The 143614-nt window shown below is 42.6% G+C and overlaps 3 protein-coding genes across 4 annotated transcripts; all 3 read left to right on the top strand.

The window, feature by feature from the left end:
* The first annotated feature begins 29515 nt into the window (after window positions 1-29515).
* Window positions 29516-113044, top strand: SMG1 (SMG1 nonsense mediated mRNA decay associated PI3K related kinase). Of its 2 annotated transcripts, XM_063143314.1 has the most exons (62): window positions 29516-29674; window positions 39121-39284; window positions 40851-41006; window positions 41434-41570; window positions 43725-43783; window positions 45272-45485; window positions 47526-47651; window positions 47740-47812; window positions 49368-49465; window positions 51426-51599; window positions 52702-52926; window positions 53520-53621; window positions 54391-54660; window positions 56111-56241; window positions 57166-57327; window positions 58480-58598; window positions 59502-59589; window positions 59675-59776; window positions 61336-61476; window positions 62533-62732; window positions 63603-63799; window positions 66015-66179; window positions 66939-67093; window positions 67730-67875; window positions 69205-69406; window positions 70765-70874; window positions 71045-71192; window positions 71783-71942; window positions 74386-74506; window positions 74952-75200; window positions 75735-76019; window positions 76936-77080; window positions 79743-79878; window positions 81453-81683; window positions 81802-81979; window positions 84037-84198; window positions 85047-85264; window positions 85647-85801; window positions 86340-86562; window positions 87583-87829; window positions 89471-89700; window positions 90194-90442; window positions 91021-91269; window positions 91416-91634; window positions 93025-93215; window positions 93573-93745; window positions 94308-94587; window positions 94726-94998; window positions 95552-95786; window positions 97161-97384; window positions 98382-98532; window positions 98616-98805; window positions 99897-100366; window positions 101862-101996; window positions 102409-102561; window positions 103746-103925; window positions 105365-105592; window positions 107790-108001; window positions 108450-108556; window positions 109192-109371; window positions 109496-109602; window positions 110580-113044. In XM_063143314.1, the coding sequence occupies exons 1-62, from the start codon at window positions 29577-29579 to the stop codon at window positions 110655-110657; spliced, it is 10986 nt and encodes a 3661-aa protein (XP_062999384.1). In that variant the 5' UTR covers window positions 29516-29576; the 3' UTR covers window positions 110658-113044. The 2 variants fall into 2 exon arrangements, with proteins under 2 accessions (XP_062999384.1, XP_062999385.1); XM_063143315.1 differs by lacking the exons at window positions 29516-29674; window positions 39121-39284; window positions 40851-41006; ... (6 more) ...; window positions 51426-51599; window positions 52702-52926 and having other exon boundaries at window positions 53581-53621; window positions 54461-54660.
* A 2573-nt stretch (window positions 113045-115617) lies between these two features.
* Window positions 115618-123179, top strand: ARL6IP1 (ADP ribosylation factor like GTPase 6 interacting protein 1). Its single transcript, XM_063143119.1, has 6 exons — window positions 115618-115762; window positions 118079-118212; window positions 120379-120498; window positions 121332-121449; window positions 121948-122032; window positions 122192-123179. Exons 1-6 carry the CDS (start codon window positions 115727-115729, stop codon window positions 122308-122310), a joined length of 612 nt encoding a protein of 203 aa, XP_062999189.1. The 5' UTR covers window positions 115618-115726; the 3' UTR covers window positions 122311-123179.
* Window positions 123180-127130: 3951 nt separating this feature from the next.
* On the top strand, window positions 127131-137830 carry RPS15A (ribosomal protein S15a). Its single transcript, XM_063143286.1, has 5 exons — window positions 127131-127208; window positions 130277-130414; window positions 132711-132790; window positions 137196-137281; window positions 137692-137830. The coding sequence occupies exons 2-5, from the start codon at window positions 130282-130284 to the stop codon at window positions 137783-137785; spliced, it is 393 nt and encodes a 130-aa protein (XP_062999356.1). The 5' UTR covers window positions 127131-127208; window positions 130277-130281; the 3' UTR covers window positions 137786-137830.
* Window positions 137831-143614: the final 5784 nt, after the last annotated feature.

Raw genomic sequence — 143614 nt, 5'->3', positions numbered from 1 at the left:
TTCACTCAGCTCTTTGGTGAAAGTGCAAGGGGGGGGAAATCAAATCCAACCCCCACTAAACAACTAACTGGGAATCTAGCTGCTTTTATTATTATTTTAAAATCATTTTTACTCCACTATGTACAGGTAGCTCCAGCTGTTAGGTTGGGATGGTGAATCACAAGTATTTTCCAAGAAGGGCATTTGGCTTCTGGTGTAGAATTCTGGATGTTGAGTTCCCCCCCCCCCCCGCGTTTTCTCTCTCCAGCCCCTTCCTTTTCACCCCTTTCTGAGAGCAAGTTTCTTCTAGCCCTGTATGGTTGCAGAGAGAAAAGCGTGGTGAAATTATCCAGGCGAAACCTGCAGAAATGAGCGGGCGACCGAGCAAGAGTCATGAACGAGATTAGTGAGCCTTTCTACGGTTGAGGGGTCCTCTGGGGGCCATATGCTGAAGCCAGTGATGGGTCAGAGACTAATGTGGGCAGGGCCACCCTCACTTCTCTTGCTTGATTTCTGCCACCCCTTTTCTTTCTCTTTCTTTCTGCCACCTCCCTCTCTCTCTGTTTCTGCCACCCCTTTTTCTCTTTCTGCCTCTCTCTCTCTGCCTCTCCTTCTCTCTCTCTGTATGTGTGTGTGCAACCCACACCCCTTTCTATCTGTCCCTTTATGCCACCCCCTTTTCTTTCTCTCATTCTCTTGTCACCCTCCCTCTCTCTGTTTCTGCCACCCTTTTCTCTCTCTCTCTCTTTTTGCCTCTCTCTCTCTCTGTGCCCCAAACCCCTTTTTCTGCCACCCTCTTTCTTTCTTTCTCTTTCTGCCTCCCTCCCTCCCTCCCTCTCTTTCTTCCATCCTCCCTCCCTCTCTCTGTTTCTGCCACCCCTTTTCTTTCTTTCTGCCACCCCTCTCTCTCCCTCCCCATTCACATTCCTCCCTGCCAAGCGGGCTGCCAAATATGGAGCAGAGGTCTGAACTAATCCCTTGCGCGGGAGGGGGGGGCTTTTGAAATTAGTCCGAGGGCCTCCGGTTTGCCCATCCATGGTCAAGAGGATGGTTTTCCATTGCACTGCATTGCTCCTCACAATATGCACATAGCTAGCAGAGCCCCCTCCTGCCAAAGGTAAAGCAAGCAATTATTAGAGCTGCAGTGTTTAGTCAATTAATTGGATAAATAATCGATGAAAAACATTTTTATTGACTCATGATTGATTTTTTAAAAACAACAACAACATAGTTTCAATGCTAGTTTCAATGCCAGTACTTCTCAAACCTGTAGATGACAAGCTACATTTTAACAGAAACATTCTCCCTTCTCTTTGATGGGGCGCAGGGACATCACCCCAAAATGGCAATGGTGGGTGAAAGTTATGCTTAAGCCATCCTTACGGCCCTCCCGGTGTGTCACCTCTTCCAAGCCGGAAGACCTGGGGATGTTGGCAAAGTATGGCAAAATGCAAGTCAAGCCAGCAGAGGGTCAGGACCACGGAGAGCTCCCTTGGAGCAAGGTCCTGGATTAGACTGGGTGAGAGAAGCGGCAGCAAAACATTGCACTGTGGAATGCTCCTGTTCAGGGTTCAAGCCCGCCAGCCACACCCTTGTCAATAATACTCCATTCCAATCTCCTTTCACAACCTGTTTTTCCTTCATTCAACCCCAAAGGTCAGCCAGGATTTCTTCCTGATTGGGCTATTTTTGAGGGGGGGGGGCTTCCTACATTTAGTGGTCATCCCCCTCTAAATATATATTTTGTCCTTTTGCAAAATTTGGTATTCTCTCAAGCCTACTAGTATCTCTTCCTTGTGTGCAGGGGATGCCATTTCAGCTTCAGAAGCATCAGCACTCACAGCCTGAACATTGGAAATAACAGGAATGCTATTAGGCCCAGCAGGGAGCTAGAATTGTTGCTCCAGCACTGGTCTGGAGCAGACTGAAGCTTTATAGAGTCTTGCAGAGAAAGGTATGAGTGAAGCCTCACCTGCTTGGAGGGGCCCTGATTGATAATTAGAGGGGCTATTCTGTTACACTCCAGTAAGGTTAAAATGTCTCCTGCTGCCCCTGGGTATGGCAGGGTGATAGTAGAGGAGCAAGAGAATACTAGAGCATTCAGTTCACAAATACGCTTCTTCAACACATGCATTTAAAAAGAGGTTCCCAGAGCTGTGAACGCTCTTTAAGCTTAATTTTTATACTTCACCTGCATGGACTGTAAGTTATAAACCAAGCAGCAGTCATCATTCATGCTTTTAGAAGGTTGGACTTGACTACTGCAATGCACTCTGCGTGGGGTTGCCCTTGAAGACTGCACACCCCTCTCCTGTGACAGTCACTGGAACCAAATCATCCTGAAGCTGTAGCGTCAACATTTTGCTTTCCATGACCTCTCGGAGATTGGCTGCCACATGAGGAACTCATTGAAATTGAGGTGAGCATGGGCGAGCGAGGAGGTCATTTGTACCCATGGAAACAACGTAGCTTTACAGCCTAATTAGGAAGTGTGATAACGGGCTCCCTTTCTGTACGGCAACATGAGTGACACAGCTTCTTTTAATTTTTATTAGCAGAAAGAAGGTGGCATTTATTCGAAGTAAGTTTCAGGTACTGTTAGACTAATGAGCTTTTCCTGGAAATGCATTCCCGCATTTCGTACTTGTTAATTCATCGTATTTGCTGTGCCGCTCCATTTATTCCCTGAAGGTTTTGGAAATGTCACAGAACTTGTGAACTTTTGTGTTTTGTTTTGTTTTAAAGAAACTCTTCTTTATTAAAAAGCAGCAGCAGATTGTTTTTGTGCCTGGTTTACTTTGTATACATCCTGAAGAAAATCACACTTGAATGTCACCAAATGTGGCCCCATTTTTGTGTGCGTTTCTTAAATCCGATCTAGTTTTCATTCTCAGAGGATACATGAGATCCCCACCCCTGTGCTGGTTACTCCATTCTTAGATATGCATCAGATCAGTAGTAGTGATAACCAGTGGTGTAGAGATAATTTTTTTGAAGTGTAAACGCTCATCATGACAATCTCCATAGCCAAGTCACCAATGAGAGCTCAAAACTGCAGGCAGCGGGGTTGATCCAGCATCCAACAGACTCTGTGCTTTTCCAAACCACTGCTAGGTTTTACTTGTAGAGCTTCCTTAGTCTGTGGCCTCTATCTTCTCATGCCAGCGGAAGTGGGTGTTGCCTATAATTAGGTCCTCCCAGGAAGCACAGCAATATGCAGAGAGTGCCTCTAGTGGTTGTTTTTGTATTATCATCCACTCTGGCTAATGAAAGTTCCACTTTTCCCCAACAGGGTGCCCTCCAAATGGGTTGGAGAATTCCCAGAATCCCCCAGCTGGGGAATTCTGGAAGTTGTAGTCCAACACATCAGGAGTGCAATAGGTTGGGGAAGGCTGGAATATTTCCATCATCAGACACTGTGGGAGAAATATATAAACCAAGAGCCTGAATCTTGAAGGGAGATACACAGGTCTTCTGCTACAGGAGCAAAATTGTGCCTTTGGATGTAACGAAACTGAAAACATAATTCACTGTTTATTATTTTACCTGTAATATGTCAATCAAAAAAACCAATAAATCCCTTTACACATTCTCTCACCATATTTGGATAAAATACCACAAGATTTTGTGATTTAACTTTTAATGGATAAACGGTTTTATATTGCATATGTCATGGTATTGTTTGCCATGCCAGCAAAAACACTCACTCCATTCATATTTTTAAAGACAAATCTTGTTATTGATTGAATGGTATTGATGAGAACGTGCAGCAATTATTGCTGATATTGTGTTTTCTTTAAGGAAATTATGGTATTTAAACCTTGATTTTCAACATGGCCATTTTTTTAGGATATTATTAATGTATATTATAATGCTTGATAGTTTATTTATGGACTCAGAGATTGCAAAGCCCCATAGCTATATGCAAAAAGCCATGTTCCACGTTTTGAAACACTCAGTGTCAAAACAGCCCACTTTAAATTGGAAATAGTGCAGTTTCACATCTGTGTGTATGTCAAGATGGGGAAAGGCGTGGGTGGCAATTTCCACCGGCTTAATCATTCCAAGGTGAATCAGCAGGCCAAGTGGAAAACTGATCAACATCCATATGGTTAAATCAGTCTCCCCCTGGGTAGACGTCCTGTCTCAGTTCATGCCAATTTGACACTGCATTAACAGCCAAGAGGCTTCTGCCATTTTTGACTCTTGCAGCTGACTCATACCCAGGTGCACAGGGCAGTCAAGGACGTGTGTGCTGAAGCCCAATGGTGAGATGATAGCTAGGGAAGCCGGACAGATCCGCAACAAATTGGAATGAGTTTGGATTTCCATGAATCCGACCTGCAGAACTCACAGCGGATGGGCACTGAGTCGTGCAGACTTGCGGATCGTTTTTTTCCACTTCCGGAGAGGGTTTGCGCTACCCATCAAATCATAGAAGAGTAGAGTTGAAAGGAGCCTCTGAGGCCATCAAGTCCAACCCCCTGCTCATTGCAGGAATCCGCCTTAAAGCATCCTTGACAGATGCTTGTCCAGCTGCCTCTTGAAGGCCTCTAGGGTGGAAGAGCCCACCACCTCCCTAGGTAACTGATTCCATTGTCGCACTGCTCTAATGGTCAGGAAGTTTTTCCTGATGTCCAGCTGGAATCTGGCTTCCTGTAACTTGAGCCCGTTATTCCGTGTCCTGCACTCTGGGAGGATCGAGAAGAGATCCTGGCCCTCCTCTGTGTGACAACCTTTCAAGTATTTGAAGAGTGCTATCATGTCTCCCCTCAGTCTTCTCTTCTTAAGGCTAAACATGTCCAGTTCTTTCAGTCTCTCCTCATCGGGCTTTGCTAGTGCTAATGCGTATTTGCGGAACTGTGCAAAGTAATGCAAGTAGAATGGAATTTTAGCACAAAAAATCTGATTCAATGAGCGGACAATGGAACAAAAGACCCCTGACAAACTGTGAAACACAGTCGGGACAGACTTGACAAATTCCATGCAGCCCTGTTGACAACCAATGGTATTTGCCAGTTCCATTTACTGTAACGTACCAGAGGTTGGGAGCAAAGGAAAAATGCAGACTGTTTGGTGTGGTTCTTCCCTGAGTTTGCAAATGTGTATCCATTGCTTGGGGGAAAAAACCACAGCCCAAAAGGTTTCATGTACACACATACACACACAGGTCAATGCGGTGGCCTGCATTTTTGGGAAACACCTTTGCATAGCTATAAGACCATCATGAGGAGCACCTGCACTTCCAAATGGACTGCTACACTAGACCCCAAATCTGATGCCTGAGGAAGGGTGCATAAAATTGTGACTTAACAGTGCAAGCCTGTGCATGTTTAACCCAAAGAATGGCCCACTGACCTGGATGGGACTTACTCCCGGGTAAATGGCAGCCTTTTACTTTCATCCAGGCATTGTACATTTTTGATTGGATTTGATTTTGCTACCTTTTACTGGAAATTGCATTTTAAAGGAATTAAGTTAACAATATGGCACCTGCCTGTATCCAGCATTTACTTTGTCTATCCTGCATTTAACTCAATTCAACTTAGCGAAGCAAAATGCAATTTTCTTCAGTCCCAGCAATGCAATAAAGGCTCGGAAGTTGCCCAAACAGCTGAAATGACCGTTGGTTTCTCAAAGGCCAGCTGAGATTGTGAAATCCTGAAATAGTAACATCAGTGATTAGAAGACAGTTATAGTCGGGAGAGAAATGCCCACTTGGAACTCCGTTTCATACACGGATTTCAGAAGACAGGAAAGGAAAGTTATGACGTCAGGCTAAGATTTCACTACAGACCCATCAACGATTCTTCACGCATCGCTCCCTCTATTTCTGATGTTCAGGCTGTGAGTGCCGATGGTCATGTAGCCAAAACAGCACCACCCATGCACAAGAGGCAAGTATCCGCATGGTCAGAGGAACTACACAGATTGCAGCAGGAGAAAAAAAGTTTAGGGGGAAATAACCGAAAGGGGAGGGAGCCCAATGAGGTCTGAACTTGGGCAGAGGTCATGGGATGCAGACTGACTGTTGGGGGCAGGCATGGAATGGAGTATCACAGAGGAGGGCATAGCTTTCCGGCTAGAACAGTGTACAGGAACATTCCATGCTGCGACATTTTGATGCAGTCTCAGGAGCCACTTCTATGCATAAGAGGCAGTTCTTGAGTTCTGTCTCTGTCACAATTTAGCGTGGTTAAGAAATGAAATCCAGGTTGGGATACACATATGATGAGGTGAGACTGTGCAAATAGGGAGAGGATCCTATTCTGTTATATGGGGCAAAGTAAATTGGGTTGAGCAGAATTTTTAGGTAAACGTTCTGAGTGCAAAAGGAGAGAGAGAGAGTTGAGGGAAGTCTAAATGTTTTCTGAAAGTGCCTGTTCAGTTTCTCTCCTGTTCTTTGGCCTCTCAGCCACCACTGCAGTGACTGATCTCTTTTTTAAAAGGGGGGGGGGTGTCTTCTTGTTGCCAGTGTGACACCATCATAGGGCCAAATAGCCAATTAGTCATGGTGACATCATGAAGCCAACTCAGAGTGAGGCAATGTTTCCTGCCTTCACTCAGAATGGGCTGCAATCTCAAAACAAAACTGAGGGCAAAAGCATTTCCCCTGAAGAAGACACACTTGTTTTGTAGTATATCGTCTTCACAATAATGGGCGATTTCCTCCCAATGCAAATTTTATCTTCAGAGGAGCATTTTTCCTCAAGACTGAAGCAGGGGAATTCTCCCTCCATATCTGCTGTGACACCAGTTGGCCTTGCCCCTAATGAATGACATTTCCATTGGGAAAAAAATAAATGACACATGCCTCTTAAATGCAAAAATGCATTTAATGTCACATCTAGTTTGGTTTGACCTGCTCATTCAACAGATTCATCTTCTGTTTGAGTTGTATTTTGCTAAATCTTACTTGCTCAAAATGGATATCCACACAAAAATCAAAATCCCTACACCTAGAAAAATAGCATCTTAGGGAGAAGACTGGAACCTTTTCCCCTGATGTGCTGGTTTTCTTTGTGAATGGACCCCCCTTCCCCAATGTTAATCTAACTCCAGTCTCATTTGTTTGAATGGATCTACTCTAAGTAGGACTAGCATTGGATACAAGACTCTACCCAATTGCTATCTGAAGTGGTACAGCCCTAACATAGGGTTATGACTTCAGTAAGGGCTGTTGCTTGTGGGAAGTTTCTCTCTCTCTCTTGTTTATTTGGAGGCATCAAGCAGCTGAAAGAAGTCTGGGCCAGTAGCTAGTCTCATCTGTTGAGGTCACTTTGAAAAGAGTACAAGGATGAGGGAATGTGTCCGGTTTAGACACCTGCAGTCTTGTTTTGAAACTAAACAGCTACCCTGGATAGATGTATTACGTACTCTTGGCATTTGACTTGCCAAAACCATCTCCGTGTTGAAGTGTCAGATCAAACCCTGGAGCCAAAATGTGGAGAAAGTAAGCCAGACCCAAGGCTTTTAATTTATTTTCATTTTGCAACTTTGGGAAATGTTTCTTTAGCTTATCCGGGCTGTGTTAATAATGAGATTAGCAGCGGCGCAAATACTTTATTAATGTGAGTTAGAAATGTAAGAAAATAAAGCAATACTGTTCGCAGCCTTGACTATTTTTTAAAGGCCTGTGACGTGGCCTAGCCTTTATTGAGCGGATGTCATTGAGCGGCACGGCTGGTCTCCAGGGGAGTTTTTTCAACAACGTGGAGGTAGAATTGCTATCTTTGGGAGATAGCTAAAAAGTTAAGCAGCTGTGCAACAGGAAAAGAGTCTACAGATGCTGTTTCCCCAGGGCAGAATAAATTTCTGCCTGCCTTTGCAAGCAGTTAGAGGTTTGATAAAAAAGGTAGCAACCAGAGCCAGGTTTGAGGGGGGCTTTGGCTAAATACTCTTGATGGCCCCACTCGTATGTGTGTGTGTCTCTCTTTAAGGTTTGGGGGTTGTTACTTTGCAGCATGGCTGAGTTTGTTGGCTTTCCCGCCTCCATTTTTAACTGTAAGGAAAAACAAAGCTTTCTGATTGGACGTTTCCTGGTGTCTGCCATTTTGTACCCACTCCCCAATGTACCTAGAATGGCCTTTCCCAACCTGGCACCCTCCAGATGTGTTAGACTACAGTTCCCAGCACTCCTGACCATTGGCTGTGCTGGCTGGGGCTGATGGTTGTTGTAGTCCAACACCTCTGTAGGGCAGCAGGTTGGGAAAGGCTGATCTAGGGTATTATGAAGAAAACAAGATGGCGGCCACTAGCCATATGGTAACTGCCAGAGCTCAGTCCCCCTGGGGGAAAGGGGAAAGAGAGGAGGCAAATATCACTATGGTGAGTTCTGCTGGGGCACAAGGACCCTGGCAACTGCCCAAACGTGTCGCATCCTAGCCCTGCTAGTGGTGCTACTTAAAGAGCTACGTCTAATGTACACAGAGGCGAGTCTGTGATTCTAACTAGTACTAGTGTTATGGAACCAGTTTTCTGTCCTGGAAGGGAGAAACTAGTGGGTGAGACAGTAGATGTCTGATAATGAAAACCACAACAGCATTGAATCCACCAGCCCTGTAGTGTAGGGCAGTTGCTCAGGCTGCCGGCTGACCACTTGGGCCCCTGTTTCAGACGAGGCGTGTGAGCAACGCCGCACCAAATTTTTCAAACCGTGCGGGTTATGCTGCAAGCATTCCTCATTGATGTGAACTTGAAGTATGTTGTTTTCTGCACGTCGCTGTTTCAAAACAGGGCCGCCAGGTACTTTACAGATTATGGCTTTGGAGAGCTGGAAGAGAGCAGCAGTCTTCTATTTGAAGTTGTACTCTATTTGATACAGCGCCGGCTCCAGGTTTTGGAGAGGCCTTGGGTAAGACACCCTCAATGTACGCCTTCTCTCGGTGAGTTTACCTGCTCACTACCATTATCACCAGCTGCTATTGCTCCTGGTCCTCATCCTCATCAGTTGCTTGTTTGGCGGGCAGAGACCCAGTGAGAAAGTAAGCTCCTCCTCCTCCTCCTCCTCCTCCGTTATCTGGGCCAGAGCAAGAGACAAGTAAACAAGGCAGGTTGGGATGACAAAGAGGATGAGCAACACCAGAGGGGCTTTTGTCAGTGGGCCCCTGTTATGCTGTGGGCCCTCGGCAGGGGCCCAACTGTGCCTACCCTTGAAAATGCCAATCCTGTGGCATGTAGTGATAGCTCCATCCCCAAGTCACCATTTTGGACCAGCTACATCACCACCACCCCGGCGGCCATTTTGTGACAGGCTCCAGTCGGCGAGCCATGAGGATGCTAGAGGGTGGTGGAGGAAACATGAAGTCCGCCCAAACCCTGCTGTGGGTCGCTGTTCACAGCTGCCTTTTGCCTGGTGTCATTCCCACCAGGAAGCTGTTATTTATCCCTGCCATGGCAACAAATGGCAGCACAGGCCGAAAATGACAGCCCTTGCGTTTCAAGACAACTTGGGGCCATCTTTCTCTGTAATTTCCTCAACAAACCAGGGGCAAACTGTGGCTGTTTCATGTCTCGGGGGGCGGGGGGGGGCGCGCGCGCTTAAAACCGACAACATCCGCCTTCTTTTACTGAGAGTGTAACTTGCCATCTCGACGGCTCAGTGTTCCCACAAACTCTGGTGCTGTTTGAGGAACTTTGGGGTGAATTTCTAAACCAAGCCCTCCAGATCCACTTATTTATTTATTTATTTATTTATTTATTTTTATTTATTTTACAGAGGCTGCATATGATGCATGGAGTAATTACCGGCATTGCAGCCAGTAATTGTGATTGCCTAGTAATGGTTGTAATTGCATGTTGGAACCAATTACCCCACAGAACGTTTTGTGTGAATTATCCAGAGTTCAGGGGATCTGTATGTCTGTTGTGGGGGCAGGTGGGGTGGAAAGAGAAACAGGGATTTTTCTCCAGTGGCTACTGGAACATAAAAGAACCCCTCCCTGGGGGAAACGTTTAGCTGTTTAGCTTACGTCTTGGGATCTTTATTGCACCAAAAGAGATCTAGTTCCCCTCCCAGTATCTCCCAAGGGTTCGAAGCAGGTTATATTATGCCATTATCTCATTTTATCTACAAAACAACCCTGAGAGGTAGGTCAGACAATTGCAGGAGTGGGTTGCAGTGGCTTTTTTTTGGGGGGGGGGGTCCAAATTAGTTCTCGGTGAGCCAGTGTTGGGGGACTTCAGGCCAGCAGTTGGGGAAGCTACCCCATTGTTGGCATATGACCCTGTGCTGGTATTGCCCAGGTTAATTCACACATTCATGCATACACTCATAGGGCCTGTTCAGACAACACACTAAACCATGGTTAGGCCGCTAACCTTTTTGCAGCAAATGGTTAGTGAACAGCTGTACAGAAAAGGGAATTTCAGCAGGTGTCATTTGTAGGCATGCAGCACCTGGTGAAATTCCCTCTTCCTCACAACAGTTAAAGCTGCAGGAGCCCTGCCCTCTTTTGTATCTGGTGCTTTTAGCTTAGCAGACCGAACACGGCGTTTCCCCCTTGACTAGTCCCTGCGGTTCTGCGGTCTGCGGTCTGTTAAAAAACAAACTTTGCGTTGTTAAATGCTGTTAAATGCCTGGGAGAAGAGAAAAGTCTTGACCTGGTGCCTGAAAGATAACAGTGTTGGTGCCAGGTGAGCCTCTTCGCGGAGATTATTCCACAGTTGGGGGGCCACCACCGAAAAGGCCCTGTCCCTTGTTGCCATCCTCTGAGCAGGCTCTCAGAGGAGGACCTTAGATGTTGAGCGCAGTGTACGGGTAGGTTCATGTCCGGAGAGGTGTTCCATCACGTATTGTGGTCCCAAGCCATGTAGGGCTTTATAGATTAAAAACAGCACCTTGAATTGGGCTCACTAAAAGCGATAAGCCATCACAATTTGACATAGTTAGAAAAATAAAACACAAGTAAAAAGATGAGCTAAAGTAAATAGAATAAAAATAGGTAGTTTAAAATAAAATAAAAATACGATGCTTTCAGCACCCGCGTTCAGTATTGGATGGAGTGATATGTGTGGAACCAGTGGACTTTTTTGTATTATGCAGGGTGTGAGAAGAAGAAAAAAATACTGCATATGCACTGGAAGCATAGACAGTAACGTCCACATTGGAGGTCAGGTTAACCTAACCAGATTCATCCTTGACATTTAATAAGGTAATGCAATGAAAAAAGAGCAGTTTACATTAATTTCTGTTCTCCCCAGTACCGCTTGTCGTTCGCACTTATTTTATTTAAAAGGTAATATTTGATTTTATTTAAAAGTCTTAAATGCTGCCTTTTTAGGATTAACACCTCCCCCCCCACCAAGACAGTGCACAAGAAAAATTAAAAGCAGTAAAGCAATAGTGAGAACAATAATAAAATCTTCATTTTGCAGAGAGCACCTCTGGAGGACGGGAACAGCTGATGAAGCAAATCTTTTCCTAGCTTTGAGTTAGGAGTCCTGTGGTCATTAACCACGGTCCTTTCTTAACCCACTGCCTTTCTTCTAAGAATTAAGACGTTAATTGAAACTGAAGGTTTAATGGCTTCCCCGATGCCCTGTCATTGCCACTAACAACACAGTTAATTCCCCATAAGGGTATGATTCTTCCAAGCCTTCAAAACACCCCAAGGGGACTTTTACACTTTAGTTCGCCTTTTGAAACCTCTTGTCCCGCTCCACAGGCAAAAAAGAAGAAGCCATTCTTGACTTGAATCTCTGAAACTGACCAGCCTGGTGCCACTAACGGGCGCATTGGAGCAAATACCACTGTCTTAGCCCCTGGAATTATCGTTGCTGCTGATGTTAGCCCGCCCCTTTTAAATGTTATTTTTCCTTATCTGAAAAACAACAACAATCCCCTTTTAAGGGTATGACATCAGGTTGGCTGCTTCCACATTGCCTAAAAGGAGGAAAGACATCACTCAAAAAGAAGCCAGAACAGGACACAGATGGGCATAACATTTGCATGTGCTACTTTATATGAGTGCACATTTAGAATCCATTGCTCTAATTACAATAGAAATACATAAATCATCTCTCCATAGTGGGTGAGACGATGTCCAGGTGAGCTGTTTACCTGTACAGATGCTAATTGTTGATGAGAAACGTAGGGTGACCATATGAAAAGGAGGACAGGGCTCCTGTATCTTTAACAGTTGTATTGAAAAGGGGATTTCAGCAGGCGTCATTTGTATATATGGAGAACCTGGTGAAATTTCCTCTTCATCACAACAGTTAAAGCTGCAGGAGCTATACTGTGACCAGATTTAAAAGAGGGCAGGGCACCTGCAGCTTAAACTGTTGTGATGAAGAGGGAATTTCACCAGGTTCTCCATATATGCAAATGACGCCTGCTGAAATCCCCTTTTCAATACAACTGCTAAAGATACAGGAGCCCTGTCCTCCTTTTTATATGGTCACCCTAAGAAACGTCAAGGCTCCTCCTACTCATGGCTCTTTATCTTTAAACCAGGCTTGGGCTTGATAACACCTTCAAATCGAGGACACCTTCACAGAGAGCAGTGCAGGCTGGTGGCCCAGATGTCAGTGGGGCAGTGAACCTGGTCCAGGTTTCAGTCAGAACCACTCAAAACTCTTAACGGAGCTATTCAAAGTGCTGGACTCTATCCCTAAAACAGGTTCATCACCTTTAGAGTTCTGGCTGGTTCGGGTGGAAACCCAAAGCGGATTTACCGCCCCACTGACCTCGGAGCCACCAACCTGCACTGACTATCCTTTGTAAAGTTGGACATTTGGCCACCCATCTCAGCAATCTGAAGCCAAGTGTGGGAGAGGTGGCTGCAGCCACTGTTCCTCTTCATGGAGGGGGTTTGCCCAGGGACCCCTCAAACCAGGCATCAGCCTTGGAGACCAAAATATGAAAAATGAAGGCATGCCTTTAAAATAATAAGATGCCAGTGTAACACTTTAACTCCATTCATCCAGAATAGGACAGGCATTACCGTACTCTTCATTTCCATAACCATCAGAATGGAAGTAGTTAAACTCTAATATACCCTGGCTTGTTCCAACATCATTATCCATAGTTTCCCCAGTTTGGATGAAACAGGAAATATAGTTAGTCAAAGGCTTCCTGGTATGAGATCTGGGTTGTGCAAAGGGAGGAGCAGAAGGGCTGGATGAAAGAGGAACAGGCTCACTCATATCTTAATAAACTGAGATATGATCATCCCAAACATGGTCACAGATTGGCAACAGCTCCATGTCTCTTGTAGAGTTCCCTCCGATCAGGGCCGGCCAAAGCTTGTCATAGGCCCAGGCCAGATGGGAAATGTAGACCCCATTTCAAACTGTTCATTAAGTATTTTTTAATCAGTTCTAAATACATATGAACTAGAATGATTTATAAAAAAGGTAACGGCAAGCACTTTTATTCAAGATGGATCTAAGACATCACTTCTGCACATTCAGAAATGCTTTACGTGCTTTTCTTTGGGCAAATTCATCAACAACAAAAAAATCAAGCAACTTTACCCAGGGGGACTCGGAGTAGGCCCCCTCAAAATCATAGGCCCACACCAACTGGCCCCACTGCCCCCCCCCCCCGCCCAGCCCTGCCAACAATGTTTTTCTATATGCAACTAATGGCCTGGTTCAGAAAACACGCTAAACCATGCTGCTTAACCACTTTGTGGTTCAGCAGCATGGTTTAGTGTGTTGTTTGAACCAGGCCATTGTGAAGGAGAATACAATAAAAAGCAGGCTCTATAAAGCTTGAGTAAAGTATACCAGATTGGTGGATTTCCTTACCTCCTAATCATTAGGAGGTTCTTGTTTTAATCAGGCCCTAAGTAGTAGGTTTCCACTTGAGTGGTTTGTCAAGCTAATATTTGCTAATGAGGTAGTGTGCCCATAAGCGTCCCGCAGTGCATAACTAGTAATTAGGTTTTTGTTTGGGTGGGAGTGTGTGGTTTTATCAGCACGACTCCTTTGAAATCAAGTGGTTTGAACTTTAAAAGCGAGTAAGTGAGCACGTCAGGCCTCCTGAAAGAAGAACGGGTAATAGTCATGAAGGGCAGAGCAAAGGAGGAAGACCTACCTTGTTAACATACCACTCAGCAATAACTCAGGGAATGGCGAGCTTTCCTTTCCCACTACTGGTTAAAGTGAGGTGGCCCACAATCCATTTAGTTTTGCATTCAGTTGAAGGTGATATGATACAGGAGATCATAGAATGGTAGAGTTGGAAGAGGGTCTATAAGGCCATCGAGATGTCATCACTTACCAACAATGCCCCTCTGTTGTCTTGGTGCCCTCCAGATATTTTGGACTCCAACTCCCATCAGCCCCAGCCAGCATGGCCACGGGTAAGAAATTAGTCAGAAGTAAGCAGGACAACATTTCTGCGTGTCCACTCAGAAGTAAGCAGGACTGAATCACTCAGCAGCACTTCCAAAGAGCATCCTTGAATATTAGGCTTCTACATGACTGCTCAAAGGAAGGGAATCTCTCGCTTGCAAACTGCACACCTCAGTTCTGTGCAAAAGCTCCTGTGTTTGTAAAAGTTCAAAATCTTTTCAACAGCTCAAAATCTTTGCAACAGCTCCATTCTTTTCAGGGTATTTAAAGGTCCATTGACTTCAAATACCCTGTTATCTCAGTTTGGAGATAATAGCAAAAGGAGCCTGTAGGCCAGATGGAGAGTGCATTCTCTGGAGTTTCCCCCATCACTGCTTTAGAGATTTAGATCTCTTTGCTACAACAAATCTATTCGTTGCCTTTCCTTCAGAGGAGGTTTCTATGAGTATTTTGGAACTGCAATGGAGTTTTAAAATAATTGGCTCAGATACTTCCAAGGGGCTTTTGGTTATCAGTTGCTACTGGAAACGTCCTCCAAAGGAAAAGCAATCAAGGATCTTCTGGCATCCTAAAGACAAACCGATTTATTGCAGCAGAAGCTTCATTGCCCTAGAGATGGATCAGATTGCATCAGAAGAACTGGGCTGCCTCGTCTGAAAAACATAAGCGACAAGAAAACTTTCCGTCTTGAGCCTCTGTGTTGTTTCTGCTAGGGCTGTGCTCCTCCCCAATTCAGATCGTGAATCCAGAGCGGAGCGACCCGATCCGCCAAAGGCGGATCTGAATCAGGTCGGGGGAGCTGTGGATTGAGGTGAAGCGGTTCGCCTCCATCTGGAGCTCCGAATGCAGGTAAGGGGGCAGGGGGGCTTACCTGTGTCTGTCGCGGTCCGTCGCAGGCTTCAGTTGAGGCCTGCGCCGGACCGCGATGGAGGCAGGTAAGTGGGGGGGAGGGGGGCTTACCTGGCTCTGCTGCTGCAGCAGTCCGTGTGGCGACGGCGGTGGAGCCAGGTAAGGGGGCAGGGGGGAGGGGGGCTTATTCGCCCCCATTTTGCCCCCCCTTCCCCACTTACCTGCCTCCGCTGCCCGCCACGGAGGCAAGTAAGTAGGGAAGGGGGGCAAAATCTTGATCCGCCCCTCCAGATATCGCTCCATGGAGTGGGGGGGGGGGGTCGGATCGACCTGAAGCAGATCGGCCCAATCCGAAAGTTCCAGATCGGGCCATCAAGCGGTTTGTCAGGGTCTGTGCACAGCCCTAGTTTCTTCTGCAACAAGCTAGCACAGCTACCCCCTGGAAGTCCCTCCAAAGGATCATAGAATCATAGAATAGTAACTGCACTGGAATGTGCATAAAAGGCAGTCAAATGTGCGCAACTTATGGTCGAATTTGCATGATTCACTCAAATTCGGCCACGATTTGTGCAAGTTTCTCAGACATCTACCGCAATTGCAGAAACTCCCTCCCCTCCCCCAAAATGTACCAAAGGTTCTGGGAGTTCAGGGAACAGCCTGCCTTCAGCTCACAGATGCAAAATGAACTGCAGAACGCTGAGATAAAAAAGAAATGGATTTCCCAGCAACGGACATCTGTAAAATGGACACAGGATATCTAGCATGTAGAGCATGAGTTCTACCACTGAGCTATGGATCTGGGTTGTTGGTGTTGTTTGCAATAGCGGCTTCTAATGGAGAGACGGTGATTGGCCAACATCCTGGAATGGCTAAATGATGACAACATGACCTTGAATGAACTGATGATTTATGAATGACTTCCACCTGGTGCCTGCCACCACGACCACCCCAAGGGACTGTTCATTCACTCTGGAGGATCTTTTTTCGGAGACAAACGTCTACAAAATAAAACAATTGATGTTAAACAAGAGGCTGGGGAGAAACTTCATCATGGAACCACACACTGGCTGGAGATTCCTTATTCCACCTGGAATGGCAACAGCTGTGCTTCACTTGGAGCTAATTCTGATTATACTGAGCTTTAAACTGCTCTCTGTTGGATCCATTCATTCCTCTTTGAAGCCCAGCTTCATGGAATGTCTTCAGTCAAGATGTCATCATTCTAGAAGTCCCATCTGGCAGGAAAAGCCCAAAGGGCCCACCAAAGCAGATTTCTGGAATCCAAATATCCAAGCTGTAACCAACAAACAAAAGCAGAGATGAAAAATATTTTTTAAAACTCATACTTTGTTATCCCTAGGACAACCCTTCTAGCTTCTGCACTGCAACAAATATTGCAGTTCATTTGCTTGCAGAACAGCAATATTGATCAAAGATATGTCAGAAATATACAAATTACATTGTTTCTAGATGTGCCACTCAGTGCCTATCTTAATATTGTTATATGCACAACCTTTCTGGGCCAGGAGCCCATTTGAGAGTGTGTTGTGGGCACTCTCACAAAATGGCTACCATGGGGAAGTGGCCCATTCACAAAATGACTGTCATGGGGGCATGGCTAGGGTGACCATATGAAAAGGAGGACAGGGCTCCTGTGTCTTTAACAGTTGCATAGAAAAGGAAATTTCAGCAGGTATCATTTGTATATATGGGGAACCTGGTGAAATTCCCTCTTCATCACAACAGTTAAAGCTGCAGATGCCTTGCCCTCTTTTAAAATGGTCCCTCTAGTATAGCTCCTGCAGCTTTAACTGTTGTGATGAAGAGGGAATTTCACCAGGTTCTCCATATATACAAATGACACTTGCTGAAATTCCCCTTTCAGTACAACTGTTAAAGATACAGGAGCTCTGTCCTCCTTTTCATATGGTCACCCTAGGCATGGCTAGTCACAAAACATCAATTTCTCAGAAGGCAAACTGGTGAGGCTCCGAGACAAGTAACTTGGTAAGGAAACGGAGTAAAAGGCCGAGGTGGGCATCTGAACCTCAAATGCCAAATCATATATTTGCTCTCACAGCCTACCTCATGGGGTTGTTGTGAGAATAATATGGAGAGGAGGACCATGTAAGCCAGCTTGGATTCCTTGAAAATGGGGAAAAGGCGGGATATAAATGTGCTGATAAGTAATTGTTAAATATACCTATTTCACAGAAAGCAAAGTGAGGATGCCCAGAGAAACACATGTTACACAAAATGTTGAAGGCAAAACGCAGGCAACCAGGCAAAGCACTAAGCAAACGGTGTTTCACAAAGCTAAAGAAACTTTCTGACGGCACAACAAGCTATTTGAAGCTATTTGAATCCATCACTGGATTCCAGCTATTTTTAAGCTTTAACCAACATATCTGGAGATACAAGCATTGATCTTGGGCACTGTGTGTATTTTCGCCCCATCCAAACCCAGCACCCCACCTACAATGGGCCTTCCTTGTCAAACAATTGAAGAATTTGCAATTTCTTCCCCACCACACCCACCCCATTTTTTTATTATTGATTTCACCTCTGTAGGATGTTTGCTTCCAGAGTGGATGATTGATATACAGTATTATGACGCAGCACGTAAGCGGCAACGTGCTGCCACCTCTTGGTGACATTCATGGGGGATGCCAATGCAGTTTTGCAGCTGATCAACACAAGGCAAGCTGAATCATCGGATTTGCAGTGCACCCAACAATGCTTACGTTGTGCAGATGGAAAATGAATTATTTAATTGATGGTCTTCCCCCACTTTTTTTTTATTGAAAGGTGGAACTGTTTAAGATACTCGATAAAACTACAGTTATTGAACCAACCTGCAATGTTGCAAGAAATAAATTTAGTAGGCTTATGCCCTAAGTCTGTTGAGCTCAGTACATTTCAGCTACCATTCTGCGACCAAGGTCCATTTTGAAACTCCTGTTTCCCCACATTCTATCACCTCTCCTGTTCCATGATTGCTTCTGACCCCTAACTTGCCATTGTCGTGGGGGAATAGGAATCGTATTAGGACTTGCAGAAGTATTCCACCATGGACTATTGTTCCTAATTAGATGACAGGTGGTGGATCAGGCCCAGCTGACCACTGAAGAAGATGGCGCTCCAAGGTTTCCATCATCCAGGCCTCCTCGGCATCCTCACTGAACAACCAAGTGCTGAAGGTGTTATTTATTCATTTCATTTACATCCAGCCTTTCCCCCAAGATGGTGTACATGATTCTCCTCTCTATTTTACCTTCACAACAACCTTGCAAGGCGGCTTAGACTGACAGTGAGGGACTGGCCCAAAGTCATCCAGGGAGTTTCTTGGTTGAGTGGTGACTAGAAACTGAATCTCCAGAATACTTGTCCAACAGTCTAGCTGCTACACCACACTTCTATACTCATGTATATTTGTTAGGGTGACCATATGAAAAGGAGGACAGGGCTCCTGTATCTTTAACAGTTATATTGAAAAGGGAATTTCAGCAGGTGCCATTTGTATATATAGAGAACCTGCTGAAATCTCCTCTGAAATCACAACAGTTAAAGCTGCAGGAGCTATACCAGAGTGACCAGATTTAAAAGAGGGCAGGGCACCTGCAGCTTTAACTGTTGTGATGAAGAGGGAATCTCAGCAGGTTCCCCATATATACAAATGACACCTGCTGAAATTTCTTTTTCAATACAATTGTTAAAGATACAGGAGCCCTGTCCTCCTTTTCATAGGGTCACCCCAAATGTATATGATTGTGTGTGTGCATACACACACACACGGGATACATATTATGCATCTGACAATGTAGGCTCCAATCCATGATTGCTGATGCTCCAAGAAATAATCTTTAAAGAGCCACAAGTGCGGTTTTGCTTTTAAAGGAGGAGAAATGTACATAAAAAGGGTGTGTGTGTGTGTATATGAGACCCTCAAAGCGCCCCTCTCCCCTTGCCCACCATTCGGATGACTCATCCCAACTTGCTTGTCATGGGTCTATTTTTAGCAGTATCTCCAAACTGACTCTTCTCCAGGGTTCAGTTGCTTAGCAGCCACCCCTTGGCCCACGTGATTAGTTTGGGAGCAAAGTGCTCACTGAGAGATTACCTGCATTGCCTGATGAATGACAGCTAAGGGGCAGCTGTGCCTTACCTTGAGGGTATATATATCGAACATACACAGCACTCGTGTCGAGGGGGAAAGGGAACGCAGCCAGGGAAACATTAGGACTGCTTGTATTTGCAGATCGCGCTTTGGTATAGGTGACTCAGGGACTCCGCTGCAGCTACAGATGGTTGCAGTTCAACGATCCTGCATTTCAGAGGCAGTGGCATTAGTAGCCCTAGCTGGAATTCCTTGCCTAAGGAAGGGCATTTTGTCTGCTCTTTCTTGGCTTCCACCACAGCATTAATGCCTCACTGTTTAGAAAGGCCGTTGGCCATTAATGGTTGAACTGTAATTAATAATAATAATAATAATAATAATAATAATAATAATAATAATAATTGTTGTTGTTGTTGTTGTTGTTTATTCATTCAGTCGCTTCCGACTCTTTGTGACTTCATGGACCAGCCCACGCCAGAGCTTTCTGTCAGCTGTCGCCACCCCTAGCTCCCCCAAGGTCAAGTCTGTCACCTCCAGAATATCATCCATCCATCTTGCCCTTGGTCGGCCCCTCTTCCTTTTGCCTTCCACTTTCCCTAGCATCAGCCTCTTCTCCAGGGTATCCTGTCTTCTCATTATGTGGCCAAAGTACTTCAGTTTTGCCTTTAATACCATTCCCTCAAGTGAGCAGTCTGGCTTTATTTCCTGGAGTATGGACTGGTTTGATCTTCTTGTAGTCCAAGGCACTCTCAGAATTTTCCTCCAACACCACAGTTCAAAAGCATCTATCTTCCTTTGCTCAGCTTTCCTTATGGTCCAGCTCTCGCAGCCATAGGTTACTACGGGGAATACCATTGCTTTAACTATGTGGACCTTTGTTGTCAGTGTGGTGTTTCTGCTCTTAACTATTTTATCAAGATTTGTCATTGCTCTCCTCCCAAGAAGTAAACGTCTTCTGATTTCCTGGCTGCAGTCAGCGTCTGCAGTAATCTTTGCGCCCAGAAATACAAAGTCTGTCACTGCCTCCATGTTTTCTCCCTCTATTTGCCAGTTACCAATCAAGCTGGTTGCCATAATCTTGGTTTTTTTGAGGTTTAACTGCAACCCAGCTTTTGCACTTTCTTCTTTCCTGCCTCTCCCTCTGGATCGAGGCGGGGTACAACACTAATAAAAACACCATAAAATACACACAACTAATTCAAACGTTTAAAACCAGTGCATCATTAAAAGCAGCACATCATTAAAAAAAGGCATCTTAAAATTCAACTGGGTAGGCCTGCCGTAACTGTACCACTCAGCTTGCCGTAACTGGGGTGGAATTCTTCTGGTTTCCTATAATATTTTAAGGATATCTTTATTACTGGCTTGCTAATTTTAATGTGGGTCCCCACCTCCTTTGTGGTGTTTTTTTTAAACCTGGCTTAAATTGTATTTTATGGTTTGTGTTATCAGCTGCTCTTAACTGCCTAAGGAAAGGTAGGATATATATATATATATACACATAAACAACTACTACGTTTTAGGCAAGATGTTATAGAAGACAGACCAGCCATAAGATATATGTAGGTTTGATCCCCATTATGCAGAATTAGGGTGGTGATGTGTCCTCCTGACCAATTGTGTTTTAAAGGTAATGAACTGTTGGATGAAAACTGGTGTGCAGGCGCAAAACACCATTCTAAGTTGCAAGTGCAAATTCCAGCTTGACCAACAAGGGGGAAAGAAGGATGCTAAGTACAACACTGCCTTACTCCCTCTATGCTCACAGGCTTAGGTGGCAATGCTATACACACTGACCCATTGAGATCAATGAATAGATATGAATAGGATTGTACTATTAAATATTTGCTGGCCTGCTCTTTTCTCTGCTGTAGCACCACCTTGCTAATGGCCAGAGAGGGTACTGCAGCTCATCAACCTGGCTGGTCCAGGTGACCCGAGGAGCCAATAGAGGCTTGGCTGGCTCTATAAAACTGTTGTTCCAGGCTTGGTTCTTCAATCTAAGCAACCTCTCCCACGGAGCAGACCTACTGATGGCTTGGAGCCAAGGGTAGGCCTGGTTGAGCACCTGATAAGGGGCCCACATACCACCAGGGGCCCACTGACAAGAGCAGCCTGGCGTTGCTCCTTCTTTCCACCTCTGCAACAGTGTTTCACCTGCCTCTCATTCTGAGCCACACAATGGAGATGATGGAAAAGAAGAGCATTAGATGCCACCGCCTGCTTCCTCCTTGGTTCTCTGCCTGTCAAACATGCAAGATCTAGTAATGATGAAGAAGAGGAAGAGGAGCAATAGGAGTTGGCGACAATAGTGGCGTGGAGGTAGATCGACTGAGATGGAGGCGCATTGAGGGTATTTTGCCCATGGGCCCTCGAAAACCTGAAGCTGGCAGGTTTTAAAATCTAAAGCCTGTTTTCAACCACATCAGGACTTTGGGCCTTGATCTACCTGTGACAGAACTGAATCCCCCAATCTGTACCGTCTTGACATTTGGACAGAGACTGACACTTCCCCCTCCACACACAAACTTTTGTCCTGGGCAAAAGCCAAATCAGAGTGCCTCTCTTTCTCTCCATTTCCTCAGTATTAGAGTTTGGTGCTCTGCACATGTATTAAGAATTTCGGGGCACAGCTGAGGAGATGGTCTGAGAGCTTTCCCCCAGGATCTGAGCAGATCTAGCCTTCTGCAGTACCCAAGTGGGAGACCTTAGCTTTTTGCAGGATGATTTCATAGTGCAGGGAATATTTCTCCTCCAGATGTGTTGCACGACAACCCCCAGTATTTCTGGAAGTTGTAGCCTAACTCTTCTGGAGCCTCCCACATTAGGGAAGGCTGGCAGAGGGTACATGTCCAGTGGGGGAGAACACTTTTTAAAAAATGACTCGGGGCGGGGGAACACATATCTGGGATACAATTTAATCAATCAATCCTTTATTTACAGTCAATAGACCAGAAAAAGAAAGGTACAGTTATTCCAAGCAAAAGGTCAATAAGATAACCTAAGCATATAAAACATATCATTAGTAATACATTTTAATACATAAAAATCAAGGGTAAAAGGGAGTAAGATCAGAGCAAGGATGGGACATGTGTTAACATTAGATCTTGAACAGAACATAGGAGGAAAATTCAAGCAATCATATGTGGTCTGATGAGAATGGCCAGATTCAGAAACTTATACAACTTATAAAATTCCCTCTTCACCACAACAGTTAAAGCTGCAGGATCCCTGCCCTCTTGACCAGATACAAAAGAGGGCAGGGCTTCTGCACCATTAACTGTTGTGATGAAGAGGGAATTTCAGTAGGTGCTGCTTGCATACAAATGACACCTGCTGAGATTCCCTTTTCTATACAGGAGCCGTGTCCTCCTTTCCACACGGTCACCCATATATGCACACACATATACAATGCACGCCCAGGGTTTTTGCAAGTGTACGGTCTACATGTTCATATCTGTGGGGGAACTTAGCCATCTGCTGGTGAGCGCAGGAACTACATCAGAAAGAGTGAAGTGCTATTTCGAGTCACACCCTTCTGAACTCTTCATGGGTTACAAGGATGATAAGGAGTTTTGGAATTTGCCTCCAACTGGGACTTGTGGCCCTCCAGAATTTTGGCCTACAACTCCCGTCAGCCCTAGCCATGCAATGGTGAGAGGTGATGGGAGTTGTAGGCCAATCCATCTATTTGGCTGCTGCTCCCAGTACTGGCCACCTCCCCGGCTTTCATGCACCATCCACATGCGGGCGCCACACAGGACTTTGCCAGTGCTGGGAAGAGCAGCTGGCCACCCACCCCGCCCCACTATCTACTGTTATTTCTGATCTCAGATTGGAGAGAACAGTGGGGATTCCTCCAGGAGGCAGGGCTTGGAGGCCAAACCCCACCCCATGGAGGAATCAAAGGAGGCCAGTTCTGCATGCCTGGGGAAAATACGGGTAGTGATATGATACCTGAATGTTTTACCCTGTGGGACAAATAGCTATTTTGTGGGAGGGGGGATTTCAATTGGAAAAGTACCCTGCAGCTGCTTTAATATTTTCAAAACACAGCAAGGGATCCTGTTTGCAGTTCTCCTGCCTCATGTCAGTGCAATCCTCGGATGGTTGTTGCCAACTTGCTTCATTCCTGGGTTTTTGATGTTCTTCTCCTATCCTTTTTTGAGGCAAGGTTTGTAGCACTTTTCTTTTTAAATTTAAAATGCAGCAACTGTGCCAGCTTTTAAAATGTAGACTAGGAAAGCAGTGTTGAGGCTTCTCCCTACAACTCACCCTTTAATTAGTAGTTTCCTCATTGCCTTTATCTTTTAAAGTGACTTCAGCTTCTTGGCTTCTGCCACTTTAATTAGTTTGTCCTGTTCACTCTTGGCATTCTTGAATCTGACCTTAATTAGTCAGTCCTGTGTGGATGCGTGGGTAGGGGGAAGAGAAGCTTTAATTACTGCTTTCCTCTCTGCAGCCAAATACATTGTTTTCTTTCTTTTTTATTATCACAATTGCAATAATCTGTAATAAGAGGATGTGTATCTGCCTGTCCGTCTGTACGTAGACCATAAAACCTAGATAATGCATCTTGGCATGCATATTGAGACCCCCAGAAGTGTGCACGTGTTATTTGGTTGTTGTTTTTTAAATGCATAATCTAACTTTAATCTAAATGTGGTTCATCAGTAACAACTTCAGACATTAGGGGCAGGCTTTCTTAATCAGCGTATAGTTTGCAGTCCAAACAATTTAAAGTCAGGGAAGATTTTAGGGTGTGAGACAGTTATATGCCTGCCAGTCCTCTGTGCTGTTGGGTAGCCCCCATTCCTAGAGGAATGGACAGACCCTCCTTTAGGGAGCTGTAGGGATGTACCAGGGCAGGGGCATGGTTTCACTAAGATGGGATGGACGCAAGGTGTTCAATTCTGACATTTGTGCAAGTTTGCTAGAAGGCTTTGCTGAAATAAACTAAGGGCTATTGTAACCTATCTGTTTGCTAGTAAAAATAATAATAAAAGAAAAACAAGTAATAAGCAATAACTCTGGATGAAAAGAGAGAATGATTAACACACCCCTCCCAGAACAGGAACTAATTAAGGGCTGGTTCAGGAATCCCATTGTTATGAACAGAAAGCAACTAATTAAAGGTGAAGAAGCTGCTTTAAAAGAAAGGATCAAAGAAGAAAAAACTGAACAGCCAGGTTATGGTTATCTAGAGTAACCTCCAAATAAGACCAATGCAGTGTAGGGGACTAAGCTGAAAGCTTTTCAGAAACTTTAATTAGCCCAGAATACAATTACAAGGTTTTTTATGGCCAATTCCTGTTAGCAATATTTCATTTCTTAAACAACACTGGCTACTGCTTCATTTCTGAGCACAGTTCAACGTGCTTACTTTAATAATTTTTGTGAACCACAAGGGAAGCTTCAGCTATTGGATAGAATAGAAATGTAATAATTAAAGCCCTAAATTGTTTGGGAGCTGGCTATCTGAAGGACGGCCTTCTCTCTAACGAACCTGCCTGTTAAGTGTATATTCGGGTGACCTTCTCCTTCTCCCTGCCTTCTAAAATCTTATGAACGGAGATATCTTTTTCTTTTTATGGAGCCCTGTTCACGGAATGCTATCCCCAGGGAGGCAAATGTAATGTTTTACCAGTGCCAAGAGGAGACTTCTTTTTATTTTCCTAGGCAATGGTGGTGTCAGGGTAAGACTTTGGGGAAGATGTCCAGGGTCCAACTCAGCACAGCAAGCAGGATGACTCCCAAACTAACTTAAGCCTGACAACGCATTTTGAAACAATTCATATTACTAGCTGAAGACAGGGCTCTTTGTAAAAGCATTATATCTAGAGTCTAAGATTTCTTAACTGCACTACAGAATTGTTGTTTTTAAATGGATACTGTTGTTTTTATACTGTTTTTATGTTTTTTAAATTTTTGTATACTTTTAATGTTTACTATTTTTAATTGTTGTAAACCGCCCAGAGAACTTCGTCCGTGGGGCGGTATATAAATGTAATTAAATAAATAAATAAATACTGGATGGACGCTGCTGTTTTTATACTGTTATGTCTCGGATGGTTTTTTAAATTTTGTATACTTTTAATGTTTACTGTTTTTAACTTTTGTGAACCACCCAAACAACTTTGGCTGTGGGGCGGTATATAAATGTAATAAATAAATAAATAAATAAATAAATAAATACTACCTAATTGCCCATACCTTTCAGCAGCAGGTTGGATGTAAGAGCTTCTTCCTGCACAGGAGAGTAGGTGGGCCCAGGGAAAAAGCTGCTGTGACATTCAGTTTTGCTTACTTCTGAGACTTACCCTGCTTACATGTGAGAAGACATACTACTCATGGTTATTTTTCAGTAGACACACAAAAGACTGGGGTCAGGTGACACGATAACCAACAGTGGGTTAAATAGTTAATGCTTGGTTATTGTCGTTTTTCAGCCGAAATAACCAACGCTGTGCAGAGCTGATTATCTGAACAACCATTGGTTATTGTGTCATGTGTTGGGCACCGTTGACTATTTTGTTGCACATGGTGGATTATTTTCAGTGACTACAGAGTCCCCTGGCAAGAGCAATCAAAGTAGCGGCTGCCACTCTAGTCCAATTGGCAAAATTCACAATAGCTGATGGGATACCAGGGGAGAAAGAGTTGGGGATGTGTCAATGAAACCCATCATTGACCAATAGTCAACTTGATGTTGGCCTTAATCCACATCATGTTGTGTGTGGAGTTCCCCCTTGATAGTCAACCAAGGAGTTGACTATTAACCCACCATTGACTATTGTGCTGCCCGAATACAGCCACAGGCTTGGTATTTGGGATGTTGCTTAAATGTGCTTATCGATTTAGTCCTGCTTATTTATTAGTAGACCCTTGTTCTGTTCACTTCTGAGTAGGCTTAAAATTGATCATCAGATTTTGGCTACATCCACTTTGCCTTTGGCTACAGCCAGAGATGGAATGTGTCCCTCCAGCCCCTCAGATTGGAATTCAGCACTCTGGCTGAACAAGGCTCTCCTCCCTTGTTTTAAATAAATTAAGTGGGAAGACAAGATCAAAAGCATCCCTTTAAACGTCTTGTTCGCAACTATAAATAATAACCAGCATTTTGAACTGGGCTTACAAACAAACCAGGGTCCACTCAAGATGAAACAACCACAGCCACGTGATCCAAAAAACCCCTAACAATTCCTCAGTGATTGGTTCCCAAGCACTTGAAAATGCACATGTGATTTCAGTCTTGCTTGGCTATGCTTACACACAAGCTGCTACAAGCATGATCTCTTGAACTGCTTAGGGAATTTTATTATATTTATCGGTATATAAATATCACAAATAATAAATAACTGGGCCCGGTTTTGTACAGTATCAAAGCAGATTCAGGAATACACACACCATTGCTACATTTCTTTTGTGGTTCGTACACTGATACTGCATATTTTTATTTATTTAAGGATTTTTATGCCGCCATTCAGCCAAAAAAGGCTCTCACGGCGGCTTACAAAAGTATTTCTTGACAGTCCCTGCCCACAGGCTTACAATCTAAAAGACATGACACAAAAGGAAAGGGGATTGGGAGGGAGGAGGAGGAGGAGGGGGGAAAGGAAAGCAAATTCAGGCACTACAATCTTAGTTGCAAAGTTCAGCAGTTACAGTTGGTAGTAGGAGGGAGGGGGCTCTCAGCTGGAGCTGGACCCAGGCACGGTGGAGAGGTGCCTGGCTGCTGCTTCCTCCCTCACTGGTGGCCTCTGCATATAACAAATTGACACAGCGATGAAGCATTCAGACAAGCAGAATGCCATGTACGCGGTGGAATGTGGGCTTGCAGGAGAAATGTTGCTGATTACTTTAAGAGATGCTCCATGAAATGAAGGGAGGAAAGCCCACAGTTGTAACCTTTTCTACGTATCTCCCAAAATAGGCTGACAACAAATGTGCTAATATAGAAATACCTAGCATGGTTTGGTTGATAGCCATTTTCCAGCTAAAGAAAGCACCATTATTTTCATCATTATGCTCAAAACGACTCTATCGCTCTCCGGGGAAGCGGTCTGGTATATTGGCTTACATTTTCTAAGCATAATTTGGGACCCAGATTTTTGCAAACTGTTGTCAAGGAGACATATCTCTACCAGCATGTATATTCTCATATATTTAGTATATAGATGGTATATTACCATGGTGACCAACAGAAACTCATATAGGCTGTGCTAAACCAAAGGCAGACAAAACCATCTTGTCTTGCGACTAGGAATTCACGGGCTATGTGTGATCTTCTGCTGCAAGGCTGCACCCATTTTTAAAGAGGCTAGCTATTACTAGGGTTTCCATGTGTCTAACTTTACAGGGGACAGTCCTCCATTTGAAGGGCTATGTAGTCCAAACCTGGTTTGAAGATAATGAACCAGAAGGGAGAGCAGAAGGGCCCTTGAAGTTGCACATCAACAGTGAGGTGAGAGGGTGAGGGCAAATGTCTTGAGGTAGCATTCTGCATATGCCCAGAGACATACCCAGTTTAAGGTACCATCTTTTTCTAACACAGCGGCTGAGTTCGGACGACATGCTAATCAACGGGGGTGGGGTGGGGGTAATAGGAACAGACTGAGAAACAACTGTTGATTAGCGTGTTGTCCGAATTCAGCCAGTTTTTGCAACCCTCCTTAGCAGCAAGTGCTAATGTTTTCTTTCCCCTTTTGGTATCCCACACCAAACACCAGAGAAAAAAGAAAAAAAGGAGGGGGGAATTAACAAACTATGACCATGAGAGAGGCTAGGGATGAGTGTTTTGAGGCAGCACTCTGCACATGCCCAGAAAGCCACCCAGCTCAAGGGGAAGTCGTTTCTGAAATATTTACCAACCCTCCGTTTTAGCAGCAACTGCCAAGTTTTCTCTCCCTCTCCTCTGCTTCTCGTTTTGGTATTTTTCACCCTTAAATGGGGGAGAAGGAAGACAAGCTACATCCCTGAGAAGTGCTGGTTTCTTGTGCCTCGAGGCAGCACTCTGCACATGCCCAGAAAACTACCCAGCTCGAGGTGAAGTCATTTCTGAAATATTTACCAACCCTCTTTTTCTTTTTTTTTGAGCAGTAACTGCCAGAAAACAGGCATAGAGGGAAAAGAAGACCAGCTACGTCCGTGAAGAGGGGCACTGGGAGCGATGGAGCACGTCGAGGCGGCACTCTGCCCATGCCCAGAGAGCCACGCAGCTCGAGGAGAAGTCATTTCTGAAATATTTACCAACCCTTTTTTTAATTTTAAGCAACAACTGCCAGAAAACAGGCATAGAGGGAAAAGAAGACCAGCTACGTCCGTGAAGAGGGGCACTGGGAGCGATGGAGCACTTCGAGGCGGCACTCTGCCCATGCCCAGAGAGCCACGCAGCTCGAGGAGAAGTCATTTCTGAAATATTTACCAACCCTTTTTTTTAATTTTAAGCAGCAACTGCCAGAAAACAGGCATAGAGGGAAAAGAAGACCAGCTACGTCCGTGAAGAGGGGCACTGGGAGCGATGGAGCACTTCGAGGCGGCACTCTGCCCATGCCCAGAGAGCCACGCAGCTCGAGGAGAAGTCATTTCTGAAATATTTACCAACCCTTTTTTTTAATTTTAAGCAGCAACTGCCAGAAAACAGGCATAGAGGGAAAAGAAGACCAGCTACGTCCGTGAAGAGGGGCACTGGGAGCGATGGAGCACTTCGAGGCGGCACTCTGCCCATGCCCAGAGAGCCACGCAGCTCGAGGCGCGCCGGCATTTTTGAACCGCCAACGCCCACCCCCGCACCCGCCGTCTGACCACCAAATGCCCCTTCCTCTGTCTCTCTCCCCCGCACTCCGGTGTTCCCCGAGGAGGCGGGCTGGGCGCTGAGGGGCCGTCGCCAGAGCGAGCAAGCGAGCGCGGCTTCTCCCTCGGCCGCCCCGTGATGCTCTGCGGCAGGCGTTCACCTCAGCCCCTGTGGCCTGCCTTCCCGGCATGCCGCGCGCCGCGCCTCAGCCTGACTAGAGCCAGCCCGGCCGTCGCCAGCAGGAGGAGCAGCAGGCGGGGCCGCCGCTGTCGTCGCCTTCGCCCCTTCCGTGTGAGGCAGCAGGAGCCGCGTCCGCCGCCGCCGCGCCTGAGGGGGGAGAGAGAGAGAGAGAGAGAAGAAGAAGAAGAAGAAGAAAAAGAAAAAAGCCCTCCGCAGCCCCCCACTTCTGCCACCCTCATTCCCGCCTCTGCCTCCCTCTTTCCTCCCCCCCCCGCCCTTCCTGGCCGCCGCCCTCAGCAACCACCTCAGCCCCGCGCCGCTTCCCCGGCCGGCCATGCCGTCTCGGGCAAGGTAATGAGCCGCAGAGCCCCGGGGTCTCGGCTGAGCGGCGCTTCTTCCTCCGGCACCAGGCAGCACTATCACCCGCGGAGCTGGAATGACTGGCAACCCAGGTGAGAAGGGGGCGAGGGGAGGGTGGTGGTGGTGGTGGTGGTGGTAGGGAGAGCGGCGCGGCCTAGGGGTTGGCAGCGGGGGCGGGTCTCCCCTTAGCGCGGCGGCGGTGGTGGTGGCGGCGGCGAGGAAGGCCCTGGAGGGAGGGAGGGAGGGAGGGAGGGACGACCGCTCTTAGGTTGGGGTGGATTTGAAAATGATGATGATGATGATAATAATAATAATAATAATAATTGATAATGATAATGATAATGATGATAAATAGGCTGCCTCATCTCGGCCCTCATGGCCCAACTGAGCGCCCCCCCCCCGCCCCACAGCAGACTCGCCCGCCGCTGGGGCCTAGTGCCAGAGAGGCGCGCAGGGCTCGTGAATGGGCCCTTCCAGCCCATGGACGGGGGTGGGGGTGGGGGTGGGGGTCTGGGGAGAAGCGGAGGCGGCATGAGGCAGGGCTCGGGGAAGCCCTTGCAAAGCCTCTGCCTTGCGGCCTGTGGGGAAGGGAGCGAGAGGTGGTGCCGCCCGCCGCTGCTGCTGCTGCTGTCGCCACCCTCTTCTTTGGCTCTTGCTGATCTTTGAGGCCTAAAGAGAGAGAGAGAGAGAGGGAGAGAGAGGGAGCTTGAGTGCTTGGCCTGGGTTAGTGGATGAGGTTGATTAGTTGTGTGTGTGTGTGTCGTCGTGGTGTGTATGTAGCCCCTCTTTTTTTCTTCTTTTCTTTCCCGAACCCTCTTCTTCCCCCCCAGCTCCTTTATTTTATTCCTTTATCTATTTAATGTCGTCCCCACCCCCATCCCATAAGTGTATGCCACCGCGGAGAGATTGGTTCCGGGTACGTGTGTGTGCGCGCGCGCCCCAAGCTTGCTTTCACTCTCTCTTTCGGGGTGTGTGTGTGTGTGTGTGTGTGTGAGAGAGAGAGAGAGAGAGAGAGAGAGAGAGAGAGAGAGAGAGAGAGAGACAGACACACACACACACACACACACACACAGAGAGAAATACAAATACAGTACACAGGACGGAGAAAATATACCCGGTGTGGTGGGTATTTCCTGATTCTTAAGCCCATTACGTCTGGCGTTGGGGAAAAGGACTGTAGGTTGAGGTGTTTTTTTAATATAGGACACTGGCGTGGAGTGGGAATTACTGGTGTTAGAGGAATTATTAGGACCGACAGGGTTCTGTAAGGACAGGAGTGGGAAACATATGGCCCTCCTGATGTTGTTGGATTGCAACTCCCATCAGCCCTAACCAGCTATTGGTGAGGGATGATGTGAGGTGCAGTCCCAACATCTGGAGGTTCTGCACATTCCCCATCCCTGTGCTAGGAGGTTGAACTAGGTGGCCTCTGGGTATTTTTCTGGTCTTGATGTGATTCTGCAGAAGTATATGTGTATGTTTGTATATAGCTGCTAATTAAAGATCGTCATGCAACTGATGAAGTAGACTAGTTCACAAAAGTTATGGTATAGCAAATATCTATCTTCTTCTTTGTGTTTTGGTGCAACAGACTTGACACGACAACCTTTTTGGCAATATGGAACATTTATATGTGCAAGAGACTATCTCTGCACATATCCCAGTCCTCTTCTCTTGCAATATTCCTTCCTAAATTCATTAATGTCTCTTGGGACTTTAGGATGCATTTTGTTTTTGATTGTGATCCATTGTGATAATTTTGCAGAACTCTTGAATAGCAACTTTGTTGCCTAGTTGGTAACTTGTTAATACATTTCTAGAAAGGAGGAAGTCAAGGATCAGTGGCCCACAAATTTAGTGTCTTGTTTATATTTGCGTTTTTAGTTGGCAGTGAATTAAAATGAAACTGTTTGAAATTGTTTTGTTATAGATACCAGAAATTATTTGTGAAGTATGGTTTGTATATTCTTATAGCACTACCTTCATTTCAGTTTTAGGGTCTCTTTTTTTGAAGGCAATAAATAAATACTTGTAGCCATGTTATGCCTTTATACATGGTAGAGGAAACTAGTTCTGATTTCCTTTGATGAAATCAGCCCACGAAGCACAAATCTCTAGGCTAAGACATAACGTTCTAATGTAGTATATTTACAGCACAATCATTGTGCCTAGGTAAATGTGCATAGGACTGCAGCTTTAAAGAATAGAATTTCTTGGCATTAAAATGGTCTTAAATTCTGGGAATCTGTTACTGTATACAGTGCAGGGATATGAATTTGCTCTTCAAATCAACATAACTGCTAAACCATGACACAGGTGTATCACAAACTAAAGGCAACAGCAGTGTCTGAGGGGATACTGTTAACATCTTTTTGGGTAGCTCAAAGAGAGAAGCTATTTTGCTTTTTCCTGTAAATTAATGATGAGAGGCTAAACTATAGGCGTTGTATCAATAAAATTCCATCAACATCATAATTCAAACTTCAGACAAGAAATTCACAAATGACTAGAACTGAATGTTGTCAACAAGTCTGAAGTCATCAGTGGTTCAAAACAACTTTATCCCTTCAGTTACATAAATGATATTGCTAAGAAACACAGAACTCCCATTTGAGTGTATTACAAAAGCAAGCTTTTCTCAGCAACAGACACAATATAAAGTATTAGCCAATCCATACTGCTCTCATCAAAGAAAGATGCATAGAGTCTAGCCACCCAAATATAAGTACATAGTGAGGAAGGGCCATAGCTCAGTGATAAAGCACCTGTTTTTATGCAGAAGGTCCACAGCGTCTCTAGGTAGGGATGGGAAAGGCTCTTGTCTGAATCAATACTAGGCTAGGTGGACCAATGAATGTATATTTTTTCAAGATAAAGTTATGATCTTACAAGAAATCTAATTTTATGATCCACTTTTTGTCTGTTTCTATTAATATTATATTGTGCATTCTTAGACACAACATCAGAGCTCAGAAGAATTATCCTGAGGAATGTCAGGCTCTACGCTTCCCTTGCACATCCCTGTTAGTAACTTCGTCCTCTTGCTGCAAACTGTAGTTTGCCATTTGATCTGAATCAGCAAGATATGGCTTGCCACACCTAGTTTTGGAAGGGTTGTTAACTGGGAGATACGATCCAGTTGTTATCCCTTTCTGGGGCTAAACGGCTTCTTTCCTTTGCTTTCTACACCTATTCAGATGTTTCAGTTTTATTCTGTCTCCTTCCCTTGGTCTTTGAAATAAGACTTTGCATGTTTCACTTGTAGTGTACTAGTTCCGTTGAACTTCCTTTAAACCGATAGGACATGTGGTAGGTTGGTCTGGTGTTGAGCAACGTAGTGACAAGGAGGCTAAGGTGCTGCAAAATTGTAAAGCTTGGAGGAGATTTTAATGAGTCTAAAAGATTCCAATAAATGTTTAGAAGCTATAGCTATGATAGTGAATTATCTCTTTTCATTATGAAATTAAAGTTCTCTGTACTATGAGTTTCATCTCTTATATGCTTCCCCCTCTCTTTAGTGATTCCTTGAGGAGAACTTCATAGATCATACAGACCTCTTGAAGTCCCTTCTCTTTTTGATTTGCCTGGTTTGGGATCTGGAATAAAAATAACCATGAACAACCAAAGTAGCAGATTTTATTTTTGCTTTTTCACTCTTGAATTGTATATTCAGGAGCAGTAAGGGCAGCACTGCCTCTGTTAAATCCCCTATGTGCCACCCAGTGGAGCTTTTCAGGGATGTCCAGGGCTTATCACGTGCTGGGCCTAGGAAAGCTGTAGATCTGTCTGAGGCCTGCTTTAATATATTTGCTAGATATAAAATCTCATATCTGCTGTAAGTTAGACTCCAGTGTTGGTACAGCTCAAGGACATTGACAAGATGCTCAGACAGGTCCGTACAGCTACTTCCATATTGGATCCTTGCCCCTCTTGGCAGGGAGGGAACAGCTGGCTGGACCAAGGAGTTGATCAATGCCTCCTTGTGAGAGGGAGTGGTCCTGGGCCACCTGAAAGAGGCAGTGGTGAGACCACTCCTGAAGAAACCCTCCCTGGACCGGGAAAATCTCAGTTACTTTAGGTCTGTGGGAAACGTTCCTTTCCTGGGCAAGCTCCTTGAGTGGGTGATTGCCAGCGAGCTCCAGACACTCTTGGACAAGATCGATTATCTGGATCCATTTCAGTTGGGATTCAGGCCAGGTTTTGGCATGGAAACATTCTTGGTCACCCTGTATGATGACCTATCTCAGGAGAGAGACAGGGGGGTGTAACCTTGTTGATTGTCCTTGATTCCTTGGCAGCTTTTGATACCATTGACTATGGTATCCTTCTGGGATGATTGTCTGAGTTGAGAGTGGATGGTACTGCATTGCAGTGGTTTCACTCCTACTTGGATGATTGGCTCCAGAAGGTAGTGCTTAGGGAATATTGCTCATCCCCATAGATTATCTAGTATTAGGTTCCACAGGGATCAGTTTAACATCTACATGAAACTATTGAGTTGGGTCATCTGGAGTTTGGAGCATATTGTCATCAGTATGCTGTTGGCAAGCAGCTCTACTTCTCCTTTTCACTTTCATGAGGTGAGGCTGTGGATGTGTTAGATTGGTGCCTGGCTGTGACAATGGACTGGATGAGGGCTAATAAAATGAAGTTTAGTCCAGTAAAGATTGAGATACTGCTAGTGGGTGGTTCTTCTGACTAGATCTTCTGATTGGTGCTCAATCTTTTCTGGATGAAAAGGTTGAGCACCACCTGCTGAAGAGCAGGTTCATAGTTTGGAGGTTCTCTTGGAGCCATCTGTCACTTGAAGCTCAGGTGGCTTCTTCAGTTGGTGGCCCAGCTATGTCCTTACCTACACAGGGATAACTTGGCTTCCGTTACCTATGCTCTGGTAATCTCCAAGATAGATTGCTGCAATGTACTCATTGAAGACAGATCAGAAGATGTGGTTTGTGCAAAATGTGGCAGTCAAACTGATAACAGGGCCAGGAAATTCCAAACAGAGAACACTGATCCTGGCCTGCTTGCGCTGACTGCCTCTGTTTGCAAGCCTGAATCAAGGTGCTGCTTTTGACCTATAAAGGCTTACATTGCTTGGGACTGCAATACCTGATGGAGAACCTCTCTCGGCATAAACTTGCCTGGACATTACGCTCATTGTGAGAGCCAGTGTAGTGTAGTGGCTAGAGTGTTGGACTGGGAGTCGGGAGATCTGGGTTCTAGTCCCCACTTGGCCATAGAAACCCACTGGGTGACTTTGGGCCAGTCACAGCCTCTCATCCCAACCTACCTCACAGGGTTGTTATGAGGATAAAATGGAGAGGAGGAGGATTATGTATACTGCCTTGGGTTCCTTGGAGGAAAAAAAGGTGGGATACAAATGCAATAATAAATAAATAAAATTGTCTAAGGTCCTCCTCCAGGTGCTTCCTCTGAGAAGGTCGCAAGAAAGGAGAGGGCCTTATTGGTGGTGGTTCCGCAATTATGGAATGAACTCCCCAGTGCGGCCCACCTGGTGCCAACGTTATCTTTTTGGTGCCAGGTTAAGACCTTCCTCTGCTCCCAGGCATTTGGGAACATATCAAGTTATGGATATTGTTTGGATGTGTAGGTGTGTCTGCTGTCTGTTTATATGTTTGTAGCTAAGCTGTTTTTATATTACACAAAATATTGTGTTTTTAAAGGCTTTTCATCTATGCAAACAGACCAGAGATGTTAGGGTATTGGGCTGTATAGATCTGCAGGTTCCCCCCTCCATTTCATTTCATTTATTACAACTCCCAGGAGGAATGCTAGGAGTTGTAGCACTTTTTCTTTCTTAACATGCAAAGGATTGTACCCTTAACTTCATAGGATTAGGCTGCTAGTAATATTGTTTGAGAGCCTGGATCAAGAATCTGCATTACTAAGATAAGAATATTTTTTCTGTATTCAAACTTCTCTATGTGGAATCACGTGATTTATACAAGTGTTGTGTGTGCTGTAGTTGAAAAACCTCTTGACAATCCTATGCATGTTTAGTTCCTTGCCCACATTGTATTGGTCATGCACAGTATTAAGGCAGCAACCCTATACCAATTTTCCTCGGAGTAAGCCTTACTGAAGCTAATGGGACTTATGAGTAGATATAGTATTGTGCTGTATGGTGGTTTTTTGTATATCATATAATGCAGCCTTCCCCAATCTGGGACCCTCCAGAAATGTTGGACATAACTCCCATTATCCAGGATATTGCTCTTGCAGTATCATATCTCTAAGCTTGAGATGTTGCTTCAATTCATGTGTGTCAGTTATTAAATAATTAACATGTGAAATTTAATTAAAGTGTTGGACTTTTGCAATCATTTGGCACATACATTTTTGTTTTTATGATTAACTTTGGCAATAGGATCTCGAAAGAGCTGCTAAACTAAATGACGACATAAAACCCTAATCCATTCAACTGTGGTACTTCTTATCAGAACACTTTTTGTAAGTGGATGGATTCCTAAATTTAAGGAACTCTGGGCAGCTTTGTAAGTTAGCCATTTCAGGCACTGAAAGCCTTTCTGTGTAGGGGTGTATGTGTGAATCTCACATTTGGTCACATATGCCTTTGTTTCAATGCTTTTAACATGGTGGTATGGATGTGTGCATTTCCCACATTTGATCTGCATTCAGTTTTTTTTTTTTTTTTTTAAAAAAAGGCTTTTCCCACATGGAAATATATCTCATGTAGCTATGTAACGTTTGAAGAGGTCTTCTCTGGTGTAGGTGTGTGATCTCTCTCTCTCTCTCTCTCTCTCTCTCTCTCTCTTTCTCTCTCTCTCTCTCTCATAATAAATATTACTATTATAAACAGCCTATTAATATTTCCTCCTTTTTCATGGGCATAATTTAAGGTATGGTGTGAGCATTTGAAGTGGAATAGCATTAAGAACTTCACTAGAGAATTGTGTATTCTAAGCATTCCCCCCCGAATACAGTGAACATTTGGCCATGTCGTTTCTTATAAGCAAGACCCCTCCTTAATCCCAAAGTGGCAGGAAAGTCAAAATATTAATAATACTAAGACATAAGTACCAGCATGATCCTAAAATAGCATATGAGAATGACTGTTGCTTCTGCATACAGTTTTCAGGTCCCAGGGGATTGCTTCATACAAAGTGCAGAGCTATTAGCAAAGCATGTCCCCTTCAGTAAAAACAACCAGAAAAACCAGTGATACCAGTTCGTCTATGGTGTGTATATTTGTGTACATTTGTTCTGACATCCGTGTAGATACAAGACAATATTTAAACTAATCTTTCTTGGAAAGGGGCCATTTTTTTTAGTGCTACTTGATAATGGTCTTAAACCACGTGGATTGGTTGGATAATGCTCATACATTAGGTGCAGTCAATATAAAGATCTCTGTGTTTACATACTGGGACTCAATGCATCTATCTCTGAATTGGACCTGACATAAGGGTTGCTGTTCAGCGGCTGCTCTTTTTATTTCTTTGTACATTGGGCCCATGAAGAAGTTACGCAGAAAGGGGATTCCAGTATTAACACTTGGGAGCATTGAATTAGGATTTGAGAAGTAGCTCAGATACCTGCCCACCGACATGATATTTTGTGGGGTTTTTGTCCCCAGTGCTTCAGCGTCCCTTAGGATACTTAACTTTTGTGGTATGTGTTTTGAGCACATCACTATAAAAACGTTTGGGATTCCTGTGGCCACTCCCAACTTCGAGTGATATGTCATTGTGGGAGACAGTTGTAGAAATACTAGGCTGTGCTTCAGTTATTGTATTTAGAAAGTGCTTTCTTTCTTACTGTGAAATAAGAATTTCAAAAGAAATAAAAGGTTTTCAGTTTGGCTGCACAATATCTTTGACAGCCGTTCAGGGATGGAAAGTCCTAGGTGCTTGGTCATCTTGGCACCTAGGAATTGCAAAAAATATATTTAGCCTGGCTCTCAACAGCTCAGTCTTCAGATTCATCTGGGGGTGCATCTGAGTGTCATCTTTCAATCATGGCTATGTCATATGATCACCTGTCCTATGTAGTATATACTTTGTGACTTGGGGCATTCTGGGGCACAGCTGGAATCATCTACAACTGGAAAAAAATACTGGCTCCTAGAAATTGAAATAATTTCCCTAGTTCTGTTCAAGGGTTACCATCCAGTAATTCAAAATTCTGTTTTGTGAACTGCTCATAGAGCTTGAGCTATTGGGTGGTATAGAAATGTAATAAATAAATACACTTTTCTGCAGCAAACTCTTTTGACATAATGCTGAAGCCAGACACGAAGGTACTTATTGCCATAGCCTTGTTACTGGGATCTTTTTCATTTATTTATTTATTGCATTTCTATGTCACTCAATAGCCAAAGTTCTCTGGGCGGTCCAGTTATATTTGAATATTATACATGGAGAGGTAGCTAATCCTGCCTTAAACTCATGCTATCTCTTTACATGAAGATGTATTTGAGAAGCAGGCACACCAACATGTAGGTATCCCATACTGGTTGGCCTTTCCCCTCCCTGTTTGTCATTGTGATTTTAGAATGTAAGCCATATGGCAGGGTGTTTTGTATTCTGTCTTATTTTGTTCAGTACAGCACCATGAACATTGATAGTGCTATATAAATAAATATTAATAATAATAATAGCCCAAACTTTCCTTTCTGTGGAATTTCATTCTAAAGGTGTGCAAAAACAGCAATTTGGTCAGTCAAAAACTTTGGATGGTTCTTTCAAATCAATATGTGAACTTCAGTCTTCCTTGCTAGCTTCTGCCATGAATGCCAACCTATTCCAATTTTCCTTTCAATTCTTTCTTTTATATACTTTGGACTCAACATCCCACCACCCTCCATTTGTAGCCACCAACTTCTGCTTTTGAGACACCTTCCTAATTCATCCTTTGCTTAGACCCTTCTGCTTGCCCTGCACTCCTACAATATGGATAGTTTGGACAAAGCCAGACAGAAAGACTTAGGATAGAAGAGCTCACTTAATTGGATGCCGCAAACCTTAGGAAGGGATAATTTAGCCAATGGGTGTTGGAGTCCTTTCTAAACGCTCGAACATTTTGATGGGGGCAGCTGAGCCATGACAGGCTTGCTTATTGCGTTACTATATACCCATATAAGAGTGTTGCTATGTGTTGAAAAAAGATTACCCCATTCCCTTGTGCATAAACTGTCAGGAGCTGAAGCTAGCGATGGGCATGACTAGAGCCAAAAGTGTGGAGTGCAATGGTGTAGTGGAGCCACAGAACTTCTTGACTAGCAGGGACAATTACGTCATTTGCCACCTATGTCAGGCTGCCCTGTTCCCTCTAACTGCAGTCCTCACAGATGCTGACAAAAATGATTTTTTTAGGTCATTATGGAAGAATCCAATATTTATCAGTTTGTTAAGCCACAGTTAGGATTCATAAGTTCCACCAGTTAATATTGTTCTGCCTTCCTAACCGTTCCTGTCTGGAAACTCGGGATGTGGAATTAGTAAAGGCCAAAGCTGACTTCTTGAGTGGAGCACATAAACCATTTTTCTTCTTGCAGAACTGACAATCCATCAGCTGAACAAGAGAATTTAAAATACTCTTCATCCAGAGACCGGAGTAGTTCTTCCTCCTATGGATTACAATCCTCAAATTCAGCTGTGGTGTCTAGACATAGACATGATGATATCAGAGTCCCCACTGACATACAGAATGAAGAAAAAGGTACATAGCTGATCTCCATATGTAAAAAGGGGATGCTGAATGTGGAAAATAAATAGTTTGTAGCCCAGCTGTGGTGGTGATCCCTCTGCCTGAGAGTTAATGCAGTCTAATATGTTTTAATGGATTATCTTCTGTTGGAATGACTGAGTTGTTTGTTGATTTTTGCCTGATGAAGGTAATTATCCAAGACTGCATTATGCTTAATTATATAATACAGTTTTACTTGGACATCTAGTAAATGTGGAAAATCTTGCTAGAATTGAGCACTTTCCACAAGTTTTTCCTATTCTCTACAAAGACCTTATTTTAAAAAATGGAAAGCCATATTTCTACTTTCTGGGTAGAAGAGATGATCAGCCAGATGTGGTGATGAATATTTGTGACAGCGAGAGTTGTCCCTACGTGTTGTCCTGCAGTGGTCCAGACTAGGTATTCTCATTCTGGAAGGCAGATGTTAGAATAAAGGCTGGTCCTGAGCTAGTGTAGGATGATGGCATTTATATAGCACTTTCAGTGTGTTCTAACAGCTTCACATTTATTATTTTGATAACCCTTTGTAAACCGCCCAGAGAGCTTCAGCTATGGGGCGGTATATAAATGATGATGATAATAATAATAATAATAAATCTTTATAACTGCTGTTTAAGGGAGGTCAGTATTATCTCCATATTTCAGATGGGAGTCTGAGAAAGTTATTAAATGGCCAAGTTCATGTCTGGGGTGAGATGTGACTTCTGGACTCAAAGTTCAGTCTGACACTACTCCAAACAAGCTCTCTAGGTATCAGAAGTGCCACCTCTTTCTCCGCAGGATCAGACTTCTTCTCTGCTGCTAATGGAAAGAAAGCAATCTTATCTAGTCTGCTTTCTAGCATATGTGGATACTTTCATTAAGCTTAAAGAAGATATCTAGAAGAGAGAAGAGGTGGTGGTTCTGAGCCTCCTGAGTAAAGCTTATGCTTTCTGTTGGCTCAAGTGCTTGGGGCCTGTTTTGAGCCCATCTTGGTGCTGTGTCTCACAAACTTCCCCTTTGTCCACATCAGGTGTGTAAATGGTTCCAGAGATTGTATAAGCAGTGCCTATGGGGCCTTTTGAGGTCATGTTCCTAGGTTCGAGGGAACCCTATGCATCCTCCCAAGGCTTTGGTTTTCTGTTGTAGTGAAAGGAGGATACGCCAAGTATACCCTGTAGAAGGGGGCTGCCTCCTCCTGAGTCTTGCAGTGTGAGCCTCTCTCTGCTAATGATATGCAATCCCAGCTCAAGCCACAACTTTTTGCCTTTTGTTACATGTTTGGTAGGTCTGAATATCAAGCCCTGTGTCACTGGATTGTCCTACCCTTGGTTCAGCAGAAACCCATAGATCATGGGAGGGCAGAAGGTAGATTGGGATTTGCTGGTAGACCTCTGGGTGATTTTCAGTTGTTTAACACTAACAACAACAAAAATAGCACCCTCGCCATAAACTGCCCAGAGAGCTTCAGCTATGGGGCTGTATATAAATTTAATAAATAAATAGACACAATGCATTTCTCCTAAGAAAAAACTAACATGTCTTCCTTTTCTCTAGGTGGCTACAGTGTCAATGGAGGATCTGGGGAAAATACTTATGGTCGGAAGTCGTTGGGGCAAGAGCTGAGGGTTAACAATGTGACCAACCCTGATTTTACCAATGTTCAGCATGGGAATCGTGCTTTAGTCACAAAAGACATGAGGAAAACACAGGGTAAGAATGGTGTTAGCCTGAAGAAAAATGGAAATTCAGCTCCGATGGCAATGGTTTTCCTGTTACAGTAGCACCAAAAGGTGCCTGCCAAAATTAGAGCCCTGTTAAGTACATGAAAATGTGAAATCTCTAGCATTAGGTTTAATTACACTATAGTTTGTTATAAATTGGGTTTACTGAAAGTATTGTAATAAGAGGCTTTTCGGTGGTAAGATTGGCCCGTAGTCAATTGTCAGACGTTTGGATCAGAAAGCTTGTAGCAAAGTTACTGCAAGTTCTTTATCCATTAGGTTTTGGGGAAAAAATAAAGTAAATCTGTTAGGAATAATTTGCTTCTTAGTAAAGTACTACGTTACTTCACCGATACGTGTATTTAAACTTGATATTTGGGTAGAAGCATGCACATGTGTAATATCTCAATTTCTAGAGCGATCATTGTCTTACTCTGATGAGTCTCGACTGTCAAATCTTCTTCGGAGGATTACTCGGGAAGATGACAGAGACCGAAGACTGGCTACTGTAAAGCAACTGAAAGAATTCATTCAGCAACCAGAGAACAAACTGGTTAAGTATCATCTGGTTATCTTCTGTTAGCAATATATCAATACAGTGTTCCTCACATGGTGAGGCTGATCTCCCTGGAGAGTGGGGTGTGAGACACCGTTTCATGGTTGGTGGGGCTGTGGGGAAGAGGATGAAGGCTGGCCAACTTCCTCATCAATAGCTGAGCAGTTGCAAGGTCACTTTGCATGGAATCTACCCAGCCCAGCATATAAGCTTGCCTCACTGACTGTTTGGAATATGAAGTGGGGAGCCAGCCATCTTCCACCACCTGTCTCCAGAGATCACGCAAAGTACTTTTCCCCCTTTCACTTTTCCGCCGATGATGATAAAGATGATCAGAGCCTCGTTCCTTTGTGCACTTCCCATTGGTAAGAGGGAAGAAGGGACTATTGTTTGGGCTTCTTCCTTCATCCTGGTGTAGCTGATCTGCCATAGTTGTGAGGTGGGCAGGAGAAGGGAAGATCAGCTGCATCACACATGAAGAGTCCCGTCAGAGATTCCTTCTTCCCTCTGGGAATTAAGCAGCACCTCCATGCACATTGCCAGCATCTCCTCTTCCTGGTCATCTGCTGGTTTATTGCTTGTAACCTTCCTCCTGAATACAACCTTTCTCCAAAGTATTTCTCTCCTTCTGAGTAGGCTCCTGCCAGGAGAGCTGTCTGGTATTAGGTGGGCATGTCTGACGATTCCAAGTTTTCCACCAGGTTCACTGCTGTCTTTGCTTTGGAAACCTGGGGAGTAGAGTGGGCGGGGCTGGAAGCAGGGCTCAGGATAGAGTGGAATAGTTTATTTGGGAATCTGGTGAGGCATCCTTAGGTCTGCTGCAGGTCTTCCATGGGAGCAGGGACTTTGGAAGACCTTTTGAAGAGCGCTCTCTGGGGTCTAGGCTGGATGGGATCCTGACAGGCCAGGATTTCAAGTACCCTGCAGCTTCCTTTGTCAGTTGCAGGGATTGTTGAAGGGAACTGCTTTCATGATTCCCAGTAGTCAGAAGGAGGCTAACTTTTATGTAGCTGCTCATTAAGGCTAATTAGTCTTAATATGAACATCGCCATGGGTGCCTTCAGGCAGGGAGCCTGCTCTATAAATCCGATAAAATGAATGTTAATCTGTGACCAAGCTGTAAAGGTGTCCTCTTGGAAGTTACTGATGTATTTCAGTTATGGTTAACTTCTTTAGCCTGGAGGGCTGGATCTTCTCTAACCAGACTCTTTGCTTGCCCCCTACTCCTCCACATTGCATTAGCCGGGGAGGGTTTGCGCTCACTGTCCCAATCCCACTCGAACAACCCTTCTAGTAGTAAACAATAGGATGTCCCAAAAGTTTCAGTGGTAACTCACATGGTGCACATTTATTCCTGGGCATTCTGCAAGTACCTCATGTGATGCTTAACAATATATGAAGTATTATTTCTGATCTAGCAGGCATCCCATCTATTATTCATTTATTTACTGGATTTAAATGCCTTCTTTAGACAGTTATAATCTCCTAAATGAGTTCACGTCAATAAAAACGAAGCAGTGAAATAGAAGCAATACAGACTTACAACTAAATAGACAAGACACACAAGGAAAGGGGAGTTGAGGGAAAGGTAGAGGGGGGAAGATCAGTTATTCAAGGCCAGGATGCGGTAGTGAGCTATAAGCAGGTGTTTATATCTGGTTGGTGCCAGGCTGATCTTCCCTCACTGGTGTTTTTGCTTATATAGCAATTGGTGGCTCATCTTTCTTTGGCCAGTGGATAGGGCCAAAGTGTTCTTTCTCCTTATTTCTGCAGTCTCTAAAGAGATGTTAGGGATAAGTTTAAATATATTTGAGCAGTGTTTGCGTCCAGTGTTAACACAGTGTTATAGCTACGCACAAGGGCCATGTTGGCACTGCATACTTCCCATCAAAGCCTTCATGGCTTAATGTATCTGATGCACATTAATATTACTATACTCCAAAAGCTTGCTGTGGAAAGATCGTAGTGATGTATATAAGACTGCGACTAATAACCAAGAGTACTGTGCAAACTGTCCATAGCACATAAGGATTTCTTTTGTCTGGGGAAAACAGAAATGGCAAGTAGTGGTAACTTTTTTAATGACAAGATAGTCTGCACTTAAATTGCAGTAGTAATTATTCTGAAAGCTGTGTATGTTGTCTATTGCAGGTGCTTGTTAAACAACTGGATAATATCTTGGCTGCCATACATGATGTGCTTAATGAAAGGTAAGTTGAAATAAGAGAAGCTTTCCTGATGTTGGGACTGTTTGCATCCATTAGTTTAAAAGCCACAAAAGCAGGCATGCTGGCTGCAGCGCACACCCCTCTCCTGCTTTAGCACACAACCCACGATTGGTTCCTTTGTAGGTTGTGGCGCATGATGCCCAAACCAGGTGGTTAACCCAACAAACACACCCTGAACAGCCTAGCATCCAGATTTGGATGTCATGATGCACAACCTATGAAGGAGAGGTGATTGTGGGTTGTGTGCTAACGCAGAAGACAACTGCTTTTAAGCTGATTGATTGTTGGTACGTGTGAACCAGGTCAGTGGTCTGTTTATGGCTGCCAGGGTTAGTGCTAGAAATTTGTGCTTGTGGAGTGGACTCGAGGTCTACGCTGCCACGAGAGAGAGACAACACTGTTTAAGCAAAAAATAAATAAATAGGAAGCTGGGAGTCTACTTGCTTGTGGACAGTCTAGCTCCAAACCCTAATTATCCTTTTGGCGACTGAGGTCAGCTGGAGATACTTACTGAGTGACTGCTCCCTAACCAGTCACTCGTTTAGTTTGACGTCAGTAGGAAGATGCCATGTTGTGAACTTGCCTTGAGGCCAAGCCAGGCTTCAGCAGTTGTTTCAGGGTTGAACACTTTCAGATCCTTCAGTAATTTGCAAGAAGTCTGATTTGGACTCTGGGTTGCCCTGCCTCCTGATGCAAAAGTGTCACCAGTGACTTGCTTTGTTGCTTGTTTTCTCCGTGGCCAAGCCCCACTGAATGCTTTGGGGAGTCAAGAAACACTGAGCGTGTTGATCTGCTCTTGGCCCCCAATCATTGTGGGTTGGCTTCAGTGTGAACTTACACGTATGGGTTCCAGATATCTATAATATAAAGCAAGAATTGTTTAACCCAGGAATTGCCAGGGATAAGCAAAGCGATGAACACACTACCTCCTGCGTGCTCATTGTTTCCGCATACGGCGAACAACCCAGGAATGCCCCATTCCTGGTTTGTTTTATGATGTGAGAACCTGGAGTTTTAGGTTGTTTATGGGCTAAACAATCCAGAGTTAACCGAACAATTGCTGATGGGTTGTTGTTGGGTCAACTGTGTGTGTACACGTGCATGTGCCTGCAAATCGTGTGAGTGAGAGTGTTTACATGTTTGTTGGTGGAGGGGACAACACAGGACTGATGAGAAAGGAGGCTTTTCATTCCTTTTGCATATACTTCCAACTCACTCACTCTGCAGGTTTCTGCCTGTGGATCCACGGAGGCAAATATTACACGGCATCTGTGGGTTTGGTGGAAAATGAGAGCAAATGGATGGAGCCCACTGCCATTGTGTATTTCCGTTTATTTCTTAATCTCCTTAATGGAAAGTGACAACCAAATCATATCCATTTATTCAAGTTTTTATTGTCCTCATTGGAATAAAGTTCTGCTTTCCATGACTAAAAGTCGTTAACACTGTTTTCTCCTCCCGTAAATGCAGCAGCAAATTGCTTCAAGAACTGAGACAGGAGGGAGCTTGCTGTCTCGGCCTTCTTTGTGCTTCTCTGAGCTACGAAGCGGAGAAGATCTTTAAATGGATTTTTAGCAAATTTAGTTCATCCACTAAAGATGAAGTTAAACTTCTTTATTTGTGTGCAACTTACAAAGCATTGGAGACTGTGGGAGAGAAGAAAGCCTTTTCATCTGTAATGCAAGTAAGCATAAGAGTTAAACTGGAGTATTTTAGCTTTCCGAAATTGAATTGTTTTAAAAATTAAGCTGACATGTAAACAGCCTAAGATATTATTGCATTAAAACTACTCTTTAAATATTAAGCATAATATAGAGAGTTTTCTGAAGTACAGTTTAGTGTACCTGGAATGTGTAGTAATAGCCCACTAGAATTCAAATAGGTCCTCTGAGTTAGTTAGTCTCTAAAACAACACTGTTAGACGCCAGAGACAGAATTTTAAACTGGTTGTGGAGGGTTCCAAACCTACTGAGACTGTATTCTGATATATCAAAATGCTGTGTCAGTAGGTTTGAAAGGTATATAGATTTAAGGTGTATGTGTGTTACTTGTGTGTAACATTTTGGAACATTGAGTACTTGATCATTTGTGCTGGAATACCTCTGTCTGCAATGATTGTATAGCATTGTGGTATGTGGCGGCATGGTCATTAATACACCTGCTCCTAAACACTTATTTGCTGCAACAGCAGCTTTTCGAATAAGGTAGTAAATGATAAATTTGGGTTAAATGTGCAACCTGTAATCCTTTTCAGAAGTAAAATTGCTACGAACACATAATGGTGTTAATGCAGTTTTTAAATGTTGGTATCTTATATCAGAGCCATTAAGGCACATGGTGTCCCTATTCTCTACTTAACTATTAATTAAAATTGGTATAATTTTGATATAAGCTGGATTGGACCTTTGTGATGAACAAGGAATTCTTAAGACAGTCTGGAGAACTGGTAACACTGCCACGGTGTGCAGAAATGGGCACTTAAAGTATATATGCACTAAATGATTTGGAGTATATGTTCCTAAGATAAGGAACAGTCTGAAAATGAGCACCTTCCCCCAGCAAAAATTGCAATCCTGTCAGTCAAGCTCTATGTAAAATTTACACATTCAAATCTACCAGCCACTGTAGTTGGAAAAATGTTAATTGTCTTTGCCCCATAAGCTTGTCATAGCAGGAAACAATTATTAAAACTAGGCAAATGTAGTTCTGAATGGGCATACTTGTCTTCTCTTTTGCTAGTATCATACAAATGAACACGAGATAAAGAGTGTGTCAGAATGATAGTAGCAAAAGTAACATGATAGAAAGAAAAGCTTGAACAGTGAAGGCTGAAGACTAGTCTTGGAATAAAATAAAGGACAAGTAGGTTGTTATATAAAGGAAGCAGTGAAGTCAGGTGGTAGGAACAGCCCCCTGTGTCTTCCAACAAATCGTTTGAATACCTTGAATGGTATATATTGCTGACACCCAATTTATGGAGTGATCTCCCCCTGGTATTTGGAAGGTGCCGTCTGTATCATGCTTTAGGCGCCAAATTAAAAACCCATTTCATTACCCAGGCTGTCCCTGAGTGAATGCCTTGCCCAGGATGTTTGTTTGTAATTACAGTATTTTAACTAATGTTAATGTTTTATATAAAAGTTTTAGCAGTTCTTATGTATTTTAAATTGTATTTTAATTGTATGTTATAATATATTTTGTGAATCGCTTAAGAGATCCTTTTAAATATGTTCAGCATATTTATATAAATATATATAAATATATTCATTAATAAAGAGTCCAATCCCATGCATCTTGAGAGAGAGAAAAGTCCTACAACTACCAGCATTCCCCAGCCAGCTAGCTGGCTGGGGAATGCTGGGAGTTGTAGGACTTTTTTCTATCTAAACTTGCATGGGATTGCACCCTAAATGTGTTAAAAGTTGTATCTGTACGGTCAGCCCCTGCAGGCTTCAGAAGACTTCCCCACCCCCACAAAGCATGCGCCTAACAAGGTTCTTGTTGAGAACCAAAGCAGTTTAATCTGGAGCCGCCCTCTGTTTTTCAGTAGTCTTTTCTTGATGACTGGTTAACAATATATGATTTTTTAAAAAGTAGCTGCTGTTTTACCTCTGTAAATAGCTTTTTGAATAATTTCAAATGTCTTTGTTCAGCCTGGGTTTATTTGAATGCTTTCGGTTCAGTATGGCCTTTTGGGACGTGTGTGCTTTTCGTTCTCTTAAAGCTCGTCATGACTAGCCTGCAGTCTATCCTAGAGAACGTGGATACTCCAGAATTGCTGTGTAAATGTGTCAAGTGCATCCTTCTTGTGTCCCGGTGTTACCCTCACATTTTCAGCACCAATTTTAGAGTAAGTGCTTTTGCCTCTCTTGTTTTTAAATCAGTATAGACACATCATGTGTTACAGGTGGATTAATTTTTTTGTATTGCTTTCCAAGGACACAGTTGACATATTAGTTGGGTGGCATATTGATCACACTCAGAAACCTTCTCTGACACAGCAAGTGTCAGGTAAGTCTGAAAAAATAAAAAAATAACTTCATGTGATGGCCATATACATGTTCTGGTCTGACTTCTGGATGATGGAGAGTGATTTCTAATGTGTGCTTCACTCCGCTTATCATGTAATAAAGGAATGCCCACAAGTTTCAGTTAAAAGTCCTGAGCTGTAGGATGAGAATGAATGTCTGGCTATCCTAAAATGTAATGCTTTTATCAGAATCCTGCCTGGCTTTTTAAAAAAGAAAATATTTGTGTACCATGGCAAAACACAAATGATGAGGCGGTTTCCCCAGAGTCTTATTAATCTAATGCTGTTTTTCTACCTAATGTGTAATTTGGTTTAATGTATACCTATGCAAGGACCAATAATGTTTCTTAGCTGATTAAAAATTCTAATAAGATGTCCATTTACGTAGTCCCTTTCATTGCAGTTTAACTAGTAATAGCAATCTCAGTTCTCCAAGTGCCAGCCCTTTTGTAGCTATAATAGCACCATCAACACACAAGCAGCTTGTGGGAATCCCATGATTTGTTAAAGTGTTTTAAAAATAACTACTGGAAAACATCGTGGTCGCAAGGAAGCCCCTAAAAACAGCCCAGTGACGATTGAGTGTGATGAATGGTCACAGAATGCTGACTCTTGGGAGGGGAAAAACTGAGTGAGAGGAGGGTGGTATGGGATCCTGAACAGGGTACAGAATACAACATTTTGTTGCACGTCCCACTCGTTGCTTTTTAGAAATCATCCTGCCCTCTCTCCAATACCTCACTTAAAGTGCATTATAATGTTATGATGATTTTCTGGGGTTGTATTTTGATGCAGGGTTGTGGAGACCTTGCTGAGGTGGTGATAATCCTTTATCAATTTTATTAAAGAATAGACCATTCTGGTCTGTTTAAAATGGAATTCACTGCCTCAAATGACTGTACACTTAGTATGTGTCAGTGGTTGTGGATGTTCCTCAATAAGATGTCAAGTAGCTAGGATTTTGATAAGTCTTGCTTCCTTAATCCCGTAGTCCTGAACTTCAACATCACATAGAACAAAAGGCATGTTGTGGCCCTTACGGCAGACACCTTTTACAAAAATGTCTATTTTTGATGCTCTTATTTGGCAACCCTATTAAGATACATAGAGTGCAATCCTATGCATGTTTAGCCAGAGAAAAAGTCCTGCAACTTTCAGTGTGCCCCAGCTAGCCATGCTGGCTAGGGCATGCTGGGAGTTGTGGAACCTTTTTCTGGCAAAACATGCATAGGGTTGTACCCTTAATGTTTTAGTATTGGTTACAGATAAACTCTGTTTAGAAATACGCTGTTTTGCTTCTGCCTGGTTTACACATTCTTTTAGATGGACGATCATGCATTGTTTTTTTCATTTCCCTATTTACGACGTAAGCTCTTTGAACTGTCTGTTTCTTGCATCAATAGTTGATATAATAGATCCCCACTAAATGGAATGTATTGGTGTTGGCTTTTATGTACGCTTACTTTTTTATATATGTTATTTCTTAGTGAACCAAACATACTACATATTTTCTTTGTTCTGGTACCTTTCATACAGGGTGGTTACAGAGCCTGGAACCATTTTGGGTAGCTGACCTTGCATTTTCTACCACACTTCTGGGTCAGTTTTTAGAGGATATGGAAGCTTATGCTGAGGTAATAAAACATCGGCCTTGCCAAATGTACAAAAAGGAGTCAGTTAATGGGTGTTGTCGGATATTGGATCTCTTCTTCCATATCGACGATGTGATATGCATTGTAATTGGGGAGAGGACTGAAATGCTTCAGGAACACATGTTGAAATAATATTTCCTTCTGCTTGTTACCGTCCAGTGGTCCAGGCACTTGGGTTCTTCCACGGCGTCTGCTAGGAGGCAGGGTCTTTAAAGAAAGACCTAGCCCAGGGGCTGAACTAGGAGGCACACCCCACTTCTTCCCCTTGAACCAATCCTCCTCCTGTCTCCACAGTGAACCAGTTATTTAAAGGTGTATAAAGGCCAAAATAAACATGATTGTGGTAGGGTCGGTTTTTCTGTTATCATGTCGGCCCCACGGTCTTCCCTTAACAGCAAAAGGAATGAATAGGAGACAAGCACTCAACCCTTACCCTTCTGTGCCTTAACTCCCAGCAGTTCGTTGCTCCAAGCACTTTTCTTGGCTCACTCCCAGTATTGGAACCAGGAACAGGGAGAAGTAGCTAGTGCAACCAGTTGACTGCAAGGAGGTAATGCACAGAAGGCAGGAGGGTGCAGTCCTTCTCTTCCATTAATGTACATTAATGGTGCTATATAAATAAATAATAATAAATAATAATGATTCCACATAATCCTGTTAACTTCGTTCCGTTTGAATGTGAACGCTGACCCCGCCATATCAGGTTTAGCTCTCTTGTTGTTAGGAAAGATAACATGCAATTCTCTTGCCAAGGCTACAATAAGTCATCATTTCCCCCTAAGTTTTGTTTTCATGGCAATCTTTTTTGACAGATGGCAAACACGTTTTAATTTTGAGACCCTTATTTAAGATGTAAAACTTGATGATGGTGCTTTTATTAAGCGCAACAGGGTTTTTTAAAATGATGATGATGATGATGATGTGATATGCTGCAAAGTATCAAGGACAGTTTTCAAGATAAAATACCAAAAATAAAATACAATAAATTTCAACATGTTGAAACAACCTGTTTGCCAGGTCCTGAAAGGATAATGTTATTGGGGCAATGCAGGCCTCTCTGGGCAGGGAGTGAAATTATCTATATTCTGAATTCATATATAAACCCAGTCATTTTAATACACTGCCTTGCTCTTAATGAAACATTGGCATGGCTTTTTGAAAGTGCTGCATTTAAAGCAAAGCTAATTTTTAATAGCTGACCATCTCTCCTCCTCCTCTGTGCCACCCTGATGTACCCGGTTATATATGAAAGGGCATGCACAAGCTAAAAGACTAGGATCTTTTTTGTAGGGTTTCAGTTGATATAGCGCAAGGTAGTTTATGGTTTCAGTTCATATAGTGCAAGGTATTGTATTTACCTTCTCTACTCTGCACTGGCCAGACCTCACCTGGAATACTGTGTCTGGTTCTGGACACTACACTTTAAGACTTATTTAGATAAATTGGAATGAGTTCAAAGAAGGGCAGCAAAGATTGTCAAGGGACTAGAAACCAAATCCTATGATGAAAAGATTGAGGGAACTGGGTATGTTTAGCTTTGTGAAAAGAAGACTGAGTGGCGGGGGGTGGGGGTATGTTAGCATTTTTCAAGCCCCTAAAGGGTTGTCACGCAGAAAAAGATCACAAGGACATTAAATAACGGGCTTAAGTTACAGGAAGGCAGATTTCGGTTGAAAATCAGGAAAAACTTCCTGATGTCAGAGCAGTCAGGCAACAGAACCAAGTGGCTAAGGAGATGGTCGGTTCTCAGTCACTGAAGCAGAGACTGGCGGCCATCTGTCAGGGATGCTTTAAACTAGATTCCTGCACTGAGCAAGGGCAGACTTGATGGCTTAAATGGCTCCTTCTGGCTCTGTGATTCTATTGTGTTATAATACATGAACCCTGCAATTTCAAGTTAGTGTTGAGAACACACGCTAACACTACATATTTCTTTATGTAGGACCTCGGCCATGTGGCTTCTGGAGAATCAGTAGATGAAGATATTCCTCCTCCTTCTGTTTCGCTGCCCAAACTGGCGGCTCTACTTCGGGTTTTCAGTACAGTGGTGAGGAGTATCGGGGAGCGATTCAGTCCTATTAGAGGGCCGCCGATTACTGAAGCATATGTAACTGATGTAAGGCTCATTGTCTGTTTTACGCCGGTTTGACTGGTAAATCCGTGGAAGTTAATATAAGTGTTCAGCGGCAGGGTATCCAAAATTTGATACAAAACTGATATGCTCATTCCCTATCTTCTCCCAATCTTTTCTCTACTTGTCCAGTGATTCAGGAAGTGTGTGCTTCCTCTTCATCCACTAGGAAGCAGTTTCTTTTCAGAAGAAAGACTTAGCTGGGGCTGGACTAAGATGCATGTCCTGTTCCTGTCTACAGGCAATATGTTTGGATATGATATCTCGTCACCATTCCAGTTTTCTAATGATTAATGTAGTGCTTCCTTACTTCATTTAGATCAAGATGTAATAGATCACTTCTGCCTTGTTTGAGGATCTCCTAAGTGGTGCATCCTAATGTTAAGATGAAAACTGCTTTCTGTTAAAAGATGAATAGAACAGACCACAGTAGGTTGTGTGACATGTGACCCCCAAAGGCATTGGATGTTACATGGGATTAAAGATCTACTGTTTTGTTCTTTGTTTCAATCAGAGCAGAAAAGAATCGATACAGAATGCCTCTGTTGGATATACTCCTGCCGAAATTAAGCATTTTCCAGTCTCATTGATTTCAACGAGATTAGGACCTTGAATCAGTGGACAATGTAATAGTGGGCCTGTTCAGACAACACGCTAAGCCATGGTTAGGCCGCTAACCCTTTGCAGCAATTGTTTAGTGAGCGTGTTTAAACCATGGTTAGGTAGCCACCATGGTTAGGAATGGGTCATACGACGCACGGTCATGGGTTACATGACACGCGAAGCCATAATAATTAGTTCAAAATGCTTAATTAACATAGTTTATTGTGTTGTCTGAACAGGGCCTGTGCTTGACTTTGGTTTCATTGTTCCCCATGTATTCTCTGTACTTTATTCTTCCAGCCTTCAGGAGTCTTTTCTTACTTGGCATGCATTGAATGTTTAAATAGTGGCATTAATATTTCCTGTTGAAAATGTTGGATGGGAATGGATCCAAATGGGTGTGCAATTTTAGCCTGAGTTCAGAGGGGCATGACTCACCAAAGTTTCAATTAAATTTTATTGCCTCCCTCCCCTTTTGTTTCAGGTTCTGTACAGGGTAATGAGATGTGTGACAGCAGCAAACCAAGTCTTCTTTTCTGAGGCTGTATTGACAGCTGCCAATGAGTGTGTTGGTGTCCTGCTTGGTAGTCTGGATCCTAGTATGAGTATACACTGTGACATGGTCATCACCTATGGATTAGATCAACTGGAAAATTGTCAGATTTGTGGTACTGATTATATCATCTCGGTGTTGAACTTATTGATGCTGGTACATACAACCCTCATAATATCTGGATTTATTAGTACAATTTTGTTCATTATAAAAAAGTTTAAGAATAGAACTCATAAGAGTGGACTGGGGAGACCTCGGTTAATACCCTAGCTTCAGTTTGGATGAGAGATAAATTTAAAGGCCTTGAACAAGTTGCTGTTTCCCAAACCCAGTTTCCCATTTATAAAATGTGAGGAAAGCTGGTTTAACAGAAGGGGTTGTTTTGGGGAAAAGGAAAGGTTGAACAGCTCTTTTAGGTCAGAGTGGGAAAAGGGTAGATCTGGATTTACTGGTAGATTTCTGGGTGATTTTTTCCTGGTAAAAAGTTAATGAAGCTTGTACTAAATATGTTTTATTAAACGCTACAGCCATGGGATTGTGCTAATGGCTATGGCCTTGATGACTCCTCGGACTGCTCACTTAATATGTTTTTATAAATTGTTAGTAAGCCCGCTAGGAATCCTACATTGCCATTGTAAACGTCTTGGCTTACTGGGGGCAGCTGCTGGTATATTTCGAAATATCTCTCTGAGTCAACGTAAAGTTTTGTCAAGTAAAAGTGTAATGACCAGTCTTTATTTTTTGTCTAGATTGTTGAACAAATAAATACAAAACTTCCATCATCATTTATTGAGAAATTGTTTGTACCGGAGTCTAAGTTGCTTGTGCTCCGTTATCACAAAGAAAAAGAGGTAAGCAATAAACTGTTAATTTCATGCTGCAGTGTTCTATATGCACCTTTTATTTATGTTACCCTCAAATTAAAAGAATGCGCGTACATGCATGCCTTTTAATTATAGAAGAGTCCACGAGGGTAAACTGTTGTGCAGTCAGCAGCTCGGCCCAACATGATTAAGAAAGCTTTGAGTATGGCTTGTAGTGTTGTCTGAATTGACAAACCATAATTATGGCTATTGTTCCACCTCTTTACCTAGAGTCAGCAATGAACTTATGAAACTGTGTGCTAACTGTGCTGATAGTTTTAAGCTGAGTGGATGGAATGTAGGAAATGCTGTTCCAGAGACCTTAACATTAATGTATTCAATGCTTTAGTGTAGGGGTGGGGAACCTTAGGCCCAGGGGCCGGATCTGGCTCTCCCAAGGGGGCAAATCCAGCCCTCTGGGCTTCCCCAGATGTCCGGACCTGCTTCCTCTGGCCCCGCCTCCTTTCCCCGACCACCAATGGTTAATGATTTCCTGACTTTTCTGGATTCCCCTCCCCCTATTCTAAAAGGTTGAAACGCTCTTCCTAAGGCTTAGTTAAGAGCTTTAAGCTACAATATGCTGGTGCTTTCTGCATTTTTGGCCCTACCCTTTTGCCCCGTCTCTTTGCCCCTTGGCCCTGTTCACCGCTGGAATGTGGTCCCTGACAGCTTCTCTGAGATTGAATTCAGTCCTCAGGCTGAAAGAAGTTCTCCACTCCTGCCTTCGTGACATACTGATTTTTCCTCTGTTTTCAAGGTTGTTGCAGCAGCGCATACTGTGTATCAAGCAGTACTAAGCTTAAAGAACATTCCTGTTTTGGAAACAGCCTACAAGTTGATTCTTGGAGAAATGTCATGTGCCCTGAACAGTCTTCTTTGCAGTCTACAACTTCCAGAGGCTTGTTCCGAAATTCTACACGACGCTTTCAAGAACCATGTTTTCGATGTAGCTAACGCCAAATTTGTTGTTATATTTGACCTTAGTGCTCTGACTACAATTGGAAATGCAAAAAACTCGCTGATTGGAGTGAGTATCTGTACAACGCCAGTTTCAGTGACTTATTATATTATGAAGTTCAGGAACTTTGGTGGCTGTTGTAAGTGTAAAAGCAGCTGCATCATACATAGTGTCAGGTCAATCACTGGGCAGCATTGAAGAAGGACAAATGTGTATCTTTTTACTTGGGTGTGGAAAGCATCACTACGGTGATATGGCTTAGTACAGCCTTCCCCAAGATGATGCCCTCCAGATGTGTTGGTCTGCAATTTCCATTGTCTTCCAGCTGACATGGCCCTGGGAGTTGTAGACAATGGGAGTGTCATCCATAGGCCAGGGAACGGAAAAAGGGGTGATCATTACTATATGGAGTGAATAAGGGAGGCTAATAATTTTATGTAAGCTATTTAAAAAAGTCTAGTTCAATGGTTCTCAACCTTCCTAATGCCGCGACCCTTTAATACCGTTCCTCATGTTGTGGTGACCCCCAACCATAAAATTATTTTCGTTGCTACTTCATAACTGTAATTTTGCTACTGTTATGAATCGTAATGTAAATATCTGATATGCAGGATGTATTTTCATTGTTACAAATTGAACATAATTAAAGCATAGTGATTAATCACAAAAACAATATGTAATTATATATTGTGAAATATTTATTTCTAATTACAAATAAATGACCATCGGAAATATGTGTTTTCCGATGGTCTTAGGCGACCCCTGTGAAAGGGTCGTTCGACCCCCAAAGGGGTCGCGACCCACAGGTTGAGAACCGCTGGTCTAGTTCATTCACTCCAGTTAGTAATGACCAACCCTTCTGGCCCACAGGCTATTGTAGGCCAAAACATCTGGTAGGCACTAGGTTGGGGAAGCCTGTTTTAGTAATAAGCCCTTTTAGGTTGGAACCTTATGCATGTTTAGACAGAAAAATGTTCTACAACTTGCAGCATGCTCCAGCCAGCCATCCTGTCTGGGTTGTGCTGGAAGTTGTAGGACTTTTCACCTGCCCAGGTTAGTGCCCTTAATTTATTTAAACTAAATCATAAGTAGTATCTTGTTCATGGCCAGAAAGTGATTTTAAATTACTTTATGCAGTGAAGAGCTCTGTGACTTCACTTGCTTTTGGAGTTCTTTCAAAGAGCAGCAGTTTCTATGCACTTTCTGTATGATAGCATAAAGGGAGAGGGGAAATGTGTGCAATGATACGTTTCCCACTGAGTGTATACGAGTTCACATGGCCCTGCATTAGCAGCTAGCATAGAACAGAAAATAGCTATTTCCCCCTGTGTAAAATGCCTGCCCCACTTCTTTGCATCACACTTTGCAAGAAATCTTAGCTCCTTATTCTTGGTTTCATCATTGGGTAGCAGTTGTAAGAAGTTATAACCATTTCCCCCCTAATTGCTCTCAGTACTACTTCGTTTAGTAATGGAACTTCCATAAATGCATTGTTGTTTACAATTGCTTCCTTCGGCAGATGTGGGCTTTGTCTCCTACGGTGTTTGCATTGCTGAGCAAGAACTTGATGGTTGCGCATGGTGACATTGCAGTTCACTTTCCTGCAGTCCAGTATGCAGTACTCTACACTCTCTATTCACATTGCACCAGGTGTGAATTCATTGTATAAATGTGTGTGTGTGCGCGTGCTTCAGATGTATTTGTTTTGTTTATATAATGAAAAATCCTGTTGGTCGTTTTAAACAGTAGCACATTGATAAGTGCTTGCTCTGTTTGCAACACAATAGATGCTTCTGCTTCTATTGGATGTGATGATGATGATTGAGCAGGGGGTTGGACTTGATGGCCTTATAGGCCCCTTCCACTATTCTATGATTCTATGATGATTTGTTAATTTGTATACCGCCCCATAGCAGGGGCGGTTTACGTAGGATAAAAACACTTAAAAACAACATACAAAAATTTAAAATCATAAAAACGTACAATTTAAAACCACAGAAACTTACAAAAGCAAACCCAGGCTAATTGCATATTGCGAAATGCCTGGGAGAAGATTGGTGGTGGTGTCTTGGAACACTCACGAATATTAGAATTGCTGGGAGGGTAAAATGGGCAGTATGTAATCTTAATAGTCAGTTTCTTCTTTTTGAAGGAAGTGAGAGTTCCGATTATCTGGGGCTAAAAATGGCTTTAGAGATAGGGGAACCCATGTTGGCGAAGTAGGCAAGCTAAGCAAGACAGTGGTCTAGGAGGCAGTAGATAGGTGTAAAAAAGTGATGTGTGGAAAAAGCTGAACTTCAGTTTGCACTATTATGCTTTGTACATCAAAAAGCTGCAGCGATGTGTGTTGATAACCCTGTGTATTCATCAGATGGTATGGCTAAAAATTAATTCTGCACCGCTGCTGGTTTTTTCCTGGTTGTGCTTTTATATTGTATTTTATATCACGTTTTTATACTGTTTGTTTTATACTTTGAATGGTTTTAATTTTTGTGAACCGCCCAGAGAGCTTCGGCTATTGGGCAGTATAAAAATGCAATAAATAAATAAATAAAATTCTGTATCGCTCTCCAGACACGACCACTTCATATCTAGCAGCCTCAGCTCCTCATCTCCTTCCTTGTTTGATGGGGCTGTCATTAGCACTGTAACCACGGCTACAAAGAAACATTTCTCTATCATATTAAATCTCTTGGGACTTTTACTTAAGAAGGATAACCTCACGCATGATACCAGGTAACTAGTGTTTTTGTTTTTCCCTGTCAAAAGATAACATGTCTGTGGCGAAATAAGCTGTGCTAATTAAAGATCAATAATATGTTTATACATGTAAATTAGGGAACTAGTTTGTCATAATATGCTCTGGGATTAGTTATTTTTATTTTTATTTAAGGATTTTTATGCCACCATTCAGCCAAAAAAGGCTCTCACGGCGGCTTACAAAAGTATTTCTTGACAGTCCCTGCCCACAGGCTTACAATCTAAAAGACATGACACAAAAGGAAAGGGGATTGGGAGGGAGGAGGAGGAGGGAGGAAAGGAAAGCAAATTCAGGCACTACAATCTTAGTTGGAAAGTTCAGCAGTTACAGTTGACAGCAGGAGGGAGGGGGCTCTCAGCTGGAGCTGGACCCAGGCACGGAGAGGTGCCCGGCTGCTGCTTCCTCCGTCACTGGTGGCCTCTGCAGAGACAGTTGGTAGCAGGAGGGAGGGGGCTCTGAGCTGGAGCTGGACCCAGGCATGGTGGAGAGGTGCCTGGCTGCTGCTTCCTCCCTCACTGGTGGCCTCTGCAGAGACACTTGGTAGCAGGAGGGAGGGGGCTCTGAGCTGGAGCTGGGCACGGTGGAGGGGTGCCTGGCTGCTGCTTCCTCCGTCACTGGTGGCCTCTGCAGAGACACTTGGTAGCAGGAGGGAGGGGGCTCTGAGCTGGAGCTGGACCCAGGCACGGTGGAGAGGTGCCTAAGTTATGTGTTGCAGGAAGGTAGTTTCTAAAAATAATAATTTGTATACGCCTAACAATTCCAAAGCTGTTCTAAAACAGCCTATTTAGTACAGAGCATTCAAAACTTACAGTTGGATCATATGAATGTGTGTAATTAGAAGCAAGTCCCACTGAGTTCAGTGGCCTTTACTCCCCAGTAACGCTGCACAGGATTGCAGCCTTTATTTGTAAGTAACACACATACTGCTGCTAATTTCTATATGATTTAAGGTGTTTCTTTGTTTGTTTGTTTTTTGCATTACTAGGTAAAGTGGCCACATGCTTGGATATTTCTGATATTTTATATCATGTCACTCAGTCTCTCTGTTATTTGTAAACTTAAAGCATGCTTGGAGAATGGGTGGATGTGTAATTTGTAATGATCTAGAGTAACTGTTACATTTCTAGGAAACTATTAATGACCTGGGCTTTGGAAGTGGCTGTCCTAATGAAAAAATCAGAGACCTATGCACCACTGTTCTCTCTCCCATCTTTTCATAAGTTCGGCAAAGGGCTTCTAGCAAACAGTAAGAATTTTACTCTTCTTCGGTTTAACATAGGAAATGAATAAATGAAATGCCGTCCGATTCCATTGTCACTGTTTTAGCTATACTGGTAACTCCCCTTCTTTCAACCCAGCTTTAAATTAAGTGACAAATTCCATAGTGGTAGCCATCTTTGTTGCAGCAGAAACAATGAAGACTCCTGTGTTCCACCTTAAAGATGAATACATTTTATTTATGCCTGAATAAATTTGTTAAGTTTTTCAGGTGCCACACTGGAGACTTTGTTTCTTAAATGTCTCCGCAACAGGTGACCCATGTTGTAGAACTTATTGTGCAAAGTAGTGAGAAATTGAGGGTTAGCATGGCAGGAAAGGGATAGGTAATCTTTAAGTACACTGCATTATTGTACTGTGTGTAGAACAGTTAAATTTATATCCAGGGTGGGGGCAGGGAAATGCAATACAAAATTCAAAGAATTATGAAACAAGTGCCATAAACCTAAGAGGCATTTGGCTTTTTTCCCTTTGAACCACTCCCCTCTCCATTGCATGGAAAATTCCTCTCGGTTTCAAAAGCGAACTTCGACATAGTATGGGGTCATGTTCAAAGAAAAAAATGTCATCAATTCCACTGGGTCAGGGCAAGCTGTTAGCATGTAACGGTCTGGAACTGAATTCTATTAACAAAGCACATCATGAGCTGTCTGTACATTGGCTTACCCAGACCCTGATGTTAGGGATGTAAGCTTAAGATGTTGCTTATACCGGAATTGAGTAAAAGAGGTGCAGTACCATTGCTGATATTTATTTTTCTTAAATGGCCTTTGATGTTGGAGATCATGTTATTTGATGATAAAAGAATGACACCCTGGCTTAAGTTATTCCGATGGAAAATAACACACTCTTCTTTTCACTTAATACACAGCTCTTCTGGAGGATGTCAATATTTGTCTTCAGGCATGTAGTAGCCTCCACGCTCTGTCACCTTCTCTACCAGATGACCTGTTGCAGAGGTACTTATTTTCCTGTTCCCAAGGCAAATGCCACATTCGGTCATGTATGCGCTCCTTATTTACTTATTTTTTGTTTGCGGCACAGATGTGTCGACGTATGCCGTGTTCAGCTAGTCCACAGTGGGGCTCGTATAAGGCAAGCTTTTGGGAAACTGCTAAAGTCTATTCCATTAGATGTAGTACTGAGGTAAGTAGTTTGGGTTTTACTATCATGAATACAGTGATTTTTTGGGGGAATAAGGGTGTTGGGAAGCTTCATCTAGTATTGTTTATTTAATTTATTAATTGATAGCATTTTTACTCTGCTCCCAGGGCAGTTTACAAAGATTAATATTAAGACAGATCCTGCTCTCAGGCTTAGAATCTAAAAGACACAACACAAAAGAAAAAGAGATTAGAAGGGAGGAGGAGAAAAATGCAAAAAGTCAGGCACTAGCCCTTTGTTTCAAAGTTCTTATAGGTGTACTTTCTGGCAGAGAAGGATGAAACAAGCTCCCTGCAGCTGTTCCTTCTCTGGCCAATGTATGGGGCTAGGCTGGTCTCCCCCTTGCTGCGAAATTCTTCCTAGGAGGCAGGGGGTGCAGCCCTTGCTTCTCTCTGGCTGATAGATGAGGCTGGAATCTGCAATCCCAGGGAACTGTGCATTCCTTCTGGCAGGGAGGGGCAAAGTAAGCTGCCTGCAACTGCTCCCTCTGGCTGATGTATGGGGCCAGTTTGGTCTCTCCCCTTGCCGTGATGTTCTTCCTGGGAGGCGGGGGCGTGCAGCTTCCCAGTGTCCCTTGGTTCCACGTTGTAGCCATATCCTTTCAGGTGCTGTATCTTATTTCCAGAAATCAGTCTACATGTGGACAACTGAGGGCAGAAATGGGGGTATTGGAGATTGTAGGAGAGTGGAGCTATTGGTGATAAGCTCCCCTTGGTCTTGCAGAAAAAGATCAGGGAGTTAAGCTGTTACCGCCTCCAGCTCTTCCCCACTTTAAGTAGCTCATAATGTCTCTAGCGAGGCATGGAGCTGGGCAGTGGAGAGTGTGTGTTTTGCCACCCACTCCTCCATTTTGTCCCAGGGCTACAGAGGAATCTCCCAGAGCGCAGTGAAGGTCTGATAGTAGCAGCCACCAACTCCTGGTACCTGTTGGCTGCATGGAATTGGTGGGCAGAAGATCTATGCCAAGTTGCTTCTGCTCTATGACAGGCTGTCATCTGACAGCTTTTGTCGCACAGTGGTAGACTGAAAAGATTATCAGGCAAGGAGGATAATGCCAGGACTGGCTACTGCTCAATGCTCCTTGATTAAAAACAATAGCAGCCCCAAACTTAATTTCAGGAACCATCAAATGTATATGTGCACAAGCATCATAGCTTGTGCACATATATATGATCTGCACGCTGATTGAGGAGTCAGGGAGGGTGTTGAATGTATTGTTTTGCTCTCCCCTCCCAAAAGCAGCATCCTGACCCTTTGCTACTCTGCCTCTGCGCTCCAGAATCTCTGAGGGTGAGCAGGGGCTCCCCATTCTCTTGAGTTTGAGGGACGTATGTGGCAATGCAAGGCAATGTGGGGGATTTCTTATGCATGTATATATGTAGCAACAATGCATATAAAAGCAGAGTTCCACTTGTTAGTGGCGGGAGGGGATGATACTTATTTAGATCCTATTGTGAGCTTGTATGTGGATGACTGATGGAAGGAGATATGGTTTGTAAGGAGGACCTCACCAAAAAAATAATGCATTTTTCTCTTCGCAGTAACAACCACCATACAGAAATACAAGAAATCTCCTTAGCCATAAGAAATCATATGAGCAAAGCTCCAAGTAATACTTTTCATCCACAAGACTTTTCCGATATCATTAGTTTCATCTTGTATGGGAGCTCTCACAGAACAGGGTAAGGACATTTTTATTTTGTAAAGAATAAGTAGCAAATTACACATCCTCTTGAAAACGATTGGTGTATGGCTTGTGGCAGTCAATTGTCAAGAGATTTGTAATTTTTTTTAGACAATACATTAAATAATTCAATCAACTTGATGCAAAATATATATTTTCTTGAGATGCAAATGGATGTAGTACTTCCATTAAAGTGTAGGACATAGTGGCATTGGCAGTTCTTTACTTCAGCAGCTTTTAAACTTCAAAATTACAACTGTTTGATGTCACAGAAATGCTCGGTGTTGCCTGAATTCATCCTTGAACCCAAATCCTGATACAGTTTTTTCCTTCCAAAGCTGCATGTCAGTCAGCAGAAATATATATTTTAAAATTCAGTAGCATAATGCTTTTCACCGGTATGCTCTTCCACCAAAGGCCATAAAGAATGGGACTGTGCTTGTTTGGCTGCTCAGATTTGGTGAAAGGAGTTTTTCCCCCCTAGTCATTATGGGTCTTTGTAGGTAGTAACTCAAAGGTTTTCACAAGGTGTGTGTTTCAGAAGGGCTTATGATGTCTGGCGCAGACAATAAGAGATGGAAGCTTTCATTTCAGTTTTCAACCACAGTTCAATGTTAGGTTTTAACCCTAAACTGTGGCTAATCTAAATTATGAACATAAGATGAGCCCTTGCCTATCTAGTCCTTCGATTCCTACGGTGGCTGTCCAGATGCCTATGGAAAGCCTAGGACATGAGGGCCCAGGTGGTCCAGGTTGTAATGCAGAACTGCAGTTAGTTGAAAACAGAAGCGAAAGCTTCCAGTCTCCTCATGGCTGTGCTTCGGAGAGAGGGGATTGGGGAGCTGAGAAACCCGAGGCTCATTTACGTAATGCTAAGCCATAATTCCTGTTGCACCCAAATGCAGAGATGTCGATAAATGATAGAGCAGCGATAATTGCACAAATATACCTTTTATAGAACTTACTGCTCCCCCGTCCAATTTCAAGTGGAATATTGAAATATATGTAGATATTAACAGCTATACATCTGTCTCAATACTGGATTTTGTTTCAGGAAAGAGAGCTGGCTAGAAAGGTTATTTTACAGTTGCCAAAGACTGGATAAACGTGACCAATTAAGTATACCACGCAATTTATTGAAAACAGAAGCTGTTCTTTGGCAGTGGGCTATCTGGGAAGCAGCCCAATTTACTGTCCTCTCAAAATTAAGGACACCGCTAGGCAGGGCTCAGGACACATTCCAGACAATTGAAGGTAACCTTAAAAACCTTGTATATTTTTGAAAGAGTTTTTCTTTTAGTTTAAGATTCCTGGTATAAGGGGAGATATAAGATTTCCAGAACTCTTAATCATCAGGAGCAAAATGTGTCCTTGTTGGCGTTTCTTTCTGGAAAAAATTGGAAGTGTTTGGGAAAATGAAATATATGCAATACTTTTTTCTTTTTAACAAAGCTGAACTTTTACTGTCATAACATAAAATGCATTTTTGATTTAGTTAGCATGTAACCGTGTATACTTATTGGAATATTTATGAAATTTACAGTGCAATTTTACTAATTTAAATACTTTTTAAGCCACCTTTTAGGGTACCCAGCCAACAGGCACTTTATATAAAAGAATCCTATGCATATTTACTCAGAAGTAAGACCCAGTGTGTTTAGAGCTTACTCCCAGGCAAGCATGCATAAGATTGCCGGCTCAGCAGTATAAATGCTTTAGTTTTATCCTAGCAAAATTGTGGCTATAATGAATCCTAGTGAGCAAGAAACTGCTGCACCCTATGTTGTATAAGGACATGCATTTTAGTTACTGCCATCTGACAAGTAGGAAAAAAGTAAAACCTTGTTTAAAAGGATTTTACTTTTTCCAAATGGCAAAACATTTCATAGGAGGGTTTCCCCCCATTTCCATTTTTTTGTTGGAGAAATTGGAAGGTGGAAGGAAGTCCCAGAGATTCGAGAGCGTCAGGGAAGTGTGTTCTCATTGAATGTTCCAGTTTTCTTTGGCCTTCACATTTGATGGTTCCTGAAATTAATGGATTATTATTTTGAAAGTAATAGTTTTTGCTTGAAAGTGTTAGTCTGATATCCTGCACTATAAAATGTTCTGAATGGATGCTTTCAGGTATCATTAGAAGCCTTGCAGCCCACACATTAAACCCTGATCAAGATGTCAGCCAGTGGACGACAGCGGACAATGATGAAGGCCATAGCAGCAACCAGCTGAGACTGGTTTTGCTTCTGCAGTACTTGGAGAACTTGGAGAAATTGATGTACAATGCTTATGAAGGATGTGCTAATGCACTCACATCTCCACCCAAGGTTTGTGTCCGCTGCAATAACTGTAGTTTCTCACATGGCTTCCCCAAATTGTTGTGGGGTGTACCCATTATCTCCATAATAAACCTGGTTTGGGGCTTACTCGGGCATACATTCCCAGGCGTTTTAGCCTTTCACATTTGTTTTTAAATGAATTGTGTTTCAGATCTTCACTTCGCTTTTACTTCTGGTTTTATATATGTTGTTTTTTGTGGTTTTAGTTTTTGGGAACTTCCCAGAGAGAGATTTGGCTATTGGGTAGTATAGAAATGTAATAAATAAAACTAAATAAATACTGTTAGGCAAGTTGGTTGACAGACCTATTACACAAATCACCTGTGACCTTCAAGAATACAATTTCCTTCACTTTATTCTGAGACTTTCACTTTGTAATTACCCCATTCTTACTGGAAAAGATAACCTGAAATCAAACCATTTTGACTTGACTTTGAGACTTAGTTAATTTTGTTCCGTGTGTGTCTGTATGTGTGTTTACTTGAACTTGAAATGCAAATGTACAGGAGAACTTAAGAGTTCTGCTTTCCTGCAAAGCTCTGCTGTGCTGTCATGAGTCAGAGAGTTTCCAGAGAGTTCCCAGACGTTTTCCAGAGAGTTCCCAGACGTTGTCCTACGCTCCTCTGCCTTTGCCATCCTCAAGGCAAAACTACACTATGACCTGGTCCACATGTCAGGGTGGCAAAATGTTGGGTTCTTTAACTCACGATTCGTGAGGACGTGCACCATCTGTGAGCCCCTTCTGTTAACTGCAAACAACCTGTTGTCAGTATGATGTGTGAACCTGGACCAATGGGTTGTCTAGGGGCTAAACAATACAGTGGTGAACTGTTGCCTTGACGTGCAGATAGGTCCTATGTGATGTGTTGAATGCTGTTCACCAGTTGTATTGAAGGGGCAGATGAGCTGATACTCAAATACTTCCATGCAACTTTGCTGCTTGTTTCCCCCCCCCCCCCCGAAACCACCATGATACCCCACCTTCTCTTTCATTGACCACTGTCTGAAAACTACCCTTAAAACGTGACATCCAGTAGCTGATTCCTCTTGCCACCTTCATCTTTTCATCCCAGGCATTTCTAGCGTAGGAAACCTAGAAGACTGCCTTAATCCACCTAGCCCAGCTTTCACTACTCTGTCTGTCAGCAGCATCCCAGGGTCCTTGGATAAAAGGAGGTCTTTCCAAATCTCGCTAGTCAAAATCATTTTCATGGGAAATGCCAGTTTGCCCAGGACGTCCAACGGGTGTAATTTTTCCAAATGTTTCCCATGAAGGAACATTGTCCTTGACCGTAGTATTTCGTAGATGCTGTGCAGCTCTAAAGGTTTTGGGAGCTGATCAGTTCATTCACTTCTTGTTTACTTGAAAACAGTGCATTCAGTTGGAACAGCAGCTGTTGCACCCCTATCAAACAGATTATAAATGTTTAATTTTCCAACCTACTCTGTTTCTTAACAGTGCTGTGTTAATTATTAACCCAGTGGAAAGATTGTGGCCTGTGGACTTGCTTTGCATAGTTCTGGTTCTACAAAGTTTTTTGCTTTCGAAGGGGGTGGGGGTGGGGAACATAGAAATTAAAATATAGAATTCGGTATAAGCTTCTTTTGCTGACATTCAAAGCGTGTCATGGTCTTGCACCTTCTTATCTTTCTTCTCTCATTTCACTCTACCATCCCCCTCGTACCCTCCGTTCTTCAAATGTTATGTTGCTCTCCCTCCCAAGAGTTTCTATCTCTCTTGCCCGGCTTCGCCCATTCTCTCTGGCTGCCCTGTTTGCTTGGAATGCTCTTCCAGAGCAACTACGTACCACGAGTTCCATTGTAGATTTTAAAACGCATTTGAAAACTCATTTGTTTTCAATAGCTTTTGGTATTTTAGCTTGATTTACTGTTCTTATTACTATGATTTTTCTCTTATTTCTGCTTTGTGAACCCCTTCCCCCCCTTCATATGTTTTAATGTGATTTTAGATTGTAAGCCTCTAGGCAGGGTATCGCTGTTTTATTTGTATATTTTGTGCAGCACCAAGTACATTGTTGGTGCTATATAAATAAATAAATAAATAATAATAAAAAGAATGTTGATATTCCAGAATTATTAGGGAGAAATTGATAGATATCATGCAAATTATTCTGCAGTGTAACTGTGTTCTATTGAATAGATAAAACAAAAATGAGGTTTCTCTTTCTCTCCACTTCTGAAGGTTATCAGGACATTCTTCTATACCAACCGGCAGACTTGCCAGGATTGGCTAACTCGAATACGACTTTCCATCATGCGTGTTGGACTATTGGCTGGGCAGCCGGCTGTGACCATCAGGCATGGCTTTGATTTACTGACAGAAATGAAGACCAATAATATCTCTCAGGTGCTGCATTTCTATACCAAAAAATATCTTCACAATGTTAATTTTATCTGAGTAAACAATAGTGGGTTTAATTCATAGCAAACTGATCCTTTGTTTGTCTTTGTCCCTCATTGCAAAGTTACTGTGTGAGGTAAATGACAGAAAAGGATCTGCTGTAGGAATAGTTGGGTCTGTTCGTGTAAGTATCCAGCAATTTGTGGTAAGAAGGTGCTACTTTGTTCACATTTACTTTAGGCCTATATAAGTCATTTAAGATAGGGACCCCCCCCCAAAAAAATCAATTAGAAATCAATATGGCAGCCATCTTTCAAAATGGCAGACACTATCTTAAAAATGGCGTAGATAAGCTTCTTCCCACAAATTGCCAGATCTTCATGGTTTTTTATCTGAGCAGCCTCCACTAGGATCTCAACCCAAGTTGTTGGTATCTGTCGATTAAAAAAAACAAGTACTTGTCATTCCTGAATTGGAACTTTGAATGGTTTTAATTTTTGTGAACCGCCCAGAGAGCTCCAGCTGTTGGGTGGTATAGAAACGTAATAAATAAATAAACCGGTTGCCCCAGTCTTAAAATGCTGCTTGTAATGGGTTGCTAGGGTGGGGGATATGATGACTACAGTTCAGGGTTTACTATACAAAGACTTGCTGAGCGTATACAAACCTGTACATGAGCGTAAAAGGGTTTTGTCGATTGGGATCATTTTGTTTTACTCTAGGCTATAACTTGAACTATCCGTTTCCCCCCCTCTCTGGTACCAGGGAAATGAATTAGAAGTAACAATCATGATGGTGGTAGAAGCACTCTGTGAGCTTCATTGCCCGGAAGCCATCCAAGGAATAGCTGTCTGGTCATCTGCTGTTGTTGGAAAGAGTCTTGCTTGGATTAACTCTGTAGCTCTGCAGGCAGAAGGACGGTAAGTCACGCCATGCAAACAACAAGGCCTGCCTGGCACCAACAAGGTTATCTTTTTGGTGCCAGGTTAAAACTGCTTTCTTCTCTCAGACATTTTGCAGCATGTAATGAGTCTTTTAGTAGGATTGTCCTTGGCTGATGGTTTAAAAATTGTTTTTAGATGTATGTTGTCTGTCTGTCTATGCTGTTCATATATTTTTACGTTTTTATGTTTTTAATTTTTATGAACTGCCCAGAGAGCTTCGACTATGGGGAGGTATAGAAATATAATAAATTACATGCTTTAGTTGAGAGTATGAACTAGTTTGCAAGTAACAACAAACCATGGTTCTCATTTCATGCAAACCTGGAACTATGGGTTGATAACTACAAACAACCAATGAAGAGAACCCCTAGTTGAGTCTTAGCAACAAACAGACCAGAGATTGAGTCTCTGGTCTGTTTGTTGCTAAGACAAAGAACTTTGGCTACTGGGTGATAGAGAAATGTAATAAATCAATAAAATAAATAAAACCTGCTATATGCTCTTCTCATTGCTACAAGATCAGAAATGTTTACTGTGCAATAGAATATGTCAACCTAAAGAGGAGGGCCTCTTGACATTTGGCTAACTCCTGCCACTTAAATCTTTTTTAAGGTTTGAAAAAGCAGCTGTGGAGTACCAGGAGCATCTTTGCGCCATGACGGGAGTGGATTGCTGCGTCACAGGTTTTGATAAATCTGTTCTGAAGTTGGCCAACTCAAACAGCGGCAATAACGCCAGCCCCAAGCACTCTCTCAACGGTAAGTGTTCGTGTAGATAGCTTGGATTGATTTTTAATGTGGTTTGGCCAGCTGGTGGCAGGTGCGTTCCTGCCAACACCCCCAATGTTTAGAGTGTGAGGGGTGACACCATTTACTCGGCAGGTGCCCCACTCATTTCCCAGGAGGTCGTAAGGAGTGGTGCCACGTCTCCAGCTAGGGAAGAGGAGAGGCAGGAGAGCTTCACACTGTTTTCCACCTCGCAACTAAAGATGTGAAGGCCCAGAAAAACCCCGGGAAAATTTGGGAAAAAAACAGTTTTTTTCTGAACCCTTTTTTGGTGTTTTTCCAAAAAAATTGGGGGGGGGGGGAATGAAGAAAAAACAGATTATGGGATGTTTTATTTTAGCATGATGAATAAAATGTTAAAGACAAGGTGTTCAGATATTTACTTCTCCAAATTATTTCTAAAAGCTGTACAGTATCAGATTATTACAATTTCTGTGCACTGAGGACAAGCAAGTCCTAGGTTGCAAACTGAGGCTACAGCTCTCAAATGCAAGAGCAAGATGCATTTCTGCCTCTAGGGGGCGGCACTGCCATTGAAGCAGAGACTGAAACTGATAGTGACGGCTGTAGCTCAGAAAATGAGTCTTGATTAAATTTCATGCATATTCATTGAACCTTGGTTTCTACTCAGTTCTTTTTATGGGAATGGGTGCTTTATGTCTTGACACTGGAGGACTAGCGGAAACATAAATAATTTTCTTTGTTACTAATGTTGGTGGTTTCTTCTGTTGTTGTTTTAAATTGTTTTTTGCCTGCTCCTCATAAACTGGCAGAACCAAAGAGGTTCCTTACAGTTCAGGTGTTCCTAACAGTTCAGGAGCTTGTAACTCCATTTGTTACCAAAAAAAAAAGTAAAAAAAAAGTAAAATAAATTAAATTTGTAATAATTGTTTGAATACTCTGCACTTTTAATATACCAAATGTAATAATTTTATGCCAAACCAACTTGGACATAATTATATTTTATGTTCCTAGAGTAACAAAGTGAATTTTAATCTGTAAAAGGTGCTAATATTGCATTATTTCAATTTTTCCGAAAATTTCCATTTCCCCCCGAAACCCCTGGAAAAAACCCCGTTTTTTTCCCATGGCTTCAAAATTTCCGGAAATTTTACATCTCTACTTGCAACATGAATTGGTTGCAAAGGTGCCACAGTTAAAAAATATAAAAAGTAAAAAATGTGTACGGTGATTCTACCTATGCAGAGTGATCTTACCTTGCTGTATTAGGGACATCATATAAAAATAAAAGTTACATCGGAAATTTGACGGGCAGTGATTTATTTATTTTTACTTGCACAGGAGATTTGCGAAAAACCGTTTTGGCTAAACCAAGTGACTCTTCACCTGAAGTCATAAATTATCTGGGCAACAAAGCCTGCGAGTGCTACATCTCCATCGCTGACTGGTCTGCTGTGCAAGAATGGCAGAACGTGGTCCATGACCTGAAAAAAAACACCAGCAGTACCTCTGTCAATTTAAAAGCAGATTTCAACTACATCAAGTAAGTGTCGTTGACCTCTGCAATAATAAGTGGCCGTGGGAGCTTGTTTCAGCTTGCTAGAGCTGCTTAGAACCAGAGAACATGGAAGCGAGGAGAGCGGACCTGTACAGATCATAGCTGGTTTTACCTTGAAGGCCAGATAATTGGGCACTTCCAAATTGGGGACCAAGGTAGAGCAGCCCGAGAGAGAAAGTGTCCCAAGTGCACCTTACCCAATTCTGGGAGGAAGGTGACGTTGGGGAGATGTTGATCCTGCTCAGGGGCTGTTCCCATTCTGCCATCTCTAGACTGGTTTGGGTGCATTTAACCCTTGAGGCCCCTTAACCACCCCTCCTGCTTAGCATTGGGCTATGGGGAAAAGACTCCACGCTCCCCAAATTTGGTTGCTGGGGTGGAGGGGGGCGGGGAAGAGGATTTAGTTGCCTCCCCGCAAACGGTCCCGATACGGTCAGGTTTGTTGTTCCCCAGATGCTAACTGTGATGGGGAAACAGTGATGTCGGCCAGGATTGCTGGAAAGTGGGTTGATTAAAGCCACTCTTGCTCTCCAGCAATTCCGTTGCTGCCAAGATGGCCGGGGAAACAGTGGTCTCAGATGGGATTGGTGGGAGTGGATGAGGCTTTAATCTCCCCTTCCCCCCACCCCAGCATGGGCATCAAAATGGGCAGGGAGGGGAGGGGCGCTGTGATTGGGTGGGGAGAAGAGATAGTGTGTGGGCACAGGCACATCTGTGCGGTCCCCTACCCTGCACCACATGCAGTCTATGGGGCTGAAAAGGTTGCCTATCTCTGCAATAGAGGGTTTTGAATGCCCTCTTTCTTCTCTAAGGCCCAAGTCCCTGTCTAATGCTAAGCACCACTGGCATTGAGATTCCAACTTGGAGTAATCCGTTTTAGCTAACTTGTGCAGTGGCATTGACTGGTGTGAATTTGTGAGGCAGACTTGGGTGAATGCATGTGCCATGGTTCCTGTTTTCTGACAGTTGCAGTTTTTTCAAACTTTGGTCTGTGCTGGTTCTGCTGCTGGGGCTCAAAAGCCACTGGATTCTGCCTCCTGGCCTTGCCCAGGTACAAGGTGTTTTGTTTTATTAAAATTAAAAGCTGGCAATTTTCTCATTGAGCCACTTAATCTGACAGAACACTTGATTGGGGTGGGAGAGAGACCGTTCTTTTTTTTTTGCCTTTGAACAGTACAACTACCATTCTTGAAAATGAATTAATAAAAATGCTAATGTAAAATTAAGTGATTGTGAATTTCTACACTTCACAACTTTGTGTGTTTATATCTTGTGGCTTTTTAGTTCTAATTTTCAGAAAGTCGTTAAGATAAAATAAGGAATGCATTAAACCCTTTTTGCAGGTCTCTAAGCAGTTTTGGATCTGGAGAACTGACAGAATGCACGGAACAGCTAGAATTGCTTCCAGGGGAAGACATCAACCTACTTATTGGAGGAGCAAAAGAAAAAATAGGTATGAATTAAAAGCTCTGCTACAAGCTTGAAGATTCCTAGGGACTTAGTTTTTAGTTCCATGCTGGTACATTGGTGGCTTTATCTTTGTATATTGTGCGGGAAAAACAACATGTTGGATAATGAATGCCAGCAACTATCGATACACTTATATGTTAATAATCTTTGTAGATATGAAGAAACTCCTTCCTAACATGCTTTCTCCTGATCCAAGAGAACTTCAGAAAGCCATTGAGGTTCAGTTATTGAGAAGTTCGGTATGTCTGGCAACAGCAATTAACCACATCGAGCAGGAACAAAAGTGGCAACCCGTTACTGAGTGAGTTTTACAAAATGCCAATGCGGTAGTTCTGGAATCTAGAAGGGGGCACAGGAGTGCTCCCCTATCCAAACAACTCCACCTGAGGGCCAGGTGAACGCAGGAAGCTGCCTTGTACGGAGTCAGACAATTGAGTCATCTCGCCTAGTATTGGCGACACTAATGGGCAGCAATGGGTCTCCTGGGTTTCAGGCAAGATTCTTTCCTTGCCCTGCCTGGAGAAGTCGGGGATTAACTCTGGGAACTTCTGCATGCCAAATACTTGCTCTGTCACACTGAGCTACGGAGTTCCCCTCTTTTTCCACCTCCCCAAAAGAATTAGCTCTGTCTACTCTGTTAGAATGTGAGCTTTATATCTCATGTATATTAATATTTAAGATAGGCTAGAGCGTAGCTTCTTCTAATTTTTCTAAGTTAAATAGATTTATACTGTTACTAATGCTACTCTTAATATTGCTTATTTGTGCATTTTGTATTTTTATAGCCAAAAGAAGGCATTGAATAATTGAACTGGGAATCTAGATTTATTTCAGTTTTAGTGAAATATAGTAACTTGAATAGTTAGTGACTCGTGTCATTTTTTGTTTCAGGAACCTTATAAAATACTTGAAACAGACTTCACGAATTGCCATTGGACCTTTAAGACTTGCCACCCTGACAGTGTCTCAGTCTTTGCCGGTACTGAGTACCCTACAGTTGTACTGTTCATCTGCTTTGGAAAATACGGTGTCCAATAGACTTTCCTCAGAGGTACATTTTTTTTTTTTTTTTTGCATAAAGAACCATTTCATGTATTTAGATAATATTTATATATTTTGGCACCTATTCACACGTGAACTGCCCTGATGAATGCATAAACTGCCATATTGCAGCTGAAACATACGTCTACCTTTATGCCACGTAGAACAAAGTCAAAAATCTCAGTGTTATACTTCCAGAGGGAGCAACAACTTCCGACTTCATTATAGGTGTTAATTGCCGTCATCAAATAGTACTGTTGTGCTTGATCACTGTGCTTATCCTTGCAGATATATAATCTTCTCAAAGAATTGTCATAGATCGAATAACCTTCCATGTTCCCAGCCTCCAGTGGGGCGTGATTTGGCTAACCCTTAGATGCCTGAGAAGGCAAAGGGAGGTCAGGTGGAAGCCAAAGGGAGAGGAGAACAATGCTAGGATTCCTCAGGAACCCATTAAGAGAGAAATGTGGGGAGAACCTTTGCCCTTGGTTCCTTCGTCTTCAGAGCCCACATTCAACCTCTTAACAGGTTGTCGAGGCAGAAAAGAAACTCGGCATTGTTTTTCTTCCTTTTAAAAGATTCTGCCTCCTCTTGGGTTGAGCGGGGAACACCCTAGTGTCTGGATGATAGAGAGAATGTGCCTTTTGTGTTTCATTGCCATTTAATTCTCACTGTTAACATTTTTTCTCTGTACCTCTGTGTGTGTGTCTTGAGTGTGTGTGTGGGCATATCTAATCTGCCAGCTGACGATAACACTGCATATTTATTTTTATTTATTTATTACATTTTTATACCGCCCAATAGCCAAAGCTCTCTGGGCGGTTCACAAAAATTAAAATCATGAAGAGCATAAAAAACAACCAACAATCTAAAAACACAAATACAAAATACAATATAAAAAGCACAACCAGGATAAAACCACACAGCAAAAATTGATATAGGTTAAAATGTGGAATTAAAACAGCAAAGTTTAAATTTAAGTTAAATTAGATGTTAAAATACTGAGAAAATAAGAAGGTCTTCAGCTGGCAACGAAAGGAGTACAGTGTAGGCGCCAGGCAAACCTCTCTGGGGAGCTCGTTCCACAGCCGGGGTGCCACAGCAGAGAAGGCCCTTCTCCTAGTAGCCACCTGCCTCACTTCCTTTGGCAGGGGCTCACGGAGAAGGACCCCTGTGGATGATCTTAAGGTCCGGGAGGCACATATGAAAACGTGGGCTGTAGTCTATGAAAGCTTATTCTTTCATTGCTATGAAAGCTATGAAAGCTTTTTTTTGGTGAACCGCCCAGAGAGCTTCAGCTATTGGGCGGTATAAAAACGTAATAAATAAATAAATAATCTATTTTAAGGTGCCGTAAGATTCTCTTGTTTCTTAGCTTAATACTTTCAAACCCTGCATAGGGTGAACGTAGGAAGGTGCCTTACGCAGGGTCAGACCATTGTTCCAACTAGTCCAGTGTTGTCAACACTGGCTCGCAGCAGCTCTCCAGGGTTTCAGGCAGGAGTTTTTCCAGCCCTACCTGGAGAAGCTGGGGATCAAACCTGAGACCTTTTGCATGCAGAGCAGGTGCTCTACCACTGAGCCATGTAATCTCACTCAGTGGTGAGATTACATGAGCTGACAGTAGGGTTATATTGTAAGTGTGCAATAGGAAGAAAAGCATAACCCAGAGTAGCTTGGGTGTGTTGCCTATTAAATAGCTTTACCTTGAAGCCTTTAAACAAATCTCAGAATTGCATAACTTTTGTCAAAGATGGGAATCGTTACTGGAAAAGGTTCAGTAACAATATATATCGACATTGATTAAAATGCTCACAGTGAGACATGCAAAAGTAAAAAAAGGAAAGAAGGCAAGTTAAAGAACAACCAAGAAACTGGGAATCAACAAATTGTTGTTGCCCATTTCTTGCTTCTTTGTGAAAGTGAAGAATCAAGGAATGGTGAATGCACTTTTCCGAGTTCAAAGTACCTTTAATTTTTCCTCCATTTGGCATGGCTTCCTGGTCCAGGGACAACGAAATTCAGTGTACTTCAGAGTCTAGGCATGAGATGGCAGTGCATGCTAGACAAAGTGATTCCAGCTGTCCTTTCAAGTGGGCAATCATTCCTAAGCTTCTGATTTGACCCTCAAGACTTCCCTTCTTTCCATAAAGTTGAGGCCTGCGGTTTCCCCTATTTGTTCCCCGTTACCATTGGTCATGTTGGCTAGGGTTGATGGGAGTTAAAGTCCAAAACATTTGCAGGACACTATGTTGCTGAAAGCTGAATTGTAACGTATGAAGGACAAATTAAGAGATACATTAACTATGGCATCTAAATTTGACATACAGTTGTAATCTTGAGAGTGTACACACCACCTGCGTAGGGAAGTTTATATTAGAAATCTGGAAAAAGAGAGCTTTTTTAGACAGCTTAAAGGTCTGTCGAGCACTCAACGTCTGTGCTTTTTACAGGATTGTCTCGTTCCTCTCTTCAGCGAAGCATTGCGTTCATGCAAGCAACAAGACGTAAGACCATGGATGCATGCCCTAAGATATACCATGTACCAGAATCAGTTGCTGCAGAAACTGAAAGGTATATGCATTAAAGTAGAAGCACCTCTCTCTTTTATAGGTTTAAACTGCAGGGATACAAACTCCAATATGTATGTGTTGCTCGTAGCCTATGATGTTATATTTTAACTTTTTTGCTTGTATCAGTTGTTGCTGGGAGGGTGTAAACTTACCTTTTCCCAAACTACAGTAGTAAAGTAATGAATTATTCAGCCATAAAATGTCTCAATTTTCATCTTTAAACTAAAAACGGAAGAATAGATTCCATCAGAAGCAAAGGTACCTTTGGGTTTAAATCAACAATTGTTTTCAGGATATATTTTTACACTTTAAGGAAAAGGAATAGTTTTATGTGGTTTCAGTCCAGGGCAATATTGTTCAAGGAAAATGTACACAGTTTGTTGTGAGTGAAATGCATTAAAAAAGACTTTCCTGAACACTTCTGACTTGTATGTATGTACTTCCAGAGCAAAGTATTCCAGTTAGAAGCCACTTAATGGAATTGGGACTGACTGCTGCAAAGTTTGCTAGGAAACGTGGGAATGTTGCACTGGCTACACGGTTGCTTGCTCAGTGCAGTGAAGTTCAGCTTGGAAAAACCACAACTGCCCAGGATTTAGTCCAACATTTTAAGAAACTGTCAACACCAATTCAAATGGATGAAAAATGGGGCCCTGAGCTTGAAATTGAAAAAACTAAATTGTTATACACAGCAGGTAATAAGTGCCATTTGATTGTCTCAGAAATCACTTTGAATTTAATCATGTGCTCTTTAAAAGCAAGCTTTAATGCATTTTTATTGGAAAAGAATTAAACCTGTTGATGTGCCATATGGAGTTTCAGATCAGGATGAAAAGTCGAGTTTAGGAATATCAAAATGCCTGTGCACCCAGTGGTTTTTTTGGGTGTGTGTGTGTAAACTGTCAGTAAACCCTCATGCTGAATTGCACAGTGTTTTTAAACTCTGCGATTTTCAAAAGTGGTTTGAAAAGTGGGCACCATGGACGGAGTGGGGAGATGCTGTTTAAAAAACATTTGTCCAAATCTGTTTCAGTAGGTGGCACTAGTAGTGACTCTGGCACTTGGCCTTGATTATTAATCCTTGAAATGGGACTCTTTTGCTCAGTAGATAGCAATAGTGGGTTGAAAAGTCTGTATTGTTCCCTGAAACTCGCAGAATTAAAATGGAAGCTTCATATGCAAGACTAATTATGCGGCTAAATCGGTGCTAACATTTCACTGTTTTTCAGGCCAGTCTACCCACGCATTGGAAATGCTGAGCTCTTGCGCCATATGCTTCTGCAAATCTGCCAAAGCTGAATATGCTGTAGCCAAGTCTATTCTTACGTTAGCCAAATGGATCCAAGCCGAATGGAAAGAGATTTCAGGACAGCTGAAGCAGGTCTACAGAGCCCGACAGCAACAAAATCTAGCTGGCCTTTCCACATTATCTAAAAACATCTATAGTTTGATTGACCTGCCATCTGTGAACACCATTGAAGAGGACTATCCCAGGATTGAAAGTGAATCCACAGGTAGAAAAAAATCCTCTATGAAATACTCCCAAAACAAAACAAAACAAAACAAATGACCACTAGTAGCACATCCCGTTTGTAAATTTTAATAGATTTATATGTTTGACATGGTGGTTTCGTGCTGTTCAGTAAGAGGCAATATTAATTCTTTAGGAGGAGCTTAATATTGCAGACCTACATAGGGACCAGATCACACCACTGGAGAAAGATGACCACTCTTCCTCTTGACTTATTTATTTATTACATTTTTATACCGCCCAATAGCCGAAGCTCTCTGGGCGGTTCACAGTTGATGCTTTTACTAGGTTTCAGGAAGCATGGCTTGTGAAAATCAAGCTAGGAAGAGATGAAATCTTTATTCTTCATGCTAATTCATATTAAGTATTTAAAGTGCTGGACAATGTGATCCAGCTAAATCTGATCCTGTGTGACTTAGTGTAGACTAGCAAAAGCTGGTGTAGACAGAAGATAGAACAGTGTTGAACAGAAGATAGATCAGGATCTACTGGTACTTGATTGGATGATTTGCAGTAGATCGGTAATGTTTTGGCTTCTAATTTTTGACGAGAGCAACAACAACTCCCACCTAAACTGGGCTGATGGAACTGTATCTGTAGTAACCCAGGTGTAATTTTGTACTCATGTATGCAGATGAATGAGTAGTAGGTAATTGGCTGTGCCCCCATTCTGCATAGGGCCTTCTTCCCCAGCGTCTATTTTGCACTGGCTCTTATTGGTGGACCATAAGTTGCTAGTAAAAAATAAAAGTAGGTCCTGTAAGCCTGAAATTTTATTTATTTATTATCTTTATTTGTATCTCGCCTTTTGCCCAATGCTGGGCCTCAAATACACGCAAAGGATCATCACAACATGCAACGTTCTGAAATCCCTTCCTTTTTTTATTCTCTCACTCCAGTAAACATTGGTGTTGGCGAACCCGACTTCATTTTGGGGCAGCTCTACCGCCTGTCTTCAGCACAGGCACCTGAAGTAGCTAAATCATGGGCAGCACTCGCGAGCTGGGCATACAGATGGGGCCGAAAGGTAGTTGATAATGCCAGGTAAATCTTGCTCTTAGGTACAAGGTATTTAACTTGAATATGTTTCAAGTTAACGTTAAGCATATGGTTTTCATATTGAATCACTATGAAGCTTTCTTGTTTGGATCTCTGCTCATATATTTGCTGGCTGATGTCTGGTCCTTTGTGGGCTGAGTGAGAAAATGAGTAAACTGAATCTTATGAACCAAGGGGAGAGGGGTATCCCAGCTATTCTCGATACAGACGACTCAAGAGGTGTAGGCAAATGGATTGCAGCATTGCAGTGATGGAGAGAACAAGGGGCCATCTTCGTATGAACCATTGGTTGGTAGAACTGGTTTCCTCAGATTTATAAGGAATCGTAGACAAAGGCATGGGTGGGGAACCTCTTTTAGCTTGAGGGTTGAATGCCATTCTCGGGGGCCGCTTTCTAGTGGTGTGTGGGGCCAAAGACAGAGGGGTGGATGGGGCTAAAACAGTGGTTCTCAACCTTCCTAATGCCGCGACCCTTTAATACAGTTCCTCATGTTGTGGTGACCCCCAACCATAAAATTATTTTCGTTGCTACTTCATAACTGTAATTTTGCTACTGTTATGAATCGTAATGTAAATATCTGATATGCAGGATGTATTTTCATTGTTACAAATTGAACATAAAGCATAGTGATTAATCACAAAAACAATATGTAATTATATATTGTGAAATATTTATTTCTAATTACAAATAAATGAAATTTTGTCTTGAAGCATGGTGTAGCATGGGTAACACTCTTAATATAACAACAGTAAACTACGTTGCTACATTTTGCGACAGTATGCGTAAAAAGCCAACGTCAGTGCAAAGGTTGAGATTGCTTTTTTCTCACCAAATCAGAAATTCTCGGGGCAGTCTTTGCAAGAGCACAACGAAGATCATCTTCCACAAAAAACATGTGTTTTCCGATGGTCTTAGGCGACCCCTGTGAAAGGGTCGTTCGACCCCCAAAGGGGTCGTGACCCACAGGTTGAGAACCGCTGGGCTAAAATAAATAAATAAATAAATACCAGCATATTTTAAGAGGCATTTCAACCTTTCAGAATGGGGAGAAAACTGCACAAAAGCTGAGAAATCAACAATTAGCAGTTGAGGAAAAGGAGGTTGGAGGCAGTGGAAGGGGGAGGGCATAGCTATTCGGGGAACCCTAGGCCTGAGATTCCCCACCCATGGACTAAGATTTCTCTTTAAAGATGTTTCTGACCAGGTCTTAACTTCCTGTATGTTTTCTACCCAAAATAGACCTTGTTCTCTCAGATACTATGTTTGTCTATCCAGATGTGCAAAGGATCTCGAAGAATTTGTTTAAACAGGTCAAACTGAGTCTATTTCAGTTGTGAAAGATATCACTTATACAGCTGTCTTTAAGAAGGAGAACATTTTTATTTAAACCAGCAAATAAGGGGTAAGGCAGGGGGATGTCATTTTAAATAACAAAGGATTATGCTGATGAGATCCTTGGACAACTGTGTAATTAAAAGCAACAACACGTATTTATCTTGTTGAGCCAGTTCAGCCTATTTAATAAAAACTGGACAAATCTCATGAGAATGCTTATCCCTCAGTTATATTTCCTTCTGGAAATATCAGTTCTTGTTGAATACTGAACCATGTAGTCTCTCAAATCCAGTAAAACACCCTCACTGCCAAGTAGATCTACTTATATTGGGGTGTATGGAACCCCTTCTCCAAGTACATTGGGTTCTTATTGTGAATAGTCTTTGGTCCTATATTAATCATTGTATCATCATCTGTGGTTTGAAATTTTGTCGTATCCCAGTATTTTTCCTAAAAAGCTTTCTATAGCTTTATTTTTATTTTTTACTTATTTACAATCTTTATATACTGTTCACTGTCCAAAGATTTTGGAGTGGTGAACAAATAGGATAAAAGAATAAAAACACCATTAAAATTAATTCTAAAAGAACAAGTTTCAGATAAAACTGTGGCCGGTCACTAAGGGAAAGCTTCCTGAAACAACATTTTCAAGAGGTTCCCAAAGCAATACAGTATTGGCACCTGGCTGACCTTCAAAAGCAGGGAATTCCACAGGAAGGGGGCCACCACACTGAAGGCTCTTCTCCTGGTGGATTCCAATTGGGCCGCAGGTCCATGTGGAACTTTACAAATAGATGCAAATAAATAATACATTCTATTCTATGGAAGAAGCATGATGGATGTGGGTTCTCTTCATCCATCTCTTCCTCATATTAAAACTTTAGTTACGATAGAAAATTAAGCATAAAAATAGCTTTCTACTACATTTACTGTTGCTTTAGCTAGAATAGTACCATTAATAGCCCTTTGTCATTCGTTACTGATTTACGTAATGCAGAGCGGGAAATGAAAAGAGTTGCCACAGGGTTCTTCCCTAACACCTGGAATAATATATTGGAATTTTGTTAAACTTTCCAGTTACTTATCTTCTGTTCTTTTGCACTTCGAGACCTGTTGGTTTGAAGTAACTGCAGCTGCCATGGAAGCTTGTATTTTTCGTTTGCTAGTCCCTAAGCAGAGAGGATAATTTAATCAAATGCAACAATTAATTTGTACACTAGTGTATTAGAAAACATTGTTCAATGTGGTAAAGTTATGTTAGCACCATGCTTATTACTTACTTTTAAAGAGATAAAATCTATGGTGTTACAGTCAGGGAGGTGTCCGTCTACTACCAAGAGAAAAATCTGAAGTTCAAAGCCTGCTTCCGGAAAATATTGCAGAAGAAGACAGAGAGAAAATCTATGGTATTCTTGGACAGGCAGTGTGTCGGCCAGCTGGAATTCAGGTTAGTATAAATGAAATGAAACTGAAACACTTTCAAGTGAAATTTTTACTGAAATCTTTAGATGGGTTATAAAAGTCTAAAATCCAGAAATTTACCTTTTTTTAAAACAAAACCGGAGCTAACTGTAAATTTCATATTATTACTAATTGCCAGTTATAAGAACAGTATAACTAGGCTGGATACTAGAACATGAGGATTTATTTATTTAATGTGTTCCTAGGCTACCTTTTAGGGCCATGCCCATGCAAAGCAGATATGTTAGACAACACTTTAGCATTGTAGATCTAAATTTTATTTATTTATTTATTTATTACATTTCTATGCCGCCCAATAGCCGAAGCTCTCTGGGCGGTTCACAAAAGTTAAAACCATAATAAAACAACCAACATGTTAAAAGCACAATTACAAAATACAGTATAAAAAGCGCAACCAGGATAAAACCACGCAACAAAATTGATATAAGATTAAAATACAGAGTTAGAACAGTAAAATTTAAATTTAAGTTAAAATTAAGTGTTAAAATACTGAGAGAATAAAAAGGTCTTCAGCTGGCGACGAAAGCAGTACAGTGTAGGCACCAGGCGGACCTCTCTGGGGAGCTCATTCCACAACCGGAGTGCCACAGTGGAGGAATTTATCATCCCTAAATGATACTGTAAGTTAAATAGCACAGAATCACATAGTTAACTGCATAAGAACAGTCCCATGGAAAGGCAGCCTCGAAGCAATACAGTGCCTTGCATAAATATTCACACACAGCACCCCTTTGATTTGTCCACATTTTGTTGTGTTACAACCTGGAATTCAAACGGAGTTAATTGGCATGTTTAGTATTTGATTTACACAACATACTTAACACATTGTAGATGCAAAATATTTTTATTGCAGCAAAGAAAGAACTAAAGACCAACCCAAAGAGTGTTATATGATCTGGACCCTGTTTATGGCTTCCAGCTCTTATATGTGCCCTTTGCAAAGGGCCCCCGCTCTAGATTATAATGTGCTAAAAGATTACTAAAGGAGCAACAGGCAAAAAGGTATCTGTTACTGTAGGATTAGTTACACTAGTCTTAGAGAGGCATGTTAAGCAGAGAAGGACGGAAGGAGAGGAGAAAGAAGAAAAAAGGGCCTTGGAAAAGAGGAGGTCGGGGTCTAAGTGAGAAGCAGGAGTGGAGGAAAGGAGGTTTGGAAATTAGCGGTCCAGGGGAATGAAGGGAAGGCCAGAATTAGAGATTTCTCTTGGGTTTTATTGCTTGTTTTAAACTTTTGCAATGAGAGCTGCCTTAAAAGGTAGGGAGTCTGTGAGGGAAGATGGGAGAGAAAGTGGGCAAAAGTGATACCATATGAGCAGAAGCTGAGAGAGAGGAGTGAAGCTAAAGTTCACATTGGCTGCAATCTTATTTTAAAAGCTTGATTGCATACAACCATCAGCAGGGAAACCTCTTGGTCATATTTCCGGTTAATATGGCACGATCTTCTTGATGCTTTTAGGTGATTTAGTAATTTATCTGCTATGGAGTGAGATGGGAGGTGGAAAATACGGGCTAATATATAAATATATAATTTGCGTTTAGGATGAAGACATCACCCTTCAGATTGCAGAGAATGAAGATAATGAAGAAGACGATATGGTCGATGTCATCTGGCGTCAGTTACTGACAAGCTGCCCCTGGCTTTCAGACCTTGATGAAAACTCAACTGAGGGTCTCATCAAAGTGTGGAGAAAAGTTGTAGACAGAATCTTCAGCCTTTATAAACTCTCATGCAGTGCCTATTTTACTTTCCTTAAACTCAATGCTGGCCAGGTATGCTGCACATTGTGATTAGTGATGCAAGCAAAGCTTCTTTATATATATAAAAAAAGTCTCTGAGGCCCATGAAAGAAGCTATATGGTCAGCGAAGTTGTTTCTTTTAATATGTAGGTTCCTCTAGACGAAGATGATCCCAGATTGCATCTAAGGAACATTTCAGAACAGAGCACCGATGACGTGATTGTAATGGCAACCTTGAGGTTATTGAGGCTGCTTGTAAAACATGCCGGAGAACTTAGGCAGTATCTAGAACACGGGCTGGAAACCACCCCTACAGCTCCATGGCGAGGTATGTAAATCCTTAGCAGTCTGAAATTCTGTGGTGTGGATCTGCGTGCAGAGGAAGAGAACCGAAATAGATCTCAATTCATAGGGTTGGGGGTCTAAAGAATCATAACTGTTATGGCTCCGCATGCCGACGGGGGCTTTATTATTATTTATTAAACTTCTATACCGCTCCCATAGCCAGGGCTCTCTGGGCGGTTTACAGAAATTCTAAAATTGAGGTAAAAACAAGGATACAAAATTTAAAACTCTAAAACAGAACATACACACATAAAGCATTAAAAACCGATTAAAAACTAAAACATGTGGGTAATTAGGATGTGCCGCCATATGCCTGGGCAAAGAGGAAAGTCTTAACCTGGTGCCGGAAGGATAGCAGCGTTGGCGCCATGCGAGCCTCGTCAGGGAGATCATTCCACAGTCTGGGGGCCACCACCGAAAAGGCCCTATCCCTTGTTGCCACACTCCGAGCCTCTCTCGGAGTAGGCACCCGGAGGAGGACCTTAGATGCTGAACGTAGTGACCGGGTATATTCACGTCGGGAGAGGCGTTCCGTCAGGTATTGTGGTCCCAAGCCGTGTAAGGCTTTATAGGTCAAAACCAGCACCTTGAATTGGGCTCGGAAATATACAGGCAGCCAGTGCAAGCGGACCAGAGCAGGTGTTATATGGTCAAACCTTCTGGTTCCCGAAATCAATCTGGCCGCTGCATTTTGCACGAGCTGCAGCTTCCGAACCATCTTCAAAGGCAGCCCTATGTAGAGCCCATTGCAGTAATCTAACTTGGAGGTTACCAGAGCATGGACAACTGAAGCCAGGTTATCCCTGTCTAGATAGGGGCGTAGCTGGGCCACAAACCGGAGTTTATAGAAGGCACTCCGTGCCACTGAGGTCACCTGAGCCTCAAGTGACAATGATGGGTCTAAAAGAACCCCCAAGCTACAATATACTTGTATTTGTTGAACAAACAGCCCCTGTGCTTTTGCAAACTGAGGAATGTTTCTCTGCATATGTGTAAACCCCTTGGATCACAGCCATGTTAATCTCTATGCTTTGTATTTATTGATTTCAAGAGTTGTGGAATTATTGGGTCTAGTTTTTTTTGTATGGAACTGGAGAAGAGTAGATAGAACTCATGGAACCCAGTGAGCAATATAGTAAAGGAGGTATTAATTCAGAGGAAGGATTAAATTTTAAGCTATCCGTAGAAAAGCTCATCCCATGTACGCACATGCCATGTGTGCACCATAGCGTTTTGAAGCCTTTAACTGACAATACACACATAATATCAGTCGTGACACATTTCTTTCCCTTCCAACTTTAACAAGCATTCCCTGTTGAAGCAAAGAATTCCTCCCCACCCCCAGTAAGATAGCTGTCTCTTCTAAAAGTGCATGGGGACCATCTGCAGGCAAGTTTAATTGAACCTGAGCTTCTCTCCCATGATTTTAACAAGCATGCCTGACTGCTAAGGGATTTAAGTATTTTCTTGGGCAATACTGTTAACTCTTTAACAGTGTGCAAATTTCTTATTCTTAGCTTCGTAATGTGCATGAAAACACTGTTGCATGACATAGTAGGATAGCTCTGTGAGTAGAATTCTGATTTAGATTGGCTTGGATTCAAAGACGAACCCCTTTGTGTGAGCAGAACGCCCTTTTCCTAAGGGTTTCGTTGGCTTTTCTCCTTCCCAAAGTGGCAGCCTTTCATACCATGTCAGACTCCATTTCCTTGATTGGCAAGAACAGCTTTTCAGGGGGTGCAAAGGGCTGCAGGAAGCACTGATTACTTATTTGGAACTCTGCCCATAGTTATTGGACCCAAGCCGCTGATGTTTAGCAGAATCCTTAGATAGTAAATTCATGAGCATTTTAGCCCATAAAGAATAGTGGGGAAAGGTCTGGGACTCGTCCTGTCAAGGGATAACATTTGTAATAGTTACTTATGTGGAATAACAGGAAATTTCAGTTTCAGTTGTCAAATGTAAAAAGCGACAATTGTGTTCTTTGGTTGCAGTGTATAAACTTAATTCTGTGCGCCATCCCCTTTTATCTTCATAAAGGTATTATTCCTCAACTCTTCTCACGTCTAAATCACCCTGAAGTATATGTTCGTCAGAGTATTTGTAACCTTCTCTGTCGGGTGGCACAGGATTCTCCTCATCTTATATTGTACCCTGCAATTGTGGGCACTATTTCACTTAGCAGCGAATCTCAAGCTTCAGGTATGTCGATAGGCACATTTTTGGAGGGTTTCATTTCTCAAGCTAAGTTACTCTTTATCTTTATCGGCATTCCACAAGTTGCCACTGTCACCACCTCATTTGCAGATTTCTGTTGTTGGCATCTGTTGGGGTCTGTTTGTGGTCCATATGTACATGGGGAAGTTACCTTGCAAGGATTGTATGTATCTTTAACTGCATTGGGATATATTTGCTTGGATTAATCAGTGTGTGTGTGTGTGAGAGAGAGAGAGAGAGCAGGAGGCACTTCTGCTAGTGTGAGCGAGGATCCCTCCACTTGTCTGCTAATGAGGAATGCTTGCTAACTGTTGTAATGGGAGAAAACGGAATGGAGTATCATGGAGGAGGGCACAGCTGGCTTACATGGATAGGGTAGAGAAGCATTCTGCATTGCAACACTTTATTGCAGATCCCACTTCTAAAATATAGTTAGCATCTCACCATTCAGCTTTTACTTAATTTAAAGTATGTCTAAGCATTTATGCGTCTTTAACATTTTTGCAATTCAAAATTTCTAGCAGCTGCAACTGAGCTGCTTTAATTAAGGATGTGCAACTTCACTGATGCTTGGCTCATATCTGAATTCAACTTCCATGGATGAATTGGTTTCACAAAAACTGTGGCTCTCAGTCCCACTTACATATAACTTATCAGTCTCTCAAACCGAAGGGAATCAAAGCTGTGTCCTCTACAAGCTTGAGAGTTTTTATACATGTTGTCGTCAAGGGCAAATTGCTACAATTCTGGGCATGGTTACTATTTGGCAGCATCTGGCAGAACTTTGGATTTTGACCTAACAGGAATAAACCTATTTTCTCTTTAAAACCTAGGGAGCAAATTCCCCTCAGCGATACCTACGTTTCTGGGTAACATTCAAGGCGAAGAATTATTGGGTAGTGAGTGTGATGGGGGAAGCCCTCCAGCTTCTCAAGAGAGCATAAAGGATGAGCCAAAAATGGGATTAAATGAGGACCAGGCGATGATGCAGGACTGCTACAGCAAAATTGTGGAGAAGTTATCAACTGCAAATCCGACAATGGTGTTGCAGGTATAATCGGATCTGCAGTTCAGTCTTATTCTGGGAACAGGGCTGGTGTTACCATTAGGCTAACTAGGCAGCCGCATAGGGCGCAGACCTCAGAGGGGCGCAGTACTGACCTTTAAGGGTCACAGTTTTTATACAAATTAGCTATTTTAAGAAAAAACATAATAAGTTCAAGTTTTGTGCTTTTTATTTTTTCTACAAAACATCTGTTATTAAAAATTGATGTCGGCAATTTTTTTGGGTGGGTGCAAGTAGCTCGCCTTGCCTAGGGCGCAAAATAGTCTGGCACCGGCCCTGTCTGGGAATTGTATCTTTAGACATTTGAAGCTGTTACTGTACAGTTAAAATAAATTGCACAAGAATATTTATGTTGATGTCAATCCAGGTTCAGATGCTTGTAGCAGAATTGCGCAGAGTGACTGTTCTCTGGGATGAACTTTGGCTGGGAGTCCTTTTGCAGCAGCACATGTATGTCCTTAGACGAATTCAGCAGCTGGAAGATGAAGTAAAGAGAGTCCAGAACAACAACACTCTACGCAAGTAAGCTTTTAGCCGAAGCGCATTGGGATATGTGCTGCCCATTAGAATTCTTCCCTTTGAGAAATCATAGAGTCATAGATTTGGAAGGGACCTCAAACGTCATCTACTCCAATACCCTGCTGATACAGGAAATTCCCGATAGATGGCCTCTGTTTACAACAGGGGTTTTGAACCTCAAGTCTAATTTCATTTGGACCGTGTTTTAAAATTAACAAGGTGGCTCATAAAATAAAAACATTGAACAAAAATGCAACTGATATTTGCTAGCCATGGGCAGAGTTTAAGTAGAATACTTTTTTCACTAAAAATAATTAGTTGTAATTGTATGGGTAGCCACTCAGGTATTAGCTTCTTCGGAAGATCATGGTCTCTGTAATTCTTTATGCACTTTTTCATAGCAATATGTAGTCACATCTTGCTATAGGTTCTGTACTGGAATACTAGTCATAACATTGCATCATATGGAAATACTCATACAGATCATGTTGGCATTCCTGAAAAGCAAGTGATAATTTCCCCAACCCTGTTTATTTTTTAGAGAGGAAAAGATAGCTATCATGCGTGAAAAGCACACGGCCCTAATGAAGCCTATTGTATTTGCTTTGGAACATGTGCGGAGCATCACTGCAGCTCCTGCTGAAACTCCACATGAGAAGTGGTTTCAGGACAACTATGGAGATGCAATTGAAAATGCCCTGGAGAAACTGAAGAACCCATCGAATCCTGCAAAACCTGGAAGCAGCTGGATTCCTTTTAAAGAGGTGTGTTATTCATAGCTTGCCAAGAATAGGTGAATTTGTCTGCTGTGTATGAATAAAAAGCCATGAATGTTGCTATTGCAATTCAGAGTACTGGAGAATTCATTCAAACTTGCAGTTTTTGTGGTTAATGTCTAGTCTGGGTTGTAGAGAACTTTAAAAAAGCAACAGAAAAATGGGCTAGAAATAACCTTAGTGTTCTTTCCTTTCTCAGTGTGTGTGTGTGTGTGTGTGTGTGATGGAGAGGGAGAGATCATGTTTTATAGCTCCAAGAGGCTCTTAGAGCAGTTTTATAATTTCAAAATTATTTTATTAATGTTCATAATTTCAAAGTGAGTTTGATGATATTTGCATGTTTTATATTAGAGCAGCCTTCCTCAACCTGGGGCGCTCCAGATGTGTTGGACTGCATCTCCCAGAATGCCCCAGCCAGCTGGCTGGGGCATTCTGGGAGTTGTAGTCCAACACATCTGGAGCGCCCCAGGTTGAGGAAGGCTGTATTAGAGGGTATTACGGCACTTATAGATTACCCCAAAAGTGCAACCTGCAATTTAGCAGTGATCCTATCCCCGAATGTGGCCTTCCAGATTGTTAATATGCATTGACACCACCGTAGTTGTTAGCTCAACAGCTCTATCTGTTGGCTCGTGTTATGTACCATACTTCTCGTGGGAACTGGAAAAAACACACCACAAGAGGCTTAAGATGGAAATGTTTGAAAAACATATGCTTAGGAGGTAGGGTTGTCCATGCCTTAATTTGCTCTCTTAGGAGCAAATTAAGTGACGAAAAAAGAAACAGAATTATTTGTAGTGTGAAAGAAAGAGAACAGCAGCTGTTTCAGATGAGAAATGTGAGCAGGCATTCTCCATAGAAAAGCCCACCACTACCTGGTCCATACAGTTAGGCAGTTGACACTTGAGAGATGACTTTAATTCCTTTAAAATTAGTATATTGACAGACTGGAGCCTTAGAAGGGTTTGGTCTTCACCTTAAACCTGACTTTTTTTTTTTTAAAAAAAGGTAATGCTCAATCTTCAGCAGAGAGCCCAGAAGCGTGCCAGTTACATTCTGCGTCTAGAGGAAATAAGCCCCTGGCTGGCTGCCATGACCAGCACTGAAATCGCTCTCCCTGGAGAAGTGTCTGCCAGAGACACTGTCACGATTCATAGTGTGGGGAGCACCATCACAATTCTGCCCACAAAAACCAAACCCAAGAAGCTCCTCTTTCTGGGCTCGGATGGGAAAAACTACCCGTATCTTTTCAAAGGTAAGAACTTTACAGCTTCTCATGGACTGATATCGTTTTTGGGAGGATTTTTATTTTTATTTCTATTATTTATTTGAGGATTTTTATGCCGCCATTCAGCCAAAAAAGGCTCTCACGGCGGCTTATTTCTTGACAGTCCCTGCCCACAGGCTTACAATCTAAAAGACATGACACAAAAGGAAAGGGGATTGGGAGGGAGGAGGAGGAGGGGGGAAAGGAAAGCAAATTCAGGCACTACAATCTTAGTTGCAAAGTTCAGCAGTTACAGGTGACAGCAGGAGGGAGGGGGCTCTGAGCTGGAGCTGGACCCAGGCACGGTGGAGAGGTGCCTGGCTGCTGCTTCCTCCCTCACTGGTGGCCTCTGCAGAGACAGTTGGTAGCAGGAGGGAGGGGGCTCTCAGCTGGAGCTGGACCCAGTCACGGAGGAGAGGTTCCTGGCTGCTGCTTCCTCCCTCACTGGTGGCCCCATGATCATGGGACAACCTGGGTTCCTATCTCGGAGTGGCAGAGCTTTGCAAATACTTCTTCCCCTCTCAGAGGAGCCCCTCCCAGTTTATATCCTGCCTCCTCCTAGAGGCCTTGCTGATTCCTACCTTAGAGCTGCCCAAATTAGGAGACTTCTAATTAGAAGACACTTCCCCCTTAGTTAAGCCAGCTTTGGGGTCTTAGTGTAGAGTGGGTGGGAGAGAATCCTTCAAGGTCTGTAAGTCTTAGTGAAAGGGTGGCAGCTGATCCTGGGCTAGTCCAGTACCTCAAACGGGCAGGCTCTTTTTCTCAAGATCGATACAAGGAGTGCTACACCAATTCATGAGCAATAAAAAAAAAAATACACATGTGCGCACACACAAGAAAGTAGTGAAAAAACCCCCAAATGGTGAAAAGATTGAAAAGGAGAACTTGACACCGCCCAGAGAGCTTCGGCTATGGGGTGGTATACAAATGCAATAAATAAAGAATAAATTGATCTAGTAAAAGATGTTAATGCTAGTAAGTACCAGGAGGCATATCTTCCACATATGATAGGTCATGTTCTTAGGTGTTCAAGGGTTGTGAATTATTCACTATATCTCTCTGGCATTTTTTTTAAAAAGCCCTGGTGGAGACATGAAAGTGAGAGGTGGATAGAAGGGTGAATTGTGTGTGGAACGTGAACTCAGAAAACGTAGGGTGGTTGGATTGTGCTGGGGGTTCTGTCCCCTGCATCGCTTCCTGTTCCTTGATCCCCTATGTTGCCTCATAGCTGGATGCTTCCTCTTCATCCATTCCATGCTATCCAACCTCTATCCTCCTGAGCTTTGGGGGTTACTCTTTTTTCAACGTAATCTCTCTATGCCACACAGCAAACTGCTTTGAAACTGACAGATCTTTCGGAAACACCTTGCGATATGACACGGGAAAGTCAGCGCTGTGTCTTTGTCTACCTGAGGCCTGATCCTTTGAGTGGAGGTCTTATGGTTAGGCATTGCCACTTCTTACATCGATAAGTCCAGGGGCCCAAATTGAGAGCTGCTTGCTTTTCTTGTGAACAGTTGCCTGGCTTCCTTACAGCTCCTTCTTTATGCTGGCCCTGTTTTAGTCTGAAAAAGAAGAAGAGGGTTCTATTAAGTCATACGTAACTCTGTGTACTACTTTTCCATGTAGGACTGGAAGACCTACATCTCGATGAACGGATCATGCAGTTCTTATCAATTGTTAATACCATGTTTGCCACAATAAATCGTCAAGAGACACCTCGTTTCCATGCCAGACATTACTCTGTTACTCCGCTCGGAACGAGGTCAGGCCTGATTCAGTGGGTGGATGGAGCCACTCCTTTATTTGGACTTTATAAAAGGTGGCAGCAGAGAGAAGCTGCCTTACAAGCACAAAAGGTAAACACGGTGTTATACGCGGTGTGGGTAGAATAATTATTAACATTGTAATTAAGGTTTCGGAAGCGGCCTTTGTCGTGGTTTTGGGAAATGGCAACTAGAATTGCTCGGTTTGTTCCTGCTTCAAAGGCTGAGAAGGCGAGAAATAAAGTCAGGGCAGCAGCAATAGATAGAAGTTGTGAGTTAGAGGGAAAAAATACGGTCATAGTGATACCTAGGGCCAGTATTATTATTAACATTAAGTGTAAAATTTGTAGGGGTTGGTTAGCAAACTTGAGTCTTCCAAATATACTCAGTCAGCCTATTTTTGGTTTGAAATTGAAATAGTAAAAGAGTAAATAATGAAGGAACAAACTACATATGAAGCAAACAAAAATGAAGATTTGTTCATCTGTTGCAAATCACCTTCCAGCCACAGTTTAGTAATTCTGATAAACTAATTCCTCAGATTTAGTTGAGTTATGCAAATGACACTTAATGGACTGTATTTTAGGCCCAGGATTCTTACCAGACTCCTCAGAATCCTGGAATAGTACCTAGACCAAGTGAACTGTACTACAGTAAAATCGGACCAGCTTTGAAGGCAGTGGGACTTAGCTTGGACGTATCCCGTCGAGACTGGCCTCTAAATGTCATGAAGTCTGTTTTGGAAGAATTAATGGAGGCCACGCCACCCAATCTCCTTGCTAAAGAACTTTGGTCATCATGTACTACACCTGATGAGTGGTGGAGAGTTACACAGGTTGGTAGACATTGCCCGTAAGCTATATAGCAGTTGTTTTGTATGATTATAGTCCAGTATGGCTGAGTATATAGTCCAGTATGTACACACACTCTCTGCTTTTCATCTTGATTTCCTAGATTGTTAAAAAAAAAATCTGAGTGGCTTTTGCAAAGGGCCTTCCCTCGTTTCAGAATGTTACAACCCCGACTAATGTAATGGTCTTGCATTGCAGTTCTGGATGTCAATTAATTTTAGTATTAAGATTGGTAGCTGTACTAGGTGGAAGCTTGTTTGGGGGATCTTGGAGGAGGGTCATGTGTATAGATGTGTATGTCCTCTACTTACCCTTCGCCCTCCATTAGTCAAACAATGGTAGAAGCATCAAAGTATACATGCTCCGTTCTTCTCCCCAGCTGATGTGCCCTTCTGTATACACAGCTGACCTTACTGTGTATGTAGGAGCATGTGGGTTCTAGGGACTTGGCGCATGTTCTGAAATTGTTATTTTTTTAGAGTGATTTTATGTTTAGAATATTCTTTTAAGTGGGTGGAAAACAAATTTATAACAGTGAAACCTTTTCCTCCCCCTCCCTAAGTCTTATGCAAGATCCACCGCTGTTATGTCCATGGTTGGCTACATAATCGGTCTTGGAGACAGACATCTCGATAACGTTCTTATAGATATGACTACGGGAGAAGTTGTCCACATAGATTATAACGTTTGCTTCGAAAAAGGGAAAAGTCTTCGAGTGCCAGAGAAAGTTCCATTCCGGATGACGCAAAACATTGAAACGGCATTTGGAGTAACAGGAGTGGAAGGGGTTTTCAGGCTTTCTTGCGAACAGGTAAGCCATATGATATAAGGAAGGCTTGAATCCCTGTTAATCTTGCATAGTCGGGCAACGTCTTTTAACTCCTGTAAATACTCATTCTGACTGTTAACTGCAAGTGCATAACTTCAACAATGCAGTTAATGTGCTTTTAAAAATAGGTTCTGCACATTATGCGGCGAGGACGAGAGACCCTGCTGACGTTACTTGAAGCTTTTGTGTACGACCCACTTGTGGATTGGACTGCAGGCGGGGAAGCGGGGTTTGCAGGGGCAGTGTATGGCGGAGGTGGGCAGCAAGCTGAAAACAAGCAAAGCAAGAGGGAGATGGAACGAGACATCACACGGAGCCTCTTCTCTTCCCGAGTCGCTGAAATAAAGGTAAGGTTAATAATGGCTGGGGAAGGCAACGGCAAACCACCCCGCTATAAGGCCTGCCAAGAAAACGTCAGCGAAAGCTGGCGTCCCTCCAAGAGTCAGTAATGACTCAGTGCTTGCACGAGAGGTTCCTTTCCTTTCCTTTCCTTCAAGCCTTTCAAAATTGTTACGTTTGGCAGTCTTAAAATAGTTTAAATACAGCATTAAATTTAAGAGAAATTTGCAAAAGTTATAGCCAACGGTCACTAGTTTTACATTAGATCCTTTCAAACACGCTTCCTTCTTACTAAGTCAATTTATCAGGCCCGGCTCAAGGTATCTTGCCGCCTCGAGTGAAACGGCAGCGCTGCCGCCCGCCTACCCGCTTCTTCTTGCTGCAGCCACTGACACCCACGCTCCCAAGCTGCTTGGCCAGCTGGGCCGTTCCCCCACTTGCTCGGTCAGCCAGCTCAGCTGGCCGCTCACTTCTGCCTGCCCACTGCTCAGTGACAGCTACATTAGTTCAGCCGGCCACTTGCAGAAGTGCTGTGGCTGGGGCACAAGGTGGGAGCAGCAGCTAGGAGTGAGCCAGTAAGGGAACTGCTGGCCGGCTTAGCAAGTAGGGCGGGCAAGCGGTGGCCATCCATAGTAAAAAGAAGAGGTGGCCTCTCTTGGCAAAGGGGGGGAAGGAGAGTGGCGCAATTTGCCACTCCCTCGCCTGATGCAAGCGCATCAGCCTGGCTAATGCTAAAACCAGCCCTGCAATTATGTTCTGATTTTAGAAATTTGTTCTCCTGTTATATTATTATTATCATCATCATCATCATCATCATCATCCCGCCTTTTTTCCTCCTTAAGGAACCCCAGTGAAATTTTTGAATGTTTTTAGGATGTTTTAAAGATGTTTTAATCATGTATGGTATGTTTTAAATCAGTTTTTAATGTGTATTTTATATCATGTTTTTATACTGTTTGTTTTATACTTCGAATGGCTTTAGTTTTTGTGAACCGCCCAGGGAGCTTTGGCTATTGGGCGGTATAAAAATGCAATAAATAAATAATAATAAACAAGGCGGCGTACATAATCCTCCTCCTCTCCATTTTTATCCTCACAACAACAACCCTGTGAGGTGGGTTGAGCTGAGAGTCTGTGACTGGCCCAAAGTCACCCAGTGGGCTTCCATGGTTGGGTGAGGACTAGAACTCGGATCTCCCGACTCCCAGTCCAACACTTTAGCCACTACGCCACACTGGCTCTCAGATTGGGAAACCTGGGTATCTAAGTTGGGTATTTTAATTTGTTCCGAAGTCCTTAAGGAGGCACCCAGTAAACCTAAGCAAGAGATGGAATGTGTTCTTTCTTATTCTTTCAATACTTAGTCTACTTTACTTATAATGTAATATTTGTTTGCAGGTCAACTGGTTTAAAAACAGAGATGAAATGATGGCTGTACTTCCTAAGCTGGATGGCAGTTTAGGGGAATATTTAAATTTGCAAGAGCAGTTGACAGATGTTGAAAAATTACAGGGCAAATTATTAGAAGAGAGTGAGTATTTGGAAGGAGCTGAAGGGGCGGAGCACCCATCTCAGACGCTGCAGCACAGGTATAGCAATCCTTGCTTTTTAATGTTTTCGTTTGGCATGTATCAAGATGTTTTATGGAAGCTCAAAAACTGCATTTGCCAGGCCCGGGTTTAGGTTTTGAAACATTAAAAGAAGTAAAGCAACAAGTACATTAAAAACACACACACCAGGAGGTAAAAGTGCATTTAAAACTCAAGAGTGTTGCATTATTAATGTAATAAAACTATATTAAAAATCCTGGCTGCTTGGCTAGTACTACATTTCCATAGAGCTGGATGCTTTCATATACGAAGTTCTGAAGTCCTTAATTAATATTCCTCTAGAAATTCGAGTTGAATTACATGTCCTTCTAAGGCTGCCACTTCCTTTTAATGCAGGTATTCTGAACACACCCAGCTGCAGTCTCAGCAAAGAGCTGTACAGGAAGCGATCCAGGTGAAACTGAATGAATTTGAGCAGTGGATATCTCATTACCAAGCTGCTTTCAATAATTTGGAAGCAACTCAACTTGCAAGTCTGCTCCAGGAAATTAGTACCCAAATGGATCTTGGTATGAAACGAAATCAGGTGGTTCCCTTCCCTGCTCCCCTGGGTTGGCCCTACTATGAGGCAGAGTGAGGAGGCAGATAGCTGTTAAAAAAGCAGCAGTATATTAGTTTATTTAATGGTTTGTTGTGTGTTTGCCATGGGGGTTGCAACGTTTGGAGGTAGGACTTCAGATGCCAAACTATCTTGGGCTATAATTTTAAAAAATATGGCCAAGATTCTTCTGTATTATAACATTCATCAGCCAGCTGCTGTAGGCCTGCTGCCACAAAAGGTCTTGAATCTACTTTAGTGACCTCGCGCTCTGCTGATAATTGTGGAATGCAGTGGACCTTTATTTTAAGCGAGCAATGAGTGTGCTGGGTGCATGGTCCTTTTTAGCTACAGAGTGGCCCTGTTCAGAAGACACCTTAAACCACGGCTTTAACCACGGTGAATAAGGCAAAAAGCCTTCTTCACCGTGGTTTAAAATGTCTTCTGAACAGGGCTGGTGAGTTTCTGAACATTTCCTCAGCAAAGTATGTGGATTTGAACATGCCCTGTTTTTCTTAAACGTTTCATTAAAGGTCCTCCAAGTTATGTACCTGCAACTGCCTTCCTTCAGAATGCCGGCCAGGCTCACTTGATCAGTCAGTGTGAGCAGCTAGAGGGAGAGGTTGGTGCTTTTCTTCAGCAGAGGCGCTCCGTTCTACGTGGATGTCTTGAACAATTGCACAACTACGCTACTGTAGCTCTTCAGTACCCCAAAACGGTGTTTCAGAAGCACCGTGTTGAGCAGTGGAAGACCTGGATGGAAGAACTCATTGTTAACATGACAATAGACCGTTGTCAGGATCTTTACCGGAAGTAAGTTGTGAGTTGAACCTGTTTTAGTGTGTAAGGGTAGGACACAGACAGTCAGTGCTAGGCATTGACCAAGCTGCATATTACACAACAGATGTAGCAGGGCGTACACGTAACGTTTGTCATTTTATTGTTTGCCAGGTATGAAATTCAGTACGCTCCTCAGCCCCCTGCAGCTGTATGCCAGTTCATAACTACAACAGAAATGACTTTGCAGCGATACGCAGCAGACATAAACAGCAGGCTTATCCGACAAGTGGAACGATTGAAGCAAGAAGCCGTCACTGTTCCAGTGTGTGAGGAACAGTTAAAAGAAATTGAGCGTTGCATTAAGGTCTTCCTTCACGAAAATGGAGAAGAGGGTTCACTGAGCTTAGCAAGTGTCATTATCTCTGCTCTGTGCACTCTTACTAGGTGAGATGCTTGCAAAATTTGGCACAGATGTTGGGTTCTTTTTTTATTTGGCCTTTTCAGAAATACACTTTCCTAAAGGCATCTTACGTATCACTTTTACGTACTGCCATAGTTAATAAAAACGCTGCACCTGGAAATTCAGCTTTGTATTTTTAATGTCTTAAGGAAAGGAAAGGAAACTCTCGTGCAAGCACTGAATCATTACTGACTCTTGGAGGGACGCCAGCTTTCGCTGACGCTTTCTTGGCAGGCCTTATAGCGGGGTGGTTTGCCGTTGCCTTCCCCGGCTGTAATTACCTTTCCCCCAGCTAGCTGGGTACTCATTTTACTGACCTCAGGAGGATGGAAGGCTGAGACGACCCGAGCTGGCTGCCTGAAACCAGCTTCCGTGTGGGGAGAGTTTCAGCTGCAGAAACTGCTGCTTTACCACTCTGCACCACACGAGGCTTAATGTCTTAATTAGTCTTAATGTCTTAATTAGTTTTAAAAGATTTGAGATGCATTAATTGGCACACGTACCTCTGTTTAGTGACGAACTAACTTCTTCGTTTAGGCGTAACCTTATGATGGAAGGTGCTGCGTCCAGTGCGGGAGAACAGCTGGTAGACCTCACTTCAAGAGATGGAGCCTGGTTCCTGGAGGAGCTGTGTAGCATGAGTGGGAACGTTACGTGTCTTGTGCAGTTACTGAAACAGTGTCATCTGGTCCCTCAGGATTTAGATACTCCTAACCCAGTTGAAGCTTCAGAAGCGATTCACCTAGCTAATGGAGTTTACATCTCACTACAGGTGAAATACCTTCAATATGTGTGGTTAATAGTTCATGTTGATGTACAAGCCCCTTGTGCGGTGAGCTAATAAATTGACTGAAATAACTAAGTTATTCCTTTTGCCACAAGGTTCTATGCACATTTACCCGAGAGTAAGAACCATTGAAATATTGGGACTGACTTACTCGGAAATCCTGACTTACAGGATTGCACTGTAAGGGTTTAATGTCCTCATAGCACAGCCAGTGAAGGCAGATTCAGTGCAAAATACTTCGGTTTTACTAATTGTTACTCCAACACTGAACCAGTGAAATGGTTGATCCTGGAAGAGTATGTGAGCATGTTCAATTTTAAAAGGGACAGTGGGCAATGCCTTCCTCCTCATGCAATGGAGACATAGCTGTAATGTGATATAAGTATTTTTGTGTCCTGACTTCTTGAAAATATTCCAACTGTTCGGCTTTGAGTTTCTCTAAGGAAAGTTCCTATACTGAAGATCTACGGTACAAATGTGTTAGAGCTGGCAGTATAAATTCACTGCCGCATCTGGACAGCCAGCCATGGCATTTACCTTTGTAAAGCACATTCTCGGCCCCTTCCACCATTTGTGCTTGCAGCCAGAAGGGGAATGAGCTGCCGAAATATCTGCCAGAAAAATTCTCTGGAAACACACATTTAAAACCCTCTTCTCAATTTCAAAAATCCATGCAGTTTTTTTACAGGGATGAAATTCTAGGGGTAAACATTTCCCAAGTGCTTGGTGTGCCTCATCGTTTTTAACATGTTAGAATGTACTGTATTTTGATGTTTTTCTGTATTTGTGTTTTGGAAACTGGCCTGGAAGCATTGCTGGAGGGGCAGTATATAAATATTCTATAAAGATAAAGTAAAAATAATTATATGGAAGATGCGCATCTATGCCATGTTCCCTTGCACATACAGTATGGATCTGCAGTTGTAAGAACTTAAGAAGAGCCCTGCTGGATCAGACCAAGGGTCCATCTAGTCCAGCATTCTCTTTACACATTGGCCAGCCAATTGTTGATCAGGACACGAGTGCAACAACACCCTCTTCACAGCTCAGAATAGTTTTCTGTGATTTGTACCACATGATGAAAATTGCCTTGTGTCTCAGATAAGTTGCTTTTCATCCTGTGCATTAGCATTGCAGTTTTCTGACTTTGGTAACTAACTTTGGTAAGTCGTATAAAATGCTAAGCAATACCTTTAAAAAAAATTAAATTCTCACTAAAGTGAAACCGCATTCGCTGTTGTTGTTTTTTCTACTAACCTGCAGCGTATCGTTTGAAAAATCTAATAATGGTGGTACAATAATGAAGTAGCTGCTGGCTATTTTCCTGTTCTGATGCTTATATATTTATTCTTCCAACAGGAACTCAATTCAAATTTCCGTCAGATCATTTTCCCAGAAGCACTTAGGTGCTTAATGAAAGGAGAATATACATTGGAAAGCATGCTTAATGAATTGGATAGCCTCATTGAACAAATTACTGATGTTCCTTTACAAACTCTAGTTGAGTCTCTTCAAGCTTACTTAAGAAATGCAGCCATGGGGCTTGAAGAAGAAACACACACTCATTACATTGATGTTGCAAGGTAAATAACCAATGTGTCTGCCTTTCACTTTACATTGAATTAACTACATCAAGGTGAAGGATTTTCAATTGATGAGTAAGCAGTTTCATGTACATTTGTGGACAAAATTTCACTCTGTGTGACCCCATAAGCCAATTTCCAAGGGTTGAATGCCTCAGCACCACCTTCTGGAACCTGCCATACAGGTTGAACTGGAACCATTACAGATTCGTAACCCCAGCCCCATCTTGGTGAGATGGCCCTGGTGGTTACCATGATCCAGTGGAACTGGAAGTTGCTGGGAGGTCTACCAGAACTGACAGGAATGCGTTTCCCTGTCCAGTTCCTGGTGTAGGTTGTCCACAGGGCAACTGTAGTTGTCTGAAGTCCCAAAACTAGATTGGAAGCCAGACTGAAAAGGATCCACATTATGGTAGATACTCCCCGGAATTAGCCCTTTTGCACATACTCAAAGATAGCAATGAACTTTTACTAAGAAAGACTTTAATAGGATTTTTGCTGATAGCAGCCAAATTATTAATAACCAGATGCTGGAAAAATGCAATTGGATTGATGATACAAAAATGGTATAATATAGTATGGGAGCTTGCATGATCAGAAAATCTAACACAAAAAATAAAGAGCGTCGAGGTATTAAATACACAAATCAAGATGATGCAACAGTGCAGGTGGCCAGCTGCTTTTCAAAACTTGTGGCTACAGTGAATAAGAAATTAAAGTACATTGATAATGAATTGAACTTACCTGCATGAGAATTATTATTTTTTGTATATTTCTGTATCTTTCTTACTGAGCTTGAAAAACATCATAGATGAATTATATTATGTATGGTTTGGTATACTTACCCATGGAGTTGTGTTAAAATTGTTTGTAAGGTTGTTTTAATATTGAAAACCAATAAAATTTCGTGGATCAGGTGACAGCCCTGCTTCTGCGTCTGTCTTTAGGTCTTGTAAAGCTAAATAATTTTAACTGCCCTTTGTACTTTTTCCTTTAGGATGCTTCATGCCCAGTATGGCGAATTGATTCAACCAAGAAATGGCTCAGTTGATGAAACGCCCAAAATGTCAGCGGGCCAGATGCTGTTGGTAGCCTTTGATGGAATGTTTGCCCAAGTGGAAACAGCATTTGGCTTATTAGTTGAAAAGGTACAGGCTTGCTATGAAGCTAACTTTAGAAATAAGACATGGAGAAGGCAAGCAAGCTAATCCTTTGTTTAATTTTCATTCAGCTAAACAAGATGGAGATACCTGTCGCCTGGCGCAAGATTGACATAATCAGGGAAGCCCGCAGCACCCAAGCTAACTTTTTTGATGATGATAATAATCGGCAAGTTTTAGAAGAGATTTTCTTTTTGAAAAGGCTACAGACAATAAAAGAATTTTTCAGACTCTGTGGCACTTTTTCTAAAACTCTTTCAGGTAAATGCATATAGCAACCCTAATTTCTTTACCATTAAGTCCCTTGAGTGTTTTTTTCCCCATCCTGAGCCTTAGAGTAAAATGCAAGGGGTGGGGGGAGAATCCAAATTACAGTAGCTGTTACTTCATTTTTCAGACATACATTTAGATTCAGAGGATTCTGCCATGCCAGCAAGGTTTAAATTGTGATGCATTAACTTACAGTATTGCAATCCCTTCTTGGAATACATGGGTGTTACACTATGCCAGGAATGGCTGCAAGCAGCAGACGTGTTATGAAAACTATTGGATAAAGATACAGAAGACGGAAACCATTATTATTATTATTATTATTATTATTATTATTATTATTATTATTAATTACCTGCCTCTCCCTCTGGATCGAGGCAAGAAACAACAAGTACAGGGAATTTATTTCCATAATTACACATGCCAGCTTCTTTGTACAAAGTTTTATTTATTTATATTGTACCCGCCTTTCTACCAAAATACGGCGCTCACAGCTGCCTCAACAGAGTTGTCTTTGTTTTGTACTGCTTCTTTGCCTTCTCTTTTATTGAGCAACTAAATATTTTGAATGGACTATTACATTACTTTGGTATAATTTGGAATAGAACAAAACAGACTAGATATTTGCTTCCGTATTTTAATTTCTCCCTAGGAAAGTACCTGGCCCACTTGAAAGGCATTCGGAAAGGTCTTGACAAATAAATAAGTTTTTGTACCCATTGGTTTGCGTCTTCAGCACAATTTTGCTGTGGGGCAGTTCTGCCTCCCTTTTGTACGGAGAATTATTGCATGCCATAGAAATGAGCACAAATGATGAGTTAAAGGAGCAGATTGAGGGAATGCCCTTTGTGGAGCTAGCTACATCAATGCATGCACACTTGGATGGAGGATCGTGTTCTAAGCTGTCAAATGGGGTTCATAATTATGTCACATAGACCTGATTCATTTTCCTCTTACAAAACGCCCTTGTAATCCTATTGTCATATTAACAATGTCTGCTAGATTTGAGCGAAGCAACAAATATTGCTGCAGTAGATTTATATATTGCTCTAAATCTGTGTGATTTTCTTTATCCCCCAAAGGTGTAACTTCAATTGAAGATCAAAACACTGTGAATGGACCAGTGCCAATAGTCAACGTGAAAACCTTGTATCGGAATTCTTGCTTTAGCGAAGACCAAATGGCCAAACCAATCAAAGCCTTTACTGCTGACTTTGTCCGACAGCTTTTAATTGGCCTTCCAAACCAAGCTTTGGGACTAACACTGTGCAGTTTCATTAGTGCTTTGGGTGTAGATATAATTGCGCAAGTAGAGGCGAAGGATTTTGGGGCTGAAAGCAAAGTTTCAGTGGATGACCTGTGTAAGAAAGCGGTGGAACACAATATCCAAATTGGCAAATATTCACAGTTGGTTATGAACAGAGCAACAGTGTTGGCCAGTTCATATGATACTGCATGGAAGAAGCATGACCTGGTGCGGAGACTTGAGACTAGCATATCTTCTTGTAAGACAAGCCTTCAGAGAGTGCAACTACACATTGCCATGTTCCAGGTAAGCCTGCAGTTCATTTCAGAATATTTCCTGGAAGCAGCATGATAAAACTAGTCGTCCACGAGGGATGATTTGAGGCATACTTACCTAAGTTGAGGAGATCAAGTTGTCTCTTGAGATTTTAATGCACAATAGTGTGCATTTGGAAGTCGTTTCATTTTGTGTCCTAGATTCTCAAACTGAAGTAGGCTTCTCTGAGAGGACAATGGGGGGTGGGGAGTTTCACGAATAGTGTCCTGAAACTCTCAGAGTGTTCTACCAGAAGACAAGAAGTTGCTGGGGATTACTCTCTTGCATTGTTGTCCTTCTTGGGTAGCCACTCCGCCTCTTCTCTGTTAGTATCATACCTTTATCCCATGCTTCCTCCAAGGACATAGAATAGTAGAGTTGGTAGGGGCCTACAAGGCCATCGAGTCCAACCCCCTGCTCAATGCAGGAATCCACCTTAAAGCATCCCTGGCAGATGGTTGTCCAGCTGCCTCTTGAATGCCTCTAGGGTGGGAGAGCCCACGACCTCCCTAGGTCATGGGTTCCATTGTCGTACTGCTCTAACAGTGAGCAAGTTTTTCCTGATGTCCAGCAGGAATCTGGCTTCCTGTAACTTGAGCCCATGATTCCGTGTCCTGCTCTCTGGGAGGATCGAGAAGAGATCCTGTAATGTACATGGTTCTCCCGTCCCATTTAATCTTCACAACAACCATGTGAGATGAGTGTCACAGTTGAACGGGGATTTGAACCTGGGTCTCCTCAACCCTAGTCTGACTGCTTAACCACTACCCCACACTAACTCTCGGGGTACCTATAGAGTCTGTAGCATAGACCTGGAGCCTTTATTTCACCGTTTCTGTCAACGTCCTGTTCTCAGCCTCAGCAATTTCACTCTGCCCATAGAAAAGCGCAGTTGGTGAGTTACCAGGGCTCCTTTTCAGCAGAGTCTGCGCCTAGCTCAGGAGAGGCTCTGGATTTCCTTTAGTCCAGGCAGAAACCTTCTGCTTTTATTTGTCTTGAAATTTATAGCTGTTACAGCTGATAAGTTGAGTGTGGAAACAAACGATTAATAACTTCATAGTATTTATCCAGTAGATCAATGTGCGATTAATTTTAGTTCTGCAAAGCCCAGCAAAAATTCTGATGTACTATTTCCTAAAATAAATAGAATTAACACACAATACTGAATGCTCTGGCATTCAGTGCACTCAAGGTGTTTAAAAGCATGATAGTTGTAATATTTCAAAGGAGAGCACACTGCAAAATAAAGATGGCTTTAAACTAAGAGCCAGTATTTGGCTCTCTTAAGTTACAGCATTCAATGTTCTTTATGTTAACTGTTTATCGCATGTAAAAGTTAGCTGTCATTGGGAACTTTGCATGAAACAAACACTTTCATGAGATTTGTACTATTTTTCTTGCAGCTGTTACTCACTGAACCCTCTCAATCTGTTCACTTATCATAACCTTGAACTAAAATATCTATATTTTTTTCCTCTTTCAAAAGTGGCAGCATGAAGATCTCATCAGTCGCCCACAAGCCATGACGGTCACTCCCCCTCCTCGCTCTGCAATTTTAGCCAGCATGAAAAAGAAACTTCATACACTTGGCCAGATTGAAGCCTCTATTGCAGCAGTTCAGGTACGTTTCTTCACCATTCCAATGCGGAAATCCTCAAGTGCTTCAGCACCATAGAAGCTGAGGAATTAGTCCATCACAATTTTGGGATCATTGATCCTCCAACTTCATTGCTGCCATTTATTGAAATTGCAGTGGTAACCACAATGTGCAAGTCATAAATTTTTCTCCACTCGTAATTGAGTTTAAATCTACAGAGGCATTGGTCTTTCACCAAGCTGTTGCCTCTCACCATTTTGAAAAGGGCACTCTATCTTCCTGTATTGCTGGTTGCATTTACAAAATGTACTAGAGGTTTTCCCAGCTCGTTGCCTCTTCAACGCAAATGAAAAGATTGCTTCTTCGCAGGCCCCAGGCAAAATCTTAACAAAAACGTTAAGATTTAATATTTCTGATTTTCATCCTATTTACTCAGGAAAAGCTGGCAGCACTTGAAGCAAGTATTGAGCAGCGTTTAAAATGGGCAGGAGGGGCTAATCCAGCATTAGCACCAGTTCTTCAAGATTTTGATGCCACCATAGCTGAAAGAAGAAATCTTGTTCTTAAAGAAAGTCAAAGAGCCAATCAGGTACTATGAACAATGTTGTGTTTACTGAAAATCAAGTCAAACGCAAGAATTTTCTCAGATATATGAGACTTAAACATAAGGGTATTTGCCATAGCTGGGGAGCTGTCAAATTCTTTTGGAGAGAATACAGATGAAAGACCCCTGCCTAAGAGCTATTGCTAGTCAAAATAGGTTGACAAATATCAGAGGTGGTAGAAGGCAGTTCCTTAGTAATTTGCTAAATGTAACCTAAAAAAAGAGAGAAAAGATGGCTTCTTATGTGGCAAAGTTAACATCTTAGTTGTCCCAATTTTGCATTATTTAAAAAAGCAAAAACAAATTCATTTAAGGCCCTAATAATAGAAATCAAACTGTGTATCAAAAATCACTGTTTCCATCAGCAGAGGTAGATTTAGATTTGTATGTAACATAATGCCCTTCTTAGCCTACAGTTTTGGACTACAAAACATATTCCACTTCCAGACTAGAAATAGCCCAGCTGTTTCCACTAGAGAGAGGGGGAGAGAGAGAGGCTGCCCTGGCATAACAGTATCTTGAAAATGCTTGGAATATATGACAGCTGTCGCAGCAGCTAGATAAGCATATCATTCCACTGTCCCTTGCTGCATTTCGATACATTTTGCAGGCTAATACAATGCTCTGAATTTGCCACTTAGCAGAGTCTGCAGAGTCACAATCGGTTGTGAATGAGTGGAGAATAGATTTCAAGCTCTGTTGCAACAAATTGGGAAGATAATAAAATCTTACCTTTTAAAACACATTTTGGCCAGGATATATTTAGCACTTACAAAGCTCCAAAAATTATTGTTCTTTTTTGAGATCCTGTAGTTTCTCAACCCATTGTAATAATATACAAATTATTAAAGACAGCTCAAAAACTAAATTTAAATTGCCCAAGGCAAAGATGGAATTGGGATTCAGGCCAAACTCTTACCAGCTAAATGGGCAGCAACCCTCAAAAACATGTCACGGTGTACTAAAGTCAGAATGATTTGGCAAAAAGCCCTGCTGAGGGAAAGGGCACTCTTGGCTCCAGATAATTGTGGATATCTCAGAAGAGACTTGTTAGTGCTAGATTTTTTAAAAAATGGAAGAAGGAACTACTCTGTTTCTGGCAGCCTTCCAGTGCATTTTTTCAAAAGAAATTTTGTATGAGCGTTTTTGCTTACTGTCTTGCCTTGCAGGTTACTTTCCTCTGTAGCAACATCATTCATTTTGAAAGCTTACGTACCAGAACAGCAGAAGCCTTAAACCTTGATGCTGCCTTGTTTGAACTTGTCAAACGTTGTCAACAAATGTGTTCGTTTGCATCACAGTTTAACAGCTCAGTTTCTGAACTGGAGCTTCGTTTACTTCACAGAGTGGTAAGTGTAAAATTGTACAAACAAAAAATGGAAGAGGGGGCAGGATAAAGGTAGCTTATTTTACTTATAATGACCAACTCAAATAAAATTGTGTGTTATGCTCATTCACTCCCCCCACCCCTTGAGCACTCCAAATCCATCTCTTTCATCCTGGTTTAGGCAAATGATGGTTTTCCTTCCACAGTAGAATGGGAAAGTTACATGCTTTTGCAAACCACAGTTTGCTTGATTTGGATGTCACAATAAACTGTCTTGCCTGAAGGAAGAAATCTGGCTGGAAGTTGAGAATGCACAAGGGGAGCTCCTGAGCCTACATCCACCCACACCCACACACCCACATTGGGCTGTTCGTTAGTTGAGCCATTTAGCTCAGTTTAGATACCACACCAAATCATGTTATCTAACCATAGTTTACTGCCCAAATCACAGTTTAAGCTTGCAAATGTATAGGCAAATCATGGGATTATTGCTGCTCATTGGTTTTCATTTTCTGTCTGCTCAGCGCTCCCATCTCTAGGCATAGACTGGGTTCACACAACACGATAACCCATGATGGTTTATTTTCTGGAACAACCCACGATGGGCTAGTGTGTTGTCTGGGATGCTCTTCCTCCCCACGGTGGGTTATTTCCCCCAGATAAGCCACCATGAGAATCTGCGGTCTGCAGTAAGGGTTATTTAACCTATGGTGGGTTGGTATGTTGTCTGTCGTGCCAGCATGGCTTACAGAGATCAGTCACCTACAGTGTTGCTCAGCAAGAGCAGCTAATATGATCTCTATTTCTGCCACAAAGGAAGCTAGGATACCAGCCCGGCTGTGGGGAGGAGTACAGGAAGAGGAGGGGCAAGCGGAGGTGAAATAAAGTAATCTGTGTAGCTTGTTTGCCCGATTGTCTGATGGGAACACAGTAGATTGTTTACATAACCTACCCAGCATAGCTTGCCACCCACTATGGGTTAACAGCCATAGTGTCTTCTGGGTAGGAGCAATAGCTATAACTATGGTTCTCATTTGGTGGCTGATTGTAAACCATGGTTTGTCAATTAAGCCTTTGCGCCAAACTATATTTCAGTTTAATCATGGTTTGCCATGATGGCTGAATGAGCCATTGCAAATTATAGCAGTAATGCACATTTTAAGATGTCTTCATTTTGTTTCAGATTTTAACCAGGGTTGATTTTGGGGTGATGGGGAATGTTACGCTTGATGGCTTTGTTTTTATTTGCTACGTTCTTCCCTGAACCGTAGGGTGCCATATTTTGGGTTATCCTTTCTTAAGTTCTCAAGAACCCTGTGAGAGAGGCTGGGCTGGCAGATGGTAACTTGCCCAAAGCTACCAAGAATTGCAGCTGAGGGGGGGGGGGGGAAATTGAACTGGCCAGACTTGCAGATGAGTTTAAATAATTTGACTGGTGTTTGAAAATGTCTTTCACTTTAGGGCACCAATCTTGATCATCCCATTGGTACGGCGGAATGGCGTCTTACAGCTCACAAGCAACTGACACAGGACACGTCTACCCAGAGGACTGTGCAAACGGATAAAGAGCAGCAAATAGAAACTGTGTGTGAAACCATTCAGAATCTGGTTGATAGTATTAAGACTGTGCTCACTGGACACAATAGACAACTTGGGGATGTCAAACACCTGCTGAAAGCCATGGCTAAGGTAAGTACCCTAAGTATTTTATTTTATTTTATTTATTTATTTATTTATTTATTTATTTATTTATTTATTACATTTTTATACCGCCCAATAGCCAAAAATTAAAACCATTAAGAACATAATAAAACATCCAAACCCTTGGGCAGGTGCATCAGCTGGTACTGCTCTAACTGCAGCATCTAAACAAAACAGATATGAGCAACTTTACCCAGAAAATGCTTTGCCCATTGTTCAGAGGTCTACGAGCAAGAAAGTTGTTACACACGCGAGTCAACAAAGTGCACCTTGGGAACTATAGTATGGCATCATGTCATGCATCACTACATTATGTTCTCTGTTCTGATTGGCTGCTTTCATGTGCCCTATCGTTTACCCTACAGCTGATATGGAGCCACTGAGGCCAGTGCAAACACCTGTGGTGGGAAAATAAAAACATCTTCACCTGGTGGTCCAAAAGAGTCCAATGTAGGTTCCAGGTGAACCTCTCTACGGAGCTTGTTCCACAGCCAGGGTGTCACAGCAGAAAAGGCCCTCCTCCTGGTAGCCACACCTCACTTCCTTTGGCAGGGGCTCACAGAGAAGGACCCCTGAGATCTTAGGGTCTGGGTAGGTACATATGGGAGGAGGCGATCCTTCAGATAACCTGTCCCCAAGCCATTTAAGGCTTTGAATGTTAATATCAGTACTAATATCCAAAAGGGCTTCCCCAACTAGTCTAAAGTCTCACAACAATCAGTTCATTTCTTTCCAGTGCAAACTTCCTATTACACGCTGGCTCCTACTTATTCTATCCAGCAGCAATTTGATCCAGAGGCAGGATTGAAGCGCTGTTTGCTACTAGTTGCATCTTGGACTAGATGGAGCTTTGGTTTATTAGCATGGGAATAGAAGATAAACGTTTTGATGTTCATGGTATTTTTTGAAGTTATGAAGAGCTAGATATATAGTTGGACTAATAGTTTCTATAAGCTTTGCAGCTGCATGGAGCATTTTGCATTTTAAATTTAAGAATGGATACTTAAGAATGGACTGCAAGAGACTTTGAACACTTGTGCACACAATATTGAATCCTTTTGTGTGCTGTGTTCAGTAGTAAAACATGTCCACATCTAGTTAATTCCATGACTACTATAAAAGAATCTAGAGCTAGTTTACTACCAATAGATATTTGACCAGGAAGCAATTAATTTATTCTAGGAAAAATCCTGCAAAGATATTTGCGAGATCAAGATATATAATAATATATCCAGGAAGGTACAGGGGAAGGTTACTGAGGGACCAAGTCCCAGAGGATTCCTAGGAGGAGGGGGACTTCTATGTTCCACCAGGATGTGAAGTGACAAACATCCAAATTGTGGCACTGCATTGCAGGTGCTGAACATTAGACTGTGTGTTGGTGCTCCCCCTATTTGGTACTCAGTTACACAAGCACTGGGCTAGGGGAGACCCTTCTAACAACTGCCCAGTCCTCTTAGGAAACCGTAATCTCGCCCTTTATCAGCCATTTCTCAAAGAGAAGTCATAAGAACATAAGTGCCATGCTAGATCAGAACAAGGGTCCATCTAGTCCAGCACTCTGTTCACACAGTGGCCAACCAGCCATTGGCCAGGGATGAACAAGCAGGACATGGTGCTACAGCACCCTCCCACCCATGTTCCCCAGCAACTGGTGCACACAGGCCTATTGCCTCGAATACTGGAGTTAGCACCCAACCACCAGGGCTAGTAGCCATTGATAGCCTTTGCCTCCAGTAATCTATCAAACCCCCTTTTAAAGCCATCCAGCTTGGTGGCCATCACTACACCTTGTGGTAGTGAGTTTCATAATTTAACTATGCGCTGTGTGAAGAAGTCCTACCTTTTATTTGTCCTGGATCTCCCACCAGTCAGTTTCATGGGATGACCCCGGGTTCGAGTATTTTGAGAGAGGGAGAAAAAAAGTCTCCCTATCCACATTCTCCATACCATGCATGATTTTGTACACCTCTATCACGTCTCCCGCCTACTTTTCTCCAAGCTAAACAATCCCAGTTGATGTAACCTTCCCTCGTAGGGGAGATGCTCCAGCCCCTTCATCATTTTAGTTGCCCTTTTCTGCACTTTTTCAATCTCTATAATATCCTTTTTAGGTGAGATGATCAGAACAGTACATAGTATTCTAAGTGTGGTCGCACCAATAACGAATGTTACTTTATTACAGGATGAAGAAGCAGCTCTGGCAGATGGTGAAGATGTTCCATATGAGAATAGTGTTAGACAGTTCTTGGGTGAATATAAATTATGGCAAGACAATATTCAAACAGTTCTGTTTACATTAGTTCAGGCTATGGGTCAGGTCCGCAGTCAGGAACATATTGAAATGCTGCAGGAAATTACTCCCACCCTGAAAGAATTGAGAACCCAGAGTCAAAGGTAAGTAGCCATTCTTGTTCATTTGAAGTCTTACTAAACACAAAGACACACGTCACTCTAATGGAGATATTCTAGTTACTAGAGGCACAATGTCAAACAGAATCCCCAGTACAAATTTGATTTGGCTCTCTTTATGGCAATTATTTGGAGTCCGTACAGACAAAACACACACACCCCTATCTCAAGGAGAATTTTGCAGCACGTCAGATCCAGATGTGTAGTAAAATAGTCTTAAGGAGCAATCATATGCATGCTGGCTGGGTAATGTAAAGAGTTGTAGGACTTTTTTTCCTTTCTAACTATGCATAGGATTGTGCTCTTAACTACCTTCTGACTTCCTCAAAATATGCCAAAATGTTCTTGAACAATCTAACATTCTTATACATATTTTTCTCTTGGGAGTTTCCAGCTCTAAATTCTTCATTATCAATTTTCTTATTTTCCCTAGTGTCTACAATAATCTAGTGAGTTTTGCATCACCATTAATCACAGATACACCCAACGAATGCTCAAGTCCAACATCTGCTGCTACATGTCAACCAACATTCGCTGCAGGTAAAATATGGAATACATTGAGTCTAATTTCTATAAAGTGAGCTTAACTTACGAGCCAAGCCTATGGTCTTCATGGAGCCACTTTCACTGTTCAAATTGTAAAAAAAATATGTTACTACGTAATTACGTATTAAATCTCTGCATCTTATGAAATATTTCATATTTCCTCTGTGCTCCTAGAAAACCAAGTTTTTAAACCAGATCCAAACTTCTCCATGTAATAATTTTATATGATTAAACTGCAAAAAAATTGACAGTTGGTGGGTAAGAAATCAACCGGAATCAAATCAGTGGTGAACAGACAATGTTACAGTTTATTGAGATGAATAACTGCAGTTCATATAGACTGGATGTTGTTATTATTAGCATTAGTATTACTATTTGCTTTTATATCCTGCCCTTTCCCTAATTTACTCAGGTTCTCCCACCTCCACCACCATCAGTGCCTTTTCAGGATTGGTTGTTCTGTTGCAAAACAAAACATTCAACATGCATTCCATATATCCTTCTATATGTGTGTGTGTGTGTGTGTGTGTGTGTATATATATATATATATATATATATATATATATAAGCTATCTCAGATAATTTTATGGCATTTTTAATATTTCCTTATTACATTATGTTTTTGATAGCGGTCCGTAGCAATACGGGGCAGAAAACTCAGCCAGAGGTCATGTCACAGAATACAAGAAAGCTAATTCAGAAAAACCTTGCACCATCAGCAGATACTCCTCCAGGCACAATTACAGGAACTGGAAAGGGTGTTGTCTCTAGCCCTAAAAAGGCCATCAGGGACCCTAAAACAGGAAAAGGTAAGTAGCAAAATGAAGTTATCTATTAATTACAGTTAAGCAGAATGCATTTATTAGATTTCATCTAATATATATCTAATAGACTTTGCATAGATTTGATGTGTGTGTGTGTGTTTTTTTAAAGCTGTGCAAGAACGGAATTCGTATGCAGTAAGTGTGTGGAAACGTGTCAAAGCCAAGTTAGAGGGCCGGGACTTGGATCCCAACAGGAGAATGTCTGTTGCTGAACAGGTAACTCCGTGACCAAAACCCACTTTCTTCTTGAGTTCTCCTGAAGTAAAGTTTTCTTCAAATAATTTTACTATATCAGGTTTGTGTGATGAATGTTTTAAAAATGTGCACCCATTTGGTGCTGGATGTTCAGCAGGCGAAGTTTGTAAGAATAAGTATCATGTTACCTTAAAGCCATTTCCCCAGGCTAACATGACCCTGTTGCCTCCTTCCTGCTTTGATCTGCTGGGCTCATGCCACTTGACAAAAGCTATATGCAGGGTCCAGGTCATTTATTTATTTATTGCATTTATATACCGCCCCATAGCCGAAGCTCTCTGGGCGATTTTCAAAAAACCCACCCATGTTCTGTACATGACTGGCCACAGGAAAAAACGCCTTTCTAATTGCTAAGCTGTCTTTTGTTTTGAAAGGTGACCTTATCAAGAATTTTCTTCTCTTATGGAGACTCACTGGGCTCATTTATACATAACAGAAATAATAGTTTGCTGTTACTGCTGAACTTGAAAAAAGGGTGGTTTGTTCAAAGCAGTTTATCAAGTCTGGTTATCCAACTACCACCCTGGTTGGATATTCTGGTGGCTTGAACCGTGGCTTGAACCACCCACTGCTTCCCAAGTTCAAACACAGCAATGAATTGCAGTTTTTTTTATAACCAGGACTGGTCAGGACAGCCTTCAACCTTCTTCCTTTGTGCATGCGTGAGCCTGAGGCTCATGCCAGCTCGCTCATGTGACACTGTTACATTACTAGCCACTGTGACATAGTTTAGTAGCCCCCTGCTGTAAACGTTGCCTGTAAACATTTACAGGAGTGAATCTCTGTCTTTCTAAAATTGTTTCTAATGAGGGCTTTCCATAAGGAACATTGGATAGGTCCGTCACTCAAGTTTCTAGTAAAGGCGGTCTTAAAACTTTTCTGTGTGTGTGGATACAACCTGCAGCCCTAACTTCTTTTTTTAACTTGCCATCTCTTAGGTTGACTATGTGATTAAGGAAGCAACTAATCTAGATAACTTGGCTCAGCTGTATGAAGGTTGGACAGCCTGGGTATGAACAGGAAGAGAGCAGGTCAGTCTGGTTCAGCAAGGTCAGACATCCAGCAGAATCAACTCGGCCTCAGGCATCCATAGCAGCACCACAGTCGGTGGTGACGCCTTTCTGGGGCAATCTCGGTGCACTGGGAAAGTGAGTCCTGCAGAGTAGCTGCACTCAGGGATACGCTAAACACAATGGCCTGGAACCCCCCAGGGTCAAGGGTGAAAGCTCACCGCCTGCACAACATGGCTGTCTTTCTGCTACAGAAGAACTGCAAACGTGTCGGGGGGGAAATAGCTGCAGAAAGGAAATTGGGAATGCTACAGACCGCAGAGTGATTTGGAACCCAGTTCCACCTGACCCTGTGAACAATCCAGGAAATACCGAACCCGAAAAAAAGGGGGGCCGTGAAGAAATCGCAGCAAAGGAAGATTTGAGAGATTGAGTTTCTTGAGTCGCTCTTGTTGTTTGGCAACAATGCTGGTTGAAGTTGACCAGTGAGTGCAAACATGAAAATAAAAATGCTACACAAGATGAACTTCAGAAATGGACTGAAATGCAGAGCTGTACGTCAGCTATGTTGGAAGAATCCTCTGAGAAGAGGGAGCCTTTGTCTTTTTTATTTTAGTTCTTTTCCCACTTCTGGTTTATTCTTGTAGCTTAGGTATATTTCCAATACGTTTTTATTTCAATCCTTGTATTTCACTGTTCAGTCAAATTAACAATATACATATATTTTTGGCAAACCGAATATCCAAAAGCACAGGGAATGCTGAACATTTAAGCAATTACCTTTTGAGTTGGGTGATCAAATGCAGATGGGTTTTGATTGTTTTAAAGTGATTTTTGTGTGATTCTATCATGTACAGTTCCCCCAAATTCACTGTGCATTTCAAAGTAATGAATCTAACAGGCATTTAATTTCATGTGCACCTCCCTCTGTTTTCTAGTGTATGCTGCTTTTTGTAATTCCAAACTTTTCCTCCAAAGCTCATTCTATCGTGATTTGCTGTAGTTTCTTTTGTAAATGTAGCTACTCCAATGTAAACTTTACCTTTTACAAAAAACCCCACCACGATTACAATATCCTAAGTAGACTTTTACATTGTTGATGACAGAAAATCAATAAAGTGAAGTTCTAGTGGAGGTAGTTTTATGCTGTTCAATTCACTTCAAATTTTGATTTTACGCTTGTAAATGTATAGTGTTTCTGTTCAATCTGGGGATTTGAAGATGCATATAAAGCTAAAGTAGGGTCTTCTTTTGGTTTTTGCTTTGTTCAAGTGAAATTGTATAAAGATCCTGTGTGAAGTTACTTTTCCATATGACTGCCAGTAGATGGTGTTCAGTAATGCATTCATAGTGGATTTCTCAGCAGTTTTTCCGAAATCTACCTTGCACTTTTGAAAGGTGGGTGTGAGAGAAGTTGCTATTAAAATAGCACTTTAAACCAGTCGGATTCAATATGTCTTCAGTGTTTTACTTGCCTGTTAAACTAAAACTTTCAGGAACTTAAGGGCTTATTTGGGCTTTGTCCTAGGAAAGAACAGGCTGTTTCCAGACTCATGCATAATACAACTCATTTTTTGCCATTGTGCTAAGGTAGGCACCACTTGACTTTAAAGATTCAAATTGAACTTGTGAGGCTAACAACTCCCCACTTTCGCTACTCCCACATCTCTGTATATGTGAATTTAATGCATTTGTTATGAAAGCCATTAAATGAGGACAAATCAGGATTCCCATCACATCCTCTTTAGTCTCTTTTGAGATTTTTTTTTTAAAAAAACCCCATTGAAACAAGTGAATTATTTACTCTTCAGCAATGCAGCCTTTTTATCTAAGAGAAAGCTTAGGCTTTTTGTTAAGAAGAGTTGGCTATCGAATATAAATCAAGGCCCAACCCAAGGAATTCTTCCAGTGTTTTATAATGTGGAAAAACTTGGCTTCCTCAAAAGTGTCTGATAAAGGGTGGCTTGATGCTGTTAATCAATCTTCCACATAAGCTCTAGCTAGTAATCTTTCAAATTGATTACTTGTCCTAGATGGGTTGTGTACACCGCCTACATACATGTTTGTGAGTAAATGCATTCCAATCCGGTACACTGTTGAACCCTTTGCCATGTATTGCAAGAAGGAGTGTGAGGGACTTGCTTTTCAGTGAAATTCAGCTACGACAAAATTCAAGGAGTGCACTTTTGTTTTTCTTCCTGTATGAAACATCCAAATACAATTGGGGGGAAAGATGGTTACGTATTTTATTTCTTAGAAGCTGGAGACGGAGCAGGCAGGGTGCACCTGTGATTCATGTAATATTATACTTCTATCCCGAAATGAAACTTGTATGGAGATGGGATCTTAACTGCATAATGTAATAAAGCTCAAAAATCTACTTGTATTCTTAATTCCTTGTATGGCATTCATTTATTTTACCACAACAATCAAAGTGTTAGATCTTTAATTTAAGAATGTGTAAGGTTCTTGCTCCCTGCATCAGGCACATGTAACTACTGTATGTGTTGGAAAGTTCACCATTTCTCTCACGAAGAGGAGGATCACCGTGTAGCTAGTCTGTCTATCATGCCCACAATCCACATGAATGTGTGGTGTGCCAAGCCATAATTGGACACATTGAAACTTCTGCAGTATCTGTTTGAATCCAAACTTCGATTTCGAATGTGGAAATTGGATTTGCGTTTCCTGAGCATTTATCACACACTGCCATTCATTTAAAGGAAGATTCTCCTTCAGAGTGTCATAACAAATATTTGCCATGGTCAAATTCCTTTTTTGCAACTTGAGAGCTTGTTCCCACTGCAGATCAGTGTCTTCCTTAAAAGCAATGTAAGATGACTAGCCTGATTAAAGAGAATTAGATTGGGAATGAGCCGTTGGCTTGCATGATTTCTGCTTCTGTGTCTTATGTGGTTCCTCTTTCAGTTTCCTGTTTAATGCACCCCCAAGTTTGCCTCCATGTTCAAATCGGCCCACTGTGAGTTAAGCTGGTCTCCCCAACCACCTGGGAAAGCAACTTCAGAGTATAGTTTCCCATTTTAGTTTGGAGGCAAAGTGCAAACCATAGTTGGCTGGTGTCACAGCAAATCATGGTTTGCTCTAAACAGGAAACAAAAGTGAAGCTGTGTACAAGAGCAGCAGTTCTCTGTCTAAACCAGGCAGGTGACATAATTCTAGTGGGCTTTTAATTTTTTTTTTAAAAAAATTACTGATGCATTTCAAGCATGAACTCAAAAGAGAAACAACCAGTACAACACCCTCCTGTGTCTAACTTAGAGGTATTGTGATGTTCACATGGGCTTTGGCAAATCCAACTCTACACAGGCTTAGGCTGTCAAGAGATTTGTTCATTTCACTATGCCTTGAAATGTCCTCCCATTTGTTATTCCCTCGGGTTAGGCACAACTCGTCACCAGGCTGTTATGAAGTTTGCAGAATTATCTATCATGTACAGTTGCGACACTGATGTTCAAAGTTCTTTCTTTGGAATGGCCTTTTTTGGCACCTAAATCATCATAAGCCTATTTTAAGCTTGGAGTTAAAAGGTTATTTTAAGTATCCCAAGGGCGTGTTTGTGAGCAGTGGATTTTTTTTTTTTTTTGCCTTCCTCCACCTGCCCTTTTTCGTCTTCATGCTGGCCGGGGAACGCTGGGAGTTGTAGGACTTCTTTTCTGTTTCAACATGCTTAGGGTTGCGCCCTAAATAATTTATTTCATTTGAAGTGACTTAGATTAAATGAATTGGCTGGCTGTGCCTCTTGTGCAATGTAAATTAAGCCTCATAATCATGTCTGAATGTGCACATAGAGAAATAACATGCAAGTGTTATGCAGTTTTGTGTCCAGTGAGTCTGCGCCCCCTCCAAACCTTTTAAGTGCCTAGCAATGCCCTTGCTTGTATCTAAGTCCACCAAAGTTACTTTCCTGGGGAGGCGGCAGGTGTGTGTGTGGAATGTTACTACTACCCTACTTGGGGACTGGCAAAACAGCTAAGGAAGAGAGAGCTCTGTCCTTTTGGAGGATGATAGGAGGGGTTTTCCTTTGGCACCCTGCTTGGCTCCTATGCTAAGCTTATGTCACAATATAGCCTTTTAAGGGTGCAATCCGATGCAGGTTTAGACAGGAATAAAGCCCTGCAACTTTCAGCTTGGCTGGGGCATGCTGGGAGTTGCAGGCCTTTCCCCCACCCCTATCTACACCTCCATAGGATTGTACCCCAAGGCAGAATGTTATGCATGTTTAGACAGAATTATTTATATTTATTACACTTATATACCGCTCCCATAGCCAGGGCTCTCTGGGCGGTTTACAGAAATTCTAAAATTGAGATAAAAACACGTATACAAAATTTAAAATTCTAAAACACAGAACGTACACACATAAAGCATTAAAAAGAAAAGTCCTACAACTCCCAGCATTCCCCAGCCAGCATGGCTGGCTGAGGTGTGCCGGGAGTTGTAGGTCCTTCCACCCCCCCCTCTAAACATGGGCAGGGTTGAGCCCTTAATTTGCAACAAGGCGGTGTGGTTTTTGCCCTAAGTGACTGACATGGTTTCCCCTCAGGGATTTGTCTGCATAGGGCGGCCAGACTGTCCGACCGTTTCCCTTCAGTCAGACTTTCCTCATGATACGACCTCAGCGCAAAAACCGTTAAACGGTTTCTGCACTGGCGGGCGGGGCTGGGGGAAGAGCGCGCCTGCGCACTTTTTTCGAGGTTTTTTTCTCTTCCTTTCAGGGTTATATCGTCTCCCTCCTCCTCGAGAAGCGGCGGCAATTGGTCCAAATTCAAACCAGCACCCTCCGCGACGCCGCTGATTGGAGCCGTGAGGGTCGACGGATGGGAGGTGGGGGGTGTCGCTCACTCCCGGCCAATGGAAAGCGACGAGAAGGGCGGGAAGAGCGGAGGCGAGTTTATAAAAAGGAAAGCGCAAGGTGGCAGGAGAGTGGCTCAACGAGAGAGACAGAAGGCGAGGCGGGACGGTGGCCCTCCGGCTTAGAAGAAGGGGCGGAGCTAAAGCGTGACGGCCTGAGGGGCGGGGACAGGAGGGCACCGCAGCAGTCTGGGCCACACAAAATGGCGGAGGGCGACAATAGGAGCACCAACCAGCTGGTGGGTGAGAGAGCTGAGGCGAAATGTCTTCGCGTGCCGTGTTTTCCGCTTCGTGTTTGAACGACGGTGGTGCTGCAGTCTCCCCTTGGCTAACATTCTGGCAGCGCTACGAGTGTCTGGGGTGGGGGGTGGGGGCTTTTTTTTCTTTTTACGCAGGCTGAGGGAGGGGCGGCTCTTCCGTCTCCATACCTCCCCCCCCCATGTAAGGTCCTTTGCCCACTCCACCCCCGCCCTACTTTTATTTTTGTTAAGTTGAGGGGGGAGATAATGATTTGCACCCTTTTGTGCTACTTCTTTCGGAGGGGTGGTGGTGGTGCTGGGATGATGTTTGAGGAAGGAAGGAAGCCGCGAGCTGCTTCGTAGGGAGAAAGGCTAGAGAGGAAATCTAAATCAAGTGTAGCAAAGAATCTTATGGCACCCTCCAAGGCCAACTGATTTTGTGTGTGTGTGTGGCGTTTATAAGGACTGGAGGTCGCATGAAGATCCGTGTGTGCTTGCATGTGTGAGTGCGTACACACGCTCATTGGGGTGTAGTTATACGTGTGTGAAGCGTTGCCCATCAGTATGTAAACATGTCAGTGGATCTATGTATAGGTAAGTGCATGCCCTTCAGCACACTGATGGATGACACTTCCTGCATCTGATAAAAGCGGGCCCCATGCTGCAAAAGCTTTTCTGCCACCATGGATCTGTTTTCGTTTAATGTGGCACAAGGCTTCGTGTGTGCGCGTGCGTTTGTTGAATCTGGAAAGTAAGTAACAAGGGATGCTTTCAAGGCTTTCAACTCCATCCTAGACGTGTTGACTGAGAAATAAGGCCTGCTGTGTTCAGTGAGGCATATTTCTAGGTAAGGGTGCATCTCTGATCATGGCTTTTAAGAACTCTGAAAGGATTCAGAATCAAGGGAGAAGCCATTATAATGGGCCAATGCATGAGGTGATAAAGCCCAGGTTAGGGGGCGGATTTGTGTTGTGTAGAAAACAAGATCCTCTGACGGCAGGGCCTTCTGCCAAACGAGTGTGGGCTACGGAGCCTTCCCATGCGTATGCCTAGTTTCTCCGCAAATATTACGCATGCTGCCACCTCTTTCTGCAGCTGTCGTCATGGTGGATGTACTTGGTCTCTTTTCACCACCAAGTGGTGCATCCAAAAACGTCTAGCTTAAGCTGCCCTAAAAATAAAAATAATGCTTGGGTTTTCATTTTTCTGTCCCTCCGGCAGAATTCTGCATTGTCACCTTCCTCCTCAGTACCTGGCTGGCTTGCTTGTGATGCTAATACAAGCGAGAACAAGCAGTGTGCTTTGTTTAGGCTGTCAAATGAGCTGCAGTGTTTCAGGAGTAGCCAGGTGGAGTCAGACATGCAGCATTGAGCAAGATGGTAGATGAGCAGTGCTATGCTAATTAGTGTACTTGGGTGGTGTGACATTACCTTGAAATACAGATCACCTCTGTCCATTCTGTCTGCCAGATTTCTCACCACCCTCACTAACTATGAATCTTAAAAGTTAGCTGGAGGCGATTTTCAGGGAATTATTGTTTGTTACTATTTGTCAAACATCTCTTCTTTCTTCTGAGGAGTTCAGGGCAGAATCCTAATGGCCGGCCAATACCTAAGGCAGGCTAAGTTATTTTAGTAGGGAGAAAATCCCATGAACACCAAACATAATTATGGTTATGAGATCTGGATTAACCACAAACCAGTTAAATTAATATTTTCTTCCATCCAAGTCTCTTGGAAAAATCTAACAAAATAATAAAAGCTGGTGCAGGAACAAGTCCCAGAGCATAATGTTCACCAGATTAGTTTTCAACAATAAATGGCAAGTAGGAAGGAATTTCATTATGGAAAACTCCTAGAAGGGCTCATTCCATTTGCAGAAGGGACTGAGATCCAGCAGAAGCTCCAGCTGGAGAAAGGGCTTTTGGGGGTGATTTTTTAACCAATTTTCCCCTACTGCTTTCTCTGTGATTTCCCACACTGTTCTTTGGGGTCTCCAAGCTCAAGAGCAGCTTTTCAGGGGGTGCAAGTGAAAGGAGAGATTGCCCAAAAATTCTCTACGCTGCAATTCTTCTTCTAGTGGGAGCATCCCATGAATGAACTCTAAGCCTTAATATATCCAATTTAATATTCCCAATCCATGTATTTGGTTGGGGTAACGAAGTCTGTAGCATTTTGTCACATGAAAGTCCTTCAAATTAAAAGAGAATCTCCTGCAGAAATGATTCCCCTGCTTGCTTCCCCTGCTGGCACACCTCCATGTATAAACATTTTCTGCCTGTAGCAAGTATATATCTTTAAAAGCGTTTGTCCACAGGCTGCAGAGACAGCTGGATTGGAAGAGCAGTTGCAAGGATGGGGTGAAGTGATTCTGGTGACGGACAAAATCCTTCGCTGGGAAAAACCATGGTTTCCACCCGCTATGATCGCTGTCGTTTCCTTCATTTTTCTGTAAGTTACTGCAAATGATATTAACTTAACATTTCTTTCTAAGCATATTTTGCCACTGAACTGCTAGCTACTTTTCAGGAAGTAATTGACACCGTTGTGCTGTATGAAAGATACAAGTAATATTTTCTGTACCTGGAAGCTATTTTCTGCAGCTGGCTGTGTGACACACAAGAGAAAAGGGATGGGTAGGGAAGAGAGAGAGAAAATAAGCTCAGGCACCGATTCTTAAAATTAGTTGTCGCAATCAGCTGGGATGGAAACAGTTCAGGTAGCCTAATGGAATGGCTGCTGCTAGGTGGCATTTGGGGGGAGCCAAAGGCAGCTGGTTTCTCAAAGTTGATGGAATAGCCCCACTTGTTTTCTCTCACTCTCCTCTGCAGCTTGATGGAATGGCTGCAACTAAGTGACAGTTGAGGGAGAGACCGAGGCAGCTGGTCTCTCAGCAGAGGCCATGGTATAGACCTGATTTTCTGCTCTCCCTATTCTGCAGCCTGATAAAATGGCTGCTGGCTAGGTGACAGTTGGAGAGAGCTTAAAGGCAGCTGATCTTTCAGCAAAGGCAGTGGAACTATGCATGACTAATGTCAGAAATGAGAAAGATTGGGTGCAGCTCCCACAAAGCCATGTGCAAAGAGTAAAGCTGAAGCTTAGGAGAGCTATATGATGCCAGTATGAAATCTGAAATTGTTCGTAACGTGAACTGAAAATCACTGAGTACCCTGTCTAAATTCCATCATAGCTAGAAGCACTAAGATGTGATGAAGTCATTCTTTTAAATGATTGCAGTAATATATAAAATTCAGAGGCAGCCCAAGAACTTTGTAACAGTTCCCAAACTTACCAAAGGACTTTTTTTTGCCCCTGTGTTGACAGCTCCTCAGGCTGAGCTATCCCAGCTCCCCACCACACCAGTGCCAAGCAAGCTGTGATGCAATTGCTTGACTGCAATTAACATACTTAGTTCTAAAAATGTAAATAGCAACCATGGGAGTTGTTTATTGGGACTGCGGGAAGTATTTTTTAGCCTTTTCCTCCACAGTGTTAACAACCTCCTCAGTCCTGAACATCCACCCAGTTGCTATTTAAAATTAAGCACATTAAATACAATCGCACAGTTAGCATGTCTAGTTTGGGCCCCAGCCAGGTGTGCAATGCCAGGTGTGTAATGCACACGGGTAATGTGATTGCTTCTTCAGGATTAGAAGAGAGGCAGTAATTGATGACAACACCTGAGGAGGGCTTTTATATTTTCTAATTAAATGTACAATGCTGGTTGACAGCTAGTTGGCCAATGTGCGAACAGAATGCTGGACTAGATGGACCCTTGGTCTGATCCAGCAGGGTGCTTCTTATGTTATGATTTATTAAAAAACCCGTCTAATCTTTTTAGACACTTTAGTATTGCAGCCGAAGTGTTGAGGCCCTGTTAGTCCAATCTTTCTCGCTGCCATTAGAAACCTTGTGGGCTTAAGCTGTAGCTCTGCCTTCCCCACCCTGGTGTTGTTTATAAGTCCTGTCACCATCAGCATGATCATGCTACTGAGGTTACCATAGTTCACTCTTAGTATAGTATTCTGTGTAAGTTGAGGGTCAGCTGGTGTATTCAAGGTTACTTCTGCTTTTTCTTTCTCTACCCCAGCACTCTTTCAAATCCCCCTCCCATTCCTTTTCCCTCTGCTTCCACCTTGCTCTCCCATTGGTGAGGTGAAGATTCCATTGCAGAACTAACTCAGGCCATTACAGATGACCCTAGAACACAAACAATCACCATTTTATAGTTGCTTTGTAGTAAGAATGCAGGACACAGAATAACGGGCTCAAGTTACAGGAAGCCAGATTCCAGCTGGACATCAGGAAAAACTTCCTGACTGTTAGAGCAGTACGACAATGGAACCAGTGACCTAGAGAGGTTGTGGGCTCTCCCACACTAGAGGCCTTCAAGAGGCAGCTGGACAACCATCTGTCGGGTATGCTTTAAGGTGGATTCCTGCATTGAGCAGGGGATTGGACTCGATGGCCTTATAGGCCCCTTCCAACTCTACTATTCTATGATTCTATGAAGTCTTCTTTCTTGGGATAATACAGACAGCCAGGCTACTGTAATTGTTCTGTTTGTTTGAAGAATGCAATTCCAGCTATATAACAACTTTTTTCTTGTCCCAACAGGATGATCTACTACTTGGACCCATCTGTTCTTTCAGGTGTTTCTTGTTTCGTCATGTTGCTTTGTTTGGCTGACTACCTTGTACCTGCTCTTGCTCCTAGAATTTTTGGCTCCAGTAAATGGTAGGTCTTAAGACTAAAGCTACTTGTGTTTTCTTTTTTTTATCCCCTAAAGTGTAAAATCTAGTAAAAATAGAAGTGGGTAGTAATGTGCCCATTGCTGCTTGAACTCTGTGCATCACTCCTGAAATCGCACTCTTGAATGAATGGGATACGATATAGTACAACAATAGAATTGTGTAGACTCATGACCTAATTGTTCCATTAACTTTGTGTCTCACTCTGTTTGGTATCTTGGCCTGTACATTTGACATCTAGATTGTAAAGTCCTGGGGGCAGGGACCCATCCCTTTCTTTTTTGTTTATAAAGCATTAGGTACTTAAACAGTACAGTAAACACAGGGCGATAGCCTTTAAGAAACTAGTTGATGACGATTCTTGGGGTATAAACTACATTAAAAGTTATCATCTCTGAAGGTTCTGAGGCAGCACAAGAACCTCACTCGCTGAAATAGTGGTTTGCTGATCAGTCGTTCCGAAAACATGCTAAAAGATGGTCTGCAAGTTTCTAGCTTAATAAAACTCAGGTTTGCAGTACATGATGAATTGTTCATAATATCTGTTGTTCACAATGTTCCAGCTGTAAGTTAATGAAAATTTTGGTCCATTAAAATGTATACACAAGGTATATATTTCCTCAATCCTCGGTCTACTCTATAACTATTTGTTATGGTTAATATACATACACACACGAATGAATCGAGACAAAAATTGTATCGATAATTTAATTTATGGTGGAAGGTGAGACAATGAATGTTTGAAAGTGTATAATAAGTACTCATCTTCAGAACATGAAACACTGATAAAGATTTTTGCTTAAAATACTTTCTTTAAAGGACTACTGAACAACAGCAACGATTCCATGAAATATGTAGCAACCTGGTAAAAACACGACGCAGGATTGTTGGCTGGTGGAAACGCCTCTTCACATTTAAGGAGGAAAAGCCTAAAATGGTAACTTAACTGCTTCTCTGAAGATGTTTCAGCTTTATTTCAAATATGTTACTTCATAAAATTGTGCCGTTTGGGAGGCAGAAAAGGCAGCGTCTTTTAAACGCTTCCATGTGAGAAGTTCCCTGTGGTACTTTTAAAGTTTTGTATTGCTTCCTGTCATGATGTATTTTATGGTTTTAATTGTGAACTGCTGAGACTCGGCTATTGGGTAGTATAACAATGTAATAAATAAAATCATTCTGCCTTATCTGTATTAAAACAAAGGTTTCCAGTTGCTGAAATGAAATTGCATAGCTTTTAAAAATGGGGGTCCTTTTAAAAAACATTCAGTCTAATTAAAGATTATAGACTGCCTTGACAGGCATAGTTTTGAAATGCAGACTTTAGAAAGTGCGTAACACCTGATTTGATTTCTATGCCATGGTATTTTGATTTGAGGATTTGACTTAACATTCTCCCCCTGAACAACAGGACTAATTGTTCTGGTCTCTCTTCTAGTACTTCACAACAATGCTGTGTTCATTATCTGTGATTGCTTGGATAGGACAGCAAGTTCATAACCTCTTTCTCACCTATCTTATTGGTAAGCAATGTACAAGCTGATGTACTGTGTTTTTCCATACTAAAGAATGGGGGTGCAAAGTTTGAGATAATAAATTCAGTGACCAAATATGGTGGGTGATATTTTAAAAGAGTGTACCTGGTGGTAACTTGTTCTTGTTTCTTTGTTTTGTTTTTTAAGTGAGCTGCTTCTTGTTGTTTCCTGGGTTAAACAAACATGGAATAATTTCAAAATACGCTGGAATGGCAAAAAGGGAGGTCAACAAACTCCTCAAGCAAAAAGAGAAGAAAAACGAATGAAGCTTTGCTTGCTATTTCACTCCATAGTATAATTTGTGTTCTGGGAACAATTCAATGAATTATTGTATGTTTAATAGTATAGCAGTGCTTAATTTCAGTCATTGCCTTTTAACTTTAAATGCCCCCCTTCTGCTGTTTAAATAGGAACTGTGTGGTCCCTCAATCACACACTAATACAGTCTGCTAACAGGGACAGTCAATCTTAAGTGTGACTAGCAACCTCATAGTGATAAGGCTGTTGATCAGTAATAATTGGTAGTGGTAAACTGATTATATTTGTGTGAAAATGTTCTTTGTTACTATTTCTGGTGGAAAGACACCAGCTAAAATCCTCCTGTTAAGCATTTTGAGGCTCACTGGACTGTCTAGATCTGCTTCATGATATCCTCATAATTAAACTGTTAAACTTCTTATGAAGTTGTGACAGCAGGTGATTTGAATAAACAGGGCTCGTAAATTCTTGCATCCACGTTGTCACTAGCTCTGTAGTACAACTTACTGCACTGAAACTATGGAATACTCAAGTTAGGATGCACAGACAGTCAACTTCCTTGTTTCTATTATTTAAAATGCTGTAGTTTGGGTGTTGTGCAAATGTGTCTTTAGTTTTTTAAATATGGTCTGTATACAAAATCATGATGAAATTACTTGATGCATCTGTCTCGTCAACAAGTCCGTCTCTGGAGTAATTTGTGTTTTCTTAATGCTATTTTGTTTTTACTACTAAGCGTTTCATAAGTAAAAAAGTTGTAAGCCTGTTAAAAAAAATAGGTATCTTAAATTTGTGTTTAAAAGACACATTTCTGTCTTAATTGCAAATGGATGAACAGTGTTATTGTTGGTTTGAAAATATAGACTTGAGAAACCTTGATGTTTTGCTTTTTTTATTACCTTGAAGGCATTCTTATTGTTTGGTGAATAGTATAGCAGCAGACTTGGCATTTATGTTAAAGTTTTCTACTAAATACTTTAGCGCAGTAAACATTTGGGGGCAAGGGGAGAGGACACAGTTCGTTTCTTTAACTATCCTTCATCTTTTGTGACCCAAAACTCCATAATTGCATCAGGAACAAATAATTGAATATGCTAGAACAATAACTGAGTGGTAATAAAAACAAGAATTGGCCTATATCAGTAAAAGCTCTCCCCCCCCCCCCGCTTAAACACATCAAAAAAGTTATGATTCTCTTCCCTGTGGTGAAATTTTACTTTATTAACTTTAATTTTACTTTACTTTTACTTTATTTACCATATTTCATTACATCTTCAGTTTGGGCTTTAGAATATAGCACAAGGAAGCTGCAATGGTGACTTCATTAGCCTTCATTAGTGAATTATACTTTTTATACTGTTAGTGAATTATACTTCATTAGCGAATTATACTTTTGTCACTGGAAGTCTATGATGGTGATTCATGTGTCTATCAGTTATACACACCAGCAACAAAGAAGCATGTATTGAAGAGAAATTAAAAATTCCAGTGAAATACAATAAATAACTTCAGAATGCTTTAGTGACAACTAAGAATGAATGAATGAAAATGGTTTCTTTCAAAAACACTTTCATCTTTCCCTGTATCCTACCCGCACTCTCTTTGCTTTTGTATATTTTATTTTAGCATATCTAAACCAACATCCATCCCGTGGCTTCAGTAGAAAAGCTGTGTATTATGTGAGGAAAATAATGTAATAGAATGAAGCATTCGGGGTGCAAAGGTGGAGAAGGGAAAACACTGTTGGAGGAAGGAGAAATACTTTTTGTGTACTTGGCATTTTTTTTGTCAAAGTTGCTGCTTTCCTGTTCATTGCATTAATGTGTAATATAGACAGATGGTAAATGTATACCTAGAAAGCTAAGAGTTGAATAAAAATGTTAATAGAAGAAAAGAAAGTTGACAGTGACATTTTATTGAATGTGTATGCGAGGCTCTGTCTCCCTGTTTTCTCTCTTATTCTACCCAGGAAAATTAATTCCTAAAAAAGTATGAGCTCACCAGCAATGCCTTAAAGGCTGCTGCTGAAGTTTTGAAGCTCCCCTTAAGTTATTTTCCATTTTGTGTGCTGTGTTATGTTTTTAAAGTTGCATGTTGTCTACTGCCAGAACTGTGCTAGGAAAACGCCTGATGCATCCACCTTGGAAGCTGAAAATATTTCCACATCTTATTGATACCTCCCTTTCCCTTTCCCTTCCCAAGGATGTGGGCTGTGGCCTTCCTCAAGTTTACCTTGGCAAGGTTGTTATAACTTACATGCAGTTTGACTGATAGAAGAGCTATATTCATGGCTCTTCAGACGTCCTAAATCAAGGGTTGAGAAGATGTAACATTTTCCAGTGGGGCGAGTCCCCCTTGCAGCCTTCTCTATCCACAACTTGGGCAGATGACCCTTCTGGTGCAAAGCGAGTCTATACGTTACGCAGGCCTGTATGGTGACTCCGTGGAAAACAAGATTGTAGCTGTATGATTGGCATTAGCTTAGGCAAGGGAGATAAAAGGGCATAATACTGGAAAATGATGGTCAATAACCATGTAGCACTGTAGAGGTTTGGCTTGTATCTGTAACTGCTGGACTTAAGAAAGGTGGCACCCTTTGCATGCCCCGTAGGGCTATTTTTTCTTCCCAGATTTCTCTGATACTGGTAGGTCATGGGCTTTAACCAGAAAAGAGGAAACATTCAGGCTATCAATGGCTACTAGCCCTGATTGCTGTGTTCTATGTCCAGTATTCGAGGCAGTAAGCCTGTGTGCACCAGTTGCTGGGGAACATAGGTGGGAGGGTGCTGTTGCACCATGTCCTACTTTGTTGATCCCTGGTCAACAGCTGGTTGGCTGCTGTGTGAACAAAATGCTGGACTAGATGGACCCTTGGCCTAATCCAGCAGGGCTCTTCTGATGTTCTTAATGTAGAACGCCTAGGCTGCCCCCTTCATTGCTTTTATGATTCTTTGCCTCCAAGCGGCTGATAAAGATTCATTGTGATATGTGAGTCTGTAGGAACCTACCTTGAAAGGAAAGGATTTTATATCACCTGTCTCTGGAACTTGATTCTGTGAAAGGGACAGACTGTGCCTCTCAGTGCCTTACCAGGAGAGCTGTTTCCCCCATCTCCTTTCCGGAAGTGTTTTGGTTGCTGCTGGATACAAGGACCGAAAAGACAGCTGGGAGTTTGTTCACCGGAAGCTCAGAGCCTCTTCCTGGCGCCTTGGTTTACACCACAGAGATAGAAAAAAAGGTACGAGTGACACACCGCCGTAACTTCCGGTAACATTTAGAAAGCTGCCACTGAGATTGCTGCGCAGAAGTATCCTTTCTAACTCTAGCCCTATTCCACATTTTTAAAGAAGTTCTGCTTTTTTTGTTTTAAAGTGTTTAAACATTTAAGACTGGGATGGGGAAAGTTTGGCCCTCCAGATGTTTGACTGCAGGTCCCATCATCCCTCTTCATTGGCTAGGGTTGATGGGAATTGAAGTCCAACAACATCTGGAGGGCCCATTCCTGATTTAAGAACTAGCCTTTCCAAATCAATTTCCAATGCTAATATAGCCCATTATCCCCGTATTGTAGATTGGGTAGTCTTTGGCTAGGAGAAACGGATTTAGGACGCTCCTGCAGTGCAGTTCACTCTGAATATTGGGGGGTGGACAAAGTAAGAGGGTGATTTTCAACAACTCGGCAATGTAGTCCAGTCATAATATCCTGACTGGAAATTGAGGGTCAGGCTGAAGTTGGGAGTGTAGCATATAACACCTTTACAGTGTTGTCCAGTGCTGCTACTGTATTTTCCATGTTGCAGGTTAGGGCTTGCGGCTGAATAAGTCACATATAACAACTCCGCAATATAGTCTACTGCTATTATGCCCTTTTTGCAGGTTGAGTGTTCTTGCATGTTCACATCCTCAGCCAGGAAACTCACTGTGGGATTTTGGGCCAGCCACTCTCCCCTTTCTCACACCCTACCTCCCTTACAGGATTGTCGTGAGGGAAAAATGTGGGGAGAGGAGCCATGTACCCTGCATCGTGCTATTTCAAGGATGGGTGGGATAAAATAATAATGACAGCCCTGCAAGGTAGTCCGCTGTAATCTCAGATCAGAAGTGGTCTCAGGCTGGTTTGGATTCCCAGCTAAAACTCCATGGAAAACAACCCACAGGCTGTTTATTTAAATGGCCTCCTCCCAGCCCAAATCCACCCCTCATCTGCACACTTGCATGCAGGAGTCTTGTGCTTTCAACTACTTTAAAACTACAGAAATGTCTCTCATAAATCCAGATCTTGGTTCGAGCATGTACTCCTGTCTCTGTTGCTACTTTCTATTCGTGGATGGGACACACTGCAGCCCAATTACAGCTGTGCTAATCACAATAACACACCTGCTTAGATTTCCCCACTAATTTCCATGGGCAGCTTTACTTCTACTCCGAAAGACTGGGGGGCGGGAATAGTTTAAAAGACATTAAGGGTACAATCCTATGGATATTTAGGCAGGAAAAATAATCCTATAATCCCCAACATTCTCCAACCCTAGTAGTACAATCTGTACTTGTCTACTCAGAAGTAAGCCCCACTGAGTTCAATGGGAATAATTCTCAGGTTAAGTGGGGCTAGGATTCTAGAAATTCTATACCTGGGAGTAAGTCTCATTGAACTGAATACAGTATAAAAGATTATGCTGTCAGTCTGGTTACTCTACACCCACTTTTTTTTTAATGCTCTATGATTCTCTAAGCCGTCAGGATGAATTGGGTGGATGAACTGCTCTCCATCCCAAAGCCTATGAACGGAAGAGGGTTAGATCTCGCGAGAGTCTCCCTCACTTCCTTGTTATCCTACCGCCTCGATTTCCCATAACACCCCGCGCGCGCCCGGCCGCCTTCCTTTTTCCGCCATCTTGCTGCACTGGTAAGTAGAGAGCTGGGGTCGGTCCCCGCTAGTATCTGCCGCGTATCGAATCCATCCCCTACCCTTGGCCCGCTGTCGCCCCGGTTCCTGGAAGGTGGGACTCTGCACGACCGGTACAGCTCCTTTGGGGCTGGCGGCGCTGCCCCTGGCCCTCGCGGGGGTGGCCTGAACGGGGCCCGGGTGGGTGGATGGATGGGCTGGGAGAGGAATGCCCAGGATTCTGGAGTTGGCCTTGCTGGCTGGCTGGCTGGGTGAGGGGAGAGGCCTGGCGCCAGAGGCAAGCAGGGAGCAGCGGCGGGGCTGTCTCGGGCTGCGACTTTATGCATACGCGCCTTTACCTGGAAGTAAACCCCGTTGGGTATCGCGGAAAGCATGGAGAAGAGCGGCCCTGCCTCAAGAGGTTTTGCGTGTAGAAGGTCCCAGGTTTGATCCCCGGCATTTCCAGGAAAGGGAGGATTAAAAATGCCTGAAACTCTGCAGAGCTGCTGCCAGTCAGTGTCTGTAATACTGGGTTAGATGGACCGACGAAGTAGAAGGCAGCTCCCTATGTTCCTATTTGGGTGGGGGTGGGAGGGGGGGTCTGTGGGGGCATGGGTCTGCTCCAATTTTGCATTGCTATTTAAAGTATTAGATACCTGGGACAAAGAATTGTAGGAATGTAAAGTGTATGCGGTGTCCAGCTTCCAAGTTTTAAAGAGGGCAGTTTGCCTTGTTGCCATGTGGTCAGCCTTTTGTAATTGATGGTTTGGGCAAAGTATTGGTGCCCAATGTGATTCTATACCAAGGTGGACAATTTTCCAGAGGTTTTGGCCTGCAATTCCAATCATCCCTCACCATTGACTAGGCTAGGGCTGATGGGAGTTGTAGGCCAAAACATTTGGAGGGCCCGCAAGTTGCCCACGCTTGGATCTATACTCAGAGATTAGTGTTAGTCTTGCAAGCAGCATAAAGGGAGACAAATGCATCTCTTGTGTGATTTTGAATGTGAAATCAATAGCACGGCTGACTAAGCTGTATTAAATCCCAAATGCGTAGCCGTGTTGGTCTATTGCAGTAAAAACACTGTGACAAATAAGAGCCCTGCTGAATTAGACCAGTGTTCCAACATGTCCGGCAGGGCATCAAGTCAGTAGTAGATGTTCCCCAGTTGCTCCCCAGGGACTAATATTCCAGCCTTGTGTCCCCTAGATGTTTTGCATTGCACTCCCATTGGGCTCAGGGGTTGTAGCCCAAATTATCTGGAAGGCACCCAAGTAGTGTTCAGAGTCTGAACATATTGTTATCAAGAGTATTTTGCTAGTTGCCACCACTGATCTGTTTGACTAGGTTGCCAATGGACAATGTTGTCTTAGCGTTATTTAACTTCTGTGTTAAGTGAACTTGATTCGGGTGAGAAACCTGGTGTCCGGGGCCTTTTTTGGACTATAGTCCTAGAACTTGTTGTAAAAACGGTTATTGGCTTCTGCCCTGAAAACATGAAACATGATGAGTGAGTTCCCTTGAGCATATATACAGTATGGTGCCTCTTTCACTCCTATAGTCATAACAACTACATCTTAGGGTCTTTCTGGGGAGAAAATATGACTACATCTTAAACTCAAGTAGACTGCTTGGTCTCGGAAGATCTCTCTGATCCAGTCCCTGTGTCTTTAGACAGGGTAATTTAATTATTCTTGACATCTACTTGGTATTGTCCAGATAAAGCAATTCCACAACTTCACAAACCATCTTGTTTCATGCGTGAGATACTCTTAAGTTTTAAACAAACATTTAATTTGTTCTGCAGTGTTATTTGAACAACCCCACACAACCTAGGCTTGTAAGTAGTTACTCCTGGTGGAATCAGACTGGCTCTTGTAAACTGGAGGCACTGTTCCTTGATTTCAAGTTGTTCATGTACTAGAGATAACTGTGAAAGCAGGTGGGCGAAATAAACTCTTGCGGATTAGTTTGCAAGGCTGGTCTAAATCTACACTTTTGTTATTTTGGATTGCTGGAACTCTTTGAAAAAGAGGTTAGCACTTCTGGTTATTTTAGTGTGGAAGAAGCACACACATTTCCTAATGTATCATCTCTTCGTTTTGTGGCAGGGCCACAGTAGCTCTTTCAACCCAAGGACAATTCCATGAGAGAGAAGCTCTTGGTTGTGTGTGTGTTGAGGAGGCGTTCCAGTGGTGAAAGGAGCAAAAAATGTCCCCAAATACCTGGGTGTTCTAGCTTAAATCTCTTTCTGCTAGTAACAAAGTCTTAGGAGAAGTATTTGAATAGTTTAGAATGGGGAGAAAACTGCCCCCCCCAAATCATAATGCTGGGAAACCACTCAACAATTGGCAGTTGAGGAAGGGAGCATGGTCTTCTGGGGACGCCTGGAGGAATTCAGTAATGAGTTTTAAGACAAGATGCTGTTTGTGTTTGCATTTTTAAATCTGCAAACATCACACTGCGTTAAATGTAATAACTATGTACACCAGTTGCTGGGGAACATGGGCGGGAGGGTGCTGTTCCACTCGTGTCCTGCTTGTGGGTTCCTGGTCAACAGCTGGTTGGCCATTGTGTGAACAGAATGCTGGACTAGATGGACCTTTGGTCTGATCCAGCAGGGCTCTGTGGACAGTACTCTTGCAATAAAAGACTTGCTACAGATACTTCATTGTCTATGGCAGTCGCTACTTGCTGCAGTTGGCAGTGGCTAAGCTATTCTATCATCCACTTACTACCTTACGTCATCCACTCATTACCCTCACAATCACTTATCTTAGGAAGAGCCAAATGGCACAGAAGCTTGCAGAATTAAGCAGTTGGTTGACTAAAAGATTTTAACTCATTCTTTATTTGCAATTGAGAGTGGGAATATGTTGCACAGCAGTGATGGATGATACTGATTTTCAGACATGAGGATTTTTTCCTTTGTTCAAAAAGAGCGTGTTGGTGACCCCTTTTAATTCATATCCTATGTTTTGTGCCACTTCCAGCATCCATAATCAGTCTGGTAAGCCACCGTTTGACAATCACTGATATATGTCAAGGGCATGGCCTCTCACTTAAGCATGTCTATTTTATCCATACAGGCATCATGGTGCGCATGAATGTTCTGGCGGATGCTCTTAAAAGCATCAATAATGCAGAGAAGCGTGGAAAGCGTCAAGTTCTCATTAGACCGTGCTCCAAAGTAATTGTCCGGTTCTTAACTGTGATGATGAAGCATGGTAAGTCCACAGAATGGATGTGAAGCCTTGGTGTAATAATCTGGAAATTCATCCTTACTTTGGCTGGAGAAGATGCTAGTGAACGCAAGATAATTCAAAATTTGAATGAGAATTATGTTGAAACTAGACTGAACTGGTTAGAAGTAAACGTGGTTCAGTTGGAGAAGACCATGGTGTGTGTGGTTGCATACTGTTTTTCCCAAGAAAGCAGGTCAGAATACTTGAGTGGGTGGGAGGTGGTGGTTATGATTCATAAACTAATTTGCTCCTTCGGATTGTACAATGTAAGCAGTCTTTTTTAAAATAACCACACTTACGTCCCATCTGTCCTCTGGGGTTCAGGGACCTTCCATCTTTATTCTCATCATGAGTTTATTGTTTAGTTGGCATGCCTGCCTGCCTGCCTGCCTTTCCCTTGGAAATGACTACGAGGTGGGGGGCTGGCAACTACAATTTTTGACTTGGCTAGCACCCTGGACTTACAAGGGCAAGGAAAATCATAATCCTGTATGCATTGGACTGTGCAGTTAATTTTATCATTTAAAGGTCTAATGTTTAACAAATATTGGTAACCTTGCTCAACAAAAAGGCTAGAACATGTTCCCTCGATTTCATGTAAAAGGGACCAGCACACAATGAAGAGGACTCAAATTTAGACGCTTGCTTTGTAAGTTTGAACGAGCCTCGTGTGGCGCAGAGTGGTAAAGCAGCAGTTTCTGCAGCTGAAACTCTTCCCACAGCCTGAGTTCGATCCCAGCGGAAGCTGGTTCTCAGGCAGCCGGCTCGGGTCGACTCAGCCTTCCATCCTCCCGAGGTCGGTAAAATGAGTACCCAGTTAGCTGGGGGAAAGGTAATAATGGCCAGGGAAGGCAACGGCAAACCACCCCGCTATAAGGCCTGCCAAGAAAACGTCAGCGAAAGCTGGCGTCCCTCCAAGAGTCAGTAATGACTCAGTGCTTGCACGAGAGGTTCCTTTCCTTTCCTTTGTAAGTTTATTCCATAGTGGATATCTAAGGCCACTATTTGCACAGTCTGCAGGCATAACACAGGTGCCTTTTTCTAGTTTACATGAAATAAGGTATAGTAAGCAGACTTTGTAGCCAAGAATTCATTTAATCTGTCCATATGAACATTGCAATTGAACAACACGATCTAGGTTTATTTATGATAGAAGTCGCAATCATAGAGGAATTTATAGACAAGAAGCTGCTTCCATCTTTGTGCAGATTATTTATGGATAAAAGCTTGTAGGCAGTTTTTGAAGTCTCTTGTGATCTAATTTAAGGTTTTGTTTTATTAATTCAGCCCCAATACTATGTCCTATAGTTTGCTTCTGCCTGCAGATTTAAAAAAGGAGCTGGTGTTAGCGGAAAAGCGATCTAAGAGACTGATTTAAGTAATCCCAGCAAGCTGTCTGTTGCTGAATATCAGAATCTTGTATTGATGGAATTGATCAACATTTCGAACATAATTTTCTGTTGTCCCTAAAATCACTCTCAGGTTGTACCTGCAAAGTGGTGCAATAATTCCATCTATTCCCCTAGAGCAAGGTAAAGTCGGTAAATAAACCAGGAAGGGATAGATAACTTTGTGTTGCATCCAAACCCTGGATTATGGTTAAGTGTGAGGATTTGTAAGACAATAATAAACCATGGTTTAAAGTTTACTTACAATCTTGGCTTGTTTGGGGGCAAATAACCATAATTCCAGGTTGGAACATAACTCAAAGCTATCCCTTCCTGCTTTGTTTACCAGCTTGCATGAAGGGAGGCGAGAAGCAGGAATGAACAGGCTGCATGGATTAGCTTGCTGCTTGGTCACATTGTGGTTTATTAAGCCAGGAATCCTGGTTTAAGATGATGTCCAAATTTGGCCAATGACTTGCCAAAGGGCAAGTCACTGATCAGCTGGTGTGTGATCAAGCAGTGTGGCAGGACAGGGATTTGAACCCAAGTCTTCCTGGTCCCAATCCAATACTATTCACTATGCCACACTAATAATAATAATAATAATAATAATAATAATAATAATAATAATAATAATAATAATAATAATATATTTACTTATTTCTTACCCGCCTCTCCCTTTGGATCAAGGCGGGGAACAACATTAGTACAGGAATCAACACATCTTAAAAATTCTTGATTTTACATTGGATTGTATATCCTTGCAGCTCTAATATGAGAGCATAATACCCACTGAAATAGTCAAGCAGTTCATGAAGGGAAACAGGCTCCATTAGGCTGTCGATTTGGTTCTTGTTTTGCTGGTTTAAGTCCTTTTCTTTAATTCACAGGTTACATAGGTGAATTTGAGATCATTGATGACCATAGAGCTGGGAAGATTGTTGTTAACCTCACAGGCAGACTCAACAAGGTAGGATCTGGCTTCTGCTTATGCCATTGACCTTAACTTGGAAGATCTGTTTGTCAGATATACTTAAATTCATCCCACTTGGAGGGAAATCGAATGTATTTGGGGTCTTATGGTAGGGGGTAAATGCGGGTTGACTTGTCTGGAGGCAGAATTTCTCGTAGTAAGGAATGCCAGTGGATCATTGATGTTGTGCACCGTCTCTCTTTTTCTAGGATCATTTAGCTTGCAAAAAAGGAAGCTAAGGGGTGACCACACAGCGCATAGTTAAATCATGGGACTCACTACCACAAGATGTAATGGTGGCCACCAATCTGGATGGCTCTAAAAGGGGGTTGGATAAATTCTTGGAGGCAAAGACTATCAATGGCTTCTAGCCCTGATGGTTGTGTGCTATCTCCAGTATTCGAGGCAATAAGCCTGTGTGCACCAGTTGCTGGGGAACGTGGTGGGAGAGTGCTGTTGCACCATGTCCTGCTTGTTCATCCCTGGCTGATGGCTGGTTGGCCACTGTGCGAACAGAGTGCTGGACTAGATGGACCCTTGGCCTGATCAGCACAGCACTTCTTAGGTTCTTAATACATGGTGTGGGGAATGTGGATGCAGAGACATTTTCCTCCCTCTCTCATAATACTAGAACCCAATGGGATCATCCCATGAAGCTGATTGGTGAGAGATTTGAGACAGATAAAAGGAAGGATTTCTTCACAGAGCACAAAATTAAACTATGGAATTCACTACCACAAGATATGGCCACCAATTTGGATGGCTTTAAAAGGGGTGGGGTGGGGTGGATAAATTCCTGGAGGAGAAGGCTATCAGTGTCTTCTGGTCCTGATGGCTATTTGCTCTCTCCAGTATCAGAGGCAGTAGGGCTGTATACACCAGTTGCTGGGGAACATGGGTGAAAGGGTGCTGATGTGCTTTGTCCTGCTTGTGGGTCCCTGGTCAACAGCTGGTTGGCCACTCTTTGAACGGAGTGCTGGACTAGATGGACCCTTGGTCTGATCCAGCATGGTGGTTCTTATGTGGATTCCTGCATTGAGCAGGGGGCTAATTTATTTATTTATTTATTTATTACATATTTATACTGCCCAACAGCCTAATCTCTGGGCAGTTTACACTGAACACTCACCAGATTCTTGTTCCCACGGGTTCTAGAAGTACTGAAACAGGAGAAGCTCATATGGCCTTATAGGCCCCTTCCAACTCTACTATTCTATGATTCTATTTTGTTATCTACTGCACAAGCTGACTTGAGCTGCTAACCTGAAAACTGGCAGATGGTCAGGCACCTACTTTGCTCTGCTTGTCTTATAAACCCATTACTAATAGCAGAAGGCGGTGCAGTAGTAACATTTTTATTCCTAGCGCTGAGGCTAGTGAAGGCCCTTAGGATGCCACTTAACTGGCTATCTCAGCCTGTCACCAATTGGTCCTCTGCTTCCTTCTGTGGGAAGAGGAATCTTGGAATAAGGTCATGCTGTAAGGAAATAATACAGAGCGTTTGTATAATCTGACACTTTTGCTTCCAACTGGATTTTGACTTTGTCAGTGAATCGTGCAACTCTGCTTTCTTAATCTTGCCAGTAATTCTTGAACTTGATTTCAGACCTATCAGTTGTGAAGTCTGAAAGCCTACTAATTTTTTGTGGAAGTGGAATGTTTTATCCAGCAACGTGGTTGCCTGGAAAAACTGAGTAGGAACAGGACGTGGAGAAAGACCTGGCAAATTGATAAGCTTCGAACCATTAGGTTGCAGCTGTTAATGCCTCACTCTTTGAAATGGATTATATTTATAACTTGAATGAATTGTATACCTTTTCTGCTTAATAAATGTGCCCCAAAGTACAGTTTTAAGTGCTAAATGTTAGAGTACTGTACTGTGTACAGTGTTGGTCACCACACCTAAAAAAAAGATATCGCAGAGCTGGAGAAAGTGCAGAAAAGGGCAATTAAAATGATCAAGAGACAGGAACATCTCCCCTATGAGGGAAGATTGTAACAGCTGGGGTTGTTCAACTTGGGGAAAAGGAGGCTAAGGGGAGACGTGATAGAGGTGTACAAAATTATGCGTGGTGTGGAGGAAGGGAGGCATTTTTCTCCTTCTCCCATAATACTAGAAACAGATGGGGTCATCCCATGAAGCTGATTGGTGGGAGGTTCAGGACAGATAAAAGGAAGGACTTCTTCACACAGCACTTAGCTAAACTATGGAATTCACTGCCACAAGATGTAGTGATGGCCACCAGTTTAGATAGCTTAGGGAGTTTGATAAGTTCCTGGAGGGGAAGGCTACCAATGGCTACTAGTCCTGATGGTTAAGGGCAACCTCCAGTATCAGAGGCAGAAAGCCTACAAACACCAGTTGCTGGGGAACATGGGCGGGAGGGTTCTTTTGCACCATGTCCTGCTTATGGGTTCCTAGTCGATGGCTGGTTGGCCACTGTGTGAACAGAGTGCTGGACTAGATGGACCCTTGGTCTGATCCAGCAGGGCTCTTCGGATATCCTTAGTGTGTGTTTCTAAAGTGGTAAATCTTTGGCTTTGTATATTTCAGTTTGTATATTTCAGTTTGTGCAAACATGTTCCCTGCTTCCTGGTAGTTTAAAAAAATTCTAGAATATTCACATCTCAACAACAAAACAATACTCCTTGATGAAGCCTGAACAGATGTATGAAGAAGCATGGACTTTTGTAGTCTTGTTCCTTATCCTAGTCCTGGTTTTATATCCTGCTGGGCATCAGATTTCTCTCCTCTGGCTTGATTGCTACATTTAGAGGCCGAAATGACTTCTTTTTTCTTATTGAGGTTCTCTGCCACTCAGCTGGAAGACTTTTCCAAAAGTAGTCAGTTTGTTGCATTGTGTTCAAAGAATTGCAGCAAAACAGTTATATCAATTCCATACCTAATTTTCTACAAAAAAACATATGAAACAAAAATCAAGTGGACAGGACGAAATTCTATATATTCATGTCAAAATATTGAACCATTTCTTATTGAAGTAATAAAAAAATCGGGTAGCTGCGTGAATCCATTTAAAAATAATCTTAGCAAGCAAAGTACCTTTATTGAGACCAAATGAATGTCACAAAATAGGGAATCCTTTGAGTCTGTCAGAACTCTTCCTCAAGGCATGATGATAAAATATGGAAAGAGCACAGAAACAGCAAGATCTTTTTCTCCTCCCCCTTCCTCCCCTTTTTTGTTATCTTTAATGTCCTGTCAGGAAGAGTTTCATAAAATTCCAACACATCAGTATTCTGTTTATTTTATTTATTTATTTATTTATTTATTACATTTTTATATCGCCCAATAGCCGAAGCTCTCTGGGCGGTTCACAAAAATTAAAACCATAATAAAACAACCAAATACAAATACAAACACAAATACAAAACACAGTCTAAAAAGCACAACCAGGATAAAAACCACGCAGCAAAATTGATATAAAATTAAAATACAGAGTTAAAACAGTAAAATTTAAATGTTTAAAAGTGTTAAAATACTGAGAGAATAAAAAGGTCTTCAGCTGGCGGCGAAAGGAGTACAGTGTAGGCGCCAGGCGGACCTCTCTGGGGAGCTCATTCCACAACCGGGGTGCCACAGCGGAGAAAGTCCTCCTCCTAGTAGCCACCTGCCTCACTTCCTTTGTTCCCAGTAGAAGTACTGCACTGCCTTCATCGTCCAGTGAAAAACAAAGGTGTCTCAGTTTTAACGAGCCTAAGCAGAAATAGCTGTAGATGGTACCAAACATGTGGGCAGGCTGCTTCAAGCGAATAATCTTGTTTTGCCTCAACCTGCCCTCCAAATGGAAAGTTCCATAAACTAGGGCCTCATCTACACCAGGCAGGATATTGCACTATGAAAGGGGTGTATAAAAGGCATCAGCCACACCAAGCAGGATATAACTCTCTCTGTGATTTTAAGACAGCTTTGAAAACTACCCTTTTCCGGCAGGCCTACCCAAGCCCAGATGAATGTGAAATCAAGTATTTTTAAGATGTGTTGATTCTTGTACTAATGTTGTTCCCCACCTCGATCCAAAGGGAGAGGCGAGTAAGAAATAAATAATTTGTATTATTATAGCGGTATGAAAACGGTATATGGTAGGTGTCAATGGGCCCCAACAGTTGTCAGCGCACTTCAATACCACTATAAAGCAGGAGTGTGGCTCCTGCCTTTTATATACCGCTTTCATAGTGGAATATTCTGTTTGGTGTAGATGAGCCCTAGAACTTGAATTCTAGGATCATTTTGTAATCATTCTCATCTCTAGGAAGGGAATTCAGTTCATAAAATTTTAAAATTAAAATTTTTAATATCACTAACGAAACAAAAGTAGCTGCGTAAGTAATAGCATTAATGTCTCTTATCCGCCCCCCCGCCCCCCTTTGCCTTGTTTGATAGTGCGGTGTGATCAGTCCCAGATTTGATGTCCAGCTGAAAGATTTGGAAAAATGGCAGAACAACCTGCTGCCCTCACGTCAGTTTGGGTAAGTGTTGGCTGTGCAGAACTGAGCTGCTGAAGCTTGTGATGAGGATGTATTGCGAATTCTGCCCAGGCTCCTCTCTGTTATCAGCTCCGCAGAGCAGGAAAGCGATGTGTGTGGGTATTAAAAGGATGTTGATTCCATCAGTGTCATGGAAATTCATCACTCTAGATATAAAGCCAGCACTATTGGCACTTGACCTGTCGCATCTGACTCCTATTTAACACTTGTTGCTTTTCTGTTGATTCGGCATGCTGGTGAGCTGCGATCCATGTATAATTTTTATTTCCACACTTGTCAAATCGCTGTCTTTACAGAATTCAGATTTGCATTTAGTTTTTGAGCCGGTGTATTTTCTGAAGCGAGGTTGAAATTCCGCTTTCTGAATTTGCGTTTTCCTCCTCTTTTAATAGGTACATTGTGCTGACCACTTCAGCGGGCATCATGGACCACGAGGAAGCTAGGCGAAAACACACAGGAGGGAAAATCCTGGGATTCTTTTTCTAAACTTGTAAAAAAACAAAACAGGCAGACCAATAAACCGCTCAAACGGACTGTTTGCAGCCTGTGTCTTAAAAGTTAAATCCTTCTTCTGTGGGCACTGGGCAAGTGCACCAAAAATCTTAAATTTTTCCGACTGGTATATAACACTACCCAGGTAACAGTACGTTTTACGTTGCGCTGTAAGGTGAGCGAAGTGTTATAGTGTCGCCTCTGAGCACCTGTGCTGATGTACAATAGCCCAGATTGTCTTCTCAGTCGTACTGCTTATGTAGAATAAATGCATACACCTGTGCTCCAAAACATTTAAGAGAATAATGATATGCAATATAAGAGTAAGTCTGTGACTTGGTTTCTATAAGCTTTGTGCAGTTTCTGGTCTTTATCTGTGCCACCCCATCCCCCTTTAGTAGACACAGCCCTTTTATCCCACCGCGCTTTGATGTAAGGTTAGGCTAAGAGGTGGTGACTACCTTCAAGGTCACCCAATGAGCTTTATGACGAAGGACGGAATTGATTCCAAGCATCCCTGTTCAAAGTCCACACTCTAATCTCTGATGCCACGTTAGCTTGGTTGGCAAGAATGACTTCTTGATCCCCTGTCTTCGGGAGCCTGAGAAACACAGATAATTGTGTCACCCAAAATTGATCTGTTTTTTCCTCAAGCTCTCAATAAGGAAAACACTGGTGTGGGGGGAGAGAGACTAGGGGGTTTAGTTTCATGATTGGCAGTTCCTAGAAGCATAGAATAGTAGAGTTGGAAGGAGCCTATAAGTGCTCTTCAATGTTTTCATTGATGAGGAGGTTCAGGGAATGCTTATAAAATTTGCAGATGACATAAAATTAGGTGGGATAGCTAAAACCTTGGAAGACAGAAACAAACTTCGAAGCGGTGTTGATAAGCTGGAGTGCTGGGCTGAAAACAACACAATTAAATTTAATAGAGATAAATGCTACACCTAGGAAAAAGAAACCACCTGCACAGTTACAAGATGGGGGATACTTGGCTCAGCAATACTACATGTGAGAAGGATCTTGGAATTGTAGATCACAAGCTGAATATGGGCCAACAGTGTGATGTGACTGCAAAAAAAGCAAATGCTATTTTGGGCTGCATTAATAGAAGTATAGCTTCCGAACCTCGCGAGGTACTGGTTCCCCTCTATTCAGCCCTGGTTAGGCCTCATCTTGAGTATTGCATCCAGTTCTAGCTCTTCATCTCCATGAATGGTTTTACTATGGCTCCGATATATCATAGGACTGATGCAGTGTTTGGTGCGCTTTGCTAGTTTTCTCTCCCAGGAGCAGAGACAATGGTTTAGAGGAGTTTATGGTTGCTGGGTGGTTGTAGCATTGTGTGCTTGCTTGGAGAATGGTGGATGTTCAAGTCCTACGTCTGATCTGGTATGTTTCACATCCGTCATCCAGCCCTGTCCTATTGCGCTTTCTGTGGCTGGTTCCAACTGAGCTGAAAACAAAAAAAAGTTTAAAGTGTTCTTCATTCCGCATAACTCTTTAACATGAGTTTCTTGCCTGTAGACACCTCTGTGAGAACATTCCCTTTCCATGCAAATTACTAAAACTCCTGTGAAGGGGGGTAAGCATATCATGCAACTCTAACAAACGAGGGAAAATGTTATCACCACTTGTTGATTTCCAGCAATAGTCAACACGAGGCATGACGATTGGATTTCCAAACTCAAATTTACACCAGAGTCAAAACAGGCAGCCTCCAAATCAGGCTGTTTTCCGAACTGGGCTCTGAACGAAATCTAGTGAGTGCATAGCCCTAGTTTTCAGTATTTAGAGAAAGCTCTAAAGCTGTCAGGGTGGATGGGGGAGAGCACACTCAAAACATCCCAATGAGGACTGAACATTCTCAGTGGCCGTTGAATGTTGACTTGCAGTTGTGGGGGAAACCTGGGGAACGGATTGGAGTCTCACGCCGAAGGGCATGGCTGGCTGGAGCTCTCCACCTTGCAACACTTTGTTTCAGGTCCCGCTTATTCACAGTAGCGATTCAGTTCCTAGAACCAATGAGGGGCCAGAGAAAGGCCTGAAATACTGTGTACATGGCAAGATACGTGATGCTTTTGCTGCCATTACCGTCTCCTCACCTGATAACCTGCTAGCAAGCACTGTCCTAAAAAAAACCCCCAAAATCCTTGTCCACCTGTTCATAATTTTGCACCTTGTCTGCATTTGAGCCTGCTTTGTTTCCCAATTCTGCCTCCAGGTCTGCTCTAGTGTTCTTAAACCCTACCTGTCTTGGATTCGATTCCGTCCTTCACGTGATGGCTGTATGCAGGAGACATCCCAGACATCTCCCGGTAGAGTTGCAAAAGACTTCTGTCCAAGGCCTGTCTTAACAGAAATTGAAGGGAAAGGTTGACAATAGTGGCTAAAAAGTCTCCTCGGAGCCCTCTCTTGTCTTTCAAGCATCATTCCGTGGCGCTCTTAGACATCCAACCTAATCTCGGCTATGGATAATCTTTAATATTCATACTGCCCCCTGCTGGTGGATGAGGAGATGTCATTGTACTTTGCAGTATATTGCAAACAGATACTTGTTTTCTTACTGCTATTTTACATTTCTGCCACTGTGGGGCTCATCTATTGGTGACCCTTTCATTCAACCCCTTTAGCAATCTGCCTCTTCTTAACATGGAAAAATTGTGGATTTCAACAATTCCGTGCATTTATTTATTTATTTATTTATTTAGAATATTTATATACCGCTCCCCATTGAAAAATTTCGGAGCGGTGTACAAGATAAAATGAAAATAAAAACAGAAAAAAACAGTTAAAACAAAATTTAAAAGAAGCAAAAAACAGATCCAAGGCTGCATATTAAGGAAAGGCTTCTTGGAATAAAGATGTTTTCAGGAGGCGCCGAAAGGAGTACAAGGTCGGAGCCTGCCTGACCTTCAGAGGCAGGGAATTCCACAGGAGGGGGGCCACCACGCTGAAGGCTCTTCCCCTGGTGGATTCCAATCGGAGGATGGATCTAGGTGGAACCACCAGGAGCAGGCCCTCAGATGACCTCAGTGACCGGGCAGGTTGGTAAGGGAGAAGGCGCTCTCTCAGGTATCCTGGCCCCAGGCTGTTTAGGGCTTTGCACACAAGTACAAGAACCTTAAACCTGGCCCGGTAGCGAATAGGCGGCCAGTGCAGTTCCCTCAGCTGAGGAGTTACATGCTGGAAAGGGGCAGCTCCAGACAACAGCCGAGCTGCAGCATTCTGCACTAGCTCCAGCTTCCGGAGCAGCTTCAAGGGCAGCCCCACATAGAGCGCGTTGCAGTAATCCAATCTTGAGGTTACCAATGCCTGTACCACCGTGGCCAAGCTAACTCTGTCCAGGAGAGGCCGTGGTTGGTGAACCAACCGAAGCTGGTAAAAGGCACTCCGAGCCGTGGCGGCTACTTGAGCCTCCAATGACAGAAATGGGTCTAAGAGTACCCCCAAACTACGAACCTGTTCTTTCAGAGGCAGAGCAACCCCATCCAGAACAGGCAATGAGCCTGTCTCCCGGACTCGGGAACCACTCACCCACAGGGCTTGCGTCTTGCCAGGATTCAGTCTCAGTTTATTGGCCCTCATCCAGGCCATTACTCATAAATTTAAAACTGCCTTTCTGAAGGATTGCTCCAGGAGGCTCATGGATGAAACCCCAAAGTGAACCATTTCGGACAATGCTGCTAGTGCAACATTCAAACAGCAGCAGAGAGTAACACAGACTGTAAGAGGAGTCATGCTAGATCAGACTGAGGGTCCATCTAGTCCACAACTCGGTTCACACAGTGGCCGATCAGCTGTCAGCCCACAAGCAGGACTCAACAGCATCCTCCCACCCATGTTCCCCAGCAACTAGTGTATACCGGCTTACTGCCTCTGATACTGGAGGTTGCACTTAGCCATCCGATTCGTAGCAGACAGCTCAACCCCCAATTCAACAAGACAGCCATTCCGGGCTTTGTTGCCTTCTGAAAAGGGAAGGATTTTTACCAACTTGTGGAAGTTCACTAGGGCGGTAGCAAGATAACCTTTTCTCGGAAGGAGTTCCAAAGCCTCAGCAAAGTTTATTATGTAATAGATTTATATACTGCAGTCCAAATTTAAAAATATCTCTTAAGTGGTATCTCTAAATAATGCCCCTAAAAATAGCTCTAGTTTCTGCTCTCTCTGGAATTGGAAGACGCCAATCTCCTCTTAGCTCTGGTTTGCCATACTCCGAAGTACCAGGAGGGATACCTCATTGCAGAATGGACACGGACCTAAGCCTGAGCAAGTCTTAGTTCTCAGCAAGAGTGCTAATTGTGCCCTTTCTTGCTCTCTTGCTCTGCTTCTCACATGTTGGAATGCAGCCTGTTTACCTTCCCCTCATTGTGGCTTCTGTTGCGATTCAAAACCATCCAAAGCGAAGAGACTCGATAAATGTATATTTCATCAGCACCGGAGTAAAGTGTAGTTCGGAAGAACGATGCAAACCAGCGTCAAGCAGTTCCAGTAGAGGGTGCTCTCGGTCTATAAAAGAGTCCGAGAAAGGCTGCGACTTCAATATCTTTTTGTGCTAGAGGTGACTTCAAAGACTTTCAGCTGCTTCCTTGGATCTGCTGTGGCGCTGAGTCCAAAGCTTGACTTCTCAGAAACAACAACAAACGTGTCACGCTGTTGCAGAGATCAGAGAAGTTTTCGTTCGAACAGGGTTGGACCTTATGTACCAAAATCTCATGGCCCAGATGGAGATGAATCTGCTTATTCTCCGAGTTATTTCCATCCACTGGAGAATCTAGAGTTGTCCCTGAAGCCTGTAACCAGATTTCTGAGGGCTCTTGGACAATCAAAGCCCCCTCCTTTTGTGAGTCTGCCTTCATTGTTTTTATCAGAACTCTGTTCTTTTAAAAATAGTAATTTTCTTACGTTTTTATTTTATCCAATGCAATCAAGTAAAATCCAATGCAATCCATTCAATCAAGTATTGAACATTTATTGGACTGCATGGGATTCCACAAGGTAAGTAGGGAAATTTAGATCCCATGAGAGACTAGATCCACATCTATATAGAGATCCTTTCCTCTTGACCCATCCCACCAACAAGTAGTTCACCGCTCTGAAATCTTTTAGATGTTGAGAGGTATATAAATATTATAAATAAATAAGTAGTCTTCAAAGGTTAATGCTCCTCTGTTTGTATAGTACTTCACTACAAACTTAGAAAATATTTGTGACCAGTGGAGAGCTAAAACAAAAGTGTGTGTATGTATGTATGTATATATAGATTTGCTTGAATGGGGACTACTGAAGACATTGAAAACCCAGAGAGGTAGCAATTCAGGTTGTTACGTAGGTCTAGCAGTGTTGCCTGCTACAGAAGGATGAACATACGAACATAAGAAGAGCCCTGCTGGATCAGACCGAAGGTCCATCTAGTCCAGCATTCTGTTCACACAGTGGCCAACCAGCTGTTGACTAGGGACCAACAAAGCAGGACATGGTGCAACAGCACCCTCCCACCCATGTTCCCCAGCAACTGGTGCACACAGGCTGAAATACTGGAGGTAGCACACAACTATCAGGACTAGTAGCCATTGATTGCCTTCTCCAGGGATTTATCCAACCCCCTTTTTAAGCCATCCAAATTGGTGGCCATCGCTACATCTTGTAGTGAATCCCATAATTTATGCGCTGTGTGAAAAAGTCCTTCCATATTATTTATCCTGGATCTCCCACCAATCAGCTTCATGGAATGATCCCGGGTTCTAGTATTTTGAGAGAGGGAGAAAAATGTCTCCCTGTCCACATTCTCCACACCATGCATGATTTTGTACACCTCTA

The sequence above is a fragment of the Elgaria multicarinata genome, chromosome 17, assembly GCF_023053635.1.
Source record: "Elgaria multicarinata webbii isolate HBS135686 ecotype San Diego chromosome 17, rElgMul1.1.pri, whole genome shotgun sequence".
In the NCBI taxonomy this organism is placed as follows: domain Eukaryota; kingdom Metazoa; phylum Chordata; class Lepidosauria; order Squamata; family Anguidae; genus Elgaria; species Elgaria multicarinata.
The sequence above is the reverse complement of the archived record's forward strand: the minus strand, read 5'-3'. Positions and strand labels throughout refer to the sequence as shown.

What these genes read in the sequence shown, in the direction of transcription:
- ARL6IP1 (XM_063143119.1), top strand. Translation starts at nt 115,727, where the DNA reads ATGGCGGAGGGCGACAATAGGAGCACCAACCAGCTG. An exon ending in GTCGTTTCCTTCATTTTTCT is followed by an intron (nt 118,213 to 120,378) that starts GTAAGTTACTGC and finishes TTGTCCCAACAG; the next exon opens with GATGATCTACTACTTGGACC. An exon ending in ATTTTTGGCTCCAGTAAATG is followed by an intron (nt 120,499 to 121,331) that starts GTAGGTCTTAAG and finishes CTTTCTTTAAAG; the next exon opens with GACTACTGAACAACAGCAAC.
- RPS15A (XM_063143286.1), top strand. Translation starts at nt 130,282, where the DNA reads ATGGTGCGCATGAATGTTCTGGCGGATGCTCTTAAAAGCATCAATAAT. An exon ending in AACTGTGATGATGAAGCATG is followed by an intron (nt 130,415 to 132,710) that starts GTAAGTCCACAG and finishes TTTAATTCACAG; the next exon opens with GTTACATAGGTGAATTTGAG. An exon ending in TCACAGGCAGACTCAACAAG is followed by an intron (nt 132,791 to 137,195) that starts GTAGGATCTGGC and finishes CTTGTTTGATAG; the next exon opens with TGCGGTGTGATCAGTCCCAG.
- SMG1 (XM_063143314.1), top strand. Translation starts at nt 29,577, where the DNA reads ATGAGCCGCAGAGCCCCGGGGTCTCGGCTGAGCGGCGCTTCTTCCTCC. An exon ending in TTTTCAGCACCAATTTTAGA is followed by an intron (nt 47,652 to 47,739) that starts GTAAGTGCTTTT and finishes TTGCTTTCCAAG; the next exon opens with GACACAGTTGACATATTAGT. An exon ending in TCTGACACAGCAAGTGTCAG is followed by an intron (nt 47,813 to 49,367) that starts GTAAGTCTGAAA and finishes CCTTTCATACAG; the next exon opens with GGTGGTTACAGAGCCTGGAA.